This window comes from Bufo bufo, chromosome 5 (genome assembly GCF_905171765.1).
Source record: "Bufo bufo chromosome 5, aBufBuf1.1, whole genome shotgun sequence".
Classification (NCBI taxonomy): Eukaryota; Metazoa; Chordata; class Amphibia; order Anura; family Bufonidae; genus Bufo; species Bufo bufo.
In genome coordinates this window covers 401,407,287-401,551,465 of record NC_053393.1, presented here as the reverse complement: position 1 = coordinate 401,551,465, position 144,179 = coordinate 401,407,287, and the positions used below count along the sequence as shown (strand labels likewise).

Genomic DNA, 144,179 nt, shown 5'->3' with positions numbered 1-144,179 from the left:
GGGGCACAAAGTGAAAGTGAAAGTACCATTCACACAGCGAAAAAAAAATGTTAACTCTTTGTGACAGAATGATTCAATATTTGTATTATAGACCAATTGAAAAAAAGATTTTTAGCCCAAAATGAGTAAAGTGCAATCATAAAAAATTGTCCCCAAAGGTGTACATAGCCTTTAAAGATGAAGTTTCCAAATAAGATCTCAGTAAGGTCGTGTTCACATCACTGTTTTGTTTTTCGTTCTTATGATGCATCAGAATAACAAATAAATAAATAAATAAATATATAAATCAGTTGTGCTCATTTTGCATCTGTTTGTGTTTCTTTTTATTCTTCGGACTGGAGCGTGCACACTGGCATTCGGTACTCAAGTGCCCAAGCCTATTCAGCACCTGTGTATCGTTTTCCTCTTCTTTATAATGCCAGCCAATTTGGTTGTACTGCGCAGGGAAAAGGAGATGCCGGGAATCGCTGCCTGCACAGTACAACCGCATTGAATGCCATTATAAAGAAGAGGAGAACGATACATAGGTGCTGAATAGGAGCGGGCACTTCAGCACTGAATGCCAGTCTGAAGAAGACAGAAAGGAGGGAACACCAGAGGCAGGCAAATCTTCAACTGCGCAGACGCAGCACTCTGGACATGGAGTCTGCACAACAGAGCACAGAAGCAGAGTGTGAACAACCATTAGGACGGGGTTTAGGACGGGAACCATCTTGAGTGACGTCAGAGGGCCAATGCTGCCAAAACAGTGAACAGGCACTGAATACAGGAGCAGCAGACCCAGCCAAATGCTGCATAAAAGAAAATCGCAACAGGATAACAGAAGCAGACATATAAGACATGTAAGTAAAATTAACATATAGCAAAATGACCAACCCCTTTAAGGGGAAAAACCATTGTCTGCTTTATCATCAATATCAGATTAGCAGGGGTCCGGCTCCCAACAACCCCGCTGATCACCTGTTTGAAGAGAAAGCAACGCACATACGAGTACTGCCTTCTGTGCTCTGTTTACCTGCTCTGTGCAGCAATTGCAATGGTGAGCAGGTGTAATTACAAGTATGGCGACCCCATTTATTTCTATGGGATGGCTCAGTCTGTTCAAGTGAATACTACAGCCTTTTTAGTCTGTTTATTGTGTAGTGGCACTGAGATGCAGGGCGCTAGAATACCACTTTGAAGTCTATAGCACATTGTGACATACACCACAGACCAAGCACTTTTCCCTAGCATTTTTGCATTGTGTTTGGGCATTTGTACCATTTTACACTGGTATCTTTCTGTTGTCTTTTTACCATAGGATTCCCATAGGAGAAAAAGCCAGAAGAACACGTTTAAAGTGTTACAATAAGTACAATGAAAAACAAGAAGTTTTGGCACCACTCCGCAAAAGAAGAATAGAGCCAAACATTATTCATCTCTAAGAAGACAAATGAGAAAACCCTTCCTTTGTTGTGGTAGTTTGTAGTTAGTGTCACGAACCAGCGGGTGTGAACCCACTGTGCCATGTGACCTACCTCCTCTAAGGGCATTGTCTAAGTGAACCCCTCGATCTTCACAGTACCCCTGATGATGGGGATAGGCTTTCCCGAGGGAAACACCAGGTCGCTACCTCTTGAGGAGGATAGGCACATGAGGAAGCTGGTCCAGGCAGACCAGGAGGTACCTGAGAAAGGTTCCAGAGGTACAGGCGTTGTCAGCAGGCTAAGTCGGAACCAGGAGCAACAGTGCAGGACCGAAGGATGAGGCAGAGGCGAAGTCAGACAGGCAATACGTCAAGGCAGGCAGCACAGGTACAGGTCAGGCAATCCGGGTCAGCAACAGGAGAGTCAAGACAAGCAGGCAGGGATCAAACAGTTAGCAGAGTCCAGGAATACAAGTACAAGTCAGGAACACAAGCGGATATCAGGAACCTTAGCAGGACACAAGGATGTTGACACTGAGGCATCTGGGAAGGGGACTGAGTTACTTATATATGTGCAGGATGGCTAGGATTGGTCAGCGAGGTCACATGACCTAACCCATAAAGCACAGGAAGCGACGCGGCCCTTAAGGAAGTGCTGCAGGAAACAAGCAGCAAACATCCTGTGGCCAGGGCTGAGAGGAAACTGTGCAGTGGATCCCAGAACAACAGCACCCACACAGACAGAGCCGAGGATTGCAGCGGTAAATGAGAAGCACTGGCAGCAGATCACCGCTAAACACGGCGCCCGGGAATGCAGCGGTAATGTCACGACCGCTATCCCAGCAGCAGTCGTGTCGCACCAGACGGAGGGGAAGGGGGATCCTTATCTACGGATGGGAATAGTATGGCCACCCCTGACTAACCCTAAGCTGGCACCTGTCTGCCCTGATACCCTAGACGGGGTGTGAACCCGTGCGGCGAGCAGTATGCCTAAACCCTCAGTCACCCTAACAAGCCTAGAGTGGGGAAAGGCCGATGGGAGCACTAGTCACCATCACTCATGTCTAGGAGAACAGCAGGGGAAGACAGCAACAAACAAACTATAGCAGAGATAGACTTATCCAGTCACGAGCAGAGAAGGCGATCCCAATCACGACAGTCCACGCCGGACAAGAGCTCCACAGCAACACCATCAAACGATCTCCTTCAAAGGTCAGAATAGAACTGGAAGTAAGGACTATATCTGGCAATGACTGCAAGTGAAACTGAAACTAATATAGTAGCTGGGAGTGGCAGACAGGACTCACCTGAGAAGGATGCCTACAAACTCCCAGTCAGGACAATAAGGTTCACAAGGCAAAACCCGGATGACATACCCTGAACCATGGAGCAAACTCACAAGCTATCGCGAGTAGCAAGTCGTTGCGACCTTCTCCTCCCAGACCTGTCTGGATCAGTCACAGTCGTGACAGGTAAGCAGGGGAACAGCAGCGCACAGCAGCCACTGTTACAGTAAGACATTTGGCGTGTGATTAATTGATTCCAGAGAACTTTAGTTAATAAGGAATGATGAATCAGAAGCACTATGCCAAAATTGTCCTTCCTTACCACATCTCCTGTTGTAGCCAGAATCCAACACAGGAGAAGCCAATATGAAATATATCTATTTTTTAAAGCTGTAGTAGAGCATATTAGAGATGCCAATAAAAATGGAATGCCCTAATTTGCTGCATACAGTGAGATTCGTGGTTTATTATAGCTTACTTTGCCTCCATACTAAGGCCACTTTCACACATCAGTGTTTAGTCAGTGTTTGATCGGTGATTTTCATCAGTGATTGTGAGCCCAAACTAGTGTAGTGTCCCACTACGTAAGGGTGGGCACTACTCAAGGGTCAATTGGGTCATGTTGTTCTCCACCTCCTGTGGAACATGGTCATGGTATTTTATATTGTATTGTAATGTGTATTTTCATATTGTCTCCTGTGTACCAGGCCTGCTAAGGGTGTAGTTCCTCCTCCTAGGCAGTAGAGGGAGCTAGGGAACACCCTAGTATATATAGTCAGCTCCAGACCAGAGAGAGGGAGTGTGTAGTCAGAAGCCAGTGTGCACTCTAACCAGAAGATAGCTGGGAAGCAGCTTCTGACATGCAGCTAGATAGCCCAGGCTCCTAGCTTGCTTCCAGGAGAAGAGGTTCCCTCCTGAAGATATCTAGCACCTTACAAAGTACAGAGCAGAGCCACTTTTATCCAGCTAAGCAGAGAGCTGAAGGGCAGAAGGATATTTACAGCAGGAGGATTATTACCAGAGGAAGGTTTCCCTACCCATGGATAAAGCCAGCAATAGGGCATACGGGCCTTGGTGAAAGCCAGACAGGATCTGAGGAAAGTACAGCCTGATCTGTAAGTGTTATACCCTCTGAGTATCTTGCAAAGACTTTGCCATTTTGTATGAAGCCTGCCTGTATTCAACATTATACCTATGGAACTAACTGAAGACTGTATATAGTTGAACTGTTCAGTAAAAAGAAGTTCTGGTTCACTGCAACTTTGTGTACCTCAATTATTCCTACAACAAATCGGTGTGCCACAGTTACCGGCACTGGCATCACAAACTATAAAGGATCTTGCCACAGGCACACTAAACCTACAACACCCAGGGCACCTCACCTACCACCTCCCTATACACAGAGAGTGCCCCAGAGGATCCATGTGCCAGCCTCTCCATAACTGCCCAGGGTCTTCTACAAACTGTGAGTACCAAGAGCAACCCCTGTTCTGCCTATTAACCGTGACCTCACATTCGCTCATCCTGCAGGACTGGCGTATTGCACTAGGTGTGGGTCAAGGACACAGAACAGGTGCATATCTTTCCATTGCACCATATCTCTGTGGAGGCTCCAATCCTGGTTTTGGCTCACAGTCACTGATGGAAGTCACTGATCGGACACTGACTGAAAGGTTTTAGGTGCATGACAGTACCACATGCATCAGAAATAGCCTCGTGTGAGCCCATACCCTGTGTGCTATTATAACAACACATTTTCTCCATTATTGCGGTGAGATAGATAGCAAAATAATTTGTAGATATCAGAACAAGAGAAACCTCCCCCTGACATTCTTGTGACTGTCCATAAATCATTGATTCCCAAAACCAGAACACACGTTCTGTCTAAACAAAACCAGGGGAGCAGAATAACTTTACTCAGAAAATATATTACCTCATCATAAACACTGTCTTAGCATTTGAGATGTCCTCACAGCACTAGTCCTGGTGGAACCATTCAAAAGGTCAGGTAGAGGATGCCATGACCTGCAGTAGGAGTCATGTATTAAAAACCATACAGATGAAGATTCATCAAAGTAATATTGGAGCTATTTCATAATTTGGCCATGTGCTTCTCAATAGTGTTGAGTGAATCAAAGCCGAACAAATTGACTTCGATCTGAATTTCAGGAATAATTTGATTCTCCGTGAAGCCAAATTTCCATGTGCTTTGTGGTAGCGAATCGATTTTTCCAGAAATGGCAGCAAAAAAACCCAAAACAACATACTCACCTCATCCATTTGCTTGTGGAGAGGCCGTCAAGGCCATCTTGATTGAAGAAACCACGTGAAGTCTCGTGTGGGGTAAAGTCATCATCATGTCGCTGTGCGAGATTTCGCATGGTTGCTTCAATCAAGATCGGTGCGATTAACCCCTGAAAGGCCTCCATTTTAATATTAGATGCCGCCATCAGCAATGAACGTGGCATCTAAGGAGTTCAATGACAGGGGGGGTGGCATAATCACCATTCCCTGTCATTGGTAAATGGAGAAGAAGCCGGGTGGCACAGCTCACATACCCTAATGACCCCCTATACATAGATCATTCGGACACAGATGTCCAGCGCACCCTTGTTAAACTGCAGCTCAGTGGTGCTACGCCTTCAAGCAAACAATCCTTTATTTCATCTGGGATGCGAGTAACACTTTTCTAGCAGAGTACACAGGGGCGGACAGCAATTCTTACATGCACAGCGGCGACAGCCGTTTCGCGCACAAATGCGCCTCTTCAGGCCTGGGGTACCACAGGGGGCAGTATCAGACCCTTTTTTTATGTACATTTAATAATGACCCTTTAGAGACTTACATAATAGAATTTCCATATTATCAAATGATACAAATCTCTGGAAAATAATAAAGAGGATAATATGTATTAAATTACAGAGGTATTGTAAGTTATAGACTTGGGCTGAGTAGTGGCAAATTAAGACTTGGGTATATTAATGGGCATTAAGCTTAAAGGGAACCTGTCACCTGGATTTTGTGTATAGAGCTGAGGACATGGGCTGCTAGATGGCTGCTACCCAGTCCCCATAGCTCTGTGTGCTTTTATTGTGTAAAAAAAACGATTTGATACATATGCAAAATAACCTGAGATGAGTCCAGCGTTCTCTGACTCTGAGCCCAGCCACGCACACTGTGAAGGAGCCTAGCACCGCCCTGCATCCTCCAAATCTCCTCCTTGTTCCCCGACGTCACAAAGCTAGAGCGCCGTAATCTCGCGATGCGTGAGCAAGCGCATGCGCAGTGTCGGCATAGTGTTCTTTCCCTGTGCTGGCATCAGCCTCAGGGAACGAACTGGTCATGCGCTAGCTCGCGCATTGCGAGATTACGGTGCTCTAGCTTTCTGACGTCGGGGAGCAAGGAGGAGATTCGGAGGATGCGGGTCGGTGCTGGGCTCCTTCACAGTGGGCGTGGTTGGGCTCAGAGTCAGAGAATGCTGGACTCATCTCTCAAGCATGGAGGAGACAGGACACATCTAAGGTTTGACACAATAAAAGCACACAGAGCTATGGGGACTGGATATTGCGGATGTGCTAGTGGCGATCTAGCAGCCCATGTCCTCAGCTCTATACCCAAAATCCAGGTGACAGGTTCCCTTTAACCATGGCAACTAGTATCAGGCAGTATAAGTTTGCCTTACTAGTCATACATAGGATATTATGTACAGCTTCGGACACATATATAAAGCGGTCAGTGTGCAATAGCAATTTTTTTTTCTTACCGTAAATGAAAGAATATAAAAATAGATATATATATATTTATTTATTTATTTACAATAGAAGTCAATAACCAATATATGCCACTCTACGTTTTTGTACACTGGCAACTGTCAGAGGAATACCCCCAACCATATACTGTACCTTCAGCGGACCGGACCGCGGGGGCAGTATGTGAGTGCACGGTGGGCTGATGGGGGTAGTAGTCGTACTCACGGTTTTGCATCTCCCTGGGTCGGCGTGCAGTGATGAGGAAGACAGCACTAAATCCTCCGGGGCACTCTCTATTGCAGGGAACAACAGCCAGATGGAAGTTGACGTGCCCTTGATGGTACATTTAGGGTGCTTTGTTGGCTAGGCCCCTGTGTTCGTGACGCCAGCACCGTGAGGTGCAATTAGGAGATGAAGTGGAATAAGGAGACCAAGTTTCTTAACAAACTCCCAGTACTTTACTGAAGCTGATCCAAAGTTCATCAATGTATGCAAAAGTCATTTACAGCAAGGCAGCTTTTACAGCGATTTAGATTAGTTCCCAGAAGTTGAATAAGGGGCAGTTTTCTATGACAATCAATCTTTCTCCCTTGTTTCTCCAGGCTGGAGGGATGGACTATCTCTGCTATACTGTATAATCATATACTTCTGTATCCTCTCTAGGAATACTATATTCTGACAGGTGGCCTTTCTGTCTTTGGTTATGGTGGGCAGCTTGTAGCTTAGAACCTCTCCACCTAATGCAAAGGAGACTAGAGCCTGATAAACGACTGTTACCTTCCTTTGCCAATATTCTCACTCCCTCTCTGAGTTGCCTGGTTCTTCTGTAATCTTTCCCTTCTATGAACTGGTACATGGAACTAACTTTGGAGTTTTGTAACTCTCCAAGATGACTGCCGAGGTGCAGCTTTGTCCTGAGATATTACACACACTCTGACCTCCTTCTCCTCTGTACTGTGTGCAGGGCGGAGTCCGCCCTGGCAGGCTTGTTAGAATCTCCCCAACAAATAATAGCGGAGAGACTCGATTGCCCACTTGATAGCCAGGCACTCTCTCTCCACTATACTATACCAGGTCTCGGCTGGGGTTTGCTTACGGCTGAGGAAGACAACATTGAATTCCTGAGACAGTACAGCACCGAGGCCTACTTCGCAGACATCGGTCTGTACTATAAACTCCCTTTTGAAGTTGGGCGTCACCAAAACGGGGACCCGCACAGGGCCGACTTTAAAGCGGAGAAAACCTCTTCCGCCTGATCATCCCAGCGAACCATCACTGACTTGAGTCCCTTCAAGAGCCCTGTCAATGGCGCGGCCACCGTAGCAAAGTGGGGGACAAACCTCATGTAATAGCCCACCATTCCCAGAAATGACTTTACTTACCTAGTGGTGACAGGTCAGGGCCAATTTCGTATTGCCTTTATTTTGTTCACTTGGAGTTTGATGACTCCGCACCCAATGACATACCCCAGGTAGTTAGTCTCCTCTAACCCTATTGCAGATTTTTTGGGTTAGCGGTTAGACCCGCCTTCCGAAAGGAGTCCACTACAGCCTGCACTTTGGGTAGGTGACTTTCCCAGTCGGTACTGTGGATGACAATATTGTCCAGGTAAGCTGAAGCGTACCGACGATGTCCATAAGCCATTGAAAAGTGGCGGGGGCACCATGCAGACCAAAGGGTAGCACCTTGTACTGATACAGCCCTTCAGGTGTGATGAAGGCAATTTTCTCTTTGGCAGCCTTCGTTAAGGCCACCTGCCAGTACCCTTTCGTAAGGTCCAAAACAGAAAAATACCGGGCTTGACCTAACCTCTCGATAAGCTCATCCACCCGGGGCATGGAATACGCATCGAATTTGGAAATCTCATTCAGTTTACCAAAATCGTTACAGAACTGTAACGTCCCGTCTGGCTTGGGTATTAAGACTATAGGACTGGCCCACTAATTTTTAGACTCCTCAATGACATCTAGTTGCAGCATTAAATGCACTTCCTCCGAGATGGCTTGTCGCCGAGCCTCGGGTACCCGGTATGGTTTTAACCGGACTTTAGCCTGGGGTTCCGTGACAATGTCATGCTGGATTGTGGAAGTACGTCCAGGGAGGTCTGAGAACACATCTGTGTTCTGAATAACGAACTCCCTGGCCTCCTGAGTTTGTTTAGAGGAGAGACTTGTATAGAAAGGACCGGCACTCGCTTTAGTTGTAATTTTCAAATGATTTTAATGGTCACATACATGGGTAAGTGACGCGTTTCGGCTGCTATGAGTCTTTGTCAAACATGTTTGACAAAGGCTCATAGCAGCCAAAACGCGTCACTTACCCATGTATGTGACCATTAAAATCATTAGAAAATTACAACTAAAGCGAGTGCCGGTCCTTTCTATACAAGTATCTGTGGACCTTCCCTGGACACGTGCACCGCATCGCTGACAGCGGAGTGCCGCATGTATCTTCCTTAGAGGAGAGACTGTCAGCAACTTTTACGGCGGCAACCGCTTCCCTTGCATCAGACAAATGGGCCGAAACCTCTTCCCCTAGAAAATCTGGACGCGAGCTGTCTTCCGTAGGGGTTTCCCTATCCTTCCACCGCTTAAGTAAATTGACATGGTAGATCTGTTCTGGCTTTCGCCGCCCTGGCTGGTGTACCTTGTAGTTCACATCTCCTAGCCAGGAACTTACTGCCCACGGTCGGTACCAGAACCAAAACCTGATCACCCAGGTTAAAGATCCGGACCCGAGCCTGACGATTATAGACCAGACTCTGGGCTCGCTGAGCTGCCTCCATATGCTCCCTAACAACAGAGGCAACACTGTCTCTATCTGTTCTTGCATCTGGGTAATGTACTCAATAACTCTTTTATACGGAGTGGGCTGTTGTTCCCATGCCTCTTTGGCTACATCCAAGATACCGCGAGGGTGTCTGCCATATAGCAGTTTGAATAGCGAGTACCCAGTAGAGACCTGGGGTACCTCTCGAACTGCGAACATGATATAGGTCAGAAGAAGGTCCCAGTCCTTCCCATCTTTAGCCACCACCCTTTTCAACATATTTTTTAATGTTTGGTTAAATCTTTCTTCCAGACCGCCTGTTTATGGATGGTAAACGGATGTCCGTAGCTATTTTATGTGCAGCAACTTACAGAGTTCCCTCATCACCTTGTACATAAAAGGGGTCCCCTGGTCAGTCAGAACTTCTTTAGGTAGCCCCACTCGGGAGAACATTTGCATTAGCTCCTTAGCTATCAGTTTAGCTGATGTATGTCGCAGTGGCACCGCCTCTGGGTACTGAGTGGCGTAGGCTAGGACGACCAAGATGTGTTGGTGTCCTCTAGTGGACTTCAGTACTGGGCCTACGAGGTCCATAGCGATACGCTCAAACGGTACCTCAATTATCTACAGAAAAGGTGCTGGGGGCTAGTTGCCTGGCAGGTCGGGCAAGACTTACAGAATTCGTCCACCTCCCTAAACACACTGGGCCAGTAAAACCGTTGTAGAATCAGGTCCTGTGTTTTCTGTATTCCCAGATGACCCTCGTGAACATGTTGGTGGGCTAACTCTAAAACGAGTTTGCGATAAGCCTGTGGTACCACTAACTGTTCAATGGGTTCACCCCGCAGCTGGTTTACTCAATACAACATATCCTGCTGAACTGCAAAACAGGGGAACACCGACTCTGCCCCAGCTTGTTGTGGTTCACCATCTACTATTAATACATTTTCCCAGGCTCAGAACAGGGTGGGATTCTGGTGTTGTGCAGTACCAAAATTATCCCCGGAGACATCGAGGTCTGGCAGCTCAGGCCCCGGCGGCAAGTCCTCCACGTCTCCCACCATTACACTCAGTGGGGTTGTCTACCCCTCTTTCACCGAAGTGGCGGTCACCCCTACCGCTTGCAATTTGGCCTCAATTTCCCAGGGTTCTGGCCTCCCCCCCCGGAGCAAGGACACTCTGCTGGGGTTACCCCTGTCTCATGGGTATCAGTCACTTTCGTAGCAGGCCACAGTGCCGGGAAACCAGGAAAGTCTCTCCCTAGTATAAGTTCGTAGTGTAAGTTTGTGGCAACCACCACTTTGTGAGTTCACCTGCCAGCCCCTATGGTTAGAGACACCAGGGCAGTGGGATAGTCTTTTAAGTCCCCATGGATGCATATGACCCCGACTTTCCGGCCAGTATACTCAACGGACCATACCAGGGGAGCCCTTACTAGGGACACCAGACTCCCTGAGTCCAGCAGGGCCTCCGTTGGAGTGTCTCCCACTTCCACCTGACACAAGTGATTTAGAGTTTCTGGGGTACCTGCTGCATACAGCTTCCTGACATATAAGGACTGACGTTTGTGTCTATGGGTCCCACCTGATGGGGACAGTCAGCTCATACATGGCCAGGCTCCCAACACCACCAACAGACCATCGGAGCCAGGTCCATAGGGGGTACATCCCGGGTGGGTTTGGTTCGCACCCTCCTTAAGATTCATAGTAGCCTCGTAGCGCTCCACCAGGTCCACCATCTCCAGGGAATTGCCAGGAGACACCTGGCCGATCCAATGCTGAAGAGGGGGTGGCAGTGCCCTCCAGAAGATATTGGTCAATAGTCTATCCAGCATAGCCGTGGGACTCAGCACATCAGGCTGTAGCCACTTTTGCAAAAGGTGGAGTAAGTCATAATATTGGGGTCTCGCGGGCTCAGCCGGCTTAAACCCCCAACTGATGTACCCGCTGGGCCCGGACCAACACATTCACCCCCAGTCTGGCCAAAATCTCACCCTTTACTTTCTGGTAGCCGGCCGCTTGATCGTCCGGCAAGTCGAAATATACCCGCTGGGAATCGGATACCAGGAATGGAGTGACGACCTCAGTCCACTGGTCTTGGGGTAGCTTCTCCCTTGTGGCCACTTTCTCATACATCGCCAGGTAGGTTTCAATGCGTCTGCGGGTGTCATCTTAGGAATCGCCGCAGGGACTGCCTTCCGGGCATCCTGGACGCTCGGGTTGCTCCTGCTGTCTGTAAAGCCATCACATGTTGTAGCAGCAACTGGTCTCTTGCGGCTGCTTAGTAGCCTCGCATTGGTGCAGGTTTGTCTCCCACTGCTGCAGATTCGCCTCCATGAGGGCCTTCACAACAGCCTATATTTTGTCGTGGGGCACGGTTGTAATACAGCTGGTTTAATGTACGCCTGAAAAAATGCAGAAACCAAAAATATCGGCGTTCATGCCAGCCTCACTGCTCGTGCCCGCATCCTTCACCAATTGTGGGGGTTCACTCTGATAGGCAGGTTAGCGGACGCAGTATAGAGGCAAAGACCAGTTTATAACTAAAAAACTTTAGTGTTTATTCACACTTGTTGAAGTACACAGTATGACAGTTCAATTGCAGTATTGGTGTTCGTTCACACCCAGACAGTTCCAAAAGCAAAAACTGTCACCTTTTATCCTAGGTGTTAATCCACACCCGGTCGGCATAGCACAGGACAGAGCAGTCCTCCCGGATTTAGGCCTCCAGCCTGGTACAAGGCTCAAATCCCACAGAGATTGCCAGAGCTCCAATGTCAGAGAGAGATCATCACCACCACCTGACACTGCTAGATGTTTTTTATAGGCCTCTTAAAACCCGGCCTGGAACGTGGGGAGTAGTCACCCATCCTGCACTTTGACTACTTCCAGTAAGAGGCGTCCCGGATCAGCTATTTACAGCCATATTAGATAGCAAGTTGTCAAACAGCAACTGCTGCTGACACATGAAAACTGGCTCTTACTCCACCGCGGCCAGGAACCTCGGTGACAAATACTTATCATCCACAATGATTCCTTGTACCTTCTTACAATATACACAGTACCCTTACCCCATTCTTGTGGTTTCTCTTCTTTGGCTGCAAGAGAATTTGGTGAGGCATATGCATCAGGAGCATCACAATATAGAATGAGTGACAAGGGTCTTACATTCTCTTGTAACAGGGGATCCGGGGGCCCTGACCTGGCACAGCGGACAGTAAAGGATAGGATAGTCCATAATGTAAACAAAAAGGAAACTTCTCAGGAGGCTCACAGAGCATGAGTCCGTTCACTGGGCATGAAGCATGATGGTTGTAGAACATCACACAGGGCTTAAGTACGTTAAAGTCCATCTCCGGGCACATGACTTGAATGTTGCAAAACAAGGGCAAAGGAGTCTTTAGAGAGTCTTTAGAGCAAAGTAAATAAACAAGGCAATGAGTCTCTTACCCTGTCTCTGTAGCTCCAAATGATGCGGGAATGCAATTAGAGTTAATCCTGGTACCGGGCAGGTGGTTTTCCCTTGGTAGGACTGTCGGATCTCCGAAGTGGCTGTGACTCTACAGGCCTTGGCTCTAGATAACTTGGTTCATTTTGAGCTACCAAGGATCCTTCCCTTGGTTGCACTTCTGACAGAAGTGGGGCTGTATTAGTCTTTGTGGGAACAAGAAATTTAAGCCACAGTGTAAGGAACCACTGTAGGGTATATGAGTCTAATAATAGTTTTCCAATAGACTGTGTTGGTTCCGCTAGATCAGGTGACTTTTCGGACAATTGTTCTGTGGATGGAGTTTTTTCTTTGACAATTTCTTTCAAACACAACTTGAGACGGTTGGGTTGTGATGCACCATTTGTGGTGCTCTGTTCTCTTTGGTGATTTCGTAGATATCAGTCTCAGGATTAGGAATAGCTGTGATGGTATAGGGTTCTCTTTCCCATTTACTATCCAGCTTACTAGTGCGATGATAATTTTTCAGACACACATGGTTACCAATTTTTAAGGGTTCTGCTTTTCCAGACTGATCATAGTCTTTCTGTTGCTTTTGGCGTGTATTTGCCATGCGGATCTGGACAATCTCTTGGGCATCAGCTAAACGTTTTTAAATGTTCACTCACCCAATCTGTTTGTGGTAAAGGATTGATGGAATATGTAACTTGTATATCCAAGGTGAGATCTGCAGGTAATCTGCCTTGACGGCCAAGCATAAGGTAATATGGGGTGTATCCAGTAGAACAATGGATGGTATTGTTGTAAAGATACATAAGTTGAGGTAGTACAGTTGGCCAATCAGTTCTTTTAGCAGGTGGTACAGCTCTCAACATTTCAATCAAGGTTTGGTTCATTTTCTCACAGTCCGTTACCTTGAGGATGGTAAGCTGTTGTTCTCTTCTTCTGACAATTGTGAAGTGAACATAGTTCATGGAAGAGTTGGGGTTCAAAGGCAGATCCTTGATCTGTCAGAATCTTTTCAGGGCATCCATAGGGCAACAGGAAATTCTTCCAGAAAACATTTGCAGCGGTTTTGGCTGTCAGATACTACGAATTTGGGGAAGTGATCAATTATTGTCATGGCATAGGTATATCCTGAACGACTTGGTTCTAGCTTTACGTGATCAATGGCCACTATTTCTAGAGGTGTTCGGCTTACAATGGGATGTAATGGTACTCTTTGGTCATGTCTCTCATTTCTTCCAATGGCACAAATAGAAAATTCTCAACACCAATTTTTTATATCTTCTCTCATTCCAAACCAATAAAATCTTCGGCAGATGGTAGCTTCTGTTTTTAAACACCAAAGTGTCCTGACCTATCATGGTACACTTCAAGGGCGATTCTTGCATCTCGGCGTGGTACTATAATTTGGTGCAACCGGTCATTGGTGACGGGATCTAGGGTTCTTCTTAAAGAGAATCTGTCACCCAGTTTTATCATTTTAAGCTGTAACCATTGCCATGTTCAATAAACTACCTTATTTCCTGCAGTGGTCTTCTTTCTTCATTTTGTGTTGTCATTTTGATTAAAAAAAAGCTCTTTTTCTGTTATGCAAATTAACCTCCAAGGTTTTTTCTCATCTCTGGAGCCCAGTAACGCCCCCCTGCAGTGCCCAGCCCGCCTTAATTTGAAGCCCAAGCATGCCTCCTGATCCAGCAATATCCTCCCGCAGCCGAGGCAAACGGCACCGCCCCCTCCGCTACGTTTAAAGGGGTATTATCAACACGCCGTTTCATACTAACCTGCTCCTGGCGCGCTGTCCACTTCCTGGTTTCGGCACTCGGCAGGGGGACGGCAGCGTGCGGCTCTATCGGGCCGCACGCTGGACTGAACGTGCACGCCGAGGCCGCGCATGCGCCCTGGTGACTTCTTCCTGGCAATTATACTATACTGGCCAGGAAGAAATTACCATAGCGCATTCGCGGCCTCGGCGTGCGCTTTCGGGACTGCGCGCGGCCGGCCGGGAGAAGAGAAGAAGTCGTCTGCGCAAGCGCGGCCACCGCGATTTCTGAGAAGAGCGGTTGCCGTAACCAGCGGAGACGGAATGCAACAGTCAGGTAAAAATATGTTTATTTTCTTCTAAGGTGTGGGAATTAGTTAATTAAATATATTTAGAAAAATGATCACTGTTAAATCATTAACAGATTTAACAGTGATCATTAAGATGAGAATACCCCTTTAACCTTCCAGATACGCCCCGTTATTCTTCAGGTCTGCCGCCGGAAATCTGGCACAGGCGCAGTGCCGCCAACTGACTGCGTGATCATAAAGCTTCTGCGGCAACAGCGCTCCGATTACGTCACTGGGCTCGGCGCATGCCGTTGGTGGCACTGCGCCTGTGCCAGATTTCCAGCGGCAGACCTGAAGAATAATGGGGCGTATCTGGAAGGTTAAAGATGACGTAGCGGAGGGGACGGCACCGTTTGCCTCGGCTGTGGGAGAATATTTCTGGATCAGGAGGTGTGCTTGGGCTTCAAATTAAGGCGGCTGGGCACTGCAGGGGGCCGTTACTGGGCTCCAGGGATGAAAAAAAAGCCCCTCTCGGGACCTTGAAGGTTCATTTGCATAACAGAAAAATAGCTTTTTTAAATCAAAATGACAATGTTCCCTTTAACATTAGTCCTTTCTGCACTTTCTACAGTTGCTTTTGTGTGTCTCCATAGCTTGAGCAGGTCTGGATCTGCATTCTTTCTAGGGTTCTTACACTAGTAGCACTTAGAGGGTTTGATCTTGCAGGTAGCACTTAGAGGGTTTGATCTTGAGTCCGTGCTTGATGAGAACTTGAAAAACTTCTGCAAGATGGGATTTAGAGTAGATGATGACATCATCTACGTATAACAAGACAGTTTCAAAGTTCTTGTGGCCTAAACAGCGTTCCATTAGTCTTTGGAAAGTTCCAGGTGCATTGCAAAGTCCAAAGGGCATGTAGTTAAATTCAAATAGGCCCATAGGGGTAGTAAATGCTGTTTTTTATGATCTTCAGGAGCCATGGGTACCTGCCAGTACCCACTGGTTAAATCCAGAGTTGAAACGTAAGCTGAGGACCCTAATGCTGTTAAGGACTCCTCGATTCTTGGTAAAGGATAGGCATCTTTGTGGGTAATTTGATTAATCTTTCTGTAGTCCACACAGAATCGAATGTTACCATCTTTCTTTCGGACAAAGACTAGAGGTGCAGCCCATGGACTATGGCTGTCTTTGATGATTTTTGAATCCTTTATCTCCTGGATCATCTTTTTCACAGATTGGTACATAGTTGGTGGTATAGGCCGGTACCTTTCTTTAATTGGAGGGTGTGAACCGGTAGGGATGGTGTGCTTGATTACACTGACCTCTCCATAATCTGAAGGATGTTTCCTGAAGGCTTGATGATGTTCCTTCACGACTTTTAAGACTCCTTCAATTTGTTCCTCAGGTGTAGAAGTTTCTCCCACATTGAGTTCTTTCCACCATAAAGTATTTGGAGTATTCAGCTTCCGAGTAGACTGTTCAGTCATAGCTGCAGGTACACTGATAACATCTTGGAAAGTGACTTGTAACAACTGAGCAACAGGGTAGTGCTTGGTCAAGGTTATACTGCTACTAAAGTTCAGGAGACAAAATTGGCACTTTACCTGGAGAAACGGTCACTAAGCTTCTTGCAGTTCGGACTAGAGGTTGGTCCTCTAGGTTGATAGGTTCTACCAAGGCCTGGTAGTCCTGACCTTGGATTTCAAGAGCAGCTCGTCACCATAGGAGTGTTTCAGTATTGGGTTTCAGTATCACTGGTTGGTTACCTTTGATTCGAGCACAGCAAATCTCTTTCTCATTAGCATATTTCTGTTGTGCGCTTAATATACGATTGGTCTGTTGTATCACCTTTTTGGAGGCTGGTGAAGCAGTAGGCATGGACTTGTGTAAAGCTTCAGCATTTCAGTATAACAGTTCCTAAGGACATTCATTCCTAGGACTACTGGAGGGTTGTTATCTTCCCTGACTTGATAATACCTTGTTGGGGTAGTGTGGTTCCTCCCACTTGAAGAGTTGGCTCCCAGTACCCATGCACTGGCACAGGTTTGCCATTGCTGGCTATAATGCTCAGCCAGGATTCAGATGGCTGTGTCAGCTGGTTGTGGTCCCAGTATTTCTCAAATGCAGTCTGTTGGATAGTTGTGACTTGAGACCCGGTGTCCAATAAGGCAACAAAGGGAACCCCATTGATTCAGAGAACCACTTCTGGACGGGGTCCTACATATCTGGGCATCCAGCTGGGATCTTCTGGACCTACTGCTCTACCTCCCGAGGGGCGGTCCTTGGCCTCGGGGTTGACCTTTTAATCTGCCAGTACATCCTTTCTGTATGGCCTGGCTTGTGACAGTATCTACAAATAGGTCGCTTTTGCTCGTTAAAGCGGTCAGTGGGGTGTCTACAATTGTTTCTGGGATAAGTCTCTTTATCATCAGGAGGGAAATGTTTCCTTGGTGATGGTGTCTCATCCTCCAGCAATAAGGGTTTCTTTCCACTGTTCTAGTTTTCAGCATACTTTCTCCAGACTTTTGGTTAGGAAGTTAACTTGATCTGTCAGGGCAGCAACTGCATCACCCTTGACTAACTATAGGGTGACATTTTGGAGATGTAGATGGCTTATTCAAAGACATTTTAGCAGGCCTAGCAGGCTCTGGTTGTGGGTCTTTCCCCAGAATACTGATAGCTAGCTCTTTGAAGTCTAGGAAGGTAGAACTTGGGTGCTGTGCAGCTAACATCTTTAACTGGCTCTTTAAGGTTTCTGTCCTAACACCTTCAATTAATTGTTCTCTCAGTATTTTATCTTGATCCTCTGCTTCATGGGGTCTACCTGTATAACAGCATGCAGGGCTTCTTGTAAGGATAATGCAAAGTCTCTAAGTGACTCACCGGGCTGCTGTCTCTTGCTGAAGAATCTCCTCTTGACCTCTGACACAGTCCTGGGTTCAAAAGTGGTGTAGAGTAATTCAAATATCTGCTCCACTGTTCTTTTCTCTAAGCTTGGCCAGGATTTCACTTCTCTGAGGGCTACTCCTTCCAATAGTTCAATGAGGATTTCCATTTGCTGTTCTGCTAACACATGGTCCAATCTGAATACAGACAACATTTATTCTTTAAATTCCCTTAAAGTATGAGCTTCCCCAGCATATCATAGGAACCAGGATGCTCCTTGAAAATAAGGCATTGTTAAGGGCATGATGCTTGGTGCTGCAGTGGCTGGTGCTGCGCCGGAACTAGCTGCGGCTGCTGCAGGGAACCTGCTAAGGTCAGGCTGCTCACTATCTCCCTTTTCAGATATGGCAGTGACAGTCTTTCAATATGATGCAGGTTAAATACAGTTTTACACACTTTTTGCGTTGCTATGGGAAACCACTACTTTGTAGTTGTCTGGCCCTTTAAGAGTCGCTGTGACAGCTTAATATAGAGGAGTATGGTTCTCTGTAAGGCAGATTGTGATCCCAAACAGTCCTTATTAAGGTTAATTTTCCCCAACTGCACTCACTCTGACACTCATGGATGATTCTCAGGCTGCAGGGGAGTTGGTACTCTATTTTTGTTCTTTCAAGCTCGAGCTGCTTTCACTTCCTCTATGGATACAGCTGGTTTTCCTGTCCTCCTAGGAACTTGCACTCAAACACTTTTGTTCCTCTGTGGAGGCGGGCTGTTTGTCTCCCTCAGTATGTGGAGAGCAAAAACAAGATGGCTGATTAACCCCTGTTTTACCAGCAGCAAATAAATGCAATACAGTCACTTGTATGGGATTTTTAGAGGTGCTGTAAGCTTCAGCAGTGACCTGAGAGCACATGTATATTGTTTGTACTAAGGCACAAAAGATTTGGATCCTGTTTGTGACCGCCAAAAGTATGCAGCGGACCGGACCGCAGGGGAAGTATATGAGTTCACGGTGGGCTGATGGGGTTAGTAGTCGTACTCACGGTTTTGCAGCTCCCTGGGTCGGCGTGCAGTGATGAGAAGGACAGCACTAAATCCTCCGGGGCACTCTCTATTGCAGGGAACACCAGTCAGATGGAAGTTGACGTGCTCTTGATGGTAATGGGTACACTTAGGGTGCTTTGGTGGCTGGGCCCGTGTGTTTGTGACGCCAGCACCGTGAGGTGCAATTAAGGCGATGAAGTGGAATAAGGAGACCAAGTTTCTTAACAAACTCCCAGTACTTTACTGAAGCTGATCCAAAGGTCTTCAATGTATGCAAAAGTCATTTACAGCAAGGCAGCTTTTACAGCGATTCAGATTAGTTCCCAGAAGTTGCATAAGGGGCAGTTTTCTATAACAATCAATCTTTCTCCCTTGTTTCTCCAGGCTGGAGGGATGGACTATCTCTGCTGTACTGTATAATCATATACTTCTGTATCCTCTCTAGGAATACTATATTCTAACAGGTGGCCTTTCTGTCTTTGGTTATGGTGGGTAGCTTGTAGCCTAGAATCTCTCCACCTAATGCAAAGGAGACTAGAGCCTGATAAACGACAGTTACCTTCCTTTGCCAATATTCTCACTCCCTCTCTGAGTTTCCTGGTTCTTCTGTAATCTTTCCCTTCTATGAGCTGGTACATGGAACTAACTTTGGAGTTTTTGTAACTCTCCAAGATGGCTGCTGAGGTGCAGCTTTGTCCTCAGACATTACACACACTCTGACCTCCTTCTCCTCTGTACTGTGTGCAGGGCGGAGTCAGCCTTGGCAGGCTTGTTAGAACCTCCTTCTCCCTATGCAACTTTATTGGAACTCATATGCAAGCACAACTTATATGAAACGCAATCACAGTATTAGGCCTCATGCACACAACCGTTTTTTTTTGCGGTCCGCAAAAACGAGTCCGTAGGTCCGTTATCCGTGTCCGTTTTTTCTTCCGTGGGTCTTCCTTGATTTTTGGAGGATCCACGTACATGAAGGAAAAAGTCGTTTTGGTGTCCGCCTGGCCGTGCGGAGCCAAACGGATCCGTCCTGATTTACAATGCAAGTCAATGGGGACGGATCCGTTTGACGTTGACACAATATGGTGCAATTGCAATGTAAAGTCAGGAGTCCCTATTATACCATCAGATCGGAGTTTTCTCCAATCCGATGGTATATTTTAACTTGAAGCGTCCCCATCACCATGGGAACGCCTCTATGTTAGAATATACCATCGGATTTGAGTTAGATCGTAAAAACTCATATCTGACAGTATATTCTAACACAGAGGCGTTCCCATAGTGATGGGGACGCTTCAAGTTAGAATATACTACGAACTGTGTACATGACTGCCCCTGCTGCCTGGCAGCACCCGATCTCTTACAGGGGGCTGTGATCCGCACAATTAACCCCTCAGGTGCCACACCTGAGGGGTTAATTGTGCGTATCATAGCCCCCTGTAAGAGATCAGGTGCTGCCAGGCAGGAGGGGGCACACCCTCCTCCCTCCCCAATTTTAAATTCATTGGTGGCCAGTGCGGCCCCCCCTCCCTCCCCTGTATTACTGTACATTCATTGGTGGCCAGTGGGCCCCCCCTCCCTCCAGTGTATTACTGTATATTCATTGGTGGCCAGTGGGCCCCCCTCCCTCCCCTGTATTACTGTACATTCATTGGTGGCCAGTGCGGCCCCCCCTCCCTCCCCCTCCTAATTAAAATCCCCCCCTATCATTGGTGGCAGCGGAGAGTTCCGATCGGAGTACGAGTTTAATCGCTGGGTCTCCGATCGGTAACCATGGCAACCAGGACGCTACTGCAGTCCTGGTTGCCATGGTTACTTAGCAATTTTAGAAGCATTATACTTACCATCGCTGTCTTTGACCAGCCGGGTGCTCCTCCTACTAGTAAGTGAAAGGTCTGTGCGGCGCATTGCTTATAGCACAGACCTTTCACTTACCAGTAGGAGGAGCGCCCGGCCGGTCACAGACAGCGCAGGTAAGTATAATGCTTCTAAAAATTGCTAAGTAACCATGGCAACCAGGACTGCAGTAGCATCCTGGTTGCCATGGTTACCGATCGGAGCCCCAGCGATTAAACTGGGAATCCGATCGGAACTCTCCGCTGCCACCAATGATAGGGGGGCGGATTTTAATTAGGAGGGGGAGGGAGGGGGGCCGCACTGGCCACCAATGAATGTATAGTAATACAGGGGAGGGAGGGGGGGCCCACTGGCCACCAATGAATGTACAGTAATACAGGGGAGGGAGGGGGGGCCCACTGGCCACCAATGAATGTACAGTAATACAGGGGAGGGAGGGGGGGCCGCACTGGCCACCAATGAATGTACAGTAATACAGGGGAGGGAGGGGGGGCCGCACTGGCCACCAATGAATGTAATACAGGGGAGGAACACTGGCCACCAATGAATTTAAAACTGGGGAGAGAGGGGGGTCTGCCCCCTCCTGCCTGGCAGCACCTGATCTCTTACAGGGGGCTATGATATGCACAATTTACCCCTCAGGTGCGGCACCTGAGGGGTTAATTGTGCGGATCACAGCCCCCTGTAAGAGATCGGGTGCTGCCAGGCAGCAGGGGGCAGTCATGTACACAGTTCTTAGTATATTCTAACTTGAAGCGTCCTCATCACTATGGGAACGCCTCTGTGTTAGAATATACTGTCGGATCTGAGTTTTCACAAAGTGAAAATTCAGCTCTGAAAAAGCTTTTATGCAGACTGATCTGCGATCCGTCTGTGTGAAAGTAGCCTACGGCCACGGATCACGGACGTGGATGCCAATCTTGTGTGCATCCGTGTTATTTTCACGGACCCATTGACTTGAATGGGTCCGTGAACCATTGTCTGTCAAAAAAAATAGGACAGGTCATATTTTTTTGACGGACAGGAAACACGGATCACGACCGCGGATGAACAACGGTGCATTCTCCGAGTTTTTAACGGACCCATTGAAAGTCAATGGATCCACAGAAAATCACGGAAAACGGAACAACAGCCACGGATGCACACAACGGTCTTGTGCATGAGGCCTTAAAGGGAACCTGTCATGTGGATATTTAATTATAATCTAACTAATTATATACAATCATTAACTACTAAAAAGTGCCTTAGATGTATTCACTTACTGGTGTGACAGATGGTTACCTCATAATATACACACAAAGATGCCACATGCCGCATGCTAATGAGCTGATTTGAGTCCAGCGTGATGTTATTGAGTCCAGCGTTTATTTAATTAACAGCTATAGCCACTCCCCTGCCCACCTGCTGCTGATTCATATGGAAAAAAACTGTCAATCAGCAGCAGGTAGGCGGGAAGAGTCAGGAGCTCATGAATATTCATGACTCATCATTATCAGCTGGAGCTTTTCAATACAAGATGTTGGCAGATTGACTGGGTCAATTAAAGAAAGTGACCCAGCATTTTGCTAAGAGAATCAGTCACTTATTTATGTTGCCCTTAGTTAGGACACCATAAAACTGGTGACAGGTTCCCTTTAAGCAGTGTGTTTCAGGACACTGCATACCTCTGTCAGAATAAAAAAAAAATTTAAACTGGGAACAGAGTCTAGAATAGATATTGCTGAACTTAAATTGGACGCAGACCAAAGTTATTAAAGGGACATGTTATAAACTGATAATAAAGCTCTGTGGGACGCAAACACATAACACTGATGGTACCTTGGTTTCATTTTTCAGAGTCTCCAAAGCACCAAAAACAACGTTTTAAAGATATGCAAATTACCTATCCCAAGTGCCAAGGGGCGGCGAGTGTGCTGCAAGTGCCCAGTGCTCCCCTCCTTACTTGCGCCTAACTCCTTCACTCTGTATTGTCTGCCCAGCTCTGTATCCTTGTGGCATCATTTTTATCTCCATTCATAATCCAGCGCCTGTGCGCTTCACCTCCGGGCCCAGGCATGCGCAGTACATTGCCCACTGTGGGCAGAGACATAGTGATATGCAGTGCGTATGCGAGGGTTACTTGATTATGAATGGAGATGAGACTGATGCCACTAGGATATAGGGCTACCCGGATGATACAGAGGGGAGGGGTCAGGTGCAAGTAAGGTGGGGAGTACTGGGCACTTGCAGCACACTCGCCGCCCCTGGTACTTGGGATAGGTAATTTGCATATCTTTAAAACTTCGTTTTTGGTGCTTTGGAGACTCTGAAAAATGAAACCAAGTTTCCATCAGTGTTATACAGTATATTTGCCTTTCACAGAGCTATATTAGTTTAAAATATGTCATGTAGGTGACAGACTCCCTTTAAGAGGTGAATCACAATGCTTCAAAGATCATGCAATTTGGGTTTATTTTGTTTGAGAAAAATATGGCTTAAGGGTGATGTAATTATTGTGTACAACTTTATGAATGGACAGTACAAAGATCTGTCTAATGACCTTTTTGCAGGCCTAAGTTTAAAGTTTTGAAAGGGGCTAGGGCCTACAAGAAACAGTTTTATGTGTACTGGATTGTTGAAGATAAGTCTAGGAATTCATTCTGATTGCCATATTCGTCGCCTATTATGAAAAATATGAATTTGGAAAGCGGTCCTATCAGTGATTGACAGCTATCTCTGTATACACAGTCATAGAAGGAAAGCTGTCAATCACTCATAAGCCCAGAAAAAGCAGGCATATAAACTAATAAATTACAAGTTTTACTGAATCTTTCCCCACAAAGCTAAATATCAATCTGCTCAGCTCCTCCTGCTCTATAACATGCTGCCTTCAGCTCAGACACCGTGTTCATATGACAGGTTCGCACCAAATTTTTTCATTTTGTTGAAAGGTACTGTCCCTTTTCAAGGGACCTTTAAAACAGTATGCAGTGAGATGCCTATGCCGTGGCTTTCTGATGCTGTTGAGGGTCCGATTCTTCAAAAGAACAGATAAAAGAATCATGGATCATTTTTTTCTCCAGTCGCTTCCTGTTTACACAGTAAATTTGACCGAAAAGAAAAAAAATTGAGTTTAACAGAATTTAAAATATGAAGCGAACAGGCCCTTATAGAGGTAGTCACCCTGTTTAATATAAATTTAAAACCTCACAACACATTGTAATCTGAGATAACATTTACACTCTGTCCAACACTTACTTGTAAAGTCTTCCGTATAACAGCTGGTGAATGGCCCCATGACTATAAACCAAAGGGAGAGCTCTTTTTAATATGAATTTCAAAAGCTGCCACGTCTTATCTCAGAACATATGGAGAAAACAGAGCGAAAAAAGTTTGGAAAAATCAATCTACATCAACCACAGTGATGAGTTTAAATTTATCCTCCTACATATCATCCTTACCACGTACTACAACCTGACATCAATAGGAAATCAATTTTATATTTTCCTTTTAGTGTCTGTCTATTGACCGGCAATGTTTTCTTCTAACCTGATTTTCCCCCTTGAAACAACTTGGTGCAGCTCTTCCATCGGGCCCGTTATCAGACCCATCCTCTCTGCAGCTCAATGTACAGAACCTATGCATGGCCTCAATGATTTCACTTCCTGAAGACATCAGACTCCATTCTTCATTCTCGCTCTGCAGAACGGCTATTGATTTCATTGAGCTTAACCTCTGTACTCCACTAAGCAAAGGTTGTCTCTCCTCTCTAGAGATGAATCGCTCGTCATTTGTGAGCAATTTAATTTAATGATGATAATCAGGAGAAGCTCCTTCTATTTTATGAAGTTATATTATTCAGTTAATTAAATTTAATAATGCGATCTTGAGGTTTTTATGAACCAGTACAAAGCATTCTTGCGGATGGATTGAGTTTGAAAGAATTATTTTGTCCGATATTTGAGGAGTGGAGACGGATTATGTCCCAAATAAAGATCTATGAGGAGGTAGAGAGATACTGAGAAGGTTGGGCATGAGACTCTTTTCTGTTTTGTAGAGGCGAGATGGACTGACTATGCCGGTTTGACGGGCGGACCATCAGGACGGGTACGGGGGGGTATGGGGTTCGGGCTACCAGCGACAGCAACTAAGGGAAGGGGGGGGGAATGGATGGGCTCAAAGGTATTAGGTTTGAGTCTATAGAGATGGATTTAATGGTATTGTTTGTAATGATGTTGAAACTATAGTAATATGTTTTTTATATGTGTATAAGCCTTTTTTGGTATCATTTTGTTTCCGGCTCTGTTGAAATGTTTTTGTAATCACCATTGAAGAACTAGTCTTCATGATGAGTATTGCTAGAACAGAATGGGCAAAGTTTTTAGCTTCTTCTGCAATGAAATCCGTAGATTACCTCATTTTAAAGAGGACCTGTAACACCCCAGAGTGGCATTACCACTTCTGCACCCTGCTACTATCTCTAATGGGCTAACAAAGCGTCATCTTATGTATTTTATTCAGGTCCTATACACTGTGCATTTCTAATGTTTGTAACTGTTATGTTCCCATGTAATGTGTCTGGTTCACCAGCAGGTGGCAGCAAACATGGCAGAGCTGCAGTTAGGTAGAATGGAGCTTTCCATTCCATTCTAACCCCCTCTGGAGAGAAGTGGGCGAGTCCTACTTCCTGCAGGAAGGGTGGGGACCAGTGAGAGTTAGCCTAGCTTGCCCCCTGCTAGGGGACAGGTGTGCAGAGCACGTCTCTGCTGGACGTGCCCGGGCAGGCCAGGGCACTCTCAGCTCTGCTGGCCATGGAGGCCAAAGCTTAGAGCCTCAAGGGAAAGTTGCTGTCACTGGTGAGAGTGGGGAAAACCCTCAGCCGTGCCGTGTCAATAATAAAGGGTAGCTGCTGGGCCAGGACAAGAAACAGGGAGCAGGTCACCTCCTAATGCATCCCTAAATCTGACCCTGACTCCTAGCTGTATGAGCCAACCCTGATGGTAGGAGGGCTCATACTCCGTAACCTAGGGTCCCTACTAGCCCTCAGGATAGCCCTGGAACTAGGAGCAGGGTAAGACAACCTGTTCCTCCTAGGCACGGATGAACAGGAGTCTCACTGGCCAAGCTGCAAGGAATGGGGAACATATACAGCAGATGGCAATGGCAGGTAGTAAAACTAGTACACACCTACCTGCCACAGACACACAGACTGGAAACCGTGCACAAGTGCTAATGTCCACACCAAACACAAAAGGACACAGCACACACACAAAGCACACAGGAACCCAGAGACCATAAGCTGCAATAATCATAGAGACACCACTAGACATATAATAAGATAAGAACATCTATGTCTAAACATTACTTATGACCACAATGACTTCTTGCTGGGTGTCCTTCGAAAGAGGGTGCAGCATGTATTGCCAGCTGTTTCGGCATACATGCGCGTTCTCCGGAGGGAGAGCGTTTTGGGGTTTATCGTTAACGGCGCGGTTGGTGGCTTATTCCCCGCCACCTTGCCTTCGGTGTCCGTGTTGGTGATCCCTTGTCCCTCTTCATGTTCCTATCCCTGGTCGTTACCGTTACGACTAAGGGTCCAGCACCCGAAACGCGTCAACGTTTTGTATTCCGTGTACCTAGTGGCCATGTCTGCTGTTTTGTATGTTCAATAAAAGAAGAAGCTTTTAAGAGGATTTCCAATGCTTCCGAGACCTTTCCTTCCAAATTACTTGCAGCCTATCCCTGGTCGTCTGCTGACAGCATTCCGTTGGTGTTCCGGCGGTGTGCTGGTTTGGAATGGCTGTTGGCAGTGACTGGAGTGGGAACGTGACTGGAGAGTGGACGCAGTGTCAGAGCGGTCTCTCCAGGCTGTTTCTTTGCTGGTCTCTGGTTCCTGTGTGTTGCTGCAGAGGCTGGCAGTCGGCTCCTGGTTCCTGTGTGTTGCTCCAGGGGCTGGCAGCAGTCCTGGGGAGACTCGCATGCGCTGACACTGATTCTGCTACCTTTTCCCGTCTCCCTTCCCTGTTTTGGGTCCCTCACTAGTTTTCCCCTTTTTTTTTTGGTGGGGGGGCTTTGAGGGGTGGGAGTTTCACGGCCTATGGTGTGTTTTGTGACACTTTCCTTCACTTGCGGTTGCCCGTGGTAACGTGTGGTGTTGTGTGCATGTGGTGGCAGTGTCTCGGCCTTCTGGCTGTTTCCCAGGACATGGTTGCCTTGCATGCCGTTGCCGGCGGTAACAGGTGGAGTGTGACATTTGTGTGTACACTTCCCCTTTAAGTGGCTTTCTTCCCTTGCCTGGAGTGAACACTGGGTGTGTCTGTGTGTGGGTGTGGCTACTTGGGCTATTTAGCTCCTGCTGGATGCCAGTAGCTGAGGGGTACTCCAGCCATGGTGTTTGCTGGAGTCATCCTCCTGGTCTCATATACCATCTGCCCAGTGTGGGCCACCCATGTGGTCATACTGTCACGGCTGAGAGTGGGGAAAACCCTCAGCCGTGCGGTGTCAATAATAAAGGGTAGCTGCTGGGCCAGGACAAGAAACAGGGAGCAGGTCACCTCCTAATGCATCCCTAAATCTGACCCTGACTCCTCGCTGTATGAGCCAACCCTGATGGTAGGAGGGCTCATACTCCGGAACCTAGGGTCCCTACTAGCCCTCAGGATAGCCCTGGAACTAGGAACAGGTCGTCTTACCCTGCTCCTAGTTCCAGGACTATTTTTGGTTAAAAAAAAGCAACCACCAGTTGTTACATTATTGGGTTATTTTTTGTATTTATTTTTTTGCAGTGGCTTTTTTTTACAATTTTCTTAGATTTTTTGGGTCAGTGATTTTTTTGGGGTAATCACTGCATGTTTTGAGTGTGGCATTTTCCTTCTCATGTTCTAGTGTTTTTTCCCCATAGACATCTATTGTGTGTTTTGTTTTTTACCCAGCTTGAAAAAACACTATTGTCTATGTGTACAAGTTTTTTTAATGGTGTTTTTTACATGGTGTTTTCTGTAAAAATTTAGATTTCCCACAGTGCTCTAAAGAGGAAGTGACATCAAAGGATCAAAGGGGGTGCATACTGTTCTTTACTACCTAAAAGACATACAAAAAAAACACCATTAAAAAACGCCAGGTGCTCAATACACACTATTTGGGAAAAAGCAAGACATTTTTGGATGTGTTTTTTGGGCCATATCCTGTGGAGATGCCATAAATGTTTGATAGATACAGTTCTCATCTCTGAGACCCGCACCTACTGTATCGTCAGGATCCCCTGACCCCGTTCACGCAGCTCCTGTGAATGAAGAGGTGGCTGCACATCTATCAGACATTTATGGCATATCCTGTGGATTTGCTATATATGTTTCAAATGAGGATACACCTTTACCAAAGAGAATAATAGCGTCTAGTGGTCAATGTAAATTTACATTTCCAGGAGAAATAATGAAAAGGACACAATATAAAAAAACACTAATAAAAATATATTTTAAAAAAAGCACCAGAACCACGTTTAACAAGTTGTTGTCTGGGATTTTATTGGGGTCTTCCTGTAGTTTGATATTGATGGGTAGGTAATCATCTGATTGGTGGGGGTCTGACTTCCGGTACTCCACTGATCAGCTGTTTGAAGAGGCTGCAATGCTCCAGTGAACGTTGTGGTTTCTTCCTAGGCCAGTGACGTCATGTTTATTGGTCACATGGCCTATGTGCAGCTCAATCCCATTCAAGTGAATGGGCCTGGGCTGCAATTCCAAGCATAGCTCAGAACGGCATACAAATAGTAGTGGTTGTGCTGAGTATAGCAGCGCTGTCCCATTTACCCTCCCATTCACTGTCGGGGGCAGCACCGTGGCTCAGTGGTTAGCACCGTTGCCTTGCTGCACTGGGATCCTGGGTCTGAGTCTGACCAAAGTCAACATCTGCATGCAGTTTGTATATCCTCCTCATGCTTGTGTCAGCTCCCCCTGTTTGTTCAAACTAAACCCATTCTGAAATTTAGACTGTGAGCCATGGTTTATATACAGCTCTATGGAATATGTTGGTGCCATATAAATGAATATAATAATTCACTCAAAGTGGACAGCACTGCAAAGCTGCTATTATGTGCATGGAGTGCGGAGTACACAGAGGACCGTAAACTAAGAAGATGCTGCTTTGCTCACCATTGCATATGGCCTCTTCAAATAGCTGATTGTGAAGTGACTAAAAAAACAACAAATCGGCCATTTTTACTTTTTTTTCCTGTTTCGCCGTTTGCGGTATGGAAAATATATTTTTATATTTTAATAGTACAGGCCATTTTCACACACGGCGATACCCATGATGTGTATTTTTTATTATGTACATTTTGGGGAAAGGGGGGTGATTAGAATTTTTATACTATTTTATTTTTTTTATTTTTAAAAACTTTTTTATTTTCAACACTATTTTGTAGTTCCCTTAGTCATGATTGCTTCTCTTATACACTCCAATGCATTAGCACTGAAGTGTATGAGAGTTACAATGTAGGAACTAATGTGCGTCAGCTTCAGTTCATTCAGGAGGACTAAAGCTGGTCAAAATGCATCTGGCTCCCCCATCTCAACGAGGGGGAACCAGAGCACGCCTGGATTCATGCGCTTCTGGGTTTTAGCACATTCAGATGTTGTGGTCACGTTTGAAGGGTTAAAAGTCTGCGACTGGTCATGGACTTTAGCGCCATCTTCAAAGTCCCAGCCAGTGCCATACATGTACTGCACTGGTCGGGAAGGGGTTAAACGGGTCGAGCAAAACTAAAAAAACATGGCTGTAAAACCATGATGATGATGATGTTTTGCACCGAGGATCGTAAACTAAGAAGATGCCGCTTTGCTCAGCATTGCATATGGCCTATTCTATTTGCCACAGCTGCTAAGAGTGAGACCCCTATTGATCTAGTATTGCTGGTCTGTCTTAAGGACTGATCATCAACCTCTTAAAATTTTTCATTGTTTCATCTTGGGCTTATTCACACAGTGCAGTGGTCATGTTTTTTTATGTGAATTTCACAAAATTGCTGTGATTTCCTGAGAAGTTGCTAAAACTGCACCATAAGGGGACGTCCACACGGCACAGTCGTGATGTGGTCATGATGAGGTTAGGAGCCACAGCATTTCATTTCCCAATGCAAGTCAATGGGTAACTAGGTTTCTGAGACAGACCTGGCACTTTCCAAGTCGTGATTACTACACCAGTTGTACATGCAGTTGACCACACATGAAACATGCCCACCCATTTGCGGCTGCAGATTGCATTAGCCATACAGTTGATCAGCCACTTGCGGTATATCCTTAACATATTTTACAACACATATATCTGTCACGCCCGTGTGTGGGAGGGAGACGCCATACTGGAGGAAGAAGGAGAAGGAACGAGGAACAAGGCCTGAAAGCAAGGGAAGAAAGAAGGACAGCTAGCAACAGAAGAAAGAAGGACACCTCCTAGTCAAATCCCTAGTCACAGTCCTGACTAGTGTTGGGCGCGAATATTCGAATAGCGAATATTAATCGCGAATATCGGCACTTCCAGAAATTGCGAATATTTAGAATATAGTGATATACACTCACCTAAAGAATTATTAGTAACACCTGTTTTATTTCTCATTAATGCAATCATCTAGTCAACCAATCCCATGTCAGTTGATTCAATGCAATTAGGGGTGTGGTCCTGGTCAAGACAATCTCCTGAACTCCAAACTGAATGTCAGAATGGGAAAGAAAGATGTTTTAAGCAATTTTGAGCGTGGCATGGTTGTTGGTGCCAGATGGGCCGGTCTGAATATTTCACAATCTGCTCAGTTACTGGGATTTTCAATCACAACCATTTCTAGGGTTTACAAAGAATGGTGTGAAAAGGGAAAAACATCCAGTATGTGGCAGTCCTGTGGGCAAAAATGCCTTGTGGATGTTAGAGGTCAGAGGAGAATGGGCCGACTGATTCAAGCTGATAGAAGAGCAATGTTGACTGAAATAACCACTCGTTACAACCGAGGTATACAGCAAAGCATTTGTGAAGCCACAACACGCACAACCTTGAGGCGGAGGGGCTAAAACAGCAGAAGGCCCCACCGGGTACCACTCATCTCCACTACAAATAGGAAAAAGAGGCTACAATTTGCACGAGCTCACCAAAATTGGACTGTTGAAGACTGGAAAAATGTTGCCTGGTCTGATGAGTCTCGATTTCTGTTGAGACATTCAAATGGTAAAGTCCGAATTTGGCGTAAACAGAATGAGAGCATGTATCCATCCTCTGATGGCTACTTCCAGCAGGATAATGCACCATGTCACAAAGCTCGAATCATTTCAAATTGGTTCCTTGAACATGACAATGAGTTCACTGTACTAAAATGGCCCCCACAGTCACCAGATCTCAACCCAATAGAGCATCTTTGGGATGTGGTGGAACGGGAGCTTCGTGCCCTGGATGTGCATCCCTCAAATCTCCATCATCTGCAAGATGCTATCCTATCAATATGGGCCAACATTTCTAAAGAATGCTATCAGCACCTTGTTGAATCAATGCCACGTAGAATTAAGGCAGTTCTGAAGGCAAAAGGGGGTCCAACACCGTATTAGTATGGTGTTCCTAATAATTATTTAGGTGAGTGTACATCGGCTAAACTCATAGCAAAAGAGTTCATGGAGATGTTTCCCCGAGTGGGGATACCCAAGGGGTTCTGACTGACCAGGGGACTCCTTTTATGTCCAAGGTCATGCGGGAGCTCTGTAAGTTGCTGAATATCAAACAGATACAGACATCCGTCTATCATCCGCAAACTGACGGCATAGTAGAAAGGTTTAATCAAACGTTAAAAAGTATGTTAAAACGAGTATTAGCTGAGGATGTAAAGGACTGGGACCTCTTTCTGCCCTATCTTATGTTTGCAGCGCGAGAAGTGCCCCAGGCCTCTACTGGGTTCTCACCCTTTGAAACCACTATATGGCAGACATCTAGGTGGTCTGTTGGACATAGCCAAAGAGGCATGGGAGCAGCAACCCACACCATATAAAAGTGTTGTTGAATATGTCACCCAGATGCAAGAACGTATGGAAACCGTGTTGCCGCTGGTAAAAGAACATATGGAGGCAGCTCAGCGAGCTCAAAGTCGGCAGGCTCCGGTCCGGATCTTTAACCCGGGAGATTGGGTTTTGGTTCTGGTACCGACAGTGGACAGTAAGTTACTGGCTAGGTGGCAGAGACCCTACAAGGTACTCGAAAAGGTTGGAGAAGTAAACTACAAGGTACACCAGCCAGGGCGGCGGAAGCCGGAGCAGCTGTACCATGTGACTTTACTCATACCGTGGAAGGATAGGGAGACCAGTACTGATGATAGCCAGCGGCCGAGTTTTCTAGGGGGAGAGGTTCCGGCCCCTGAAGTCTGATGTAAGCGAAGTGGTTGCCACAGTGAAGATTGCTGAGAGACTCTCCTCTAAACAGACTCAGGAGGCCAGGGAGTTCATCAGCAGGAACACGGTGTAACGCACCTAGTTGATCAGTTAGGATCTCAACTGCGGAAGCAATGGACATCCACTATTATCCCACCGCCCTTGTTTTTGGCTGTGGGATTCGCGGTTACTCGGTATGTACCCCAGGCGTCTCTCTCAGTCTTGGGCGGAGAGTTTGGGGTAACAAAATCATTTACCGCTATCCATCTAATTAGTTACTGCTGGAAAGGAAGGTCCCCCAGTATTACAGGAGTCACAAGTTAGTATAAGCTTGTGCACAGTTCAGAGTTAGTATATAGTATGCCCTCAGTTTAGTATATAGTATGCCATAGGTTCAGGGTTAGTATATAGCATGTCCTCAGTTTAGTATGTAGTATGCAGTAGGTTCAGAGTTAGTATAGCATGTCCTCAGTTTTAGTATATAATATGCAGTAGGTTCAGAGTGAGTATAGCATGTCCTCAGTTTAGTATATAATATGCAGCAGGTTCAGAGTTAGTATAGCATGTCCTCAGTTTAGTATATAATATGCAGCAGGTTCAGAGTTAGTATAGCATGTCCTCAGTTTAGTATATAATATGCAGCAGGTTCAGAGTTAGTATAGCATGTCCTCAGTTTAGTATATAATATGCAGCAGGTTCAGAGTTAGTATAGCATGTCCTCAGTTTAGTATATAATATGCAGCAGGTTCAGAGTTAGTATAGCATGTCCTCAGTTTAGTATATAATATGCAGTAGGTTCAGAGTTTGTATAGCATGTCCTGAGTTCAGAGTTGGTTTGGGAATATCGCCTCACACCAGCAGGAACCACCCCACTCTGAGTTCCAGGACCTTAATCAGAGCAGGTAACAGGCATATACTTGGGTTAGTTGGTCCTGGCTAGGAAGCCAGCAGTGGGGAAGCCAGTGGCAAGAAGGTAGGCAGTCCTTCACAATGTTGTTAGGGATCCAGGTCTGGATATGTGGACAGAGTCCTCAGATGCAATGGAGCTAGCAGGGTGCGCACTCCATTAGTGGAACACCCTGCTTAGCACCTGTCTTTTATTTAAGGCCCGGAGGTAAGTGGGCGGAGTCACAGGGAGCCGCTGCGATCCAGGCTGTACTGTTACAGTACCCCCCTCTTAAGGGACCCCTCCGGGGTACCCCACTAGGAGAGGGTCGGTTGGGAAATCTTCTATAGAACAATCTTTGGAGTCTGGGAGCATGAACGTTTTGCACATCTTCCCAAGAGTCATCCTGGGGACCATACCCCTTCCATCTAACGAGATACTGGATCTTCCCATGTCTTCTTCTGGAATCAATGAGCTGCTCAACTTCAAATTCTTCTTCTCCTTGGACCTCTATCGGCGGCAAGGGTCGAGGATCATTTGATGGGAACGGCCTAGGTCTAAACGGCTTCAGTAGTGACACGTGGAATGTGGGATGTACCCGTAATCGAGGAGGAAGGGTGAGTCTCACCGTGTTGGGGTTAATAATCCTATCTATCGGAAAAGGACCCAGGAATTGTCTTCCCAATTTCTTGGAAGGTACCCCCAACCGAAGGTTTCTTGTTGATAACCAAACCGAGTCTCCGACCTGGTAGGGAGGATTTTCTCTCCTACGACGGTCGTAGTAAAACGTCTGTCTTTCCTTTGCCCGTTGAAGGTTGTCTTTTAGCCTCTTAAGGGTAGTTTGCAAAGTGGTCAGATAATCGTCTGTGGCTGGAACGTTTGTGGGAAGGCAGGTTTGAGGAAGAGACCTAGGATGAAATCCGTAATTAGCAAAGAATGGAGTATGTAATGTGGAGGAATTCGTAGAATTATTATAGGCGAATTCAGCGAGAGGAAGTAGGCCCTCCCAGTCATCCTGGAGAAATGAGCAGTGACATCTGAGAAACTGTTCCAGACACTGATTCACCCTTTCAGTCTGCCCATTAGTTTGGGGGTGATAGGCGGTAGACATTCTGTGGTCGATTTGAAGTCTGGAACAAAGTGCTCTCCAGAATTTGGATACGAATTGCGAACCCCTGTCTGATATGACCTGGCTAGGAATTCCATGTAACTTAATAATATTAGACAGGAATACCACGGCCGTTTCCTTGGAGGAGGGTAACTTCTTGAGGGGCACGAAGTGTGCCATCTTAGTCAGCAAATCCACTACCACCATGATGGTATTGTTTCCTCTGGAAAGGGAAAGTTCAACTATGAAATCCATCGAGACCCATTCCCAGGGTCTGTTGGCGATGGGAAGACTCATTAGGAGACCATAAGGTCGGTTCCTGTCAGTTTTACATGAGGCACAGGTCTCGCACGTGGAAACGTATTCCTCAATTTGTTTGGTCATCTTTGGCCACCAGAAGTTCCTGCGTATCAGGGTTGTGGTTTTAGCAATGCCGGGATGTCCCGCGAGGGGTAAATCATGGCAAAGTTTGATCACCTGATTGGTGAGGGAGGGTGGTATATACAGTTGGCTGTCCTTGTAAAGGAGACCCTGTTGGTTCTGCGAAAGACCAGGGGGGGTATTAGCATGGTCATTAATTAGAGCATCCTTGAGCTGGGTTTCCAACGTTATGGTGGCAAGGACGAGTTTCTTCGGTGGAATGATCCATGTGGGGGCCGTGTCTGAGGTGCGAATTTCAGCCAGTCGTGACAAGGCGTCGGCCTTCCCATTTTTTGAGCCTGGTCGGTATGTAATTTGGAAGTTAAACCTGTCGGAAAAAAAAACTCCACCGTACTTGGCGGCCTGATAGTGTTTTATTGGTTTTCAGGTATTGTAGATTACGGTGATCCGTATAAATTGTGATGGGGTGTATTGATCCTTCAAGTAAATGTCTCCAATTTTCCAGGGAGCATTTTATGGCGAGGAGTTCCTTTTCGCCTATGGGGTAATTGAATTCGGCGGTATTTAGCGTCCGGGAGTAGAACCCGATAGGATGTAACGGAGTTGAAAAAGAGCTTCGCTGGGACAGAACGGCTCCTATGGCTGCCTGGGATGCGTCTACTTCCAGCGCGTAGTGATGGTTCGGATTTGGGAGAGTCAGTATCGGTGCCGTAGTGAACCTGTTCTTTAATAACTCAAACGCTGATTGGGCGTCCTTGGACCAAACGAACTTCGTGTTGACACTAGTTAAGCGGGTTAGTGGTTTAGTGGTAGCGGAGAAATCTTTAATAAATTTCCTATAGAAGTTTGAGAACCCCAGGAACCGTTGAAGAGCTTTCCTGGAATCCGGGATCGGCCAATTTTGGATGCAAGTGATTTTTAAGTGATCCATCTGGATACCCTTGGGTGAAATTATGTATCCGAGGAAGGGAAGAGAAGTAGTCTCGAACACACATTTTTCCTGTGCAAGAACCCAATAGACATGTTTCCTGTGATCGTGTAAGTTATCGGAATACACTAGTATATCATCAAGATAGATGATTACACATACGTCCAGTAGATCCCTAAAGATGTCGTTAATAAAATTTTGGTATATAATATGCAGTAGGTTCAGAGTTAGTATAGCATGTCCTCAGTTTAGTATATAATATGCAGCAGGTTCAGAGTTAGTATAGCATGTCCTCAGTTTAGTATATAATATGCAGTAGGTTCAGAGTTTGTATAGCATGTCCTGAGTTCAGAGTTGGTTTGGGAATATCGCCTCACACCAGCAGGAACCACCCCACTCTGAGTTCCAGGACCTTAATCAGAGCAGGTAACAGGCATATACTTGCGGTTAGTTGGTCCTGGCTAGGAAGCCAGCAGTGGGGAAGCCAGTGGCAAGAAGGTAGGCAGTCCTTCACAATGTTGTTAGGGATCCAGGTCTGGATATGTGGACAGAGTCCTCAGATGCAATGGAGCTAGCAGGGTGCGCACTCCATTAGTGGAACACCCTGCTTAGCACCTGTCTTATATTTAAGGCCCGGAGGTAAGTGGGCGGAGTCACAGGGAGCCGCTGCGATCCAGGCTGTACTGTTACACACGGATGTGTTCTCAGACCTCCCTGGATGCACTTCCATAATCCAGCATGACATTGTCACTGAGCCTCAGGCCAAAATCTGGTTGAAACCATACCGGGTACACGATGCTCCAGATTTAAACCATACCAGATACCTCAGGCTCGGTGACAGGCCATCTCTGAGGAAGTACAACTAATGCTGCAACTAGACGTCATCGAGGAGTCTAGAAGTGAGTGGGCCAGCCCTATAGAACTCATACCCAAACCGGACGGGACGTTGCGGTTTTGTAACGATTTGCGAAAATTAAATGAGTTATCCAAGTTCAACGTGTATTCCATGCTCCAGGTAGACCAGCTGATTGAGAGGTTAGGACAAGCCCGGTATTTTTCTGTTTTGGACCTCACCAAAGGGTACTGGCAGGTACCATTATTGGAGGCTGCCAAAGAGAAAATGGCATTCATCACACCAGAGGGGCTGTACCAGTACCCTTTGGTGTTACCCTTTGGTCTGCATGGCGCCCTCGCCACTTTCCAAAGGCTAATGGACATTGTGCTGCAACCACATAGTCGGTACACTTCTGCTTACCTGGACGATATTGTCATCCACAGTACCGACTGGGAAAGTCACCTGGCCAAAATGCAGGCTGTAGTAGACTCCCTTTGAAATACTAGACTAACCTCTAACCCCAAAAAATGCGCGATAGGGTTAGAGGAGATAAAATACCTCGGGTATGTCATTGGGCGCGGAGTAATCAAACCCCAAGTAAACAAAACAGAAGCGATAAAAAATTGGCCTCGACCTGTCACCACAAAACAAGTAAAGTCGTTCCTAGGAATGATAGCTATTACATGAGATTTGTTCCCCACTTTGCCACTATCACTGGGATCAGCGGGCGGAAGAGGCTTTTTCTAGTTTGAAGTCGGCCTTGTGCGGGTCACCGGTTTTGGGGACGTCCGACTTCAATAGGGAGTTTGTGGTACAGACAGATGCCTCTGAAGTAGGCCTCGGTGCTGTACTCTCTCAGGAAGTCAATGGAGAGGAGCATCCCGTTGTCTTTTTAAGCCACAAGCTCACCCCAGCCGAAACCCGGAATAGTGGAGAGAGAGTGCCTGGCTATCAAGTGGGCACTAGAGTCTCTCCACTACTATTTGTTGGGGAGAAAGTTCCGCCTGGTGACTGACCACTCCCCTCTAAAGTGGATGAGCCAAAGAGAGAGAGAGATGCCCAAGTCACCAGGTGGTTCCTGTCCTTACAGAACTTTAAGTTCTTCGTAGAACACAGGACAGGCCGGTTGCAGGGAAACACGGATGCCCTGTCCCGGGTATACTGTATGGCAGGTGTTCACCCCCTCAGGGTTGAACAAAGGGGAGGGGGTATGTAAGAAGGTACCTGGAATCATTGTGGATGAAAGGTATGTGTCACCGAGGTTCCTGGCCTCGGTGAAGTAAGAGCCGGTATTTTATGTGTCAGCAGCAGCTATTGCTAATTTACACCTTGAGATTTAGCACTGCTGTCATAGCTGATCCGGGATGGCTCTTACTGGGAGTAGTCAAAGTGCTGGGTGGGTGATTACTCCCCATGTTCTAGGTCGGGTTTTGCCAGGCATACAAACCAGCCAGCACTGCCAGGTGTGTGGATTTACCTCCCTCTGACAGTGGAGCTCAGGAGTCTGTGTGCTGTGAACTGAGGGCTGTGCTGGGATTTGAGGTTTAAAGCGGGCTTGAGGACTCAGGCCCCTCTAAAGGCGAACAGGCCGCCTATGGACTTGATGAGGCTGAACTGCTAAAAGGGTGTGAATTAGCACCCAGGAGAAAAGGTGACTTTTATTGTTTATGGACTTTCCTTGTGTGTGAACAAACACCAAGCCATCTGCGTTTTGTGATACAGCTTATCTGCATTTTGTTATACACCAATGTGTGAATAAACACCGCTGTTTGATTCAAAAACTGTGTACTTTGCCTCTGTACTGCATCCGCTAGTCCTAACTACCAGAGCGAATCCCCACAGTAGTTAAGACAGAAAAAGATGTATTCAGACAATTGTCTACGCAATAATCATCACAATCCAGAATCCGTTTAGCTGCCAATCAATGGTTGGATTGTGCTTGCTTGAACACGTTAAACCCAGGCACGAGATAAATTCCTGATGAAAGTCACCCACTTCTAATCTAATATCATGCACAACTTGAGACAAAGACTTCTGAGCTAAAGATGCAGAATCAATAGCAACAATTGAAAGTTTTTTTTTCATATGCACTCAGTGACAAACCGTGCATATGAACGAACTTAGCATCAATCAGGTTCACCCCTGCCCCGCTATCGATAAACACCTCAATCCCCACAGTCTTTGACTCTAGCGCCACCTCAGCAATCAGGAGAAATCGGGTACTACCAATGACAAATGCACGTTCTCTGACTTTCCTCTCACACCTCCAAGAGTCCATTAGACATCCCCTTTTTCTTTCTTTTTGACGCTGAATGCATGGACATACATCGATAAAATGCCCGTTTTGTCCACAGAAAACACACACTCCCTTCTGCTATGCTTAAAAGCAGATCCAGGAGTAGCTCCCTCTAATTGCATGGGTTTGTCTCCAGACATAAACCCAGGAGTATCTTCTGTGTCAGAGGAGGACAATACACCATGTGATAGAACGTCCCAAGAGTGGGGGCCCCTAGATCTCTCTCTCAGGCATCTATCCATGCGTATGGCAAGAGACATAGAAGCCTCCAAAGACACAGGAGTTTCATGAAAGGCCAAGCGTCCTTCAGCTTTTAAGATAACCCCTGACAAAACTGGCTACGGAGAGCCGGATCGTTCCAGTCAGTATCTGTAGCCCACCTCCTAAACTCCAAGCAATAAATCTCCTCAAAACGATCTCCCTGACGAAGGCCACACAGCTTGGTTTTGGCCAGGAAGGTCCGATCTGGGTCATCATAGATCAGACCCAAGGCTTTAAAAATTTGTCCACCAACCGGAGAGACTGTGATCCGGTCGGCAGAGAAAAAGCCCATGACTGCACATCCCCCCTTAAGCAAAGGAATCACCACACCGACTCGCTGTTCCTCATCACCAGATGAGTGTGGACGTAGACTAAAATATAGTTTACACGCCTCTCTAAATAAAATGAAATTATCACGTCCTGCAGAGAATCTGTCCAGGAAAGCAACTTTAGGCTCTAGAACGGTCTGGTGACCACCACCACCAAAGATAGACCCTGTAGCTGTTCTGCCAGTGCAGCAATCGGGTCCATGACTGCACTCGAATTAACAAAAATGATGGTTTGGTGGTTTATAATGTCACGCCCCCGTGTGTGGGAGGGAGACATCACACCGGACGAAGAAGGAGATGTAACAAGGAACAAAGTGTAAAAGCAAGGGAAGAAAGAAGGACACCTCTTAGTCAAATCCCTAGTCACAGTCCTGGCTGGGTATCAGTATGAACAGACCCCAAAGGTAGGTGAGTTCCTACGCAGGAGTACCTAAAGTCCTAACTCACCCTATAATAACCTGGCGATAGTGACAGGACTGAGACTACCTGTTCATCCAGAAAGGAAGGACGACCAGGCCTACAACAAAGCGCAGGGGAAAAACAACACACAGATAAACCAAAACAAAATGCAAAAGGGAAAGGAAACACTTAACTTTTTTGTAGCTATGACTACCACACGGTATGACAGATACCACTGAAGCTATAAACCACACAGTATTATTGGAGAAGCAACTATAAACAAAATTACCACAATAGCAACACCTGGAGGTTAGAGGTGTGGCCAGTATCAGAAACAACATAGATGTCTCTTGATCCACAAGGAAACCTGTCAGATCAAGGCACGTGTTGCCAGTCTCACAGATCTCCTGTCACCCACTGTCGCGGAGACGTCCGTATGTCTCTGTACGTCCGTGACAATATCACTATTTGAAATTAATCAGAATGCTAAATAACCAGTTAAAACAACATCCCATCAATGATCATGGGCGGGAAAAAAAAGCGGTAACCACCACACGCGGTCAGCTGCACACATTCACTAACTGCAGCATTACCACAACATGACAGTGCCGTGTGGTCGTATCCTAAATCAATATTTGAGCGCACTGTGTGAACAAACTTTTTGAGACTCTCAATAAATGCTCTTTTAATTTTTTTTATTTATTGCATTCTGAATCTATAATTTGTAGACAATAAATATGTAAGTACATGAAAGAAGAACACGGTTAAATACAGTCTAAGTCCTCGGTCACAAAAGTCATTCCTATGCATAAATTGGATCGCATCCAAGGAGAGTCAAGAGTCTCTGATCTAATTCAGCTTCATTTATTAGTATTTTGAGCTGGTCAGCTGAGAACGCTAACGTTGTAAGGTTTATGACAAGGTTTCTCTGTCAGTGCTGTTTGGTTTATTGGAGAAGAGTCATATGATTATTTAATGCCAGGGTAAACATTCGGGGCCTGGGCCCCTGATGTTTTGTCCCAGGCCCTGAATGTACTGCCTGCCAGATAGATACAACTGTATTGCCATCTTCAGGACGGCAATACAATTGAATCTAATGCCCAGCAAGAGCTGAAAGCCCTGTGATGATATCACAGTCCATGTTATCAGTTCTTAAAGGGCTTCTGTCACCCCCCAAAAGTCATTTTTCATTTTTGGGCTAATTAAAATCCTTATAGTGCAATTATTCAATATATAGTGCTCTTACCTTTTTCTGTGGCTTAGTTTCTTTAAAAACCGCACTTTTATAATATGTTAATTATCGCTACCAGCAAGTAGGGCGGTTACTTACAGCAGATGAGTCTGTGGACACAGAACACTGCCCTAGCTAACGCTTTCCCTATTGAATCAGCAGCAGCAGCACTGTCCCTCCTCTCACTGAGAATGCAGATTCCGAATGAATCTAAAATGGATGCTTTCCAGGAGGTGGGAGGGTCTGGGAGGGAGGGTCTGCTGCTGATTGGCTGGAATGTGTCTGCTGACTGTGAGGTACAGGGTCAAAGTTTACTCAATGATGATGTATAGGGGGCGGACCGAACATCGCACATGTTCGCCCACCGCGGCGAACGCGAACAAGCTATGTTCGCCGGGAACTATTCGCCGGCGAACTATTCGGGACACCTCTACTGGAGACTCTATAGGAGGGACTTATAGGTCCAAATTATTTCTACTAAGAGCACTATGGGGGCCTTATTACTACTGAGGGGTCTGCAGAGAGCTTTATTAACACTGGGGGAACAATAGGGGGCCTTATTTCTACTGGAGGCTCTGTGAGGGCATTATTAATACTGGAGGGCTCTTCTACTAATGGGCACACTCTTGGGGAGCACTATTGTAGTGTACGGGAACTGTAATACCCGTCACTACCAAAGTGTCACTTGGTGTGCTGTCGTCCCTCCTTAGTTATGGAGAAGTTGTTATATGTCAGTGTTATAAAATGTCATGTAATGTAATGTTATGTATTTCCCTGTTACTGTGAAACTTGCATGTACAGGCCTGCAGGGGTGTCATTCCAGCTTCTAGTCGCTAGAGGGAGCTAGAGAGCCCTAGTTTATATAAGGCCAGACAGGGAAGCAAAAGGCAGTCTAGTGGAGAGCTCAGAAGTTTCTAGAGCCTAAGGAAGCAGCTGAGAGGGACCGAGGCAAAGTGCAGAGAAGCAAGAGGTACTAAGAATAACAGAGGAGGTACTTTTATAAAGCTATAGCCAAGGATATAAAGCCAGAACTAGGTTATTTGGCCTTGGTGAAGAATTGCTATATTCCAGGATCAGACAGAAATAGAGTGCAAGCTCCTGTGCTGCAAGTCCTGTGTTCAACACTCTGTAATCACCTTGCTAAAACTGTAATTGCCTGCATCAACCGTATTGCAAGATCGACTGTATGCAAAGGAACTGTGATTCCATTGATGTCCCTGTATTGATGATGACTACTAAAGTTGGAGTTTGGTTTTAATACCACGTGTTCCTCAATTTATTCCTGCATCCGCAAACGGCGTGCCACCGTAAAATTGGCACTGGCGTCACGAACAATTTCTACCATCACCTGCTATGCAGAGAGTCAGCCGTCTCAGGTTAGTGTCATTGCACTACTACACCCAGAAACTCTACTACACACAACTTGAGTACGCTGCACCTCTCTTTTGGCGTCACGAACAGGATACGCACGCTTTCCAGTGCAAGAAGCGTGAACTTTGTGCCTTATACAGTTGCCCTGTGACCAAAGTGACAAATTACCTGTTTATTGAAAGTGGACTTTGTGGACTGAAAATCATACCCAAAGTGTACCCAAAACTTCTAAAAAGCGCTGTGCAGTATTGCGCTATCCAGAGGAAGAAAATCGCCACATTGGAGTGTGGTTTTGTGGACTTTTTACAATCCTGCTTGCTGTCAGTGAATGGACAGCGTTTTGCTAAAGATGGCCACCAGCTGCCTGGAGTAAAGTTTCCCGCGCCGCTGAGGACCTTCGTGGGCGGATCCCTGCAAAGACACAGAGAGTCCCGCCCCTCTTCATCATCGCACCGCCGCGGCCCTGCTTCTTCTGCGTCATCGGGTGCTCAGGACGTCCGGAACCTCGCGAGACTTGGCCTGCGCAAGCCCGGCGATACCGGTAAGCACTTGTAACCGGAGGGAAGGGGAGTGTACCGGCCCCTTTAGTCGCCAGCGGCCACCTCTCAATAGACTACCATGTCAGAGCCAGGAGTGCCTGAGCAGCCGGCCCCGGGAGAGCTTGCGGCTCCGAATCATCCTACAGCCCCCAGCATGATGCCCTTTACCATGCCTTACTATTTCGGGGCCCCATGGTTCCCTCGCTACAGGGGGGAGACCCATACCCTAAGGGACTTTAAAGAAAAGTTGCTGGCACTATTCCGATTGTACCCTATAAATGCCGACCAGCAAATGGAAATCCTGCTGGCGCAACTGGAGGGAGCTGCCCGCAGGGAAGTGTTATCCTGGCCTGCTACTGAGCGGAGTACTTTAGAACAGATCTTCGCCCGCCTCAGAGCCACTTTTGAAACTAGGACTGCCTCAGAGATAAAGATGCATTTCTTTGGCAAGAAACAGAAGTCCGGTGAGTCCTTCCGTGACTATGCCCTATCACTTCAGGAGGCTTTAGGGGCTGTACTCCAGATAGATCCCGAAGAGGCTGATAATCAGGACCAGACCCTGAGGGAACAATTTATCAACGGGGTGTCTAGTGAACAAATAAGGACCCAGTTAAAGATGCTGTCTGCCCAGCACCCTAACAGTGCCTTTCTAGACTTTAAAGAACTGGCTATAAAGATCCTGGGGTCCACAGTATCTCCTGAGTTGAGCACCCCACCTGAGTCATCAGCCTGCAGGCCAAAACCGCTTATCACTAACCGAGCTGAGGCCGGCCAAGCTGTTCAAGTGTCAGCTACTGATACTATTGCCATGCTGACAGAGCAAGTAAATCACCTCACTAAAAGTCTAGAGAAAATGTGCAGAAAAATAGAGGAATGGGAAAAACCCATAATGCTAGATGAAGAATTCCTGTCACCTCCTAGGCCGTTCCCACCTCCATACCAAGAGACTCACCCCAGGGATCCTGGGAGGCGTAATAGAGGTCGCAAGAGGCCCGTGTGTACATACTGCAAAAAGCTGGGACACACAGAATCCACGTGCTGGCAGTTAAACGGGCAACCCCTGAGGCTGAGGACCACCCCTCGGGAGGTAGAACACTAGGTCCAGAGGATCCAAATTGGATGCCACGTTATGTAGGATCCCATCCTAAAATCAATATAGAGATCAACGGGATCCCCTTTGAAGCCCTATTAGATACTGGGTCTCAGGTCACTACTATTCAGCTGCCTGCATTTGAAAAGTTCTGGGACACCAAACAGTTGACCCAACCGCCTGAATCCTGGGTAGAAATTATCGCCAGCAATGGCAAACCAGTAAAGGTTCATGGATACTGGGAACCCACCCTGCAGGTGGGAGAAGTAACCCTGCCTCAACAGGGAGTGATCGTAGTACAGGCCGGTGACAGAGGAGGACATCCTGTCATTCTAGGCACCAATGTCTTCAAAAACTGTTATTCAGAAATACTTGCTGTATTACATCAGACTTTGCCCACAGCTTCCTCTGTATCCAGGAGGGTGATTCAAAAGACTATTACTGTGTTAAGTGCCCAGCAGAGGTTTGCTAATGGGAAAGGAGAAATTTGTACTGCCAAGATCCGTGATAATAAACCTGTGACTTTGCCTCCTAATTCTCAAACTCTTTTATGGTGTCGTGCTGTCCTGGGAGTCCAAGGCCGAGATTATCCAGCCCTGGTGGAACCAATCCAGATGGAGGATTATCCTTATGTGAGAGCTGCCAAGTGCCTGGTGAACGTCTCCCAAGGTAAAGTACCTGTCCGTCTGATTAACCTGAGTAATCATCCTGTTGCGCTTACTAAGCATTGCAGTGTTGCCCAGCTGTCCCAGGTGTCCTTCCAAGACATCATTCGTCTTCCAGTGACGGAAAAGCCGCCAGCTGCAGTCAGCGGATGTTCGCCGGTGACCCAGCCACAAGTGCCCTGGTGGGAAGAGCTCCATGTAGGGGACGAGACTACCCCCCAACATCAACAAGAAGGGATTCTACAGCTTGTCAAGGAGCACCACCAGGCCTTCAGTAAGCATGCTACTGATTATGGAGAGGTGAGTGCCATACAACACACCATACCTACTGGGTCTCATCCTCCTATCAAGGAGAGATACAGACCTTTACCGCCTACTTCATATCAGACTGTAAAGGAAATGATCCAAGAGATGAAGGACTCTAATGTAATCCGGGACAGCCGTAGTCCGTGGGCTGCACCCCTGGTCCTTGTAAAGAAGAAGGATGGTGGTATCCGTTTCTGTGTGGATTATAGGAAAATTAATCAAATAACCCACAAAGATGCATACCCACTGCCCCGCATTGAGGAGTCACTAACCGCTCTGGGCTGCTCTGCCTATTTCTCCACATTGGACTTAACCAGTGGCTATTGGCAAGTACCCATGGCCCCTGCAGATAGGGAAAAGACTGCTTTCACTACTCCCATGGGCCTGTTCGAATTCAATTGTATGCCGTTCGGGCTATGTAATGCCCCAGGAACTTTCCAGAGACTAATGGAACGGTGTTTGGGTCACAAAAACTTCGAAACAGTGCTGCTGTATCTAGATGACGTCATTGTGTATTCAAAAACATATGAAGACCATCTGAAACATTTGGCAGAAGTATTTGAAATCCTTATCAAATATGGCTTGAAGGTAAAGCCATCCAAGTGTCACCTGCGCAAACCTGCAGTAAGATACCTGGGGCATGTAGTAAGCGGAGAGGGAGTGCAACCTGACCCTGATAAAATAGCAGCTGTCCGTAATTGGCCGGTTCCTACTACCGTCAAAGAGGTGAGGAGTTTTCTTGGTTTTGCCGGCTACTATAGACGTTTTATCCCCCATTTTGCTCAAATAGCTGATCCTATCCAGGAACTCTTGAGGGGGCAACCCAAAAAGAGTCCTAGAACTCCTGTGCCCATTGAGTGGAATGAGAAAAGAGAGATAGCGTTCCAATTGCTAAAAAAGAAACTGACCGAGCCTCCTGTGTTAGGTTATCCAGATTATAGCAAGCCCTTCCATCTGTATACTGATGCTAGCAAGCGCGGCCTGGGAGCTGTGTTAGCCCAAGTCCAAGAGGGAAAAGAGAGAGTGATAGCATATGCAAGCCGCTCCCTGAAAGGAGCTGAGAAAAATGACCAGAATTATAGTTCCTTCAAATTAGAGTTCCTGGCATTAGTGTGGGCGGTGACAGAAAAATTCAAGGATTATCTAGCCGCCACCCCGTTCATTGCATTCACTGACAATAACCCTCTGGCGCATCTAAATACAGCTAAATTGGGGGCCTTGGAGCAGAGATGGGCCTCTCGCCTTGCCAACTATAATTTCTCTGTAAAGTATCGTGCTGGACGTACTAATGATAATGCTGATGCTTTATCCAGGCTTCCCACAGAGACAGCTCCTGATGATGTGCGAGATGCTTGGGAAGATGTAGAGATGCCGGCTTTCTATAACAAATTTGCTCAACAGGATCAGGCTCGAGCTACCAATAACAGAGCTGCAGTTCCTTCACCCTCCAGTAGGCCTGATCCTAAAGAAGAAAGGTGGGTGAAACTACAGTCTGAAAGTAGAGTGCTGGGTGAGTTGTTGGACTTCATTACTAGTGGCAGAGCCCCTGAGAGGATTCGGCGGAAGAGTGCAGATCCTGAGCTCATCAAACTGTGGAGACAGCGCCATCAACTCTTCATACAAAAGGGCCTATTGCTACGGAGAAGCCTTGACCCAGTGTCCAACGAGAGAGTGCACCAGATTCTCATACCCTGACGAGATGCAGGTATGGTGTTGGAGATGTACCACAATCAATCCGGTCACTTTGGGGTCCAAAAGACTGAGGCTACTTTCCGCCAGCGGTTTTACTGGGTAGGCATGAGAGAAGACATGGAGAAGTGGTGTCGAGAGTGTGTAGCCTGTGCCTTGAAACGAAGTGAGCACCATGATCAGAGGGCACCACTGAGACCCATTGTAAGTACCCGTCCTCTTGAACTTGTCGCCATCGACCATGTAAAACTGGAGCCTAGTCGCTCAGGGTATGCTTATGCCATGACTATTATTGATCATTTCACAAAGTTTGTTGTAGCAGTGCCTGTGAGAGACCAGACAGCCAAGACTACAGCCGAAATGTTCTGGAAGCACTTCCTCCTGCCCTATGGATGTCCAGAAAAGATCCTCACCGATCAAGGACCTGCTTTTGAGTCCCATCTGTTCCATGAACTGTGCCGCTTACACAACTGTAAGAAGATCCGGACAACGGCCTACCATCCTCAAGGTAACGGATTATGTGAAAAAATGAATCAGACCTTGATAGAGATGCTGAGGGCCGTGCCTCCTGAGAACAGAGGAGATTGGCCCAGTCTGTTGCCACAGCTCATGTTCACATACAATCATACCATACATTGTTCCACCGGGTATACCCCTTTTTACTTGATGTTTGGGCGCCAAGGGACATTGCCTGCTGATCATTCATTGGACATACATGTACCTGATTGCATTAACCCATTACCTAACACCGACTGGGTTGCTGAGCACCAAAGGCGATTGGATGCAGCCAAAGCCATTGTTCAGGAACGTATGGACTTTGCTAGAGACCGACAGCAGAGAGACTATGATCAGACAGCCCATGCAGAACCCTTGACCATAGGGGCCGTGGTATGGTTAAAGAATAACCGTCGTACCAGCAAATTGGACAGTAAGTGGGAGCGAAGTCCTTATGTTGTCACTGCAATCCCAAATGTTGGAACTCACACTTATGAGATCACCCGGGAAGACAAGGGATCCCAAATTGTACACCGAAACCGGTTAAAGCTCTGCCTGACACCAGAACCTAGCGACGAGAGTTCTGGATCTGAATATCCTGTGTCAGAGTCAGCACTACAGCCCGAGGATCCTATGCAGGCTGTTAGTAATCTGAGGTATGACGCTGATCCCATGCATTGGCTTCTGACACCTTGGTTGAACTTGCTGGTGCCTGCTCCGGCACCTACTGTAGCTTCACCTCCAGAAGAGCCGGTTCAAGATGCTCCGGATCCAGACACCCCTCTCGTGGATATTGTTGTTCCAGTTGTTCGTGTTGTTCCAGTTGTTCCTGTTGTTCCAGCTGTTCCTGACCAAGGTCTCACGGAGGGAGACCCTCCTGTTGCTCCTCTCCCTTCTACCTCGTTGCTAAGGGAAGAGGAGACCCCTGTGTTGAGACGGTCTACCCGGATGACCAGGGGACGCCCGCCAGTCCGTTTAGGAGACTTTGATTATTCTGGTAGTGTCTCCTCCCAAACAGTTGCCACGGGCAATACTTTACTTGACATTTGTGCGCAAGAATGGACTCCTCCACGTGAGCCCTTGCCTGTGATACACCCACAGGAAACTCCTGGGTAGTTCCGTTATTATACTGTTTTACCGTTTCCTGCTGTTCTATCATGGACTTATTCATTGTCATGGACTATCCTGGTTATAATGTTACGCTGTGCCAGGTCAGCGCCCCCGTTCCATTCATTATCCTGAGAGAAGAGAACGACGCCCCTTGTCACTACCCTTCACCTTTGCCAATTGGACCTGATGTAAATGTAAATGCAGATGAATTACATGTATGTATGCTTGCATGTCTCTATTTTCTATTTCAGGTAGAGATTCCAGTTGGGCGACCCATGATGGAGTACGAGTTCGTACTCAGCTTAAAGCAGTGGGGTATGTAGTGTACGGGAACTGTAATACCCGTCACTACCAAAGTGTCACTTGGTGTGCTGTCGTCCCTCCTTAGTTATGGAGAAATTGTTATATGTCAGTGTTATAAAATGTCATGTAATGTAATGTTATGTATTTCCCTGTTACTGTGAAACTTGCGTGTACAGGCCTGCAGGGGTGTCATTCCAGCTTCTAGTCGCTAGAGGGAGCTAGAGAGCCCTAGTTTATATAAGGCCAGACAGGGAAGCAAAAGGCAGTCTAGTGGAGAGCTCAGAAGTTTCTAGAGCCTAAGGAAGCAGCTGAGAGGGACCGAGGCAAAGTGCAGAGAAGCAAGAGGTACTAAGAATAACAGAGGAGGTACTTTTATAAAGCTATAGCCAAGGATATAAAGCCAGAACTAGGTTATTGGGCCTTGGTGAAGAATTGCTATATTCCAGGATCAGACAGAAATAGAGTGCAAGCTCCTGTGCTGCAAGTCCTGTGTTCAACACTCTGTAATCACCTTGCTAAAACTGTAATTGCCTGCATCAACCGTATTGCAAGATCGACTGTATGCAAAGGAACTGTGATTCCATTGATGTCCCTGTATTGATGATGACTACTAAAGTTGGAGTTTGGTTTTAATACCACGTGTTCCTCAATTTATTCCTGCATCCGCAAACGGCGTGCCACCGTAAAATTGGCACTGGCGTCACAAACAATTTCTACCATCACCTGCCTATGCAGAGAGTCAGCCGTCTCAGGTTAGTGTCATTGCACTACTACACCCAGAAACTCTACTACACACAACTTGAGTACGCTGCACTATCACTGTTGGGGGCAGTGTAGGGGGCTGTATTACTAATGAGGGTATTCTAGAAGGGAATTACTATTGGTGGGACTATGAGGAGCACTATTACTATGGGGAAGATTATCTGTATGGCACTAATTTATCTTCAGGATAGTATTTGGGGGTACAGAAAAGTAAGGAAGCTAAGATGTTTGTGTGTTACACTCTGCAGAGATGGGGTGGCTGAGATAAGTTGTCCGGACTGAATGGAGAAGAGGATGACAGAGAAGATCTACATAAGAGGAGACGTCACCTGGGAGGCACTGGATGTGAGAGGTATGTGCTGCTGTATAGCTGTATAGAAAGTACAGTAAAATGTCTTCAGTGCTAGTGTTTGCGGGGGAGTGGGGGGTATGGTCGACGTAGAGAATTGGGCCATATGCATTGGTGCTTGGGCCACAGATCTTTTCAGACCCTAGCAACGCCCCTGCTTAACGCCATTTAATTACGTGTGTTTAGAGAAGATACCATAAATCCATGCCCTCTGTGCCTCTTCAGCCATTAATAGACACTAAAGGGGTAATTTATTAAGACCGGCGTTTTAGAAGCCGGTCTTAATAACCACTTGCGCTGGCTCCGCCAAAGTTATGTAGAGGTTCCTCCACAGCATGGGGAGGAGCGATTGTTATGCCATCGCATGTCCCCATGCTGTATAGTTGTTTGCCGGCAGCAGATCGTGATTAAACAGCAAGATCTGCAGCTGGAAAACAAGAATTTTTCAGCATGGTGAAAGATTTCAATTGCCCAATCATCATCTAATTGGCGGCAGTATTAGACTGCCAGATCATCGCTAACGAGCATTCCTGCAAACGCTCATTAATGGTAAATTGGCAGACAATTAGCCAGTTTAATACAGCCTTTATTTAGTTTTTACTACCTATCTATGCTAATGCATTTGTAGATTTACAACATCAAGAATCCTAGTTCAGCCCTACTAAACTGTCTATAAAATGGTTTTCCAGGATATTTTTATTGATGATCTATCCTCAGGATAGGTCATCGATATCAGATCGGTGGGGGTCCGACACTCGGCACTAGAGATGAGCGAATCAAAGTTGATGAAGTGGAATTCGATCCTAATAAAAAAAATAATATATTCAATTCGCACCAAATCCAAATTTCCTCACACTTCGTGGTAACGAATCGCATTTTTTCCTAAAATAGCTGCTGCACGTGTTTGGACATGGAGCAAGGAACTCTGGAAACGAGGGATCACCCACAATGCCATGCATGCAGCCAATCAGCAGCCAGCCCTGTGATGTCACAGCCCTATAAAAAGCCTCAGCCATCTTGGATTCAGCCATTTTCCAGTGTACTTAGTGCAGGAAGAGAGGTTAGCAGGCGCTACTTAGACAGTGGTAGAAAAGACTTTAAAACTTTTATTTTGCTGAATAGAAGTTCAGGGAAAGGATAGGGTGGAATCATTCCACAGTATTGAAACAGGACAGGGTTCAGTAGGGGAGTTTACAGCCTGTGTAATAGAAACAATCCTATTACACCTTGCTGCACTGACTGGGGATCCAAATTGCCATTATACAGCTCTGCAATTCCAGCAAACGTTCTTGTTATTGGGGTGCAAGTGCTGTTTGATACAGCCATTAACACCGTTTATTACAAGGAACTATTTCTACGTCTTATTTGCCCTTGTGCGGTGCAGTTATATGTTCTAGAGCATTTTTTGGCTTGTATTAGTGGGAAAAAGGGCTTATTAGCCGTTGTGTGGTGAAGTGAGAAAATTGCAGCCCTTTTAGGCGTGTATTTGCCTGTATAATTTATATATTTGCCTTTCAGCAGTGCAGTTATATGTTCTAAAGCCCTTTTTGGTGTGTATTAGTGGCAAAAAAATATATATTATTTGCCGTTCAGCGGTGCAGTTATATCTTCTAAAGCCTTTTGTGGTCGTGTATAAGTGGAAAAAAATAAGGGCCTATTTGCCGTTCAGCAGTGCAGTTATATGTTCTAAAGCCCTTTTTGGCGTGTATTAGTGGCAAAAAATATATATATTTACCGTTCAGCGGTGCAGTTATACAGTATCTCACAAAAGTGAGTACACCCCTCACATTTTTGTAAATATTTTATTATATATTTTCATTGGCAACACTGAAGATCTGACACTGATACAATGTAAAGTAGTCCGTGTACAGCTTGTATAACAGTGTAAATTTGGTGTACCCTCAAAATAACTCAACACACAGCCATTAATGTCTAAACCGCTGGCAACTAAAGTGAGTACACCCCTAAGTGAAAATGGCCAAATTGTGCCCAATTTGCCATTTTCCCTCCCCAGTGTCATGTGACTTCTTAGTATTACAAGGTGTCAGGTGTGAATGGGGAGCAGGTGTGTTAAATGTGGTGTTATCGCTCTCACACTCATACTGGTCACTGAAAGTTCAACATGGCACCTCATGGCAAAGAACTCTCCGAGGATCTGAAAAAAAGAATTGTTGATTTACAAAAAGGCTTAGGCTATAAAAGATTGCCAACACCCTGAAAGTGAGCTGCAGCACGGTGGTCAAGACCATATGGCGGTTTAACAAGACAGATTCTACTCGCCATGGTCGACCAAAGAAGTACACACACTCAGTGTCATATGCAGAGGTTGACTTGTCAAAATAGATGTATGAGTGCTGCCAGCATTGCTGCAGAGGTTAAAGGGGTGGGGGGTCAGCCAGTGAGTGCTCAGAACATACCCCACACACTACATCAAATTGATCTACATGGCTGTCATCTCAGAAGGAACAGATATGGAAAGAAAAAAATGACATCTCACTTGACATCTCACTTGACTGATCTCGGAAATAGATCTCAAGTAATCAAATGGTCAGGCAGGGCGCCAAAGGGTGGAACTTCTCAGACAGTGTTATTTAGATAGATGTTAATTAGAATGTCACCTATAATGCTCAGAAAGCTACCACACAAGTAGTTATAATCAATTAATTCTTTATTAAACATCCATTGACAATACACTAATAAAATATTACAAAAAGCAGCAATCATGGGAACACAGAAGTGTTTACAGAAAATTAAAAACAGAGTGTGCTCCAGATCATAAGGGACTAGTATACCCACAATATGAGCAGCAACAATATAAGTGGGGCTCGTATGGCCAAAGTGCACACAGGATATTAATTACAATACATCACAAGCACAGTCCGTGCACAGCGGTATGAGCCTGCGTGCACCCCTACAGAATTGGAACTGCTGAGGGGAAAGAAAGTACAAAAAATCACATAACTTAACTTACTGACCCTGATCTGGAGCAGCCGCCCGACAATCGTTTCGCTTCACGCTTCCTCTAGGGGCATGTTAATTAGAATGGAAAACGGATATATAGAAATAAACAGAACTGATTAGGAGAGGCTGCCGTATGTGGTTCTTTTTGTGCCTGGGTACCAGGCACAACCAAAAGACGGTAAATATAAAAGGAAAAGATGATAACCACAATAGACCTGAGGGCGCCAGTCCAAGTACTGGAAATAGTTACATATAGGACATAGATTAAAGGAGCGGGAACTATGTGCCCACTAGTTGCCTTGTACAGTGAACCCGAACACTATTTTTCAAACAAGGATATAAAAAGGATGTAATATATTGAAATGGATAAACTGATATACCTGGACAGATATTCAGAAATTATATCAATCAAATTAGAATCACTTAAATAGTGAACTTCACTCACTCACAGTTAGGATTTCCTATTGGGATAAAGCTTAAGACACCCAAAAGGAATCCTCCCTATCCTGGATCGCCTGTAGAATCTTAGGAAGAAGCAGCAGTCCGGACCCGGATACTTCTTGCAATTTCCTTTAATGGTATAAAAGCAGGATATAAAGCTCAACGCGTTTTTCGGGGGAAATATTTGCCCCCTTCATCAGGAGCAAGTCTATAATGAACTGTGTCATTGTGAGTCTTTATAATCATCTAAAAAAGCACCAAATGCAGGTCATTTGATGTCACTTCCTGTGACAGGGTGTGGTGATTACCTCACAAGGGCTCAATTAGATCATGTGTACATAAAACAACAATCAAACATGTATACAAAGTATTGACATTGGAATTGGTAGGTCAGTGGACCCTGGAAGAAAAATCTACGTGCTATGAGCAGAGATAGAGTGCGCCCCGGCATCTCGGCATCGGACTTTACTTCCGGTCCGTGGAACGCATTGTGAGCCGAGACGTGTGCGCATGCGCCGGAGGAGAGATTCCTTCCAGACCGAGTCGTGGAACGCATGAAAAGCGGCCTGTTGGAACGCTCGGCTCGGCCATAAGATCGAAAATATATCTTCGATTATCTATTGTATCACAAGTATAAATATACAAATTAGTATACTATAAAGGTATGCATGAAAGTATGCACGACTGCATGAGTATCGTTACATAGCCACATGCATACCCCCATGAGGAAGATCAACATATTAATCATGCTCCATATGGATACTTCATAGATAGATATTTTAAGAATGGGTATTTCAATTATCAAATATTTAGATATTATAACATGTTTTATCTAGAACATATGCACATATATATAAGAGAGAAGATGATAGAAATTATATATACACATATGCATATGCAGATATACACTTAAAATACACTGCTCAAAAAAATAAAGGGAACACTTAAACAACACAATGTAACTCCAAGTCAATCACACTTCTGTGAAATCAAACTGTCCACTTAGGAAGCAACACTGAGTGACAATCAATTTCACATGCTGTTGTGCAAATGGGATACACAACAGGTGGAAATTATAGGCAATTAGCAAGACACCCCCAATAAAGGAGTGGTTCTGCAGGTGGTGATCACAGACCACTTCTCAGTTCCTATGCTTCCTGGCTGATGTTTTGGTCACTTTTGAATGCTGGCGGTGCTTTCACTCTAGTGGTAGCATGAGACGGAGTCTACAACCCACACAAGTGGCTCAGGTAGTGCAGCTTATCCAGGATGGCACATCAATGCGAGCTGTGGCAAGAAGGTTTGCTGTGTCTGTCAGCGTAGTGTCCAGAGCATGGAGGCGCTACCAGGAGACAGGCCAGTACATCAGGAGACGTGGAGGAGGCCGCAGGAGGGCAACAACCCAGCAGCAGGACTGCTACCTCCGCCTTTGTGCAAGGAGGAACAGGAGGAGCACTGCCAGAGCCCTGCAAAATGACCTCCAGCAGGCCACAAATGTGCATGTGTCTGCTCAAACGGTCAGAAACAGACTCCATGAGGGTGATATGAGGGCCCGACGTCGACAGGTGGGGGTTGTGCTTACAGCCCAACACCGTGCAGGACGTTTGGCATTTACCAGAGAACACCAAGATTGGCAAATTCGCCACTGGCGCCCTGTGCTCTTCACAGATGAAAGCAGGTTCACACTGAGCACATGTGACAGACGTGACAGAGTCTGGAGACGCCGTGGAGAACGTTCTGCTGCCTGCAACATCCTCCAGCATGACCAGTTTGGCATTGGGTCAGTAATGGTGTGGGTTGGCATTTCTTTGGAGGGCCGCACAGCCCTCCATGTGCTTGCCAGAGGTAGCCTGACTGCCATTAGGTACCGAGATGAGATCCTCAGACCCCTTGTGAGACCATATGCTGGTGCGGTTGGCCCTGGGTTCCTCCTAATGCAAGACAATGCTAGACCTCATGTGGCTGAAGTGTGTCAGCAGTTCCTGCAAGACAAAGGCATTGATGCTATGGACTGGCCCGCCCGTTCCCCAGACCTGAATCCAATTGAGCACATCTGGGAAATCATGTCTCGCTCTATCCACCAACCACAGACTGTTGCACCACAGACTGTCCAGGAGTTGGCAGATGCTTTAGTCCAGGTCTGGGAGGAGATCCCTCAGGAGACCGTCCGCCACCTCATCAGGAGCATGCACAGGCGTTGTAGGGAGGTCATACAGGCACATGGAGGACACACACACTACTGAGCCTCATTTTGACTTGTTTTAAGGACATTACATCAAAGTTGGATCAGCCTGTAGTGTGTTTTTCCACTTTAATTTTGAGTGTGACTCCAAATCCAGACCTCCATGGGTTGAAAAATTTGATTTCCATTTTTTAATTTTTGTGTAATTTTGTTGACAGCACATTCAACTATGTAAAGAACAAAGTATTTCAGAAGAATATTTAATTAATTCAGATCTAGGATGTGTTATTTTTGTGTTCCCTTTATTTTTTTTGAGCAGTGTATATATATATATATATATATATACAGTACAGACCAAAAGTTTGGACACACCTTCTTATTCAAAGAGTTTTCTTTATTTTCATGACTATGAAGGCATCAAAACTATAAATTAACACATGTGGAATTATATACATAACAAACAAGTGTGAAACAACTGAAAATATGTCATATTCTAGGTTCTTCAAAGTAGCCACCTTTTGCTTGGATTACTGCTTTGCACACTCTTGGCATTCTCTTGATGAGCTTCAAGAGGTAGTCCCTTGAAATGGTCTTCCAACAGTCTTGAAGGAGTTCCCAGAGATGCTTAGCACTTGTTGGCCCTTTTGCCTTGACTCTGCGGTCCAGCTCACCCCAAACCGTCTCGATTGGGTTCAGGTCCGGTGACTGTGAAGGCCAGGTCATCTGGCGCAGCACCCCATCACTCTCCTTCATGGTAAAATAGCCCTTACTTTCAAAAGTTTTCCCAATTTTTCGGCTGACTGACTGACCTTCATTTCTTAAAGTAATGATGGCCACTCGTTTTTCTTTACTTAGCTGCTTTTTTCTTGCCATAATACAAATTCTAACAGTCTATTCTAGTATCCACCTGACTTCTCCTCAATGCAACTAATGGTCCCAACCCCATTTATAAGGCAAGAAATCCCACGTATTAAACCTGACAGGGCACACCTGTGAAGTGAAAAACATTTCAGGGGAGTACCTCTTGAAGCTCATCAAGAGAATGCCAAGAGTGTGCAAAGCAGTAATCAAAGCAAAAGGTGGCTACTTTGAAGAACCTAGAATATGAATATTTTCAGTTGTTTCACACTTGTTTGTTATGTATATAATTCCACATGTGTTAATTCATAGTTTTGATGCCTTCAGTGTGAATCTACAATTTTCATAGTCATGAAAATAAAGAAAACTCTTTGAATGAGAAGGTGTGTCCAAACTTTTGGTCTGTACTGTATATATATATAAATATACACATAATCCAAGCATGAAACACAAAAATACACACATATATATATATATATATATATATTAGTTTTCACAAAGTTTGCTGCTAAACTGCTTTTAGATCTTTGTTTCAGTTGTTTTTTGTGATGTAGTGAAATATAATTACACGCACTTCATACGATTCAAAGGCTTTTATCGACAATTACATGACATTTATGCAAAGAGTCAGTATTTGCAGTGTTGGCCCTTCTTTTTCAGGACCTCTGCAATGCGACTGGGCATGCACTCAATTAACTTCTGGGCCAATTCCTGATAGCAACCCATTCTTTCATAATCACTTCTTGGAGTTTGTCAGAATTAGTGGGTTTTTGTTTGTCCACCCGCCTCTTGAGGTTTGACCACAAGTTCTCAATGGGATTAAGATCTGGGGAGTTTCCAGGCCATAGACCCAAAATGTCAACGTTTTGGTCCCCGAGCCACTTAGTTATCACTTTTGCCTTATGGCACGGTGCTCCATCGTGCTGGAAAATGCATTGTTCTTCACCAAACTGTTGTTGGATTGTTGGAAGAAGTTGCTGTTGGAGGGTGTTTTGGGACCATTCTTTATTCATGGCTGTGTTTTTGGGCAAAATTGTGAGTGAGCCCACTCCCTTGGATGAGAAGCAACCCCACACATGAATGGTCTCAGGATGCTTTACTGTTGGCATGACACAGGACTGATGGTAGCGCTCACCTTTTCTTCTCCGGACAAGCCTTTTTCCAGATGCCCCAAACAATCGGAAAGAGGCTTCATCGGAGAATATGACTTTGCCCCAGTCTTCAGCAGTCCATTCACCAAACTTTCTGCAGAAGATCAATCTGTCCCTGATGTTTTTTTGGAGAGAAGTGGCTTCTTTGCTGCCCTTCTTGACACCAGGCCATCTTCCAAAAGTCTTCGCCTCACTGTGCGTGCAGATGCGCTCACACCTGCCTGCTGCCATTCCTGAGCAAGCTCTGCACTGGTGGCACTCCGATCCCGCAGCTGAATCCTCTTTAGGAGACGATCCTGGCGCTTGCTGGACTTTCTTGGACGCCCTGAAGCCTTCTTAACAAGAATTGAACCTCTTTCCTTGAAGTTCTTGATGATCCTATAAATTGTTGATTGAGGTGCAATCTTAGTAGCCACAATATCCTTGCCTGTGAAGCCATTTTTATACAACGCAATGATGGCTGCATGCGTTTCTTTGCAAGTCACCATGGTTAACAATGGAAGAACAATGATTTCAAGCATCACCCTCCTTTTAACATGTCAAGTCTGCCATTTTAACCCAATCAGCCTGACATAATGATCTCTAGCCTTGTGCTCGTCAACATTCTCACCTGAGTTAACAAGACGATTACTGAAATGATCTCAGCAGGTCCGTTAATGACAGCAATGAAATGCAGTGGAAAGGTTTTTTTGGGATTAAGTTAATTTTCATGGCAAAGAAGGACTATGCAATTCATCTGATCACTCTTCATAACATTCTGGAGTATATGCAATTTGCTATTATAAAAACTTAAGCAGCAACTTTTCCAATTTCCAATATTTATGTAATTCTCAAAACTTTTGGCCACGACTGTACATAACAAACAAGTGTGAAACAACTGAAAATATGTCATATTCTAGGTTCTTCAAAGTAGCCACCTTTTGCTTTGATTACTGCTTTGCACACTCTTGGCATTCTCTTGATGAGCTTCAAGAGGTAGTCCCCCGAAATGGTTTTCACTTCACAGGTGTGCCCTGCCAGGTTTAATAAGTGGGATTTCTTGGCAGTTGCTTCAATGCATTTAGGGGTGTGGTCCTGGTCAAGACAATCTCCTGAACTCCAAACTGAATGTCAGAATGGGAAAGAAAGGTTATTTAAGCAATTTTGAGCGTGCCATGGTTGTTGGTGCCAGACGGGCCGGTCTGAGTATTTCACAATCTGCTCAGTTACTGGGATTTTCACGCACAACCATTTCTAGGGTTTACAAAGAATGGTGTGAAAAGGGAAAAACATCCAGTATGCGGCAGTCCTGTGGGCAAAAATGCCTTGTGGATGCTAGAGGTCAGAGGAGAATGGGCCGACTGATTCAAGCTGATAGAAGAGCAACGTTGACTGAAATAACCACTCGTTACAACCGAGGTATGCAGCAAAGCATTTGTGAAGCCACAACACGCACAACCTTGAGGCGGATGGGCTACAACAGCAGAAGACCCCACCGGGTACCACTCATCTCCACTACAAATAGGAAAAAGAGGCTACAATTTGCACGAGCTCACCAAAATTGGACTGTTGAAGACTGGAAAAATGTTGCCTGGTCTGATGAGTCTCGATTTCTGTTGAGACATTCAAATGGTAGAGTCCAAATTTGGCGTAAACAGATTGAGAACATGTATCCATCCTCTGATGGCTACTTCCAGCAGGATAATGCACCTTGTCACAAAGCTCGAATCATTTCAAATTTGTTTTTTGAACATGACAATGAGTTCACTGTACTAAAATGGCCCCCACAGTCACCAGATCTCAACCCAATAGAGCATCTTTGGGATGTGGTGCAATGGGAGCTTCGTGCCCTGGATGTGCATCCCTCAAATCTCAATCAACTGCAAGATGCTATCCTATCAATATGGGCCAACATTTCTAAAGAATGCTATCAGCACCTTGTTGAATGAATGCCACGTAGAATTAAGGCAGTTCTGAAGGCAAAAGGGGGTCCAACACCTTATTAATATGGTGTTCCTAATAATTCTTTAGGTGAGTGTATATACCAGACCTGGGCAAACTACGCCCGCGGGCCGTATACGGCCCGGCGGACCTTTTAATCCGGCCCCCGGCATTGGTGGAGGGGGGGTTTTGGGGGTAATCAGGGCCGTCTTTACCGCAGGGCAAAAGGGGCAGCTGCCCCGGGCCCAGTTGCTCCTGGGGGGCCCAAGCAGCCTTTTACTTGGATTTTACTTGGGCCCCCTATATTTTGTTGCCGCCGCCGCCGCCGGCCCTGTAACAGCACGGAGTCACTGTCCGGAGTGAGGAGGGGACGGGGCCCGCGGCCGCTCTGCGCTCCGCTCTGCTGCCTGGCCTGCCTGTCTCTTTAACAGAGCAGACCAGTGGCTGCTGGAGCGTGATGCAGCTGCCGCACAGGCAGAAAGAGGAAGGAGGCGGAGCCCCAGCCAGCAGCCGCAGCCAAAGCCAAGCAACTAACAGAACTTACAGGTATTTGGTGGGGGTGGGGGGGGCTCATATAGGACAGGGGGACAGTGTGTGCTTTCCTGCCTGCTACTACATCACCCCCCCCCCCCAGGGATTGTGGGGGTCATTAAGGGTTGGACTTGCTGCTGATGTTGAGTGTGCCAGTGTGTGTGTGTCCGTCCCTGTGTGTGTGTGTCTGTCCCTTTGTGTGTGTGTGTGTGTGTGTCCGTCCCTGTGTGTGTGTCTGTCCCTTTGTGTGTGTGTGTCTATCCCTGTGTGTGTGTGTTTGTCCCTTTGTGTGTGTGTGTGTGTGTCCATCCCTGTGTGTGTGTGTTTGTCCCTTTGTGTGTGTGTCCCCGTCCCTGTGTGTGTCCGTCCGTGTGTGTCTGTCCCTTTGTGTGTGTCCGTCCCTTTGTGTGTGTGTGAGTGTGTCTGTCCCTTTGTGTGTGTCCCCGTCCCTGTGTGTATGTCTCTCCCTGTGTGTATCACCTTGCCCACAGTGTTCCTATGTCTTGACGCAGCTGCTTCAGAACGTTCTGTGCGGGGAAGAAGATGGAAGAGGAGGCAGCGCCAGCATGGAGTCTGTGCGATAGACACAGGGAGGCACACTAAGGACGAAGGTAACACTTCCACATGATCTACACTAGTGTTATCTGTGGTTTTACATAGGACTGCAGGTAACACTACTACATTATTTAGCACTAGTGTTATCTGTGGTTTTACATAGGACTGCAGGTAACACTACCACAAGGTTAGCTCACACAGGGCGCCTGAACACCTAAGGCCGGCCCTGGCTGCGCACCCCAGCGCCAAGGGATGACGTCACTGATGTAATATGCCTCTTATATGTGGAGAGCGGTGATGTCACAGATGTAATATATTACTTATAAGTGATATATTACATCAGTGACATCACCACTCTCCACACATAAGTAATATATTACATCAGTGACATCACTGCTGTCCACATATACCGGTAAGTAATACATTACATCAGTGACATCACCGCTCATCACATATATGTGGAGAGCGGTGATGTCACTGATGTAATATATCGCCTATATGTGGACAGCGGTGATGTCACTGATGTAATATAACATTATATGTGGAGAGCGGTGATGTCACTGATGTAAAATATCACTTATATGTGGAGAGCGGTGATGTCACTGATGTAATATAACATTCTATGTGGAGAGTGTTCATGTCACTGATGCAATACAGCGCTCCAGATGGCGACCAAAATGGTCGCCAATGCGCCTTAAAATTTGCAGATGGCGACAAGACTTGTCATAGGCTACAGGCCTGAGGTCTATTTGGTAGTGAAATCCCAGCGCAGGCAGGCATGATGATGTCATCACGCCCGCCTGTGCCAGGACGCGGTGATTTTATGCAGTATTGAGTTTAGCCTTTTGGCCCGGCCCTCCAAAATATTTTCAGTTTCTCATGTGGCCCCATCGAAAAAATAATTGCCCACCCCTGGTATATACACTGCTCAAAAAAATAAAGGGAACACAAAAATAACACATCCTAGATCAGAGTTAATTAAATATTCTTCTAAAATACTTTGTTCTTTACATAGTTGAATGTGCTGACAACAAAATCACACACAAATTTAAAATGGAAATCTAATTTTTCAACCCATGGAGGTCTGCATTTGGAGTCACACTCAAAATTAAAGTGGAAAAACACACTACAGGCTGATCCAACTTTGATGTAATGTCCTTAAAACAAGTCAAAATGAGGCTCAGTAGTGTGTGTGGCCTCTACGTGCCTGTATGACCTCCCTACAACGCCTGTGCATGATCCTAATGAGGTGGCGGACGGTCTCCTGAGGGATCTCCTCCCAGACCTGGACTAAAGCATCTGCCAACTCCTGGACAGTCTGTGGTGCAACGTGACGTTGGTGGATAGAGCGAGACATGATGTCCCAGATGTGCTCAATTGGATTCAGGTCTGGGGAACGGGCGGGCCAGTCCATAGCATCAATGCCTTTGTCTTGCAGGAACTGCTGACACACTCCAGCCACATGAGGTCTAGCATTGTCTTGCATTAGGAGGAACCCAGGGCTAACCGCACCAGCATATGGTCTCACAAGGGGTCTGAGGATCTCATCTCGGTACCTAATGGCAGTCAGGCTACCTCTGGCGAGCACATGGAGGGCTGTGCGGCCCTCCAAAGAAATGCCACCCCACACCATTACTGACCCAATTCCAAACCAGTCATGCTGGAGGATGTTGCAGGCAGCAGAACGTTCTCCACGGCGTCTCCAGACTCTGTCACGTCTGTCACATGTGCTCAGTGTGAACCTGCTTTCATCTGTGAAGAGCACAGGGCGCCAGTGGCGAATTTGCCAAACTTGGTGTTCTCTGGCAAATGCCAAACGTCCTGCACGGTGTTGGGCTGTAAGCACAACCCCCACCTGTGGACGTCGGGCCCTCATATCACCCTCATGGAGTCTGTTTCTGACCGTTTGAGCAGACACATGCTCTGGCAGTGCTCCCCCTATTCCTCCTTGCACAAAGGCGGAGGTAGCGGTCTTGCTGCTGGGTTGTTGCCCTCCTACGGCCTCCTCCACGTCTCCTGATGTACTGGCCTGTCTCCTGGTAGCGCCTCCATGCTCTGGACACTACGCTGACAGACACAGCAAACCTTCTTGCCACAGCTCGCATTGATGTGCCATCCTGGATAAGCTGCACTACCTGAGCTACTTGTGTCAGTTGTAGACTCCGTCTCATGCTACCACTAGAGTGAAAGCACCGCCAGCATTCAAAAGTGACCAAAACATCAGCCAGGAAGCATAGGAACTGAGAAGTGTCTGTGGTCAGCACCTGCAGAACCACTCCTTTATTGGGGGTGTCTTGCTAATTGCCTATAATTTCCACCTGTTGTCTATCCCATTTGCACAACAGCATGTGAAATTGATTGTCACTCAGGGTTGCTTCCTAAGTGGACAGTTTGATTTCACAGAAGTGTGATTGACTTGGAGTTACATTGTGTTGTTTAAGTGTTCCCTTTATTTTTTTGAGCAGTGTATATACATGAATATATGTATACACATACACACACATGTAAAAGTAGAAAGAGACGTAAATATATATTAGATAAAAATGTATTAGATAAAAAATATGTATACATAAAACTAGAAATAAAATAAGGTGGAATAAAATAAATATAGACTGTTATCCTAAATAGATCAATAGTTGGTATATTCTAGTGTTTCGTTCAAACCAAATGGGGACAGAGTGTTAAGAAGATAAATCCTGTACATCTCCTTACGGGACAACTGCTGATACGACTGAGGGACCCATTCCAGTGGAGTGACTTTTAAAAGAGTGGCGTCACTATTATGGTGTTCAAAAAAGTGTCTCGACACACTGTGTGTGCAGACTTTTCGGTTGATATTAGAGCGATGTTCATTCATTCGCTCTCTCAAACACTGTTTGGTCCTTCCTACATAGCTTAGTTTACAGGGAAATTCTAATAGATATATGAAGTTCTTTGTACTGCAATCCATAGTGTGTTTTAAGAGGAATATTTCATCGGACCCTGGAATACTGATTGTTTTCCTTTTATGGCTTATGATCTGGCAGCATTTGCATCTTTTACTAAAACATTTAAAAGACCCTCTATTGTTGTGTTGGTGGGAGTTAGTCGATTACCCTTCTCTCTTTTCTTGAGATAAGGATGTGACGGGGCCAATATATTTTTTAGGGTAGGAGCCCTTCTAAAGGTAACGGTCGGACCAGGAGGCAATGCATCTTTCAAAACTGGATCTTTTGAAAGAAAATTCCAATGTTTGGTTAAAATTTTCCTAATTTGTGACTGTCTATTACTATATCGAGTAATGAGATTGACCTGAAGGTCACTGCTGGAACTTGATTTGATCATTTTTGGTTGTAAAGCTGTTTCTTGATCTATTCTCAGGGCTCTCTCCATCGATCCTTTGATTAAGGTTTTTGGGTAGCCTTTATCTTTGAAACACTTTGCGAGAATAGATAACTGGGTTTTCAGGGTTTTTTCATTAGAGCAATTCCTCCTAATACGCTTCATTTGGCTAAAAGGAATGTTTTTCTTCCATTTAGCATGATGACAACTAGTATATTCTAAATAGCTATTAGTGTCCACCTTTTTGAAGTGTGTCTCTGTGATTATCTTTTTAGATTCTATTTTAAGATGGATGTCTAAGAAGGTTGCCTTGTTGCCTTCAGAAGGAAGCCTCTTCTATGTTGCACAAGAAAGACTGCAAACAGTTTTCTGAAAACAAGCAGACTGAGGACATGGATTACTAGATCCAAGATAAACTTATTTGGTTCAGATGGTGTCAAGCGTGTGTCGCGGCAACCAGGTGAGGAGTACAAAGACAAATGCATATTGCCTACAGTCAAGCATGGTGGTGGAAGTATTATGGTTTGGGGCTGCATGAGTGCTGCTGGCTCTGGGGAGCTACAGTTCATTGAGGGAACCATGAATGCCAACATGTACTGTTACATACTGAAGCATAGAATGATCCCCTCCTTTCAGAAACTGGCCCGCAGGGCAGTATTCCAACATGACAACAACCCCAAACACACCTCCAAGACGACCACTGCCTTGCTAAAGAAACTGAGGGTAAAGGTGCTGTACTTGCCAAGCATTTCTCCAGACCTAAACCCTATTGAGCATCTGTGGGGCATCCTCAAATGGAAAGTGGAGGAGTGCAAGGTCTCTAACATCCAACAGCTCTGTGAAGTCATCATGGAAGAGGATTCCAATGGCAACTTGTGACGCTCTAGTGAACTCCATGCCCAAGAGAGTTAAGGCAATGCTGGAAAATAATGGTGGTCACACAAAATATTTACATTTTGGTAACAATTTGGCCATTTTCACTTAGGGGTGTACTCACTTTTGTTGCCAGTTGTTTAGACATTGATGGCTGTTTGATGAATTATTTTGAGGGCACACCAAATTTACAAGATGTACACTGACTACTTTACATTGTATCAAAGGGTTATATCTTCAGTGTTGTCCCATGAAAAGATATAACAAAACATTTACAAAAGTGTGAGGGTCGGGGTGTACTCACTTTTGTGAGATACTTTATGTTCTAAAGCCTTTTGTGGCGTGTATAAGTGGAAAAAAATTAGAGCCTGTATTAGTGGGAAAAAAGGGCTTATTAGCCGTTGTCTGGTGAAGCGAGAAAATTGCTGACTTTTTTGGGGTGTTTTAATTTCCTTTTTATTTATTTATTTGATCTAACAGTATGTCAGACAGAGAAGTGCCAGGCCCTGCACAGAGGAGTGGCAGAGGCCTAAATGTTTCTGGCACAGGCACAGGTTGCAGCAGAGTAAGGGGGCGCGGCAGCAGGAGTCACAGCGAAAGGCCTGAGCTCCCGGTGTCTAGCGATCGTGTCTTTACCAGCAACCCAGCGGTTCTTGAATGTTTGATTCGGTCATCAGACACCCCCAGGCCCCAGGACGAGCTACTAGAGGACAGTCAGCAGCTACAATTCACAGTGCCCCTCCAGCATACCACATGTGAAGGGCTCGGTGGTGTCACGCTGTTCTGCACCTCGTTTGTCTGGGCGAACTGAGTCACACAGGGGAGGAACTGCTTCACGACAACTCAAAATCGGAACCATGGTGACCGACAACAGGAAGAACATGGTGTCGGCGCTGCGTCAAGGACGGCTGAGTCATGCGCTCTGCATGGTACACGTTTTTAATCTGGTTGTCAAGCTGTTCCTGAAGTCTTCCACCCATCTGAAAGACATTCTAAAAATGGCCAGGAAACTTTGCATGCACTTCAGCCACTCGTACACCACAAAGCACACCCTCCTTGAGCTGCAGTGGCAGAACAGCATCCCCCAACATTGGCTGATATGCAACGTTTCCACCCGTTGGAATTCCACCGTCCATGTGTTGGACCGACTATACGAACAGAGAAAGACCATAAACGATTTTTGATGATCCAAGTGGACAGGAGTACTCCCCTGTGTAACTTTGTTGTTAGCCAGTGGCAGCTCATGCGTGATACCTGCCGTTTGCTCAGGCCCTTTGAGGAGGCCACGTTATTTGTCAGTCGGCAGGACTACGGGATGAACAACGTCATTCCACTGCTTCATGTCCTGGAACAGATGCTAGTAAATCTGGCTGGAGACATGGTGCCTAGATCTCACGGCCACATGAGCCCTGAGCGGGCTGAACTGGAGGAGGAGGAGGACATTGGAGCACAAGCAATGTGTAGAGAAATGGGTGGTTTTTCTACACAGGTGACAGGAAAACAGGAGCAGCCAGAGGAGCTACAGGGCGATGAGGAAGACGAGGCAGAGGACCCTGGCAGTATGCAGTGAAGATGAGGCAGGGAGTCCTTCTGAGTCACTTGCGCAAATGGCTCGCTGCATGCTCACTTGCTTGGGTAATGACAGCTGAATTCTCACTATTCGGCAGAGGGATGACTTCTGGCTCTCCACCTTGTTGGACCCTCGCTACCGGTCCAAAATGGCGGTCTTTTTTAAACCTGCTGAAAAGGAGGACAAACTGAACTACTATAGAGACATCATATGTAGTCAGTTGGCCGCTGCCTATCTGGGCCATTATCTATCCTCTCGCAGGTCTGACCGGGGGGGCCCTCTGTACTCACGTTCCATAGCTGCTGGAGAGGAGTGGGGTTGGGTGGCAGGAGCAGTACCAGCTCCATCAGCAGCAGCCTGAGTCTACAGTCGCTGATGAGCAGCTTTCTTCACCAGCATAGAGAAGAAACTACTCACCAGCAGCTAGACGTAGAGCAGAATCTGCACCAGCAGGTGGTGGCATACTTGGACAGCACCCTGCCAGCTGTCATTGAAGATCCACTGGACTACTGGGCAGCCAAACTGGATTTGTGGCCGAAACTGGACGAGTTTGCCCTGGAAAAGCTGTCTTGCCTGGCCAGTAGTGTGGCATCAGAGCGGGTGTTTAGTGTGGCGGGGGCCATGGTTACCCCAAGAAGTACTCTCCTGTCCACCCAAAATGTGGAGAGACTGACCTTTGTCAAGATGAATCAGGCGTGGATCAGCCAGGATTTCCACCCACCAATTCCTGATGCATCAGACTAGATCATCCCTGGTGCCACACCAACACTTTGACAAAAGAGACCGGTTTATTTTGGCTACCTGCCTCAGCTACTATTCTGATGCTGCCACCCGCCTGATGCCACACATCTGATGCCAAGTGCTCCTTCTTTCACCCACCATCTTCAGCGGGTACTGGTATTGCCATCCACCTCCACACTATGTCACCTTGCCACTCTGTGGTCTCCTCATGCTGCTGCCACCTCCACACTATGTTACCTTGCCACTCTGCGGCCTCCTGATGCTGCTTCCATCTCTACACTATGTCACCTTGCCACTCTGTGGTATTCTCATGCTGCTTTCACCTCCACACTATGTCACCTTGCCACTCTGTGGTCTCCTGATGCTGCTGCCACCTCTACATTATGTCACCTTGCCATTCTGTGGTCTCCTGATGCTGCTTCCACCTCCACACTGTGTCACCTTACCACTCTGTAGTCTCCTGATGCTGCTGTCACCTCCACACTATGTCACCTTGCCACTCTGTGGTCTCCTGATGTTGCTGCCACCTCCACACTATGTCACCTTGCCACTCTGTGGTCTCCTGATGCTGCTGCCACCTCCACACTATGTCACCTTGCCACTCTGTGGTCTCTTGATGCTGCTGCCACCTCCACACTATGTCACCTTGCCACTCTGTGGCCTCCTGATGCTTCTGCTGCCACCTCCACACTGTCATTGTGCCACCCTATGGCCTCCTCCTGATGCTGCTGCCACCACCTCCACACTGTCATTATGCCACTCTGTGGCCTCTTAATGATGCTGCTGCCACCTCCACACTCTGTCATTGTGCCACCCTGTGGCCTCCTCCTGATGCTGCTTCTGCTGCCACCTCCACACTGTCATTGTGCCACCCTGTGGACTCCTCCTGATGCTGCTGCTGTCACGTCCACTCTCTGTCATTGTGCCACTCTGTGGTCTCCTGATGATGCTGCTGCCACCTTCACACTCTGTTATTGTGCGACCCTGTGGCCTCCTCCTAATGCTGCTGCTGACACCTCCACACTCTGTTATTGTGCCACTATGTGACCTCCTGATGGTGCTGCCACCTCCACACTTTCATTGTGCCACCCTGTGGCCTCCTCCTGATGCTGTCGCTGCCACCATCTCCACACTCTGTCATTGTGCCACTCTGTGGCCTCCTGATGCTGCCGGCACCTACACACTGTCATTGTGCCACTCTGTGGTCTCCTCCTGATGCTGCTGCTGCCGCCACATCCACACACTGTCATTGTGCCACTCTGTGGACTTCTCATGCTGTTCCCACCCTCCCCACTTCATAACTGGGCCACTATTTTGCCTTTCGGCCTGGCTGACATCATAATTTATTTGACCCTTCTTCTGATCTGTCAGAGGGAAGGAAAAATAAGACGCACAACGGATCCTGTCTATGTAAGAGCTGTAAGGCCTGCATGACATGGTTCCAATTTTGCATCAGAATTGGCTTATGATTTGGTAGCCAAAAGCAGGAGTGGGTACAAAACACAGAAGACATGGAAATATTCTATTCATGTGTCATCTCTGTTTTGGATCGACTCCTGATTTTTTGGCTTTAGCAATACTGATGGATTACTGACCAAATGCTGACCTAGTGAAGGCGGATGCTCCACAGACACTGCGATGTCAACGACGAGCAGGAAAACAATGAAGGGAAGGCTGTGCTTGCATGGCATGCGGCCTTCTCTTCTACCAGCTGATCGCCAGGGTGCCAAGTGTCGTTATGGGGGTTATCTTGGAAAACCCCTTTAAACCTGCCTTAATCACTGCCTCACTCTTCAGGGAACCCTGCCTTGCATCTTGAAATTCATTACAACCAAGGGCACCCTAAACTACCACCAGCCAGGAGAATCTCAGAACCAGGGTGTGCCCAGAAGGGAAAAAAGGTGCTCCCTTCCCATCACGCCACAGCCCAGAGTGAATAACTACTACCTTCATTATTGCTACTACTACTATTATCCTCTCCCCTTTCCTGGGCCTGCTGCATCCAGAAAAAGACTATGTTTAATATAACCTGTCTGCAAAACTAACCCAAACCAAAATATACCAGCAGTGAAAAACTATAAGGAAAAAAGATAGAGTAGGTAAAATACAAATAAAAGCAGCCAAACTGGAGACAGAGATATTCTTTGCCAAAGAGAGTAAAAATAACAGAAAAAAAGGTTCTTTAATCATATAAATGGTAAAAAGTATAAATATGAAGGTGTCGGTCCTTTACAGTTGCAGAGAGTGATGAGAAGAAAGCATCAGATGAAATGCAGAATGTAAATATACAGTACAGGAAGATGTGCTGAGCTGCCTTCATCATCTATTGCCAATGAAAGATCCAGTGTCATCCTGCTCAGCTTTGTAATAGAGTTTTTTCCATTGTAATCCTGCATGTGATGATGAGATGACTGCTGAGCCTACAAAGGTGAAAATTGACCTCTAGAAAACAGGTGTCAGAATTCAAACAATACAGTATGTCCAATTGTGATACTATGCATATTATACTGTAGGCTTAGTTTTGGTCACATAAGCAGATATGACACTGCTTCTACCACCCTTGGTACAGAAACATGCCTACAGTGGTCTGAAACCACATGGCCAGGTCTGGTCATACAGCACTCTCCTCGGAAGTCCCATGTAATACAGAAGTCCATTGCGGGATCAAGACGTAGGAACCGGTCTGACATCTCTCCGTAAGATTTTCAGGGTCACCGCCTTTTCAGTGATGAACACTGGTTGGATCCAATTCCTCTCCATAGTCCTCCTTCAGATCTGAGTGGCATTGTCGGTCCCTACAGGTTCTCTGTTCTCTCAGTTACCCACACTCTACTCTACTCCTCAAGCCAAACCAAAAAGGCACAGTACCTACAAAATATGTGTGTTAACAACACATTGGCATAACCTGTAAACACAAAATGAATTTCTAGTTAGTTTCACTGGTGCAATACAGTTCAACTACACAACAACTTCAGGGGGTCAGCTCAAATGCACTTTTGTGTAAGGGGTGCTGGTCAATTCTTTAACTTATGCAGAAATACCCCCTTGCGTGAAAGTGGTTGATCAGTAGTGGGTATGTGCCAGTCATGAGACATGCATATCAAATGACTTGATAAACTATTTTGGCAGGTACTTCCTGCCATGTCAAGTTCTCAACCTTAATCTCATCCAATGTTGCAATTTAGCCTTGGGCTACCAACAAGATTAAAGAGATTTGTGTAAGTAGAAAACACGTGCATGAAAGGAAATGTTTTCTTTTTACAAACTGTGTTATTTGTCTAATAAATTCATAGGTATAAGACTAGATTTTGGATTTCTGCCCAGAGAAAATCATCTTGAATTTAGTTTTTTGGAACAGTCAGGAAAAATGCATGGTGGAAGGTAGAAAAGCTCACGCACAGTCTGCTTTTAATTTATTCTCTGAGATTCTGTAAGCAATGCATCTATGGTCAAGGAAATGAGACAAGTAAATGCTACGCACATACAAAGTATATTCAGCCTTGAATTTGTATCCGTTGCTTGAAGAAAGAAGAAAATATTCCCCACATGGTCAGGTAGGACAAGTCTTTAAAATAATAAAATAAAGCCAACCAGGGAAAATTATTTATGGGGACATTACAGGGATTGTTTGCTTTTGTTATATTAAAGACTTATAATCAGGATAGGTCATCAATATCAGATTGGTGGGGGCCCAACTGCAGGCACCCCTGCTGATCAGCTGTGTTAAGAGAATGCAGAGTTCGTACGAGTGCTGCCTTCTCTTAACTGTTTACCTGCGTGATAGCCACATTGCAGAGGTGAACAGTGTAGTAACAGCTCCGCTATCACACTCACTTCAATGGGACGGCTCATTGCTATTCAAGTCACCCGTACATACTAAATGATAAAACACTCGGTAACACTGACATGGAAAAGGATCTAGGAATTTTAATAAACAGCAAACTAAGCTGCAAAAACCAGTGTCAGGCAGCTGCGGCAAAGGCCAATAAGATAATGGGTTGCATCAGAAGGGGCATAGATGCCCGTGATAAGAACATAGTCCTACCACTTTACAAATCGCTAGTCAGACCACACATGGAGTACTGTGTACAGTTCTGGGCTCCTGTAAACAAGGCAGACATAGCAGAGCTGGAGAGGGTCCAGAGGAGGGCAACTAAAGTAATAACTGGAATGGGGCAACTACAGTACCCTGAAAGATTATCAAAATTAGGGTTATTCACTTTAGAAAAAAGACGACTGAGGGGAGATCTAATTACTATGTATAAATATATCAGGGGTCAGTACAGAGATCTATCCCATCATCTATTTATCCCCAGGACTGTGACTGTGACGAGGGGACATCCTCTGCGTCTGGAGGAAAGAAGGTTTGTACACAAAGATAGAAAAGGATTCTTTACGGTAAGAGCAGTGAGACTATGGAACTCTCTGCCTGAGGAGGTGGTGATGGTAAGTACAATAAAGGAATTCAAGAGGGGCCTGGATGTATTTCTGGAGCGTAATAATATTACAGGCTATAGCTACTAGAGAGGGGTCGTTGATCCAGGGAGATAGTCTGATTGCCTGATTGGAGTCAGGAAATAATTTTTTATTCCCCTAAAGTGGGGAAAATTGGCTTCTACCTCACAGTTTTTTTTTTTGCCTTCCTCTGGATCAACTTGCAGGATAACAGGCCGAACTGGATGAACAAATGTCTTTTTTCGGCCTTATGTACTATGTTACTATGTTACTAAGTGAATACTACAGAGCCATCCCACTGAAGTGAATGGGGATGGTGGAGCTGAAATTACACTGCTCACTGCTGCAATATCGATACAGAGTAGGTTAGCAGTGAAGAGAAGGCTTCACTCATACGCAGGGGTGGGATTAACATTTTTAACAACAGGTTCCCTACTCAACGGCAGACACACTGCATCACTCTTGTTTGCTGATTGGATGGATAACCCTGTGGGAGTACATGTCTTTCACTATTTATATGTTGGTATCACCACTTATGTTTTATGCTTGACAAAGGCTATATCTAGCCGAAACGTTGCAATTTTTGTACCGCACCTTGGAAGTCTGAATAAAGAAGTTTATGGAGATGCTGCTGTAGCTCACATTTTTCCACTACGTTCATCTTGACCTCCTTGGATCTGGGGTCGTTTGGCTCAGCTGCTGCATTCCACAACCCTAGCTCTGGTAAACCTGCTTTTGTGTGCTGCTCTTAACCTTTGTTTTGCGGCTATCCTGAGGAAAGGTCATTAACCACTTAAGGACCACAGGTTTATACCCCCCTAAAGACCAGGCCCTTTTTTACAAATCGGCACTCCACAACTTTAGCGGTTTATTGCTCGGTCATGCAACTTACCACCCAAATGAATTTTACCTCCTTTTCTTCTCACTAATAGAGCTTTCATTTGGTGGTATTTCATTGCTGCTGACATTTTTACTTTTTTTGTTATTAATCGAAATTTAACGATTTTTTTTGCAAAAAAATGACATTTTTCACTTTCAGTTGTAAAATTTTGAAAAAAAAAGGAGATCCATATATAAATTTTGCTCTAAATTTATTGTTCTACATGTCTTTGATAAAAAAAAAATGTTTGGGTAAAAAAAAAATGGTTTGGGTAAAAGTTATAGCGTTTACAAACTATGGTACAAAAATGTGAATTTCCGCTTTTTGAAGCAGCTCTGACTTTCTGAGCACCTGTCATGTTTCCTGAGGTTCTACAATGCCCAGACAGTACAAACACCCCACAAATGACCCCATTTTGGAAAGTAGACACCCTAAGGTATTCGCTGATGGGCATAGTGAGTTCATAGAACTTTTTATTTTTTGTCACAAGTTAGCGGAAAATGATGATTTTATTTTTTATTTTTTTTCTTACAAAGTCTCATATTCCACTAACTTCTGACAAAAAATAAAAGCTTCCATGAACTCACTATGCCCATCAGCGAATACCTTGGGGTCTCTTCTTTCCAAAATGGGGTCATTTGTGGGGTAGTTATACTGCCCTGGCATTCTAGGGGCCCAAATGTGTGGTAAGGAGTTTGAAATCAAATTCTGTAAAAAATGGCTGGTGAAATCCGAAAGGTGCTCTTTGGAATGTGGGCCCCTTTGCCCACCTAGGCTGCAAAAAAGTGTCACACATGTGGTATCTCCATATTCAGGAGAAGTTGGGGAATGTGTTTTGGGGTGTCATTTTACATATACCCATGCTGGGTGAGAGAAATATCTTGGCAAAAGACAACTTTGTATAAAAAAATGGTAAAAGTTGTCTTTTGCCAAGATATTTCTCTCACCCAGCATGGGAATATGTAAAATGACACCCCAAAACACATTCCCCAACTTCTCCTGAATACGGAGATACCACATGTGTGACACTTTTTTGCAGCCTAGGTGGGCAAAGGGGCCCATATTCCAAAGAGCACCTTTCGGATTTCACTGGTCATTTTTTACAGAATTTGATTTCAAACTCCTTACCACACATTTGGGCCCCTAGAATGCCAGGGCAGTATAACTACCCCACAAATGACCCCATTTTGGAAAGAAGACACCCCAAGGTATTCGTTGATGGGCATAGTGAGTTCATGGAAGTTTTTATTTTTTGTCACAAGTTAGTGGAATATGAGACTTTGTAAGAAAAATAAATAAATAAAAAAAAATCATCATTTTCCACTAACTTGTGACAAAAAATAAAAACTTCCATGAACTCACTATGCCCATCAGCGAATACCTTGGGGTGTCTTCTTTCCAAAATGGGGTCACTTGTGGGGTAGTTATACTGCCCTGGCATTCTAGGGGCCCAAATGTGTGGTAAGGAGTTTGAAATCAAATTCTGTAAAAAATGACCAGTGAAATCAGAAAGGTGCTCTTTGGAATATGGGCCCCTTTGCCCACCTAGGCTGCAAAAAAGTGTCACACATCTGGTATCGCCGTATTCAGGAGAAGTTGGGGAATGTGTTTTGGGGTGTCTTTTTACATATACCCATGCTGGGTGAGAGAAATATTTCGGCAAAAGACAACTTTTCCCATTTTTTTATACAAAGTTGGCATTTGACCAAGATATTTCTCTCACCCAGCATGGGTATATGTAAAATGACACCCCAAAACACATTCCCCAACTTCTCCCTAGTACGGCGATACCAGATGTGTGACACTTTTTTTGCAGCCTAGATGCGCAAAGGTGCCCAAATTCCTTTTAGGAGGGCATTTTTAGACATTTGGATACCAGACTTCTTCTCACGCTTTGGGGCCCCTAGAATGCCAGGGCAGTATAAATACCCCACATGTGACCCCATTTTGGAAAGAAGACATCCCAAGGTATTCAATGAGGGGCATGGCGAGTTCATAGAATTTTTTTTTTTTGGCACAAGTTAGCGGAAATTTATCTTTTTTATTTTTTTCTCACAAAGTCTCCCTTTCCGCTAACTTGGGACAAAAATTTCAATCTTTCATGGACTCAATATGCCCCTCACGGAATACCTGGGGATGTCTTCTTTCCGAAATGGGGTCACATGTGGGGTATTTATACTGCCCTGGCATTCTAGGGGCCCTAAAGCGTGAGAAGAAGTCTGGAATATAAATGTCTAAAAAATTTTACTCATTTGGATTCCGTGAGGGGTATGGTGAGTTCATGTGAGATTTAATTTTTTGACACAAGTTAGTGGAATATGAGACTTTGTAAGAAAAAAATAATAATTTCCGCTAACTTGGGCCAAAAAAATGTCTGAATGGAGCCTGACAGGGGGGTGATCAATGACAGGGGGGTGATCAATGACAGGGGGGGTGATCAATGACAGGGGGGGTGATCAATGACAGGGGGGGTGATCAATGACAGGGGGGGTGATCAGGGAGTCTATATGGGGTGATCACCACAGTCATTGATCACCCCCCTATAAGGCTCCATTCAGATGTCCGCATGATTTTTACGGATCCACTGATAGATGGATCGGATCCGCAAAACGCATACGGACATCTGAATGCAGCCTGACAGGGGGGGTGATCAATGACAGGGGGGTAATCAATGACAGGGGGGTGATCAGGGAGTCTATATGGGGTGATCACCACAGTCATTGATCACCCCCCCTGTAAGGCTCCATTCAGACGTCCGTATGCGTTTTGCGGATCCGATCCATCTATCAGTGGATCCGTAAAAATCATGCGGACATCTGAATGGAGCTTTACAGGGGGTTATCAATGACAGGGGGGTAATCAATGACAGGGGGGTGATGAGGGAGTCTATATGGGGTGATCACCACAGTCATTGATCACGCCCCTGTAAGGCTCCATTCAGACGTCCGTATGCGTTTTGCGGATCCGATCCATCTATCAGTGGATCCGTAAAAATCATGCGGACGTCTGAATGGAGCTTTACAGGGGTGTGATCAATGACAGGGGGGTGATCAGGGAGTCTATATGGGGTGATCACCACAGTCATTGATCACGCCCCTGTAAGGCTCCATTCAGACGTCCGTGTGCGTTTTGCGGATCCGATCCATCTATCAGTGGATCCGTAAAAATCATGCGGACATCTGAATGGAGCTTTACAGGGGGTTATCAATGACAGGGGGGTAATCAATGACAGGGGGGTGATCAGGGAGTCTATATGGGGTGATAACCACAGTCATTGATCACGCCCCTGTAAGGCTTCATTCAGACGTCCGTGTGCGTTTTGCGGATCCGATCAATCTATCAGTGGATCCGTAAAAATCATGCGGACATCTGAATGGAGCTTTACAGGGGGGTGATCAATGACAGGGGGGTAATCAATGACAGGGGGGTGATCAGGGAGTCTATATGGGGTGATCAGGGGTGATCAGGGGCTAATAAGGGGTTAATAAGTGACGGGGGGGGGGTGTAGTGTAGTGTAGTGGTGCTTGGTGCTATTTTACTGAGCTACCTGTGTCCTCTGGTGGTCGATCGAAACAAAGGGGACCACCAGAGGACCAGGTAGCAGGTATATTAGACGCTGTTATCAAAACAGCGTCTAATATACCTGTTAGGGGTTAAAAAAAACACATCTCCAGCCTGCCAGCGAACGATCGCCGCTGGCAGGCTGGAGATCAACTCTCTTACCTTCCGTTCCTGTGAGCGCGCGCGCCTGTGTGCGCGCGTTCACAGGAAATCTCGGCTCACGTGAGATGACGCCAATTGGCGTTAGCGTAGCCTGGGGGAGCCGCCGCGATGACGCCTTTCGGCGTTAGCGTGGCGGCAAGCGGTTAATACAGCAAAAGCGAACAATCCCCTTAAAGGGAATTAACCTGCAAGCAGCATGTTATAGAACAGGGAGAGCTGAGCAGATTGATATATAGTTTTGCACGGAAAGATTCAATAAAACTTGTATTTCATTCATTTCAATTCCTGCTCATTCTGGGCTTTGAAGTCCAGGAGGCGGTCTTATCAGTGATTGACAGCCTTCCCTCTATGGCTTTATATCACTGATAGGACCGCCTTCTCGACTTCAATGCCCAGAATGAGCAGAAATTTAAATGAATGAAATACAGGTTTTACTGAATCTTTCCCTGAAAAACTATACAGCAATCTGTAATGTTGCTGTGATAGTTGGACTTTATTGCCAGTAGATGATTTGGGGTTCTTTCTGGATGCATTGATCATTAAAGACTGATTATTTGTACTTAAAGGGGTTGTCTCACTTCAGTACATGACATTTATCATGTAAACAAAGTTAATACAAGGCACTTACTACTGTATTGCGATTGTCCATTTTTCTTCCTTTGCTGGCTTGATTAATTTTTCCATCGTTCCAGGGGTTACGGTCACCACTGCAGCGCAGGTACAAGGTGGCCAGAAAGGGAGCTGCTGCTGATGCGTGCCTATGCATTGTCCGAGTCACCCAAGCATGGCCACCTCTGCTGGATTGCAGGGTGGTCGTAACCACTGAAAAGCTGTGTATAATGTGATGGAAAAATTAATAAAGCCAGCAAAGGAGACAATATGGACAATCACAATACATTAGTAAGTGACTTGTATTAACTTTGTCTACATGATAAATGCCATTTATGAAATGAGACAGCCCCTTTAATACAGGCCTGGATTTTAAGCGAAAACAAAAGAAGCATTTGTCCTGGGAACTCCACTTTCCAGTTCCCAATATTGTTTCCCAGACAAAACATGTGGCATATTTGCGAAAACTGGTGTTTCCAAAGCCAGCCACACATTCAACAGCTGTTCAGTTGACATTTATCTTTTCCGACTCCCCCATACATGTACATGTGCGGTTTGTCTGAATGTGTATGTCTATTTAATAGAAGAGAGAATAGAGCTGTTGCCAGACACTTCTGATGGCTGCTCATTTCCAGGTAGAATGAAAGTACTGGGCAAAAATATTCACTTCACCTGATCCTTCACTCACCCAATACCAACTGTCAAGGGAGAGTCGGTAGCTCTCCATATACATCCATAGAATGTGTCCGCACCCGTTCCGCAATTATCTGGAACGGGTGCGGACCCATTCATTCTCTATAGGGCAGGAATGGATGCGGACAGCACTCCAGCATTTCTGGAGCGCAGCCCCGAGCTTCTGGTCCACATCTCCGGAAAAAAATAGAGCATGTCCTATTCTTGTCCTCAATTGCGGACAAGAATAGGCAGTTCTATGGGGGTGCCGGCCAGGTGTATTGCAGATCTGCAATTTGCGGATCCGCAATACACTACGGACGTGTGAATGGACCCTTAGACTGTGAACCAAATCCACCATTCCTCTTCTGACCCATTTTTACCAGGCAAACAGATCACTCCGGTTGGTTTACATCCTGCATGTGCTATCTGCTGTTGTATCCAACCAAACCCATGATACACTTCTTTTTCTGCTACATCTACAGCATTGCCCCTAAAGACACCCAGCTAATTTATAGCTCGTCCCACCAAACTAGTTACAGGGACACTCCCCCTATCACTGCCCCTGTTGCTGCTTTGACATGTCCATGGATATCATAGGAAATAAGAAATAGCTCCATTGACATGGTCATGTGAATACAGCCCAGAATGGAAGATAGGAGCAATAAGGGTGAAATATATATAAAAGGGTAAAATGCATTATAAAATGACAGCTACCTTAAAGGGAACCTGTGGTGTGGATATTTGATCTAACTAATTATATACAATCATTAACTACTAAAAAGTACCTTAGATGTATTCACTTATTGGTGTGACAAATGGTTACCTCATAATATACACACAAAGATGCCGCATTCTAATGAGCTGATTTGAGTCCAGCGTTTTTTTTAATTCAGAGCTATAGCCACTCCCCTGCACACCTTCTGCTGGTTCATATGGAAAAAACTGTCAATCAGCAGCAGGTAGGCGGGAAGAGTCAGGAGCTCATGAATATGCAGGACTCATCATTATGAGCTGGAGCTTTTCAATACAAGATGTTGTCAGATTGACTGGGTCAATTAAAGAAAGTGACCCAGCATTTTGCTAAGAGAATCAGTCACTTATTTATGTTGCCCTTAGTTAGGACACCATAAAACTGGTGAAAGGTTCCCTTTAATAAATGATTATTATAAAGGATGTTGATGCAAACTGGAAACCCCTTTAAAGAGCCTCTGTGAGCATGATCAACCCTATTATATCAGGCATACTTCCTGGTAGGGCTGATCATGGTGATCTTTTGTCTGTATGTTAAACAGCTGCAGAGATATCTGCATTTTTATTTATATAAAAATGAGCAAGTTGGAGCACCAAGGGGCAGGGCTGAATTCATGAAGAACTGCTTTTGTAATGCACCGGTGCTCTGCACCCCCCCTTCTCTTTGATTGACAGGGCTAGACATCACCATGCTGAGGGCAGAGCTGTGTCCTAGCATGTACATATCATATACAGTACTTCTACAGCCTCACCATAATGAGAAGAGTGGATTTCTATGCTAAAAAAGCTATTATATATTACTGGTTCATTCGCAGCCACAATACATGATTATAAAGAAACCAGTAATATTTATTAGCTTTCTAAGTATAGAAAAAACACAGTTCTAATGCTGTAGCCTGGTGGTCAGTCTTGTATTTAGGTATCCCAGGTTTTGATCTTGGGTGAGTCTTTAAGATTTCTTTTCTTCATATATATTTTCTCCCTCATTTAAGCCATAATAAAAGGCTATAGCCTACTATATTAAGAGGTATTCTATGCTTTCTATACATATTGCTGATTTCTTTATAATCATATATTGTACCTTTGAATAAACCAGTAATATGTTTTATGTTTCTAAGCACAAAAAATACTATTCTCTATATAGTAATGCTATAGCCTTTTTTATGGATTAAATTAGGGAGAGAAAAAAAATAACAAGAAAAAAAAATAGAAGTCTCTCCTGAGATTTGAACCTGGGATATCTTCATGCAAGTCTGAGCACTTACATGTACCTTCAGGCTATAACCTTATCATATGGAGAAAAGTGTTTTTTTGTAGTTACAAAGCTAACACATATTACTGGTTTCTTTATTAGGAAAAAATGAAGAAACTAAAGCTCATAAACGTCCAATGGTGAAAAAATTACAGTGAGCGGGGCCCGTGTAGTGGAATACAGTCACTGCACGGGCCCCGCTGTCATTATAAAAGCAGATGCCGGCCCCCAGCCCCTCCTCCCTCTCAGCTGATACACCCACCGCACGGCATCCCGGCGCCGCGTATCATTGAAAATTCGGCAAAATGCAGCATTCGCCCCATAAGACGCACTGCTATTTTCCCCCTACTTTTGGGGGGGGGAAAGTGTGTCTTATAGGGCGAAAAATACGGTAATTGTTTGAGGTAGGGCATTCCAGAGAACTGGTGTAGCTTGAGAGAAGTTTTGGAGATGGGAGTGAGAGGTTCAGATAACGGTGGGTGTCAGTTGTAACTCATTAGTTGAACGGAGAGCATGGGTAGGATGGTAGACAGAGATTAGGGAGGAGATGGGGGGAAGTGCAGCACTATGAAGAGCTTTGTGGGCAAGAATGAGGACTTTAAATTGAATCCTGTACTGTACTGGCAACCAGTGCAATAACTGGCACAGGATAGAGGTATCGGAGTAGCGGTTTAACAGATAGATAAGCCTGGCTGCTGCATTCAGGATAGATTAGAGAGGGTAGAGTCTGGTGAGGGGGTATATATTGTGCTTGTGAATAAACCAGCAATATGTATTAGCTTTCTAAGCATAGAAATCTACTCTTATCAATATTGTAAGGCTATAGTAAATAGTGTATATGATATGTACATGCTAGAACACAGCTCAGCCCTCATCATTCTGATGCCTAGTCCTTTGAGTCAAAGAGAAGAGGGAGTGTGCTGAGCATAGGGGTGTTACAAAAGCAGGATTAAGCCCCACCCCGCACCCTGGTGCTCCAACATGCTCATTTGCATGTGAATACATATGCAGATATCTCTGCAGCTGTTTAACATACAGACAAAAGAAAGACATAATTTCAATCAGCATGATCAACCCTACCAGGCAGTATCCCTATTTTAATAGCGTTGAACATGCTGCCAGAGGCTCTTTAAGTCTAGGCATTTTCTCTCTAAGTTTGAAAGCGCCTAGTTAAACCTGTGGGTACTCTGCTCTACTTCTACAACTGAATTTTGACAAATTTTGGTAGTATAGCCTAATTTCTAAAATCTTACATGAGCAATAATAATTTGTTATAACAAGAGGAGAAAACAGAACTGGATCGCACATCCACAATGCCTCTTTGAGTTGGACCTACTCTGACAAAAAAGTGCAGCACAATGCGGTGAAAAAGCGGCACTGCCCTAGTAGGCGGCAGGACCCAGGAGTCAAACAGCAACCCTGCTGTCTGACAATGCCACCCATGGCACTGGGTCCCACCAACCCACCAGCACAGTGCCACAAAAACAAAGGCCACCACGCAGTACTGTACCATGTGAACAGTTGTCAAACACAACATGTCCATTGCTATCAGGAACTGCAGGTCAATTACCACTTACATGCAGACTTCTGCGAAATTAAAACCACCTGTGCCGAAAGGGAGGAGTGCTGATACCAGTAATAAAAAATAAAAATTAAACATGCATATATTAAGGGGAGAAAAAAAGAACTGGATCACACATCCCCAATGCTATGCTTAGATCTAATAAAATTCACTTCTCAGTGCAATATTAAAGTGTACAGCCCCCTATACTGCATGCTGTACAAGAGGCATTAGTGTACATTTTGATCAAAAGGCATAAGCCCACTCACCACGCCATGGTTGCCTCTTTGAGTGGGACCTACTCTGACAAAAAGGCGCAGCACAATGCGGTGACAAAGCAGCAGTGCCCTAGTAGGCGGCAGGACCCAGGAGTCAAACAGCAACCCTGCTGTCTGACAATGCCACCCATGGCACTGGGTCACACCAACTCACCAGCACAGCGCCACAAAAACAAAGGCCGCCACGCAGTACTGCACCATGTGAACAGTTGTCTGAATATAAGTGGTAATTGACCCGCAGTTCCTGATAGCAGTGGACATGTTGTTTTAGACAACTGTTCACATGGTGCAGTACTGCGTGGTGGCCTTTGTTTTTGTGGCGCTGTGCTGGTGGGTCAGTGGGACCCAGTGCTATGGGTGGCATTGTCAGATAGCAGGGCTGCTGTTTGACTCCTGGGTCCTGTCGCCCACTAGGACAGTACCGCTTTGTCACCGCACTGTGCTGCGCCTATTTGTCAGAGTAGGTTCCACTCTAAGAGGCAACCTTGACGTGGTGAGTGGGCTTATGCCTCTTGTACGGCATGCAATATGGGGGTTGTACACTTTAATATTACGCTGAGAAGCAAGTTGAATTAGAGTAAAGCATTGCATTGTGGATGTGCAATCCAGTTCTGCTTCTCCCCTTGATATAGTTTATAATTTGTTATAACTTTGGTATGTGGGGTATATGAGGCCATTAGTTATACACAAAGCAATGTGATGTAAAGTATGTACTGCAAATGTTCAGAACTACAAACAGCATGCATTTCCATTTAACAGTGCATCTGCCTGTACAATAATATGTTTTCTACAGAAAATTGTTCCCATTTATACAAAATCGCTGTTAAATTGCTGTTAAAATGGATTTACAATGTAACCTTATTCCACTCTATTTTTACTCTTTTTTCAATGCAAAATTATATCAGGTTAACATTATATGTAATGGAATGTGGTTTATAGTCATCTTACCTAGTAATTCCAAGGATAAGAAAACATGGTCTCTGGTATTCACCATTAAACTATTGTCATAGGTTCTGTGGTAAAGTGTATGGAAAAGTCTTGGAAGGGGTGTGTATCTCACCCAGGTTCCTCAACTGGGTGAGGTAAGTAATATCCATAAAAGCTAAAGTGGTTTCAGCAAGGTGTAGCTTGCTGAGACAGTTTTGTTTAAAAGCTCAAGGGCTGGATTTTATTTGGACTGGGAAGGTAGGTTTGGTAGTGGGACCTCCCCATTCCACCCCATTCCAAGGCAGGTAGATAGCCAGCTGGGATCGTTATGGTGAAATAAAAGCATATCCCAGGCTGTCAGTCTAGGAGAGTTATGCCTGGAAGAAGTCTAGGAAGCTGTCTGCATTGCTGGCTAGAGATGCTGGAGCCTCTGTGTGTGATCTGAGCTCAATTGGTGAGCTAGAAACTAATCTGTATTAGTTAGAACCCAGACGGGCAGGAGTTTATTTTGTTTGGCTTTTGTTTTGTGGAACTTCCCATTGTTTTGGAAATTGTTGGAGAAGAAAGACACTTCTGTAGCAGACTTGTGCAGAACTTGTGCCTATCCCTTTAATTGAAGGTGTGAGGGAGATGCACCTGGAACACTATGATATAAGTGAAATTACCATTGAAAACAATGGTGCCGATAAGGTGCAAAGTGAACATGTCAAATTAACTGAACTGCCTAAGGAAAATGTGGGGCCAGATGATGATAATGTCACACCCCCTTTCCGTTGCAGGTGTTAGCGGGGGAAGAGGAAGCTTCCCCATCTGGGTAAAATGTGTTGGACTTAGCAGTGTCTCGAAGTAACTTTGGTACAGAGCAATTGAGAGACCCCACTCTCGTTACTACAGGCAACCAGAGGAACCAGAAGCTGACCAGAAATTTCCACATTTTGCCATGAATGGAAACCTACTGTATCGAGTTACTAAATGCAATGGCGAAATTGTGGAGCAGCTTCTGGTACCAAAACCCTATCTCTGTATGGTACTAGATCTCACACATAATCACTTACTTGGGGGTCATTTGGGCACTAGCAAAACACAAGAGGGGATACTGCAGCAGTTTTACTGGCCCAGTGTGTTCAGAGAGGTGGACGAATTTTGTAGGTCTTGCCCGACCTGCCAGATAACTAGCCCCCAGCCACATTTTCATAGTCCTTTAGTCCCTCTTCCCATCACTGAGGTACCTTTTGAAAGAATTGCAATGGATTTGGTGGGTCCCATTGTTAAGTTGGCTAGGGGTCACCAGTTGTGTTGGACTATGCCACTTGGTACCCGGAAGCTGTTCCCCTACGAAGCATGGCGGCCAAAAATGTTGCCCGGGAGTTGTTTTTCATGTTCTCCTGCACAGGAATGCCTAAAGAAATTATAAACAGACCTGGGTACCCCCTTTATGTCAAAGGTCATGAAAGAATTATGTAAATTGTTGAAAATCATCCAAATACGTACATCCGTGTATAACCCCCAGACAGACGGGTTGGTCAAATTAACAAGACCCTGAAGCAGATGTAAACAAAAAGTGTTAGAAAAGGATGGTCAGGACTGGGACTGCCTCCTACCCTACCTTATGTTTTCCATCAGACAGATGCCCCAGGCTTCTACAGGGTTTTCGCCATTCGAGTTAGTATATGGGCGTCACTCATGGGGTTTACTAGATGTGGCAAAAGAAACCTGGGAGACCGAGGCTACTCCGTATAAAAGCGCCATCGAACATGTGGCTCAAATGCAAGACAGGATAGTGACCATGATGCCCATAGTTAAAGAGCATCTGCAAAGAGCTCAGAATGCTCAAAGCAGAATCTTCAACAGATTGGCCAGGGTAAGGGGCTTTAATCCTGGGGACAGAGTCCTTAATTCCCACTGTAGAGAGTATGTTTCTGGCAAAGTGGCAGGGTCCCTATGAGATTGTGGAAAAAGTAGGCGAGGTGAACTATAAGGTGCACCAACCAGGAAGGAGAAAACCCTTCCAGATTTACCACGTAAATCTGATCAAGCGGTGGAAAGATCGGGAATCCTTAGCGGCCACACAGACCATGACTAAGGAGGTGTCGCAACCAATTCCCCCGGTAAAAATTAGTGAGGCATTGTCAGGGCACCAGAAACAAGAAGTAACAGAGTTTCTGCAGAAAAATAGAAGGAGGTTTTCTGACCTACCAGGCCGTACCTACCTGATAAAACATTATGTGAGAACAGAGACCCACAGTAAGGTGAATCTAAAGCCCTACAGTATACCAGAAGCGCACAGAAAACCAGTATCCTGGGAGGTCAAGCACATGCTTGAATTAGAGGTCATTGAGGAATCTACTAGTGAGTGGTCGAGCCCTATTGTATTAATCCCGAAGCCCAATGGGACTTGGAGGTTCTGTAATGATTTTCGGAAGCTAAATGAGGTGTCAAAATTTGATGCGTACCCTATGTCCAGAGTAGAGGAACTAATTGAGAGGCTTGGGAAAGCAAGGTACATCACGACCCTTGACTTCACAAAGGGTTATTGGCAGATACCCTTGTCAGATGGGGCATTCTCCACCCCAGAGGGGCTGTTCCAGTACACAGTGATGCCGTTCGGGTTACATGGAGGTTGATGGACCTAATCTTGAGGCCATATCGGGACTACCCTGCTGCTTACTTTGATGATGTGGTCATTTTTTCACCTGATTGGAAAAGTCACCTCTGGAAAGTGCAGGCCATGATAGACTTCATTAGTGATGCTGGCCTAACCATAAACCCTGAGAAGTGTGCAATAGGGCTAGAGGAAGTAAAATACCTGGGCTGCATTATCGGTAAAGAGCTGGTTAAACCCCAGGTCGATAAAGTAGAGGCAATACAAAACTGGTCTAAGCCCTTAACAAAAAAACAAGTCAGGGCCTTCCTTGGCATAACTGGGTACTACCATTGGTTCGTACCGAATTTTGCCTCATTGGCAGCACCATTGAATGACTTAATGAAAGGCCCTAAGTCAGTAATGGTGAAGTGGACCCCAGAGGCAGAAAAGTCTTTCCAGAGCCTAAAGTCTGCCCTCTGTCAACAACCAGTGCTCATTTCCCCGGATTTTGGAAAGGAGTTTCTGATCCAGACTGATGCGTCTGATACAGGCTTGGGAGCAGTCCTGTCACAAGTGATAAATGGGGAGGAGCACCTAGTGATGTACCTAAGCAGGAAGTTGACCCTGGCAGAGAAAAATTATGCTATAGTGGAACGAGAATGTCTGGCACTTTAAGACACTGTATGGTGTCTTAAAGTGCCCAGGCCTCCGGTCTGGAGAAGAGGGGAGGGATATGTAGTAAAGTGTATGGAAAAGTCTTGGAAGGGGTGTATATCTCACCCAGGTTCCTCAACTGGGTGAGGTAAGTAAAATCCATAAAAGCTAAAGTGGTTTCAGCAAGGTGTAGCTTGCTGAGACAGTTTTGTTTAAAAGTTCAAGGGCTGGATTTTATTTGAACTGGGAAGGTAGGTTTGGTAGTGGGACCTCCCCAGTCCACCCCATTCCAGGGCAGATTTTTCCCTAGCCTGAGGGATCCCCAGGTGTAGCCAGCTGAAGTTGTTAGGGGGAAATAAAAGCACATCCCAGGTTGTCAGTCTAGGAGAGTTATGCCTGGAAGAAGTCTAGGAATTGTATTTACTTTATTGCTTGTGTTTGCAGAGCGCTGTCGCATTGTGTTTGCTTTTTTGCTTTCAGCGATGGCGACATGTACCTGCAAAAAAAGATAGCAGTCAGCACTCTGTCTTAGAATGGCGTGGTGTACGTGTCCAGGGTTAGCGTCACACAATCTAATGTTAAAGGAAGGACTGGCACTCACTGAATGGAATAACTGATTCTTTTATTGTCACATGAATACAGATAAATGTGACACGTTTTGGGTCAGGCACGAGCCTTATTTAAATATTTGTTTGAAGAAGGCTCGTGCCTGAGCCGAAACGCGTCACATTTATCTGTATTTGTGTACCTGCACATTGGTATCTGTTGACTAGCGCCCACTTACTAATTCAGCTTTGAAGGAGGCCAGAGTGGAATGGAGAACAGAGCAAGTTGTTCATAGTAAGGCCTCTTTTACACGAACTATACGGATTGTGTCAGGATGCGTTCAGGGTGTGTTCAGTTAAACTTGCACCATTTTGCAAGCCAGTTCAGTCAGTTTTGTCTGCATTTGCGTTCATTGTTTCAGTTTTTCCGCGCAGGTGCAATCTGTTTTTGATGCGTTTGGAACTGAAGGTTTGGAAACAACCATAAATGAAAAACGCATTGCATCCGGGTGCAATGCATTTTTTAATGAGGCCCTATTAACTTCTATGGAGCCAGGGCTGCGTGAAAAACACTGAATATAGCACATGCTGAGATTCTCACACAGCACAGAACTGATGGGTTAAAAAAAACACTCATGTACACAGACCTATTGAAATGAATGGGTCAGAATTCAGTGCGGGTGCTATACGTTCACTTCACGCATCGCTCCCACACGGAAAACTCGCTCGTGTGAAAGGGCCTAAGACAGGTGATGGGCTGGAGTCCAGAGAGTGTGACGTGGGATGCTGCAATGCCGCATAGTGGGTCATCTAGCATTCCCTTGGGAGTCCAATAAGGGGAAAGATGTCCAAAAAAATCACCTAGCAGTTTTAAAAGGGACACCCGGGGCACAACAACATCAGTTGTTTGTGAGCGTCGCTCCTGTGAGCGCTGCTGCCTTCCCACAGCTTACCAAGCACAGCATCGTACATTGCATGCTTGGTAGTGTGCTCAGCCCCATTCACTTGAATGGAGTTGAGCTGCGCCTAGGATATGTGACTGATGAACGTGTTGTCACTGGCCTAGGGAGAGCAGAGGGAAGGCGTGGAGCTACTGGGACCTCCACAATCAGATACTGATGACCTATCGTGAGGATAGGTCACCAGTTATAAAGTCTCAGAAAATCCCTTCAAGTGGTTTTGTGCTACTGTGGCATGAAAATCAAAAAAGCTAAGAAAAATCTAAGTTTGGACTGTTTCTTTAAAGTGGGACTCCTCGACCACTCCCGTACACATGTAACTCCACTGTCATAGCAGGACAGCTCCAGACAAAATATGAATTTGTATGAAGAGCATATTTCTTATTATGAACCTGTCTTAATTATCACATTCCCAGAGGATTAATATTATCAGTTCCACTACACTAACTAGATATAGTATAATCAGCTTACTGGTAGGTTTGCCATTTATCCGCCGAATGACCTTACAATCATCCTTATAAAATAAATTTGACTGCTGTAGTATCACTTAACATTGCTAGAGTAACGACCAACTATTTAAACATGGTTTGGATACTTTTCCTACAAGCAATGATAGTTCTTGTTAAAACTACAAACACACTGAGAAATTTAGTTTGCCATTTTTATGCTCAAAGAAAGTGGATATTTCTATGTCCATGGAGTGAACATGGTACGTGCCTTGTAAATGAACATACAACAATCCCAGTCGCTGGATTCTTAACCCTCTAGAATAAGATTAGTTTACCAGGAACTTGACGGTGGTGGTACTACCCTCTTATTCACAATGTCTCCTTATGGTACACTGTAAAAGATATCATGCCTCATTGTTCTATTGGTTAACATGTATGTATCTTTAAGAACTAAAACTTATTTTATTTTTATTGTTTTTCATTTTTGCCTCACTTTTTAAAGATTGTAAGGCTATTTCAGGCCTTTTTTTTTATTGTGGAACAGATTCTTGAGAATTATTTACAGGTATACACATGGTAATTATTTAATTTATGTGCATTTTTTATAATGGCAAAATTCAAACTTTTATTTGTTTACAGTGTCTACCATTTATGATAAAAGTATTACCCTTTGCACTAGACTTACTGTAAGCCAGTGCTTCTCAAATAGTGGGGCGGGCTCCGTAAAGGGGGGCTCGTTCAGGGCCGGCCTTTGGGGTGTGCGGGCTGTGCGGCCGCACAGGGCGCCATAGCAACAGCGGCGCCGGGTGGCCGACAGCTCGCAGTGTAATATGCGGCAGGGAGATGAGCGCTTCCATTGTGGAAGCCCTCATCTCCCGTCTGATCAGAGGCCGGCGCAGGCACTGGACGCGATGTACGGAGCGGGGGCTGGGGGAGGGACTGGGAGGAGGAGCTGGGGGCCGGCAATAGCGGTGGGGCGGTGCGGTCACTGTACTATAGCCCTGCCCCACCGCTCCCTCCGGTATACTAATATAAAATGTATTATTGAATTAAAAGTTATTAAACATGCCCCCCTCACGCCTAATAGTACTGTATATCCGAATTTCTTCTGTATAATGCCGGCAGGCAGGCCGGCGCGTCCCTCAGTGACGTCACTGAATGAAGCAGGCGGCGCAGACAAGTGACGTCACTGAGGGACGCGCCGGCCGCCCGGCCCGCCTGCCGGCATTATACAGAAGAAATTCGGATATACGGTACTATTAGGAGTGAGGGGGGCATGTTTAATAACTTTAAACGGCGGCGGCGGGCACACGGAATCTGTGGATGGCACAGTTAAGGGGTGGGGGTCTGTGGATGGCACTGTTATGGGCTGGGGGGGCACTGTGGATGGCACTGTTATAGGGTGGGGGGGTCTGTGGATGGCACATATATAACAGTGCCAGCCACAGATCCCCCTGTAACAGTGCCAGCCACAGATCCCCCCCATAAGTGTCCGTCATCCACAGATCCCACCATAAGTGTCCGTCATTCACAGATCCCCCCATAAGTGTCCGTCATCCACAGATCCCCCCATAAGTGTCCGTCATCCACAGATCCCCCCATAAGTGTGTGTCCGATCCACATTTCTTTCTTTTTTTTATTCTCTTATACGTTAATAAGGATACAGTGTTATGCAGAGGTGTACATATAACAATTTTATAGACAAATGATACTATTTACAGTCGCGCGGGGAGCGCGAAATGTTTTCTTCTTCCTAGGGGGGGCATGACAGAAAATAATTGAGAAGCACTGCTGTAAGCAAAGAGCTTCCCAAGAGAGACAGTGCTCTGCATTACCACCAAGGTCATGGATGCTTAGCATTTTGTTGCTTAGCATTGTGGCCAGGCTTTTGGCTGCTTAGCACTTCACCTGGGGTCTCTGCTGAAGATTTTGTCTTTCATCTTCTTTGATTAGTAGTCTGGCCATGGTCATAGCTGCTTAACATTTCAACCAAGGTAATTGTTGCATAACCCATTGCATGGGGCCCTCACTGCTGAGCTCCTCAAGGGAGTTTATTTCTACTTAGTCTTATGGCTTGGTCCATGTTGCTTAGCATTTTAACCAGTATCTTTGCTGCTTAGCATTTTGCCTGGGTCTTGGCTGCTTAGTGGGTTCTCCATATTTTTTTTTATATAGATGACCTACCCTCAGGACAGGCCACCAATTCATCAATATTGGTGGGAGTCTAACACTCGGCCCCCTCCCCCATTAGAGGTTTGAAGGTTCCAACTGCCATGGCATTCCAGCCTCTTCAACATTTTCATCACTCTCTATTATATTCACACTCAGAATGTCATATTTTTCATAGCTGCTAAGTAATGCAGCACTGTCCCAAACATTTCACACACTTGGACCCCCAACAACCTAATTTTCTAATATTGGTAAGCTAGATAAGTCATTTAAAGGCTATGGATACCTTTGGAGGCATTTGTGTCATTGTACTTTTATTAAGCATTTTGACTTTGAGTAATATCTTTGCTGCTCAGCATTTTGGACACTGTCCTCAATGCTTAAAGACCATTAATACCTTTGGGGGCATTTTATATAATTGCATTCCACTTATTTTGGGGGAAAAACATGTTTCTGTTAGGTTTTCATAAAAAAAAAAAAGGCATCAGTTTGTCCTCTACAGCCGACAACTTTTCACATATAGTATAAGCTTCTCTGTCTCTGTGGCTATTAAATCCTTCAGAGGAATTGTATGATGGATTGTCCTGTAGCCCTTATCCCTGTTCTCCTGAAGGCTCCTAAACACATCTAGATTGTGCTGTAAGTGAAAATAAGCAACTTATAATGAAGGGCTGAAGAGGACAGAAGGGATACATTAAAGTAATATCCTTCCCACCAGCATTATAATGTCCATAAAACATGACAATGGGGATATTAATGGTTTTCCCCATTGTAAAACAACCAATAATCTCTAGAAATTTTGATCTGCCCAGAAATCTGTGGTAATCTCAAAATATCAGCATGATTCGACAATTAACAAGTCAATTGAATGTTAAAATAGGGGTGTTTTCCTTTTCTTACTTTCTCTACTGCGTCGGCTGATTTTTTTTAACTTTGCCTTGATGTATATATTTGTGATACAGTTGGCTAAAAGTACAATGGTTAAAGTCTCACCTCTGTGAACTAAGCATGGGAGATGTTTTCTCTGCACCATTTGTCTGCCTCTTTTTTTTAACTTCCAATGCAGTCAATTATCAGTGAAAATAACCACTCTGGTGCACCCAAAAAATTTTGTTGGCTGTGCAGCCTGACCAGCTTACCCTCTTCCACCAAATTGGGTGGTGTGAATAGCCCTCTGGCTTCAAAATTCAGGTGACAAGTCTAAACCATAATGTAATTAAGATACTACTATTCATCACAGATCTAAAGAATGTAATTTTGTATTTAAACTAAGGCTACTTTCACATCTGCGTGTTTGCTGGGTCCAGCAGTGGATCAGCAAAAAAGCCTCCGGTAAATAACACAACGGTCTACTTCCGTTCAGGATGGAAACGGTTGTATTATCTCCATGAACAAGATGGCAACAACCATTGTAAGTCAATGGGTGCCGGATCCGGGGGTTTTCCCTGTCAGAAACACAATGTAAGTCACACAAGGGCTTTATTTGTTGCAGGGCAAATAGCTTTGTATCATCTCATGGCGTGTGTCCATGTTGACCCTTTTTCTGATGTATTAAGAAATTTCAGGCATGCACAAGAGAAAGTATACGACGGTGTATCGTCATTCCCTATCTGTGAGGAATAAAAATGGATTAGCCTGCCAACGATTCATATCAGTGGGCCTTACAGAGAATCTGTCAGCTACAAAACACCCCCAAACTAGAGTAAGCGGAGTATAGTGTAAATGCCACAGAGTCCAGTTATTCACACTCTCTTGCATTCCAATGCTTTGCTCCCATAAACCAGCAGTAAAATGCATTGAGAGGTCTCCTGTGATCATGCACACAATGGAGAGGCCTCAAAGAGTAGTCCTCTCAATGCATTTTACCACTGTTTGTGGGAGCATTGGAATGAAAGTGAGTGTGAAGATAAAAATTATATAACTGGACTCTGTGTCACTTACACAATACGGCGCTTACTCTAGTTTGGGGGGTGTTTCAGAGCTGCCAGATTCCCTTTAAAGCTCCTGGGTCCTGATGCAAAATCCATACAGAACCCTTCACTATGTGCCATTTATGCTATGAGTATATTCTTATGTGTCACTGGTGTCAATGGGCCCCATCGGGCACCAGGAAGGAGGGCGAAGTAGCAGTCACACGCAAGCTCTGGTACCTAAAGTGGCTCAATGATTCCTATGCCATGTAAGAAGACACCAGCATTATAAATGGCACATGGTAGGTGGGGGGCCCTGGTACAGATTTTGTATTGGAGCATGGAGGATATCCCTGCCCCTGCCTGAGGAAGGTATTTAACATTTTTTGAACTGCTTGCACAGCAATACTTTTCACAATCATACAAGCAACGTACAGTGGTGAAGCCATGATATTAGCAACTCATTATAGAATCTTGAGCACCAAAATGTTTTATGTATTTACTATTAACATCTTAAAGGGGAATTAAGAAAATAAAAATACTTAAATATTACTTTATTATAAATATATTCCTAAATACTTTTCATTAGTTATAATGGCTCATTTTGTCTAGGGAGCAATCATTGGGAGAAACAAAATGGCCACCATCCTATTAATACACACAAAACCTGTCCTAATCACACAGGAGGACAATTTACCTCACAACTCTGAGCTAAAGAGCTGCCTCATCCTCCGCTCTGCTCGTCAGAGATTATGGTCCTGAATACAGCTGATAAGATCTTCAACTGCATTTCTATAGGAATGGAGTTCATGAGGAGACATGAAGTACAGAGAGGAGGTGAAGGTGTGGTAATGAGCAGCACTTGTAAGCAGTCTCCATTACCACAGCCCCACATTACCACAGTCTGTCCTGTCCATCCTCTTTGTACTTCACATCTCCTCATGAACTTCATTCCTACAGAGATACAGCTGAAGATCTTATCATCTAATTCAAGATCATAATCCCTGAGAAGTAGAAGAGGAGGATGAAGCAGCTCTTTAGCTCAGTGTTCTGAAGTAACTGCTGTGTAATTAGGGCAGGTTTTGTGTGCGCTAATAGGATGGCAGCCATTTTATTTTTCATAATGATTGCTCCCTAGACAAAACAAGCCATTATAACTAATGAAAGGTATTTGGGAATATAATTATAATAAAGTAATATTTAAGTATTTTCATTTTCACAACCCATTTAACCCTTTAAGAAGCAAACCTATTTGCTTCTTTTTTTTCATAAATGCATTCCAAGAGCTGTTACTTTTATAATTTTTCCGTCGTTGTAGCTGTATGAGCTGTTTTGTAGTTTTCAGAGGCACCATTTTAGTCAATTTATTGATTCGTTTTTATTATTTTTTTCCAGGGGAAGGCAAAAACAGCAATATATTTGTTTTAGTGATCTGCTATTGTCATAGTGATTTAGTCAGGTCCACCATTGTTTCTGTGGGTTTTTCTATATGCCATGTATCATGAAGGATGTATAATACATTTATTGTATGGATCCTTACAATTGTAGTGATACCAAATATGACATTTATTTAATGTTGAACTATTTAAAAGAAAAATATTTTTCATAAAAAAGTGATTTATGTGACAAACATCCACTCACACCTCTTTCGAGGCCTAATACATATTAGTGGCAGACATGGGGTTCTTTGTTAGGTTCCCGGATACCATTGTTATGGAATATTGAGACAAAATAGATACTTGCTTGTTGAGAATTATACTTTAGCTAAAATAGCAGCCAGGCACCCAGCCAACGCCTAGAACAAGAATCTTACTTTCGGCTTTATTATGTGCCTCAAAACAGTTTCTGTTCAACTCAAGCAAGCAGCTTCAAGCATACAAAGAAACAAAGAATAACGGCTTCACCCATCTGTAAGGGGGAAGGGGGGAACTTGCACACAGATGTGGCAGAAAATACAGAGTTTATAGCCAATAGAAAAGATATACGCCACCTTACACCCCCTACTCCTTCCTGTTCTATATTTGCTGTCCTATATACTGTCTGCTGTTCCGCAATAAACCAGAGATCTTGCTTTGACCCCCAGCTGTGTGTGTCTCAGTTTGATCTTTCCGTGCAAATATTCATTTAACATTGATTTGCAGCAGTACATCAACCGAACTGGCAGCTTGACCAGATCCAAAACAGTTGGCAGCCGAACGTGGGGCTGGAGGATAGGATCCTCTGATCCAAGCACCCCCGATGACCAGACGAGGAGGACCTCCCTAATGGACACTGGGACTGCAGGCCCGTGATAAGAGGTAAGAAAACTGTCTTATCTTACATCCAAGTGTCCTTTGGTGTAGTCCATCTGTGCCTGTCTGAGGGAGGGGTGCCGTGTCAGCTTGGGGCATCCTCGAGGGCATGAAAGTAAGAACCCCATGTGTTTTAAAGTCTTGATGTACTGTGTTTAAAAACTGAAGACTCTGTTGACAAGTATCACTGACTGAGAGACTCTATTTGTCTGTATCGGCGTGCAGCCCGGTTGTCTGACTCGATCACAGAAGGGGGGAGAGCGGTCCGCAGCAGCCCAGAGTGTGATTGTCTGTGACTCAAAGCTTCATCAGGTCCAGTGATTACTCTATACAGAGGTCTATAGACGGCTCCAGTAGGTGCGAGAGACGATGGGACATAACGCAAGGGTTCTTCCTCAATGTATTGTGGAAACACAGACTGATAGAAACCCAAAGTAAGGTCTTCTAAAGTGCCTGTGTCAATCGGTCACCCTGGTGTTGTAACTGAGAGATGACAGAAGGGAGAAGACCGGCCAGTGTCTACCCAGAATGTGTGGGACATTAGGCTCAACGCGTTATATCAGGTTTCTGTGTTGTCCAGAACGAGGTGAAGATGGGAAATGAAGAAAGTGTCCCGAAGGGCCATTGTTCACCCGAACAGTATGTGGCAGACTGGACAAGCAAACGCCATGTTAAATGTTTAAGCAAGTTAGAAAAAATTTATAACATACCAAAAGGTGGTGCCCTGCTACGTGGCAGACGTTGAATGAGAAAAGAGCTAAGTTGAAAAAGTTAATAGATACCGTCCATGTGTGGTTGGACTGTAGCAAAGAATTTGAAAAGACGGGGGGGGGGGGGGGGGGGGAACTAAATTATGATGAAAGCAGCCGTGGATACTACTGTAAACCCGGTATACTAATTGGACGCGAGCAGTCACCACCCTATAATGGCGCCATCAAAAAAAAAAAAGGCTTGACTTGTAAAGTTTTGCGGTCAACAGAATCCCTCCTCCAGTAATATGTGCCTAGCCTGTGGTGCTCCACGCCCACATAACCACACCTCCGTAGTTCCTCAGCACGTCCCATCAGTCCCCGCTACGGCGCCATCTTTTCCACAGCCAACGCCCATGGCTGGACCTTTAATCTCCTTTGGCCAGGACCCCCCCATTACCCCTAGTGTCCCGGTGGTCTCTACGCTGTACCCTATGATAAACCCGGATGGCACTTTTATGACTCCCCATCAGATCGCGACCCCCACACCCATAATGGTGGGAGGTCAGGCAGAAGAGCCCAATCAAACGCAGTCTGACGAGGCGGCAGAATCTGTGTCGGGCACAAGGACTCCCACCCCTCCTCAATTGGCACCATGGAACGAGGGTAGCCCTGCTGCACAGAACCCAAACACTGCCCTCCAGTCTCAGATTACTGCATTGCAAGGAAACATGAAAGATCTAGAGAGGAGCAATTACGAAACCCTTAGGGAAGCCCTGGCACTAACACGTCCCCAGGGCCCGCCCAAATATGTGTCCTTCACCCCACAGCAGTTGTTCACCATAGTGAATCTCTTGCCAGATCCCGATACTCACCCAATGCCATTTTACAGGAAATTGTCTCAAGTGCACCAAACATATGGATGTATGTGGTCTGATTTGCAAAGTATGGTGGAGAATAAGACTGGTAAATACTCGCCACTGATATTGGATCACATCCATACACCCATTCTGACTATGGATTACCTTTCATAGAACAGTTGCAGAAGTGGGCAAAGGACAGACCGGCTGACCAATCCACCACTCTGCAAGACATGACGCAGGAGAAAACAGAGACCGTTGAAAAATTTGTACAAAGAATAAAACAAAACTATAAAGACATGGGATTCAGCCCAAATGAACCCATGCATCTAAGACTCCTAGTGCGGTCTTTGTGGATGGCCTTAAACCAGACCTTAACAAAACCCTAATAACCTGCCGTCCTGAATGGAAGTCTTTGCAACTGGATGTGTTAGAACAAATTGCAAAGGGTTAGAGAGTAACACGAAGAAAACTCGTGCTACTGTAATAGTTGTAATGTCAGGAGAAGATAGTGGAGAACGCCCGCCACCTTGTGTCTGTTATGGGTGCGGCAAGCCCGGACATGTCACGGAACTGCCGTAGCAGACATCTGTTGCCAACCAATCAAAATCGACGGGGGGCACTCCGCCTCCCTGATAGCAATAGGATGCTGGCAAACCAGTGCAGGGAGGGGACACTTCATGTATGGCAGTCTCCACCCCTTCTGTCGGTCCCGCCCCTCGAGTCACTCTCGAGGTGGCAGGGAAGGAACTCTCATTCCTTGTAGACACTGGTGCAGCCCGCAGTGTTTTATGTGAGACTGCCGTACCCCCTTCCTGGCTCACTGACATTCAATTAACCTGTTCAGGACTAGAAGGGGTCATGCAACACAACCCCGTTACCAAGCCACTCTCGGTCACTTCCTCTGGCTTCTCCCGGACTAAAACCCCTCGGCTCCACCTTCCAGCTGGAGTCATGTCGCAATTTGTTGTCAGCCAAACTTGCCCCTTCAATCTGCTAGGCTCTGATCTCTGATCTGATCTGAAAATCCAAGCCAACATACAATTCAGAGAGGATGGGACAGTCACCCATGGTACTGCCCTATACCCGGAAGACACTTGCCTCCTCATGGCATTAACAACTCTCCAGGTCACTGATTTATATGAACAGGGGGATTCGGTGCAAATCATTTTGCACCTCATCCCCGATACTCTCTGGGCCAGAGGACCCCAGGGTATCGGACGCCTTAACGTCCCACCAGTCACTGTGACCCTTTAGGACCTCAAAGTCCTAACATACAAAGCGCAGGATCCGCTTTCTGTCTCACAACAGGATGCTATTACACTCCAAATGCAGGCCCTCCTGCAGAATGGGGCAATCAAAATCACTACCTCTCCCTGTAACACGCCCCTTTACCCAGCTGGCTGTCAAGTCTCACAAGCCACATTGCAGCTGTGTCTCCCCAAAATTGTCTTCCTAGGTCATTGTATCTCTCAAGGTAGCAAGCACCTCACTGATGCCAGGAAAAAGGCCATCTCTGACATCCAACTCTCGGACACCCCTCATCAGCTACGAACCTTTCTGGGACTCATCTCCTACCGCAGACCCTGGATCCCTGATGCTTCAGTCCTAATGTAGCGCCTATATGACTGCATTCCCTGCAATGCTACTACTCTTTTCCAGATGACAATGGAGGCCGGAGAACCCTTTCAGACATTGAAGACCGCCATTGCATCTGCCCCTGCTCTTGGCATCTCCAACTGCAACCTTCCTTTCAGACTGTATATGAAGTAACGTCAGGGCCACTCGACTGGAGTCCTTACTCAAACTCATAGCGGCCGCAATAGACCCCTGGGTTACTATTCTAAGCGCCTTGACCCCGTAGCCAGAGCCGCCCCTTCCTGTGTCAGTGCCGTCCATGCTGCCAGCTCTCTTCTGGACGTCACATCTGACGTGCTTGGTCACCCCCTCACAATTCTGGCTCCCATTGAAATTTCTGCCATTCTCCAGCAGACTCAACCTAAATACCTCACTGCACAGCGCCACCTCCGGCTCCAGTGTAGTCTGCTCCTACCAGATAATGTCACCATTCAGAGATGCCACATTCTCAACTCTGCTGCACTCCTTCCTCTTCCAAGGGGGGAGTACACTGGAGATGGAGATTCTGAAGATTTTATTGATCTACATGCTGAAGAGGATCTTCAGGAAGAAAAACTATGGACCTCAACCGATTCTCTTTACAAGGAACAAGATCATGATTGCATCACAATGATGGAAGCTGAAGTAGGGACACCACCATCAGTCCAAGACACTCCTCTGACAAACCCACATTGGACTCTCTTTGTGGGTGGCTCAAGGTATGCCGATGACAAAGGGAAGTTCCATACAGGCATGGCGGTCACTTGTGAGCATGAAATGCTGAGTGCAAGACAACTGCGCCCAGACCAGTCAGCACAGGAGGCTGAACTCATTGCCCTCACTGAAGCCTGCCTCATGGAAAAAGACTCTACCGCTAATATCTACACAGATTCTACGTTTGCCTTTGGAGTACTTCATGACTTTGGAGTAATATGGAAAGCCTGATTACATCACAGCTGCAGGAACCCCAATCAAGAATGTTTCAGCAGTAGCGGCTCTAATGTCAGCAGTACTCCTGCCTACCCAAGTGGCAGTGATCAAGGTAAAGGCCAATACTCGAGTTGACACCTCCAAGGCCAGAGGAAATGCCCTAGCTGACCAAGTAGCCAAGAAAGCAGCAGTGAAAGAGGTAAGAGTCCTGTCAGATCAGATTATGGTAGCAAAGGAAGACCTGGAAGAAAAATAAGTCACATGGGACCTACTGAAACAAATGCAGGAACAGGCCACTCCCATGGAAAAGGAAAGCTGGCTGAAAGAGTCAGCCCTTGAAGGAGAATCTGGACTCTGGACACAAGGAAAGAGTGTGCCTACCCAGAGCCCTCTATCCCTTAATAGCCTCAGTAGCTCATGGGCCCACCCACCAATCCCAAACCATCATTAAAGAACTAATTGACAAAGTATGGGTGGCCCCAGGAATTACCCCAGTCCTGGTAAGGCTTACCCAGTCTTGCTTCATCTGTGCCAAATGTAACCCTGGCAGAACCGAGCCCACGCCCCGGAAATGTCTCCCAAATGCCTTATATCTCTTTCAGAGGATACAAATCGACCACATGCAGATGCCAATGTGCCAAGGGTTTAAATATGTGCTAGTAGTGATAGACTTGTTCTCTGAGTGGCCAGAAGCCTACCCCGTCCGAAACCAGACAGCAACCACCACTGCTAAGAAACTAATGCAGGAAACTGTTTGCAGGTTCGGGGTACTTGAGGTCATTGAGAGTGATCAGGGCCCAGCATTCACTGCTAGTCTAACCCAAGAGGTCTGGAAGATGGTAGGGTCACATCTAGAGTTTCACACCCCTTACCGACCCCAAAGTAACGAAAAAGTTGAAAGACAGAACGGGGTGTTAAAATCAAAGATGCTGAAGATGACCAGGGAGACAGGGCTTAATTGGGGTCAGTGCTTGCCTATAACACTGTTTTCAGTTACTTTAATTCACCTCTTGTGGCAACGTTTCGACCAAAAAAGGTCTTGATAAAGACCTTTTTTGGTCGAAACGTTGCCACAAGAGGTGAATTAAAGAAATTGGAATTTATCCTTCTGAGTGCCGCGGCTTCTTTTGTTGCTATTTATCACGGGAACCCACAGACCGGGATCCAACGCTGCAGGCACCACCACGAATTGGAAGACTGGGACTCCAGTGAGTAGTGCTGACCTAACAATAATTTTTGGTACTGTTTTCAGTTAGGCACACTCCAAGGCCCCCACACAAACTGACCCCATACGAGATCCTCTTTGGGACAGGGCCAAGAATGGGACAGTATTTTCTGCAGCAGCTACAAATGCATTATGAATCTGTTGCAAAATATGTGATAGCATTGAACAAACAATTGTGTAACATATATGCACAAGTTCTGTCTTCAGTTCCAGATCCTGACTCCCTAGAAGGAAACCACACTCCTGGTTCGAGGGTGCTTCTGACGTTCTTCTGGTGCTTCTGACGTGTTTCTCGACTACCACCCACTCTCCAGGTTTCAACCTGGAGAGTGGGTGGTAGTCAAGAAACACATCAGAAACACTTTTGAACCGCGATACGAGGGACCCTACCAAGTGCTGTTGACTACCCCAACTTCCGTGAAACTCAAAAGGAGGCCTACTTGGATCCACGCCTCACATTGTAAAAGAGTAAAGGCCATCCTGATGACCCTGGAACAATAAGCCATGAGGATCCACCTACTTATCATGACTTTGACTGTAGACATATCCACAGTGTTCACGCTACTGGGTGATGAATGGCACAATTCACTGATACGACACCATAAAATTCTAGTCCAGGGGTTGAATGAGACTGAAACTCTGAGAGATTGTTGGATCTGTACCCACAGTCCCGTGAGCTCAGCCAATATGCCTTATTTTGCAATACCCCTGGATCTTTCTGAACTGACTGACCTGTCTAACTCTACTATCTTTCTCACTAGCATACCCCACGTTAAATCCAGTAAACATAAGGACTGGGAAGTGTCCTTGCCTGTCGCAGGGTGGGCAGATGCCCCATGGCTCATGAATAAACAGATCAGGACCCTCAATAGATTATAGCTCTACCCCCTGGTGAGAGGGATACTGGCCCAATGTCACATGTTTCACTTGCTTCACACACTGTTATTGTCTCCAAGTACAAACCAAAGGCATGACATTTAGTCCGCACATACACTCAGGTTGCAATGACTCAAAAACAGACAGTCATGTGCAGTGTATTGGTGTAGATGCTGTGAACGGAAAAGACCTGCCCTATAACAACCGTACTGTACAGGATCTCCTGACAGGCATATTAGCTAACAACACTGAAGGTCAGTTAAAAGGATATGAGCTGGCAAAAGGGATAAAATTAGTCAAATTAATTACCCAATTATTCAATAGCACAGCAGTGGAAGTTCTAGAGCACATATACTTAGTTTGCGGACACAAAGCGTACAAATGGTTATCCCAGAACATCACAGGACTGTGCACTGTTGCCAGGCTTACTCCTGCCGCCTTTATAGTACCACACTCTGAAATTGACATAAATGCTATTCCTAAACACACCTTATACCGTAGTGCCAAAGATAACATACCCAGACCAAGCAATAAGCCACATGTTGTAGAAATGAGCATTCCCAATAAAGGTCTCAGTACCCTTTTCATATATCCCATGATAATGCCTTCATTGTGGTTGCACCCAAATAGAAGCAACCCAAATAGGTGAGCAAACTAATTTTTATTTTGGATTATCCACTTATCGAACATACTCACCCTATGAGTGCCTCTCTTTACCCTCTGGCCATTATTTACTCATATTTAAAGACAGAGCATTTTTATAGAACTTAGCAATGTATATGATGTGCAGCTAGCGCTGTCAGAGATAAGTCTGCTGAAGTGCTTGAGATACCCACTGCCCCAACGATGATTGACATTTTTTTTCTTATTCATAACAAATATAAAAACTCATTCATCATCCAGATATACTGTATATCAAGCACTTCATGGGACTCACCTCTGTCAGCACTACACATTCTAAGCTAAATTCTAGAAAACTGCTTTGACTTCAAATATGAGTGACAGAACACTAAAATTAGTGGGTCTGTCATTACAGTGGGATACTGTAGAATATATTTCGTTCTTAAAATGCTGCTGACCAGTCTTGCTTTATTCTCCCTGTAGTGATCCTACAAGGCTCATGGGCCCTGGTGCAAGAGTTTAGCTTGGGCCCCCTTTCTCTCAGTGCTTTGTGGCCAGGTGCAGGGAAGCACATACTTAGTGCTGCCTGAGGCAAAAATTTAAACGACCCCCCCATGCCAAATTCTTGACCTAACCCCTTCCCTCCAGCCAGAGGTGTAACTTGACCAGCATGGACTTTCTATAATACCAGTGTCTTTTTATGTGGCACCAGGGTCTTTGGGCCACCTCAGGCTCCTGGGCCTGGTAGCGACTGCTACCTTTGCACCCCCTATAGCTATGTCCCTGGGAGAAGTCATTACACAGTGCCCTTTGAAATCTAATAACTATCTGCAATGCAAGGTGAGTCCTCCAGTAAAAGAACACTATTGGTAATAGAGGAGGAGCCAAGCGGGAGACTCCCTTCTAGTACATCTACAAACCCCATAAGGATCTAAGGCAGGGGACCCATTTAGGATATGTTCACACTAAGTTCACACAGATTTCAGCACATTTTCTAAAACTGTGGCAAAAAACACCTGACATTAACTGCCCATTGATTACACATCGTAGTTCATACAACACCGATTCATTCATGTGCAAATCTGGATTAATTATTGGCGTGGTTCCCAAGCAGATACAGTGTTAAGTGTCTGCTCACTGATTAACCCGACTGAAGAACCAGACCCCAAATGTGATGAAAACATGGCGGCCCACAGTTACTAATCCTATAGATGACGTGAACTTAGACTGGCTGTGTAGACCTGCACCAGATTTGTCACAGGGGCTCAGGATTGATGAATAATCTGGTGCATAGTCTAACTCTTGTCTTGATGAAGGGCTAAGATGTTGTAGCCCGAAACGCGTCACAGCAAAGTGTCCTATTTGATGTCGGATTTTATGGAAGTCGAATAAAGCATTTTTATTAAGAGGAGCTGGAATCCACAGTTTTTTCATAGTCTAACTCTATACCAACTATTAGATGGCTTACTTTGGTATAGAATTTATGCCACAATTGTGGTGTAATTTTGGAGTAAAATGGCACATTTTAGCCCATGCCCCTTTCACATAACACTTCACCTTCTCAACCACCTCCTTGACACACATGTAGCTCATGTGAACAGATATTACTAGATACACATATTTTGAGAAGTAATGTCACCACTTATACCATACACTTCGTAGGCTAATCTAATCTATACAAGCCTTTCCATCTAGGGTACCCTGCCGTGGAGGATATCTGCGGGCAGCATTGCTGGCAGTATATCCATGTACCGCAAATAAACCCAGCGGTTCATTTACTGCCCATGATCACGGCGACTGTGTGCCTTGGATGGTAGTGGCATCATAAGACACTTAAGGTCAGGTATGAGAGAACTATACCAGATCCTGACAGTGAGGGTTAATACTAGAGACGAGCAAATCGAAGCTGACAAAGTGGCATTCGATCTGAATTTCAGGAAAATGGTGGTAACGAATCGCATTTTTTCCAAAAATGGCTGCTGCTTGTGTGAGGACATGGAGAAACGAACTCTGGGAAGGCGGGATCACTCATAATGCCATGCATGCAGCCAATCAGCTGCCAGCCAGCCCAGTGATGTCACAGTCCTATAAATAGCGTCAGCCATCTTAGATTCTGCCATTTACCAGTGTACTTAGTGCAGGGAGAGATGTCTGCAGGTGCTAGGGATAGTGTTAGAAAAAACTTAATTGTGCTAAAAAACGATTTACAAGTGCAGGGAAAGATTATTCAAGGTGTAGGGAAAGGATAGGGAGGAATCATTCCACAGCTTTTATGTTGAAAAGGGTTCAGTCGGGGAGGTGACAGCCTGGGAAATAGGAACATTCCTATTACACCTTGCAGCAGTGACTGGGGATCCAAATTTCCATTATACTGCTCTGTAATTCCAGTAAACCGTTCTTATTCGGGTGCAAGTGCTGATTGATACAGGTATTAACAGGGTTTATTACAAGGAAATATTTCTATGTCTTATTTGCCCTTGTGCGGTGCAGTTATATGTTCTAAAGCATTTTTTGGCTTGTATTAGTGGGACAAAAAGGGGCTTATTAGCCGTTGTGTGGTGAAGTGCTAATATTACAGCCCTTTTTGTCGTGTATTAGTGCCAAAAGTAAAATATATTTGCCGCTCAGTGGTGCAGTTATCTGTTCTAAAGCCTTTTGTGTCATGTATTAGTGGAAAAAGAAAATATATATTTGCCGCTCCGCGGTGCAGTTATCTGTTGTAAAGCCTTTTTTGGAGTATATTAGTGAAAAAAAGATAAATATATTTGCCGAATTACGTAGTGGTGAAATTTTTTATGTGAAACAGGCTTTTTTGGGGAAAATTGATGGGTGATTGTAGACCTCCTTTTGCTGTATGGACCGAATTACGTCATCGTGGGTCCTACAGTAAACATAATGAAGACGCTGATGACAACATATCAGCTGACTTTGCCTTTACCATCTATTCAAAATTAAATCAAGCAGCTTCAGTAAGTTGAAAATATTAATGTGTTTTTATCTGCTCCATCTGTATTCGATCTCCACAGCACAAAGACAAGACAGGAGAGCCTCTGCTATGGAGTCCAAGTCCAGTTTCTTAAGATCAAGAGTTCCATCAGAATTGTGTGTAACGTTCTTGCTCCCTGTGCAAAGCCATAACAAAAGGACTCCGTAGGCAAAAGAAAAATATATTCACCGTTCAGCGTTGCACTTATACAGTATGTTGAAAAGACTTGTGTAGTGTAAAAGTGGAAAAAAAATAAGGGCCGATTTGCTGTTTAGCGGTGCAGTTATATGTGGTAAAGGCTTTTTTGTGGTGAAATTTGTAAAGTGAAATAGGCTTTTTTGGGGAAAATTTATGGGTGATTGTACACCTCCTTTTGCTGTATGGACCGAATCACATAGTGGTGAAATTTTTTCTGTGAAACAGGCTTTTTGGGGAAATTTCATGGGTGATTGTACACCTCCTTTTGATGTATGGACCGAATTACGTAGTGTTAAAAATGTTTCTGTGAAACAGGCATATTTTTTGGGGGGGAAATTGATGGGTGATTGAACACCTCCATTTGCTGTATGGACCGAATTACGTAGTGGTGAAAAATTTTCGGTGAAACAGACTTTCTGGGGGAAATTTCATGGGTGATTGTACACCTTCTTTTGCTGTATGGACCGAATTACGTAGTGGTGAAATTTCTTCTGAGAAACAGTTTTTTTTTGTTGAAATTGATGGGTGATTGTACACCTTCTTTTGCTATATGGACCAAATTATGTAGTGGTGTTTTCTGCGAAACAGACTTTTTTGGGGAAATTTCATGGGTGATTGTACACCTCCTTTTGCTGTATGGACCGAATTACGTAGTCCTGGCCCCTGCAGTAAACATAATGAAGACGCTGATGACAACACACCAGCAGACTTTGCCTTTACCATCTATTCACAAATAAATTAAGCAGCTTCAGTAACTTGAAAATATTCATGTGATTTTATCTGCTCCATCTGTATTCGATCTCCACAGCACACAAGACATGACAGGAGAGCCTCTGCTTTGGAGTCCAAGTCCAGTTTCTTAAGATCAGGAGTTCCATTAGAATTGTGCGTAACATTCTTGCTCCCTGTGCAAAGCCATAACAAAAGGACTCCGTAGGCATACACATCAAAGAAAGCTGAAGCTAGTTGCCCCAATTTTAATTCAAGAGCAGTAAACAGCGGGAAGTAAATGGAGGTGGCTGACCTCCGCTGCTCTGTATCTCTTGTGAAGTCAATGTCTTCAACTATGCCCCTCTCGCGATTTAAAGCAAATACATTATTTTCATGTAGAGATCCAAGAATTATGTTGGAGGCATGTAGTGTATGCAAGTTTGTGCAACCACTCTCATGCTGTTCTGCACCTGGTTTGCCTGGGCGAACAAAGTCACACAGGGGAGGAACTGCTCAGTGTCCTTCATCAAGAAATTGAATCCTGGCTTTCCCCGCGACACCTCAAAATCGGAACCATGGTGACCGACAACGGCAAGAGCATGGTTTCGGCGCTGCGTCAAGGAGGGCTGAGCCATGCACATGTTTTCAATCTGGTTGTCAAGTGGTTCCTGAAGTCTTCCACCCATCTGCAAGACATCCTAAAAATGGCCAGGAAACTTTGCATGCACTTCAGCCACTCGTACACCACAAAGAGAATTTAATGAATTCAGATGGCAAACATTGTATCTTTCTAAAATTGAGTCTTTGCCCAACTTTTTTAACAGATTTTATGAGGACATTTGTAAATAGACGCCACCATATTTTAAAGTTGCTTGATTTGACATTTGCTGATTATACAGCCTAAGTCATCCAATGCTGGAGCTTCGCTTTCACAGTCACATCCTCAAGTGTCTCTACAGCCAAGCTCAGACCCCAACGTGTATTCAGTCCATAAATAAATGTATACCCTAGACCGAAACCCAAAATAGATTTAGGAGTTCTCCTCTCTTTTAGGAAGTCTCCCAGACATTCTGAGAGAGTAGGTAAGTATAGCTCTTACTTTTAAAAGTTTTATCGTTGGCTCATAGCATTGCCAGGACTTCTTTTAACTGGAGGCTACACAGAGGTAATTTGTATTTCCTTATTAAATATGGATTTATACACAACATATTTTACTTTAATAACAATGGAGCTGCTTTCACCCAGCCACAAAGAATGACCTTGTGATATGCGCCGATGGTTTGAATAGAAGAAGAATTATTTGTAAGGTAAGTTCTCCATAACAGCCTGAATATATTTACATAGATAGTTGGAGTATTCTGCTTTATTTTTCTGTTCTAAATGAAGAAAACTGGCTAGCCTTTGCATATAAGTGCAACCATCAGTTTTCTTTATTTAATTCTTCTGCTCTTCTCCCAGAACTGTGGTATCACACAGGGTGGACGCCAGCACATATGACTATATTATCAGATCTCTTCATGTATAATCATACATTGAACTTTTCAACTGCAGTTGCTTCTCTAAGGTTAAGTGACACTATCAAGCATACCAATATGCATCTTCCTTTCACAATTTGTCACATAATGAGTATAAATCCCCAACTAGCTCTATGGTGTTTGAAAGGGATATTAATACAGTATGTATTGTGGGTTTTTGCTCTGGTAGACAGGCTAGTGAACGCAGTATAGAGGCAATCACAAAGTCTTTAACTTAAACAGTTCGGTGTTTATTCACACATAAGGAAAAACAAAATTACCGTTCTCAGTCTTGGTGTTTGTTCACACCATGCAATGTCCATAGAACAAAATCTTCACCTGGTTAGCAGTTTTCCATCCGCAGTCCAAAGCAGGCTTCAGGGGCCTGTTTCCCGGCATGCGGCTCTCAGCTGAGACTGCTGGCTGAGTTTTATATAGACCAAAAAAGACCCGGCCTGGAGCATGGGGAGAAGCCCCCCACCCAGCACTTTGGCTACTCCCAGTAAGAGCCGGCCGGATCGGCTTTACAGCCATACTAACAACAAAACAGTGTCAGTCAGCACTAGCTGCCGCTGACACTTAAAATTACCGGCTCTTACATCACTGAGGCCAGGAATCTCAGTGACACATACCTTCCATCAATGATGGCCCCTTGCGCCTTTCTGCAGTATATATATATCTGGCACCACTCTACAATATGGAAAATAAAACTGGGTGCCAGCATGGTGCCATACTCTACAATTTAAACCTTACAATTATAATAATGTGTATAAAAATGGCCGCGGTCTTTATTAATTTGGGGGGGGGGGGGGGGGAACCATAAATATTCAAATTCCATAAATTATTAAACCATTAAAATTCCCACCAATATTAACTCAAGTCCATTAGTGCACTACTCATCAAGAGTCCACCCAGTAAGGCTGAGCGACTAACCCCCCCCACCTCCCCCCTTTTTAAAAGACCGCGACTAAAGCCATGGGAGGGCTGGCGGGACACGTTCTTCTTTCTTCTATCTTCAGCAACTGACAGAGCTTCTAATGGTGAGTAACCTCTATAAATACTTGTGCTTCCCACTGAAACTTGCACTTGACCAATCCATTGTCCAGCTAAAAATAGTCCTTTGCCCAGCAACTGGACCGCAACCCTTTCTGCCAATCACTTTTTACTTCAGTTGCCGGCTAACATTCCAGGTTTACCTGAGGAGAAATAAATGGCGGGAAAAGGAGAGAAAGAGGGGGGAGAGACACATGGCCACAACATATGTCTCAATGACACCATGAGGGGCAAATGCCAAATTACTGGCACTGCCCCTTTCATTCTTGATCATGCTTAGGTATCCCAACAATATCCAAGGCTCGCCAATGGCTTGAATAAACTTCTTGCACTTTTATTCAAGCCATTGGAGTGCTGTGGTTTTCCTAGGAGATATATATATATATATATATATATATATATATATATATATATATATATATATATATATAGTGCATATAAAAAGTCTACACACCCCTGTTAAAATGTTTTCTGTGCCATAAAAAAATTTGACAAAGAAAAATCATTTCAGAATTTTTTCCACCTTTAATGTGACCTATAAACTGTACCACTCAATTGAAAAGCAAACTGAAATCTTTTAGGTGGAGGAAAGAAAAAAAATAAAAGAAAATAATGTGGTTGCATAAGTGTGCACACCCTCTTATAACTGGGGATGTTTGCACAAGTAGGAGAGCCTAATCATGTAAAACAACAACTTTTTGTTTCATACACCCTTTGTTTCATATCACCCTATGAGCGCATCTCCCTGTTTGCCCTATTTCGCTCTAGTCTATGAAATTAATTTATCAAAAATATGTACTCTACAAAATTATGCACAAGTGACATTTTGTGACTTTTTTCAATTTTACAGCACTCATGCCACATTTAAAAAAAGTGAGTGGACTTAGCAGGAGCGGCTAGACCTCTCACAATGCAACGGAGTTATTATAATTTATGGCAGAAACTGCCATGAATTATAGTGCAAATCTAGGCCAGCTCATGGTTCTTCTGGTGCATGGACTGAGCCTCAATAAATTTGGCATTTCTTTTCAAGCACTTCCTTTTAAGACTGCCATATGAAATGACAGTCTTCATAAATTCTCACCTATGACTGCACATTAGCATTCTCCTCTAGTAACCAGTCACTGTGAGGCAACCTTCTCCTGTGCTATCTCCTTACCTGAGCATAGACCTGTCCAACCGAATGACTGTAGTTGATAAGCACCCATAAGTCATGGAGTCCATGGTGAGAAGGAGCCAGCACTGAAATTCTTACACTGTTCTACAACACAAAGCAGCATCTGCCTGGGGGAGGCTCACTAAGTTCAATAGTAGCTGTAGAGCTCTCCCTAGATGGATTTTTGGGCATTCTAGAATTTCATCATCTACTGATGTGAAGGGAAGCAGAGCATTTAAAGTCTATGGAGTAAATTTGTCAATACAGTTAAGTTAAAAAGAGCTCATTTATGACAATCTATGCCACTTATCTATTTGAAAAGCATCAGAAAACATTTTAATAAGTTTGAGGTTAATCATTGTATCACCTAAAAAGCTGTTCATGTATTTAATAGTTTTATTGGTTATATGGTTAGGAATTCATTTTCAGTAGAATCCCATATCGTATAGGTTGAGTTGTTTGCAGAGAGCACGATAGGTGCACCTTTATAATGCAGAAAAAATGAACTCTTTAAAATGTAATTTATACTTTTTTGAAAAAATGCTCAGATTTGAGGACATGCTACTGATTTTATAAATTCCCTGAATGCTTTTATTCCATGGTGTCTAGCCAGGAGCTATGTACAGGTGAAACTTGAAAAATTAGAATATCATGCAAAAGTTCATTTATTTCAGTAATGCAACTTAAAAGGAGTTGCATTAATCCAACTTAAAATTAGAATATTGTGAAAAGGTTCAATATTCTATGCTTAAAGTGTCACACTGAGCAAAGGGTACCTGAGATTGTGACTTTGAGGTTTCATTAGCTATAAGCCATAATCATCCAAATTATAACAGATAAAGGCTTGAAATATCTCGCTTTGCATGTAAAGAGTCTACCTCATATATTAGTTTCACCTTTTAAGTTCCATTACTGAAATAAATGAACTTTGCATGATATTCCAATTTTTCAAGTTTTACCTGTTGTGAGGCAGTGACAGGCCTCATAGCTGCTAGGGGAGATTGATGGCAGGAGTTTCCATGTCTTCCCCGTCAGTCATCAGGTCTGAGGCAGCACCAGGTGCCACAATCAGTCTGGGATAAGAGCCCAGCCCAGACTGTCAGTCAGGGGAGAGATTCTTTGTGCAAGAGTCCTGCTAGAGGCTCTGTAAGAGTGGTCTCAGCCGGGCTGGCTGAGGGGCCACGGGGCTAGGTGATAGCCTGAACTTTGGGGGACTCTGCGAGGTCTGGTAAACGACGGTCGCAAGGTCAAAGTCAGCAGGACTGCTAGACCCCATACCCCCAAAGGTACTGGACTGCCTTTGTTACAGCCTGGAAGTGAGCTGGACTATTGGCTGGACAAGCCGCATGTTATTACCGTGTGTGAACGGTACTTTAAGTGAGGTAAGGATATTTTATGTTTAGTTAGAGCCCAGACAGGCAAGGTGCTACTTTATGTTTAATTGTTGTGAAAATAAACCCTCACGTTTGGACCTGCAATCCTGCTGTTGTGAAGATAATTGTGAGAATGACCCCCGAAAAAGAGCTGATCCCTCACAATTGGTGGAGGATGTGGGCTTGAGTCCGTACTGAAAAGTAGAGGCAACGACAACTCAGGAGCCTGTTTGTTCATTGGAGCAGGTGCTGCTGGTAATATTCTGGACTTTTTTTTTCCTGTGGTGCAAACTGTGCGGGGATTTAAAGTGCCAGTAGCCCTAATTTACAGAGACTGTCCTGTGGAATTTTTTTTGTCAAAATGGCGACCTGGGTGAAAGATGGTCCAGTGTGGCGGGAACTGCTCATACCGAAGGTGATGTCATCTATGGGAAGTGGCCTGGTTTGGCAGAAAACCAAGGCCACAGAGGAAGTAAAGGAGCAGCTGGTGCGGGAAACTAATTTCTTGTTAAGAAAGCATAGTGCTGCACTTGGAGAGGCTGCTCTGAACTTGGCAGAGAGCAGAGTTCCTGTGGAAAAGCAGATGTATGCTGTTGCTAAGGGCAACCGTCAGGAAGACAAGAAGATGGAGAACAGTGTGGTTTTCCGGAGTTCCTATATTACCTGCGACTGTGCACAGAGTCCTAAAGGGTGCGGCTGGAGTTACCATCCAGGAAAAGTTGGGACTCCAGGCCATGCTGTTTACGGTGGCAACAGTTGCAGTAAGGAGTCTGCTGGTGTTCGGGAAACCAGGAACCAAGAGAAGGCTGGTGATCTCGGTAGAGACGTCCTGGGAATATCTTCATCTCCCGAGACTACCGAATCCACAATGTCAGGCGGTAAGAATGTTCCTGTGTTTATTGGTCTGGCAGACCCAGTGACAGTGAGACGGCAACAGTTGCTACCTGCTGGGCCGGTATGTGATAAGTTGCAGAGGTCAGGAACTGTTGCAAGGGGATGTGACTATGTGGAAAACGCAGTGTGTGAACAGGCGGGGAAGCCTATTGCGGTTTCTCCCTCACAGGAATCTGCAGGGAAGAAGGTTATTGTGTTGCCCAAAATGCCCGCAACCAAGGCTAGGCTTGGGGTGGTGAAAATTAGAGACTCTATGCAGGCCTGGGTAAGAGGTAGCACGATATTGAAACCGGAGACTGGTAAAGGGATAAATATACTGGACAGACATGCGGCTAATAAGGACTGTCAGGGAGTGACAGCTGGGACTGATGGATTATGTTGGTAATATAAATACACCCATACATGAGGGAATGTTGGTCTGTGATTTGTGGAAAGGTAGAAACACTTCTGCAGTCAAGGACAAAGCTCTTGCAGAAGTGGTTTCTAGCCCTTTAAATAAAGTGACCATTAGAAACAATGGTGCTGATAAAGTACAAAATGAAAATGTGACGACTTGTGAAATAAGTGATGATAATGACATGCCTTTTCCGTTGCAGGATGTGGTCGGGGGAATAGCGCCCCCTGGAGGAAAAATTATAAAAAAAGCAGAAGGGTTGATAAATGTTGAGCAGTTGCAGCTTGGTGAACCCAAGTTAGTGAACGGACGAGAAAAGTGTGGTAGTACTAGAGGGGGTACCACACGTACCACAGGGTTCCATGGCTGCTGAGGAGGTGTCGCAGGTGGGAAATAGCTCATCAGTGACCCTAGAGGTCAGGGTAAATAATGACCCGAGCGGTATAGGTGACGTGTGTGCTGTGACCGTTAGCAACTCCGAGAGAGAAGCTACCATGTCGAAGTTTTGCGAAATTGAGGTGGTTACTGGTAGCAACCAGACCCTCATAAGAAGTGCCAAATCCCATAATGTTTAAGAAAAGAATCAAATAGGCCAGCAGGGTGATCTAGAGAGTGTTGGCTGGCAGTTTAGTGCTGTGAGGTAACAACCATGAAAAAGGTGACCCAAAAACTATGGGTATTGGTAAACCAATCGATTGACCCCCTATTGGATCCACAACTGTGAGATTCGCTGGTGAACAATAATCACATTGGATTAATGTATATATACACTGGAGTATGGGTAAAATGCTAGGCATATGTTAAAAAATATTAATAATAAAATTACTCACTTCACAGGGGAGTGGCCTGCTGGATAAACTCAAGACACCAGCAGAGACCAACAATCCCCCAAGCCAGGATCGCCTGTAGAATCTCAAATGCTGATGGTTGCCCAGTGTGGAAGGATAGGCTTCACTTCAGTATTATTGATGAAGACTTTGGCTTCTTTAATGTGGACATACAGCTCAACGCGTTTCGGGGTGTGCAAACCCCTTCATCAGGAGCAAGTACATAAAAACATGTGCATATATTAAAATATCAACAGTCTTTACCTGGTAGCCCTTTTAAATAGGGCTGTAGAACCGCCAAAAATCTATGGGAGGCATCTTGTGGGGCTGGGGCTATACACGTGGGACGCTGAAAGAGAGATACGCCCCTTGGTGAGCGCACTCACGGCCTGAGGGGATGGATAATGGAACGTAGGCCGATGTGCGCTCCACCGTAGAACGCACCGCGGAACTTCCAGTTCCTGGTGTGGGCTGCACGCTGGGACACACAGATATTCTTCCGGTCCGGCACTGCTAGAGAAATCTGTGAACAACACCGAGGGTAAAATGCGGATCGGATTATCCTCCGCATGTATATTGGTAGGGGGCATGGCACAATAATAACTAGGTTATTACTAAAATAATACATTGACATCCGGAGTGGTCGGGATGCATATACATATACAGTGGGATGCGAAAGTTTGGGCAACCTTGTTAATCGTCATGATTTTCCTGTATAAATCGTTGGTTGTTACGATAAAAAATGTCAGTTAAATATATCATATAGGAGACACACACAGTGATATTTGAGAAGTGAAATGAAGTTTATTGGATTTACAGAAAGTGTGCTATAATTGTTTAAACAAAATTAGGCAGGTGCATAAATTTGGGCACTGTTGTCATTTTATTGATTCCAAAACCTTTAGAACTAATTATTGGAACTCAAATTGGCTTGGTAAGCTCAGTGACCCCTGACCTACATACACAAGTGAATCCAATTATGAGAAAGAGTATTTAAGGGGGTCAATTGTAAGTTTCCCTCCTCTTTTAATTTTCTCTGAAGAGTAGCAACATGGGGGTCTCAAAACAACTCTCAAATGACCTGAAGACCAAGATTGTTCACCATCATGGTTTAGGGGAAGGATACAGAAAGCTGTCTCAGAGATTTCAGCTGTCTGTTTCCACAGTTAGGAACATATTGAGGAAATGGAAGACCACAGGCTCAGTTCAAGTTAAGGCTCGAAGTGGCAGACCAAGAAAAATCTCGGATAGACAGAAGCGACGGATGTGAGAACAGTCAGAGTTAACCCACAGACCAGCACCAAAGACCTACAACATCCTCTTGCTGCAGATGGAGTCACTGTGCATCTTTCAACCATTCGGCGCACTTTACACAAGGAGATGCTGTATGCGAGAGTGATGCAGAGGAAGCCTTTTCTCCGCCCACAGCACAAAAAGTGCCGCTTGAGGTGGGCTAAAGCACATTTGGACAAGCCAGCTTCATTTTGGAATAAGGTGCTGTGGACTGATGAAACTAAAATTGAGTTATTTGGCCATAACAAGGGGCGTTATGCATGGAGGAAAAAGAACACAGCATTCCAAGAAAATCACCTGCTACCTACAGTAAAATATGGTGGTGGTTCCATCATGCTGTGGGGCAGTGTGGCCAGTGCAGGGACTGGGAATCTTGTCAAAGTTGAGGGACGCATGGATTCCACTCAGTATCAGCAGATTCTGGAGACCAATGTCCAGGAATCAGTGACAAAGCTGAAGCTGCGCCGGGGCTGGATCTTTCAACAAGACAACGACCATAAACACTGCTCAAAATCCACTAAGGCATTTATGCAGAGGAACAAGTACAACGTTCTGGAATGGCCATCTCAGTCCCCAGACCTGAATATTATTGAAAATCTGTGGTGTGACTTAAAGAGAGCTGTCCATGCTCGGAAGCCATCAAACTTGAATGAACTAAAGATGTTCTGTAAAGAGGAATGATCCAAAATACCTTCAACCAGAATCCAGACTCTCATTGGAACCTACAGGAAGCGTTTAGAGGCTGTAATTTCTACAAAAGGAGGATCTACAAAATATTGATTTCATTTCTTTTTTGTGGAGCCCAAATTTATGCACCTGCCTAATTTTGTTTAAACAATTATAGCACACTTTCTGTAAATCCAATAAACTTCTTTTCACTTCTCAAATATCACTGTGTGTGTCTCCTATATGATATATTTAACTGACATTTTGTATCGTAACAACCAACGATTTATACAGGAAAATCATGACGATTAACAAGGTTGCCCAAACTTTTGCATCCCACTGTATATATACACGCTTGGGGATGATAGCATAAACAATATATCATAAAAAGCAGCTCTAAGCATAAAAAATATATGTGATGACAAAAGCCAGTGTATAAATCCATAATATACACATCTCTATATATATATATATACATAAAAACATATATACATACATACACATACACAGTAGTGGTAAGTTAATCATAAGTAGATATAAAGAAGAAAAAAAGGAAAAACGTGATAATGGTAGGATAAAATCACGATGGTCACCATACATAAAGACAGTCAAAGGTGAGGGAACCAATAGATTAACGGAGAGGGGGGGGCCTTCGATACAATAAATACGGATATAGATATATATAAAAATATAAAAGAATTTATAATTATAAAAATATCAGGAATGTCATTACAGAGATTGTGGGAGTTAGTATTGACCAACGAAAAATAAAAATGCCTAAATGATTCCGTCAGTAGTTAACATATTCAAGTGACTCGTTCAGGCCGAAAGGCGTAAGTGTATTGAGGTGGTAGATCCAAAACATCTCTTTTAGGTTAAGTTGCTGGAAGGAGGAAGGTAAATGTTCAAGGGGGATCACTTTTAAAGCAGCCGGATTGCCCTCATGTTCTAAAGCGAAATGGCGCGATACACTGTGGGTTGTAATTTTTCTATTGATGTTGGATCGATGCTCATTCATACGTTCCCTTAGGGTTTGGGTAGTATGGCCCACATAGTTGAGACCACAGGGGCACTGGATTAGATATATTACATTCGTTGTGCCACAGTTCATATGGTGTTTGAAGGTGATTCTGTTGCTGGATGCTGATCGTTGGAGCTCACCAGTTGCACATTGTATCATTACGCAACATTTACATCTTCGTACTCCACATTTAAATACACCTTTTTTTATTATCTACCCTTTTATTGTTATGACCATATTTAAATGTGGAGTACGAAGATGTAAATGTTGCATAATGGCTGGCTTCTCCTGGTTTGAAGACTGGGATCTGTAGTCGTTGGACCAGAGAAGAGTCAATGAAATTATTGGCAGCTCCCGAGTTGAGTAAGGTGGAGATAGGATGGTTCTTCCCTTGCCACTCAATAGTAATAGGTATGAGAAGATGACTTTTTTTAAGAGGAGGCAGCAGAGTACCTAGTGGATTCTCCTCAATCTCCACTAGGCTTTGTCGTTTCCCGACAATAGTAAAGGACATTTCTTTAGTCGGTGCCCAACTCCTCCACAATATAAACAAAGACCCTCATTCTGGTGACGAGCCCTCTCCGAAGTGGTAAGGCATGAAGACCCCAGTTCCATGGGTTCCTCAGCTGGTTTACTGGGTCGTGGAGATGGGGTGGAAGAAACTGAACGAGAAGCCCGCTCCGGACGACGTTCTTGAATGCGACGATCAGCGTCGATCGCTTGCTGGATTGCCACATCTAGAGATGATGGAGATGGTAGAGATAATAGTAGATCTCTGACATAGTCGGAGTGTCCCAACCGGAACCGGTGGTGAAGAGCAGCATCCCCCAGTTGGTAAAGGTGGCCCAGTGATGGAACTCCGCAGCAAATTCTTCCGCTGTGCGTCGTCCTTGTTGGAGGTGTTCCAGTTGAGTCTCAGCAGTTCGAGTGCGATCTGGGTCATCATACAAAACCTCCATAGCATGAAAGAAGGCCTCTACTGAGTCAAATGCAGGATCCCCTGTCTGGAGGTTAAAAGCCCAGCGTTGCAGGTCCTTCCTCAAAAGAGACATCACTATGCCGATCCTTTGCTTGGTATTACCCGATGGTACAGTGCGCAGTTCAAAGTATAAGCGGCAGGAGTCACGGAAGTTGAGAAACTCCTGCCTATTACCTGAAAAAACCTCAGGTAGGGGTATCTTGGGTTCCACTGGGCGTTCTGCTGAAGTCAGGTCGGGCAAACCCTGGCCTCCCTGGAGGAGGATTTTAAGCTCGTCCCCGACTGTTGCCAGCTGTGCATGGATCTTATTAATATTCACAGCAGAGATGTTTATCCTGTGTTGGACGAAGAGGTTTGCTGCTCCGGTCAATTCCACTAGCTGCTGTTGGATGCGATCCATGATAACTGGAAGTTGGGGCTCACTGTTCTGTAATGCTGCAGAACCCCAAGCAACCAGGCAAAGATTTGAACAAACGTGGATTTATTGAAAACACAGCAGTAAAGTCCAAGCCAGAAATCATACAGAAATAACGTAGTCCAAATAATAACCTCTGTGGGAAAACGTCAGAGAAAAGCCAGACCAGGCTAAAGTTCATACAGAAGAGTCTGTGAAACTAGGTACCTAAGGATGAAGTATCCAAGGTACGATCCAAGGCCACACACGGTGCAACTGTAGAGCAGAGACAAGGTTTCCAGAGGCATTCACTAGATGAAGACACACAGAGTTCATGCATGGAACAAACTTAGTGAATCTGAACCAGCATACTCCCAGGTTGTAGAGACAACAGTGAGCACTGATCAGCCAGGGAGATCACCTTTTAAACACCTGCTGGCCAATCACAGAGTGCTGCTTGTCAGAACCTCATAGGTCATGCGATGATCCTACTTATTAGCACCTGTGCAGCAAATCCCTAATCAACTTTGAATTTGTGCACAGATGCTTTACCTGCGACTGGCTGACGTAGCGCATAAGATGCACGCACACTCGGCAGCGCATTCCTTTGCGAATCACCCCTCGGTGATGGGCACGGGATCGCGCCAGCATGGACGCCGGAACGGGACCCGCAGGAGACACTGGAGGCAGGACCGGCCGCGACGTATTGCCATCAACCCGGCAAGTCTGCCTCCGAGATCCCCGTGGCCCTCCCCTCCGGCGCCCATGCGGACCCTCTAGTGTATCTGCCCGCAAGGAAACCGGAACTGCAGACTCCCTTACAGTTACAGCCTGGAAGTGAGCTGGACTATTGGCTGGAAAAGCCGCATGCTTTAAGTGAGGTAGGGATATTTCATGTTTAGTTAGAGCCCAGACAGGCAAGGTGTTACTTTATTTTTTGTTGTTTTGAAAATAAACCTCACGTTTGGACCTGCAATCCGGCTGTTGTGAAGATAATTGTGAGAATGACCCCCGAGAAAGAGCTAATCCCTCACACTGTATACTATGGCAATGTGTTTCTTTTTCAGGTGTTAGTTTCTTACTGTACAATTTCAAAATAAAGAATTAAAAAATTCCCAGAATGCTCCATATACCACTATTTTTGCATAGAAATGTGGAAACCTTTACTAATTTAAATGTAATGGGAAAATCTGAACCTGCAAGCAAAACCACAGTGTAGATCAGGGGTCCTCAAACTACAGCCCGCGGGCCACGTGCGGCCCTCCGAGGACACTGATCCGGCCCGCCGGGTGTTTTGGCCGTTTCAGCAATTCTGGCAGGGCACAGCAGGAGATGAGCGCTGCGCTTCCATTGTGCTCATCTCCATAGTGATCTGCATCGCTGTCCTCAGGACAGCGATACAGATTGCTGTGCTGTGGCAGGGGAGGGAGAGGCGTGTCCCTTTTCCTTCCTCTGATAGGCTGCCGGCTCAAGGCCAGCAGCCTATCAGAGGCCAGTGCAGGCGGCGCGATGACGTCATCGCGCCGCTTGAGCCGTACAGAGCGGGACACAGGCCAGAAGAGGCCTGCATCGCACCGCATCGCAGATGGTAAGTATGAGTGTTTTTTCTATTTTATTAAATCGGCCAATTTTTCTGCCACACTTATTACTGGGGGGGGGGGGGGTGCACAATTGGCACTTATTACTGGCACATGGGGGGGCAGCAATTGGCACTTATTACTGGCACATGGGGAGGGGCAGCAATTGGCACTAATTACTGGCACATGGGGGGGTGGCAGCAGAGAGGAGACTGGCACATGATGGGGGGAGAATTGGCACTTATTACTGGCACATGAGGGGGTGGTAGCAGAGAGGAGACTGGCACATGATGGGGGGAGAATTGGCACTTATTACTGGCACATGAGGGGGTGGTAGCAGAGAGGAGACTGGCACATGATGGGGGGATTGGCACTTATTACTGGCACATGGGGGGGGGTGGTAGCAGAGAGGAGACTGGCACATGATGGGGGAATTGGCACTTATTACTGGCACATGGGGGGGTGGCAGCAGAGAGGAGACTGGCACATGATGGGGGGAGAATTGGCACTTATTACTGGCACATGGGGGTGGCAGCAGAGAGAAGACTGGCACATGATGGGGGGGGGGAGAATTGGCACTTATTACTGGCACATGGGGGGGTGGCAGCAGTGAGGAGACTGGCACATGATGGGGGGGAGAATTGGCACTTATTACTGGCACATGGGGGGTGGTAGCAGAGAGGAGACTGGCACATGATGGGTGGAGGGGGGGAGAATTGGCACTTTTTACTGGCACATGGGGGGGTGGCAGCATAGAGAAGACTGGCACATGAGTGGCAGTGGGGGTGAGGAGAGTAGCACTAATTACTGGTACATGAGTGGTGGGGAGAGGCACTTTTCACTAGCACATGATTGGGGGGCATCTATGGGGCACCTCTTACTGGCACAATATTGGGAGGCACTATGGGGACATTTACTGATGCCACAAAGAAGGGGTATTTTATATGGGGGCTCTGTGTGGCACTAATATTATCAGTGGTATTATCTGTTTCTGCAGTATAGTATTGGGGAGCTCTGGATCCGCCACTGGTTCTATTCGTCTTGCCGCGCAGGCGCGCCTCCTTCCAGACCTGTGAACCTCATGTGCAGCTGTGTTACAGGAAGTCCGGAGAAGAAGAAAGGAGAAGGAGACGTTCAGGGGTAGGGAAATATGTTTTTTCACTTCAAAATAAGATATGTGCAGTGTGCATAGGAATTTGTTCATAGTTAAAGAGGTTTTCCCATCTTGGACAATGGGGGCATATCGCTAGGATATGCCCCCATTGTCCTATAGGTGGGGGTCCTACCGCTGGGACCCGCACCTATATAGAGAACGGAGCCCCGAAAGTGAAGGAGGGCGCACTACACATGCGCAGCTGCCCTCCATTCATTTCTATGGGGCTGCCGAAAATAGCCGAGCGCTTTTCCGTCGGCCTCATAGAAATGAATGGGAGCATGGGCAGTGCATGCGCGGTACGCTCCCATTCCCTTTCGGGGCTCCGTTCTCTATATAGGTGCGGGTCCCAGCAGTGGGACTCGCACCTAACTATATGCCCCCATTGTCCAAGATGAGAATACCCCTTTAAACTATAGTCCGGCCCTCCAACGGTCTGAGGGACAGTGAACTGGCCCCCTGTTTAAAAAGTTTGAGGACCCCTGGTGTAGATATTGAGCTGTAAGTTTTCTTTTGTGGAAACATTTACTGTTTAAATTGATAAAATGTACTGAAAAGCACACAAAACTAGGTCAATATATTGACATAAAATAATTGCCATTCCTGAGTGAAATTGGTGCACAAATAATTAATTGGCTGGGAAAACGACCATATTATCGTAATAAAATAATTACAGTGACAAAGGATAGAGGTCATGGATGGAGTGTTCATGAACCCAATTTGCCAAACTGAGCGTAACAGCAAATAATATGAAATATTTAACTTTACAGTAAAATTAATTGACTGCTGGTGATCTTGGAAATGTCCAACACAACGTCTGTTTCCCAGGATATTGCAGCATTTATCATATTATAAAGTCTCAATAGTAAAAGCATTCAGTCACAGAGCTTCAAATGAACATAAGATCAGTCTCGCTGCTCTGTGTGGGTAAGGACAGATTTAGACAATTTGATGCAGTTTGCAATGCAGTTTTTGTTTTTATCTAAAGTCAAGCACCTTCAACTTTGATGCAGAGTTAGGGCTCATGCACACAACCATGGTTTTTGTCCGCATCTGATCCACATTTTTTGCGGGTCGGATGCGAACCCATTCACGGCAATGGGGTCGCAAAAGGTGTGGAAAGCACTCCATGCTCCTTATGTCCTTTCCGCAGCACCTACAAAAAAATGAAACATGTCCTATTCTTGTCCGTATTACAGACATGGATAGGACAGTTCTAAGGAGGGCCAGACGTTCCGTTCAGCAAAATGGGGAACGCACAGAAGCAGAAATATTCCCCTTATATTACTCATTAAATATAAATACAATTCTGACTTAGACTCAAAAACTGCCATGAAAACTGCATATATGATTCTAGCTTTAGGCTGGTTGGTGGCAGGTTGTGGAGTGAACTGCTTCATGCTTATTACTCTTCAGGTCTGGTAATAGGATGAAAAAACTCTATTTTCTTACTGCAATGAGATAAAATCATCGTAAGGCAAAATCAAAATGCTACTGTATGTGTGCAGTCAGTCTTATATTTTACCGCAAAATTTATACGTATCTGGCTACAGGTTTTTGGTCCCAAAACACCACTAAAAACATGTGGAAACGCTATGTGGGATGCCAACCTTAGATGTATATATATATATATATATATATATATATCTGTAAAAGGAAGAAAATATGCAAGACTCTACTTTATTTATATTAATATGTGAAGATTATAAAGGCCTAAATGACACAAAACAATCAAATATGTAGTAATTTATGAAGTGGATGGTAAATGACATACCACTGAGCCACTGAAAGCAGGAATAAGATTTCATAATTCACAAGAATTATTTTGATATTAAAGGTCACTTGGTGCATTTTATTCACTATTTTCTATTAGTAAGGCCAATTTCACATCGTTAGGGCGGATTCGAATTATGGAGTTCCGTTATAGTGTTCCGTTATAACAAAGTTATAATGGAATATAACAGAATTCTTGGACGGAAAGCAAAATGGAAGCCTTTAAGAGGCAATCCATATTGCTCCGTCCTAATACATGTCTATGGGGACACATAATGGATCCTGTCGACAAGACTATTTTTTCCGTCATGTATAACAGAACGAAACAGAACCGTTATGTGTCCCCATAGACACATATTAGGACAGAGCAAAATGGAAGGTGTGGCGAAAGCAACCTCGCCACTGGGTGGTGGAGAAGCCTGGTTGCCAGCCTCTTACCCCAGGATTATGGGCCCTCTCATCAGCCCATGCTTAACTTAACCTTAAACTATTGGGAGCCCAGTCTCCATTCCCCAGCGGCAGGCTGAGTTACAGGGGGCAGAGACAGTCGGTCCTGTTCCCCAGTGGCAGAGTGTCCTACAGGGAATAGAGAGCCCAGTCTCCTTTCCCCAGCAACAGGACACTGTATTGGGAGCGGAGACAGACGGTCTCCCTCCCGGAGGCTGGAAGTATGTATGGGAGAGGAGCTTGCTACCCCCTCTCCCCAGTGGCAATGTGATTTATTGGGAATTGGGAGCCCAGTCTCCATTCCCCAGCAGCAGGCTGAGTTACAGGGGGCAGAGACAGTCGGTCCTGTCCCCCAGTGGCAATGTGATTTATTGGGAATTGGGAGCCCAGTCTCCATTCCCCAGCGGCAGGCTGAGTTACAGGGGGCAGAGACAGTCGGTCCTGTCCCCCAGCGGCAATGTGATCTATTGGGAATTGGGAGCTCAGTCTCCATCCCACAGCAACAGAAGGATTTGTTAGGAATTGGGAGCCCAGTCTCCATTCCCCAGCGGCAGCTTAATGTACCAGGGGGAGACAGTAAGCCCCACAACCGTGCAGATGGTACCGTGGTCTCTGCACTCACAGCACAGGGGGTAGGGACAGTCGGTCCTGTCCGCCAGCAACAGGGCTGTTTAGCCAAAGGGGAGACAGTCGGTCTCCCCCCACAGCAGCATGGTGGTCTATCTAAAGGGGAGACAGTCGGTCCTGTCCCCCAGCAACAGGGCTGTTTAGCCAAAGGGGAGACAGTCGGTCTCCCCCCACAGCAGCATGGTGGTTTATCTAAAGGGGAGACAGTCGGTCTCCCCCTCCAACAACCAGGCTACAACCAGGCTTCTTCCGTGGTAGCGCTGGCATCAGGGCAAAGTACTGCTGGTCTTTGCCCACTCAGCAACCCACCAAAGCAGTCTACCAGTCCCCCACACAGCCGTAGTGAGGCACATGGACATGGACAAGTTTATCCCTTGCTCAGGTGAAGTAACCATTTATTGTGGGTGGGCTGTATTGCTGTTTCTATTTTGTGGGTGGGCTGCTGGACTAACAAGGGCACTGACCGGCAGAAGGTCAGATACCCTGTTAGTCTTTTGGAAAAGGGGAGAAATTAAACTGAAACCCCATGGCGATTTGACTGTGTTTGTGGCATCTGAGCGCTGTTTGGATATACAGGGAGTGCAGAATTATTAGGCAAGTTGTATTTTTGAGGATTAATTTTATTATTGAACAACAACCATGTTTTCAATGAACCCAAAAAACTCATTAATATCAAAGCTGAATATTTTTGGAAGTAGTTTTTAGTTTGTTTTTAGTTTTAGCTATTTTAGGGGGATATCTGTGTGTGCAGGTGACTATTACTGTGCATAATTATTAGGCAACTTAACAAAAAACAAATATATACCCATTTCAATTATTTATTTTTACCAGTGAAACCAATAAAACATCTCAACATTCACAAATATACATTTCTGACATTCAAAAACAAAACAAAAACAAATCAGTGACCAATATAGCCACCTTTCTTTGCAAGGACACTCAAAAGCCTGCCATCCATGGATTCTGTCAGTGTTTTGATCTGTTCACCATCAACATTGCGTGCAGCAGCAACCACAGCCTCCCAGACACTGTTCAGAGAGGTGTACTGTTTTCCCTCCTTGTAAATCTCACATTTGATGATGGACCACAGGTTCTCAATGGGGTTCAGATCAGGTGAACAAGGAGGCCATGTCATTAGATTGTCTTCTTTTATACCCTTTCTTGCCAGCCACTCTGTGGAGTACTTGGACGCGTGTGATGGAGCATTGTCCTGCATGAAAATCATGTTTTTCTTGAAGGATGCAGACTTCTTCCTGTACCACTGCTTGAAGAAGGTGTCTTCCAGAAACTGGCAGTAGGACTGGGAGTTAAGCTTGACTCCATCCTCAACCCGAAAAGGCCCCACAAGCTCATCTTTGATGATACCAGCCCAAACCAGTACTCCACCTCCACCTTGCTGGCGTCTGAGTCGGACTGGAGCTCTCTGCCCTTTACCAATCCAGCCACGGGCCCATCCATCTGGCCCATCAAGACTCACTCTCATTTCATCAGTCCATAAAACCTTAGAAAAATCAGTCTTGAGATATTTCTTGGCCCAGTCTTGACGTTTCAGCTTGTGTGTCTTGTTCAGTGGTGGTCGTCTTTCAGCCTTTCTTACCTTGGCCATGTCTCTGAGTATTGCACACCTTGTGCTTTTGGGCACTCCAGTGATGTTGCAGCTCTGAAATATGGTCAAACTGGTGGCAAGTGGCATCTTGGCAGCTGCACGCTTGACTTTTCTCAGTTCATGGGCAGATATTTTGCGCCTTGGTTTTTCCACACGCTTCTTGCGACCCTGTTGACTATTTTGAATGAAACGCTTGATTGTTCGATGATCACGCTTCAGAAGCTTTGCAATTTTAAGAGTGCTGCATCCCTCTGCAAGATATCTCACTATTTTTGACTTTTCTGAGCCTGTCAAGTCCTTCTTTTGACCCATTTTGCCAAAGGAAAGGAAGTTGCCTAATAATTATGCACACCTAATATAGGGTGTTGATGTCATTAGACCACACCCCTTCTCATTACAGAGATGCACATCACCTAATATGCTTAATTGGTAGTAGGCTTTCGAGCCTATACAGCTTGGAGTAAGACAACATGCATAAAGAGGATGATGTGGTCAAAATACTCATTTGCCTAATAATTCTGCACGCAGTGTATTGAGCGCTCATATCCAAGACATCTAAAGATATGTTAAATGTCTATGTGTACTGTAATGGTTGGGACATTGTATATTTGAGTAGTGATGTCTGTCCTATTGTCTCCATGTGTGTATTGGCGATTTCCCTTTGTCCTGAGAATTGAATTACTCCTCGTTTGTCTCCAGGACAGAAGACATTGTGTATTCTCCTGCCTGTGATAATTACATCAACCCATTGTGTAAGGTAATTGTATCACAGGCAGAGGGGAGGATTTTGTGTGGGAGTGTTTTACTGTATTGTACGTGTTTATTGGTTGTTTTTACAAAACCCTGTGGGTGGTACTAGTGTGTAACAATGTTATATAAGATCAATAAACACATAGCTCTGGCTGTCCACTACTATACCCTCAACACGGAGCCTCGTCTCGTTCTTGGGGGGATTCACTGTATGCTGTTAGAGACTGATTGCTAGGAGTGTAAGTCGCTTGGGTGCGTTTCCTATTCGTCTGCTAGCAGCTATTCGTGAGGTTCCGTTCGGGAGTTTGGAGCATTCCCTTGTATGCCGTTACAGAAGGCCTCTTAAAGGCTTCTGTTTTTCATTCCGACCTAAAATTCCATTATATTCTATTATAACCCTGTTATAACAAAACCTATAACGGAATTCCACAACGCCAATGCGAACCTGCCCTTAGTATTTGGTCCGCATTTTGTATTACTGTTTGTAAGACAAAATCAGAGGAATGTGAAAACACAGAAGAGGACTAATTATGAATTTTTTCCTATGCTTACTTTCCTCTCCTGGTTTTGGCTTACAAATACTGATGCAAAATACTGACCAAATACTGGCCATGTAAAGTTTTGCACCACAATCCTACTGCCAGACTTACCCAAGAATCCATGACAAATCTGCAGCAAAGCCTGCATGTGAATATTTACCATGATTTTGTTGCACATTTGGAACAGTTGCAGAACTTTCTACATAAAATTTGCAGCATGTAAATATACCCTAATATTTACTCCAATGTACATCAAATTGCCTTTCGAATAGACACAAATCCAGTGCATGTGTATCAAGCAATAATAAATCTGTGATGGTACAAGGTAAAAAAATATAGGACAAAACTCCTCCTACGCAGCCAATAAACGTGCGGGTATGTACTACCATTTACTGTAATGCTGTAGCCATGTTGGCTGCTGGCATTACAGTGATTGGCTGGCCGGAACGCGTCATCGGGTGCTATATAGCACCCGATGACCCGTGTTTGTCTCAGTATTAGTCAGGGAGAGCTGGAGAGCACAAGGAAGAGATAGTGTAGGGATTGAAATAGCAATATTTTAGTTTTTATATACCCAAAAGTCATTTTAAGGACTATTGTGTGTGGCAGCAATATATATTTTTATCGCAATCTCCGCTAAATTGCTAAAACTTGTTAGAGCCCAAAAGTCCTTTTAAGGACTATTGTGTGTGGCAGCAATATATATTTTTAGTGCAACCTGCACTAAATTGCTAAAACTTGTTAGAGACGCAAAAGTCCTTTTAAGGACTATAGCTGTATCTGGCAGCAATATACAGTCAGGTCCATAAATAGTGGGACATCGACACAATTCTAAAATGTTTGGCTCTATACACCACAACAATGGATTTGAAATGAAACAAACAATATATGCTTTAACTGCAGACTGTCAGCTTTAATTTGAGGGTATTTACATACAAATCAGGTGAACGGTGTAGGAATTACAACAGTTTGCATATGTGCCTCCCACTTGTTAAGGTACCAAAAGTAATGGGACAGAATAATATTTATAAATCAAACTTTCACTTTTTAATACTTGGTTGCAAATCCTTTGCAGTTAATTACAGCCTGAAGTCTGGAACGCATAGACATCACCAGACGCTGGGTTTCATCCCTGGTGATGCTTTGTCAGGCCTATACTGCAACTGTCTTCAGTTCCTGCTTGTTCTTGGGGCATTTTCCCTTCAGTTTTGTCTTCAGCAAGTGAAATGCATGCTCAATCGGATTCAGGTCAGGTGATTGACTTGGCCATTGCATAACATTCCACTTCTTTCCCTTAAAAAACTCTTTGGTTACTTTTGCAGGCCGCTGTTCAATGCTTGCTCTGGATCTGTCCGCCCCCTGCCTCATGTGATTTTTGAATAATAAAGCTGTTCTAAACGCACGGGTGAGTGCCGCTACTTATCTTCACTTCTTTATTGAGTACGCATTCTATCTTGTTTGCTTTGCCTAGCTGAGCACCTCCATACGTGTGTGTCCTCCTTTAGCCACGCCAGCGTTGTGTTCTGTGTGCGCCCAGCCGGTGCAGTGGTGCCGCTCCCCACCTTGCTTTATTTGTATTACTTTTGCAGTATGCTTTGGGTCATTGTCCATGTGCACTGTGAAGCTCCGTCCAATTAGTTCTGAAGCATTTGGCTGAATATGAGCAGATAATATTGCCCAAAACACTTCAGAATTCATCCTGCTGCTTTTGTCAGCAGTCACATCATCAATAAATACAAGAGAACCAGTTCCATTGGCAGCCATACATGCCCACGCCATGACACTACCACCACAATGCTTCACTGATGAGGTGGTATGCTTAGGATCATGAGCACTTCCTTTCCTTCTCTATACTATTCTCTTCCTATTACTCTGGTACAAGTTGATCATGGTCTCATCTGTCCATAGGATGTTGTTCCAGAACTGTGAAGGCTTTTTTAGATGTCGTTTGGCAAACTCTAATCTGGCCTTCCTGTTTTCGAGGCTCACCAATGGTTTACATCTTGTGGTGAACCCTCTGTATTCACTCTGGTGAAGTCTTCTCTTGATTGTTGACTTTGACACACATACACCTACCTCCTGGAGAGTGTTCTTGATCTGGCCAACTGTTGTGATGGGTGTTTTCTTCACCAGGGAAAGAATTCTTCGGTCATCCACCACAGTTGTTTTCCGTGGTCTTCCGGGTCTTTTGGTGTTGCTGAGCTCACCGATGCGTTCCTTCTTTTTAAGAATGTTCCAAATAGTTGTTTTGGCCACGCCTAATGTTTTTGCTATCTCTATGACGGGTTTATTTTGTTTTTTCAGCCTAATGATGGATCTCATCTTGAGAGTTGACAGCAACAGATTCCAAATGCAAATAGCACACTTGAAATGAACTCTGGACCTTTTATCTGCTCATTGTAATTGGTATAATGAGGGAATAACACACACCTGCCCATGGAACAGCTGAGAAGCCAATTGTCCCATTACTTTTGGTCCCTTAACAAGTGGGAGGCAAATATGCAAACTGTTTTAATTCCTACACCGTTCGCCTGATTTGGATGTAAATACCCTCAAATTAAAGCTGACAGTCTGCAGTTAAAGCACATCTTGTTTGTTTCATTTTCAATCCATTGTGGAGGTGTATAGAGCCAGAAATGTTAGAATTGTGTTGATGTCCCAATATTTATGGACCTGACTGTATATTTTTAGCGCAACCTGTGCTAAATAGCTTGCAATTGTTTGGCCGCTGCAGACTGCGACATTATCTGCACTACATCTCCTGTGTAACGTGCGCGCAGCCTAAAAATATCTGTGACATCCAGTGTACTTTTTCTGTAGACGGTGTCCGCTGTGGACAGTTTCATTACCTGCGCTACATCTCCTGTATAACGTTTGCATATCCAAAATATCTGTAACATTCAGTCTAATTTTTTTGCTGCTGGTGGCAGCGACATTATCTGTGCTACATCTCCTGTATAACGTTTGCGCATCCTAAATATCAGTGACATTAATTCAGTGTAATTTTTTATTAGCCGGTGGTGACAGCGACATTACTTGCGCTATACCTCCTGTATAACGTTTGCCCATCCTAAATATCAGTGACATTAATTCAGTGTAATTTTTTATTAGCCGCTGGTGACAGCGACATTACTTGCGCTATATCACCTGTACAACGTTTGTGCATCCTAAATATTAGTGACATTAATTCAGTGTAATTTTTTATTAGGCGGTGGTGACAGTGACATTACTTGGAACATACCTCCTGTTTAACGTGTGCACATCTTAAATATCAGTGACATTCATTCAGTGTAATTTTTATTAGGCGGTGGTGACAGTGACATTACTTGCGCTATACCACCTGTACAATGTTTGTGCATCCTAAATATCAGTGACATTCATATAGTGTAATTTTCTATTAGGCAGTGGTGACAGCAACATGGCAATACATGGCATATTGTGCCCAACCTAAAATTATTAAACAAGCATACCATCAACAATAAAAATACACTGACTAGAGAGTGGAGGTAAACGGAACTGATTTATTAAATAAGTACCAAATACAACTTAACTTAAACTTTTAAGAGCCCAGTCATAAACTCAGACTCCAATAATAAATATATATATATATATATATATATATATATATATATAAAACTCAGAGTCCATCCCATCACGGGACGACTATCATTACTTCACCCAACCGGCCCAACCCGCCTTAACAAGGCGGCGCGGGCCCCACCCCACCAACCGCTATTTCAATCATAGCCTGAAGGTTGAGGTTGAAAATATCACAACCAATCACCGATAAGTGAACACCATCTCTAAAATAAAGGCCCGCCTCTCCACTCTCTAGATCAACATGACGGAACGAAAATCCCCCGGACATAGGCATAAACTTAAACATTGCCTGATTGATCCTCTTCCGCACTTTCTCCTTGAACTTTAACTCCGGGGACAGCAGCCAGCAGCGTCTGCAAATGATCTCTGAAAAGATCAGGCGAGTATCAGGAAACAGCCGATGTAGATCTGAAAATGTCCTTTTCATTTGGAAAATCAACTCCATAGTGTCCAAACAACCTATATCATTACCTCCTAAGTGAACAATGATAATATTGTATATTGTATATATACTAGAAGGCAACACAGTCTTCTCCTCAGCCAACGGCACCCCAAAATCCGCACAAACTGCCATGAACACAGCCAAAACCTCAGCACAAACCAAAGAATCAGCCGGACCAACAAACAAAAAGTCATCCAAATAATGAACTATCCCACCCTTCATAGCCTGTGCTGCAACCACCCATTCAATAAAAGTGGAAAAAGCCTCAAAATAAAAACACGAAATAGAACAGCCCATTGGGAGGCACCTGTCAAAATAAAACAAACCCTGAAAATTAAAACCCAATGAATTAAATGCAGCCGGATGAATGGGGAGGAGCCGAAATGCCGATTGCACATCCGCCTTCGCCATTAACGCTCCCCTACCAAACATCCTTACCACTGAAACAGCTGTATCAAACGTAGTGTAACAAACCCTAGTCAAAGACGGATCAATTTCATCATTCAATGACTGACCAAACGGATAAGACAGATGATGAATAATCCTAAACGCGCCTGGCTCCTTCTTCGGCACCACCCCCAGAGGAGACAAACGAAAATCCTCAAAATGTGGCACCGAAAAGGGGCCCGCCACCCTTCCAGCGGCAATTTCCTTCCGTAACTTCTCTGCCACCACCCACGGAAATTGCTGAACTGAAGGTAAGTTCTTTACCATCACGCATCCCTTACCAGAGAATGGAGGCAAAACAAAACCTTCAGCAAAACCATTGGCAACCAAATCAGCTATCTGCCGATTTGGAAACCTGTTTAGCCAAGGTAGCCTTCTCACCAGCTTTACCGGCGTCGATGCTTTTAAAAAGAAACTCTTTTGCCAGTGGCTGCGCTGGCAAATTGGCCTTTTCAAAACACCGTGACATTGGGTGACTTGCTCTGCAAAACCCACACTCATGCTTGTACTTACAAGTGGCAGGCCATTTGCACTGCGACTCATTGTAAGCAAAACAGAGATCCCTCTTCATAGCGCCGCCCACCGGAACTACTCTCTGACTAACTACCGGCGACTTCTGGGGCACCAACAGATTCAGCCACAAGCCAACATCTTTGGTGCCGCATTGCAGCTGCGGATAAACCGCCAACTTCTGTCTAAAATTCTCATCATATTGGAACCAACCAAAACCTCCAAAATTTTTATACGCCTCTAATACAATATCAACATGCTGAAACAATCCTGAACATCTCTCAGGAAAACGCTCACCTAAAACACCTGCAAAAATACAGAACGCCTGTAACCAATTATTGAAAGAACGAGGAATCGGACAGCGCCTATCCTCCTCCACTCTCTCCTCCTTGCGCTCCATCTTGAAAACAAATTCCTTAGAGGCCGGGAGGAGAGAGAGAATATCTACATAATCACCACTCCAAATTTTTTCTTTAACAGCTACAGATAAATGAAAACCTAAAGGGGATACAGCACAAGGCAACACTTCTTTCAAACAATTCTCAGCGATACCTCCCCTTCTATCTAACACAGGTAAATGCTGAACCGTAAGCGGCTCAACCATACTGTCAGCCTCTTCTCCCCCCCCCAACCCCTCAGCCGCGAGCCAGGCAGAAGCCACATTATTCGGCTCAGCATCAGAAATCTGAGGAAGGGGGGGAGCAGAGGACCGAGGTAACAAACCCTCAAGGGAAGAAAGCACTCTAGACAAGGATGACATAACAGGGGCAAGCTGTGCAGCAGACCACTCACCCGACATAGCAGACGATCCAGGCAGAGGTGCTGCAGCAGCATTCGGCCATCCAGCTTGCGGTCCTGAAGTAGAATCCCTTAGATCCTGAGGCGTGCTGCCCACAGACTCCACCGGTCCCCCCAGACCCTGCGACCCGATACCACAGGACCGCAGAGCGGGGTTAGAAACCGGCCTGCGGCATTTACTGCTGTCCCCTGACACTGCCGAACTCTGACCCGGCGCTCCAGCTGATCCCGACGTGCCCGGCGTAATCTCGCAACGTCCTCTCGCGAGACTACCACCGGCACTCCTCCGATCCTGCTGCCTCGGTCCCGCACGCTCCGCAGTGGCCTGCGAGAACTTCCTCTTCTGCGACCTCAGTCTTCGGCTCTTCTCGCGAGAACCCGATGCCACCGCCTCTTCCCTCAGCTCCGGCAGCTCCGACACTTCGCTCCGCACCACGCCAGCAGGAACGAAAACCGCCGCTTCTCCTCCGTCTTGGGCACACTCCACCGCCGTCACCGATGTCTCCTCTTCCATCTGGAAAACCGGGGCACGCAGCTGCACCAGACAATCCTGGATCCACGCCGGGGCACCATCTTCCGCAGCTCTAGACGCCAGCTCATTCATCAGGAAATCCATTCTCACGGTAGGAAGCACACAGGATCCGGCTCCACAGGCAGGTTCAAGTCCAAGACAAGCCCAGCCTGCGGAGCACGGACAATTATAGCCCCCTCCGCATTCCACTAAACCAATCAGCTGTCGTCTCCAGGGCTCCGCTAACCTTCCCTTAAACCCTGGGCTATCGTAGGCTAAAAATCTCACCAATTGCAGGATGCTCACTGGGCAGAATTATTCTTCTGCCCAGTGATCCCACAAAAGCGGGAAACCCTTTTCCCGCCAAAATTGCCTCCCAATAACTTATCTATCACCGGGCAGACAATGCCACAGGACAAACAGCCATCAGGCAAATGCCAGTATGGCCATGCGTCCCCCTCCATAATGTCCGGGGGCCCCTCATTACTTGCGATATGCCTCCTGTTTAACGTGTGTGCATCTTAAATATCAGTGACATTCATTCAGTGTAATTATTTATTAGGCGGTGGTGACAGCAACATTACTTGCGCTTTACCAGAAGTGGCCGTGCTGCTGATGGTGCACGGAGAGGCCGTGGCCCTGGGCGCGGTGAAACTGTGCCTGCTTCCAAAGTACAAGAAACACACTCATCCACGATACCTAGCTTCATGTCCCAGTTTGCATGGCGGCGCAGGACACCACACTAAAAGTCAGACCAGTGCGACCGGGTGGTCGGTTGGATTGCAGCAGATAATGCTTCCAGTCGGTTAAGCACCACCCTGTCTTCCACAAAGTCCAGTCTCAGTAGCCAAGAGTCTGGTCAAGAGAATCCTCACCCTGATACTCCTTCCACCCACCATGGAGAGTCTTGGCAAACAAGTGATCCCACACTCAGATATTCTGAGGAGCTGTTTTCATCGCCATTCCTTAATTTGGGCCTCTCGCCCAGCACGCTTAAAGAGGGACATGAGGAGATCTTGTGTTCTGATTCCCAAACTCTGGAGCATCCACAGTCAGTAGAAGATGACAGCGGGGAAGGGCAATTAGTGTTTCACGAGGTGGATGATGATGATGAAACACAGTTGCCAATAAGTCAACCGCAATTAGTGTCTCAAGAGGTTCATGATGAGGATGAGACACAGTTGTCAATAACTGAGGTTGTTGTTAGGTCAACAAGTCAGGAGGATGACCAAAGTGAGGAAGTGGAAGAGGAGGTGCTGGACGATAAAGTTACTGACCCAACCTGGGAAGGTGGCAAGCTGAGCGAAGACAGCAGTACAGAGGGGGAGGGATCTGCAGCACTGCAACAGGCTGGAAGAGGCAGTGGGGTGGCAAAAGGGAGAAGGTGGGCCACATCAAACAGGCCCGCAACTGTTCCCCGGAGCACCTCCTTGCGGCAATCTCCCTTGCCAAGGGGTAGGTGTTCCGCAGTCTGGTGCTTTTTTGAGGAAAGTGCGGTCGATAAAAGTTATAAAAAGATAATAATAAAAAGATAATTGTCATTTGCAACCTGTGCCGTACCAAAATGAGCAGGGGCGTGAACACTAGCAACCTCACCACCACCAGCATGATCCACCACATGGCATCAAAGCACCCTAATAGGTGGGCCAAACGCTTAGGTCCACAACCAGTGTCTGTGGGTCACACCACTGCCTCCTCTTCCCCTGTGTTACGTGCTGGCCAATCCCCTGTCGAAGATGCAGGCCTAGATGCCTCCCGCCATGCACCTGGACCTTCGAACGAAAGCGCAAATATCCAGCCACCCACCCACAGACCATAGCACTAAATGCGCACCTTTCCAAATTGCTGGCCCTGGAAATGTTGCCATTTAGGCTTGTGGACATTGAGGCTTTCCGCAGCCTGATGGTGGCGGCTGTCCCACGGTACTCTGTCCCCAGCCGCCAATATTTTTCATGGTGTGCAGTCCCAGCCTTACACTAGCATGTGTCCCGTAACATCACCCGTGCCCTGACCAAGGCAGTTATTGGGAAGGTCCACTTAACGACACATGGACAAGTGCTTTTGGCCAGGGACGCTACATTTCCGTGACGGCAAACTGGGTGAACATTGTGGAGGCTGGGAGCGAGTCATACCCTGGGATGGCACAGGTGCTACCGATGCCAAGGATTTCGGGCCCTACTTCCATCAGGGTTTCTGCTACCACCTATGTTAGTGGCTGCAATCCCTCTTCTCCTCCTCCACTACCACCTCTGAATTACCATCTTGCAGCACCAGTCAGACATCAGTCAGTAGCTGGAATCAGTGTAGCACTGAAGTGGGGAACAGGCCGTGCTTAAACTGATCTGCTTAGGTGACAAACAGCACACCACCGCTCTCGCCACTCAACCTACAACCAGTCATGGTTGTGTCTGATAATGGCCGTAACTTGGTAGCGGCTTTGGAGCTTGGCAAGCTCACACACATACCATGCCTAGCCCACGTGTTCAACCTAGTGGTTCAGCGGTTTCTCAAAACCTACCCCAATTTGCCTGAGCTACTGGTGAAGGTGCGCCGCATATGTGTCCATTTCCACAAGTCATCGACAGCTTCTGCCGCTCTGGCAAAGCTGCAGAAGCGCTTGCAATTGCCAGCTCACAGACTGTTGTGTGACGTGAGCATGCGCTGGAACTCCACGTTACACATGTTGGCCAGGCTTTGTGAGCAACAGAGGGCAGTAGTGGAATACCAGCTTCAACATGGTTGTCTCCTTTCCAGTCAGCTTCTGCCCTTCACAAGCGATGAGTGGACATTGATGTCTGACCTCTGTGAGGTTTTACGCAACGTTGAGGAATCAACACAGATGGTGAGCGGCAATAACGCTATTATCAGAGTAACCATCCCACTTCTGTGTCTACTGAAACGCTCGCTGCTCACAATTAAGGCGGAGGCTTTGCATGTGGAAGAGGTGGAAATGGGGGAAGATAGTACACAGGGTGATAGCCAGACCACCCTCAGTTCGTCTTCTCAGCGCAAATTGGATGATGATGATGATGAGGAGGAGGAGGAGCAGGAGCTGGTTGCCTCCGCTGCAGAGAGTTTTATTCCATCTGATCAGTGTGGATGGGTAGAAGAGGAGGAAGAGGATGAGGAGATTAAGAGTCATCCTCCTGATGAGGACAGCAAGGTCTGTCGGGACTCTGGCACACATGGCTGACTTTATATTAGGCTGCCTTTTCCTTGCGTTGTATGCATTTTGGCCAACACTGATTACTGTTTTTTCACCCTTCTCGACCCCCGCTACAAAGTGAACTTCTCATCTCTCATTCCTGTGGTGGAGAGGACGAGCAAAATGGTGCAATACCAGAAGGTCCTTGTGGAAAAATTTCTCCAAGTTCCTTGGCCAACCGAGGAGGGGAGACGAGGGGAACACACATCAGTTCCAACAGATGCAGGGCAACACTCTCCATGGCCTTAAGACAGTTTCATGACACCCCTCCAGCACCCTCAACCTGATGTGCGGCCTAATGTCAAAAGGAGGGACACATTTTGGAAGATAGCGAAGAAGTACATAGCAGACCGTGTCAGCGTCCTCAGTGATCCCTCTGTGCCTTACAACTATTGGGTGTCGAAGCTGGACACGTGGCACGAACTGGCGCCTTGGAGGTGCTGGCCTTTCCCGCCGTCAGCATTTTGTCACAGCATGTATTTAGTGCTGCTGGGGGCATATTAACTGATAAGCGCATCCGCATGTCAACTGAAAATGCTGACCGGTTGACTCTTATAAAAATGAACATGGCCTGGATTGCCCCTGACTTCTTTACTCCACCAGAGGAAAGGGGCTGAACATAAAGGCACTCTAAATGTGGCTTTTATGGTGTATTGAATACACTGTATTCCCACTACAAAGGGTATATGGTTTAATCTCCCTTTTCTCGTCGTCCACCTCCATCATATCAACATGCTTATTAGGCAGCCCTCGCTCCTAATGTTTTAGAGGGTCAGATCAGCAGCAGGACCTCGGCCCATAATGGTTTTGAGGGTCACCAGCAGGCCCTCAACCATAATGTTTTAGAGTGTCAGTTCAGCAGCAGACCCTCACCCCTAAATTTTTAGATGGTCAGCTTGGCAGCAGGCTCTCGCCCACAAAATTGTTTAGGCCTCTTTCACACTTGCGTTGTCCGGATCCGGCGTGTACTCCACTTGCCGGAATTACACGCCGGATCCGGAAAAACGCAAGTGTACTGAAAGCATTTGAAGACGGAACCGTCTTCCAAATGCGTTCAGTGTTACTATGGCACCCAGGACGCTATTAAAGTCCTGGTTGCCATAGTAGGAGCGGGGAGCGGGGGAGCGGTATACTTACAGTCCGTGCGGCTCCCGGGGCGCTCCAGAATGACGTCAGAGCGCCCCATGCGCATGGATGACGTGATCCATGTGATCACATGATCCATGCGCTTGGGGCGCCCTGACGTCACTCTGGAGCGCCCGGGGAGCCGCACGGACGGTAAGTATACTGCTCCCCCGCTCCCCGCTACACTTTACCATGGCTGTCAGGACTTTAGCGTCTTGGCAGCCATGGTAACCATTCAGAAAAAGCTAAATGTCGGCTCCGGCAATGCGCCGAAACGACGTTTAGCTTAAGGCCGGATCCGGATCAATGCCTTTCAATGGGCATTAATTCCGGATCCGGCCTTGCGGCAAGTGTTCCGGATTTTTGGCCGGAGCAAAAAGCGCAGCATGCTGCGGTATTTTCTCCGGCCAAAAAACGTTCCGTTCCGGAACTGAAGACATCCTGATGCATCCTGAACGGATTTCTCTCCATTCAGAATGCATTAGGATAATCCTGATCAGGATTCTTCCGGCATAGAGCCCCGACGACGGAACTCTATGCCGGAAGACAAGAACGCAAGTGTGAAAGAGCCCTTAGATGGTTAGTTTGGCAGCAGGCTCTTGGCAGCAGGCTCTTGGCCACAATTTTTTTAGATGGTCAGCTAGGCAGCAGGCCCACGCCCATAATGTTTTAGATGGTCAGCTTGGCAGCAGGCCCTCACCCCTAATGTTTTAGATGGTCAGCTCAGCAGTAGACCCTCACCCCTAATGTTTTAGATTGTCAGATCAGCAGCAGGCCCTCGCCCCTAATGTTTTAGAGGGTCACCAGCAGGCCCTTGCTCCTAATGTTTTTGAGGGTCACCAGCAGGCCATCAATCATAATTTTTCAAGGGTGTGGATAATGCCCTCCTTTATGTGTAATAAAGGGTGTATTGGAGTGCCGGTTCCTTGTAATTTTTGGCAGCCCTTTTCCTTAGTGCATCATAGGCTTTATGAGTGTAGGGGTCCCAATACCTAAACAATTGTACCACAATGTGAATGAGGCACTCCTTTATGTGATATACAGGTTGTATCGGAGTGCCTCTTCCTTGTAATTTTTGGCAGCACTTGCACTTTATATACAAGTAAATATACAGGAAGGAATGTTTCCTAACAATTTTTCCTCTAAAATCGATTTTATCTTCGGTTTGGTGCGTATTATTGTCAGTCTGTAAAAGTGGCGTACTACTCGGACAACATCGTTCCCAGCAGCGACTTGGGAGTCCAAGATGCATCCAGAAATCCTCCCCATCTGCCCCAAGCGTTTTAATAGGTTTTGCACGCGCGTGAGAAAAATCAGCATGTTTGGTACCCAAACCCGAACCCGGACTTCTTCACAGAAGTTCGGGTTTGGGTTAGGTGTTTTGTAGATTTTATTATTTTCCATTATAACATGGTTATAAGGGAAAATAATAGCATTCTTAATACAGAATGCTAAGTAAATTAGGGATGGAGGGGTTAAAACAAAATAAAAAATAATTAAACTCACCTCATCTACTTGTTTGAGCAGCCCGGCTTCTATTTCTTCTTCTTTGATGAGCTGGGAGAAAAGGACCTTTGGTGATGTCACTGCGCACATCACATGGTCCATCACATGATCAATCACCATGGTGATGGATCATGTGATGGACCATGTAATGAGCGCAGTGACATCACCACAGGTCCTTTTCTCCCGGGTTCCGCTTGTGAGATGCGTTTGAAAGCTCTCACAAGCGGCCCCGAACGGAACCATTCATCACCAACTGTATTTGCAGCTACCACTTCTGCAGGAAGGCTATTCCATGCATCCACTACTCTCTCAGTAAAGTAATACTTCCTGATATTACTTTTAAACCTTTGCCCCTCTAATTTAAAACTATGTCCTCTTGTAGCAGTTTTTCTTCTTTTAAATATTCTCTCCTCTTTCACCTTGTTGATTCCCTTTATGTATTTAAAAGTTTCTATCATATCCCCTCTGTCTAGTCTTTCTTCCAAGCTACACATGTTAAGGTCCTTTAATCTTTCCTGGTAAGTTTTATTCTTCAATCCATTTACCAGTTTAGTAGCTCTTCTCTGAACTCTCTCCAATAACACACAAAGAATTAAATGTTACCATGTTTTTATTGAACACACCATGTAAACATTCACAGTGCAGGTGGAGAAAGTATGTGAATCCCTAGACTAATGACATCTCCAAGAGCTAATTGTAGTGATGTGTCAGCCAACTGGAGTCCAATCAATGAGATGAGATTGAGGTGTTTGTTACAGCTGCCCTACCCTATAAAAAACACAGACCAGTTCTGGGTTTGCTTTTCACAAGAAGCATTGCCTGATGTGAATGATGCCTCGCACAAAAGAGCTCTCAGAAGACCTACGATTAAGAATTGTTGACTTGCATAAAGCTGGAAAGGGTTATAAAAGTATCTCCAAAAGCCTTGCTGTTCATTAGTCCACGGTAAGACAAATTGTCTATAAATGGAGAAAGTTCAGCACTGCTGCTACTCTCCCTAGGAGTGGCCGTCCTGTAAAGATGACTGCAAGAGCACAGCCCAGACTGCCCAATGAGGTGAAGAAGAATCCTAGAGTGTCAGCTAAAGACTTACAAAAGTCTCTTGCATATGCTAGCATCCCTGTTAGCAAATCTACGATACGTAAAACACTAATCAACAATTGATTTCATGGGAGGATACCACAGAGGAAGCCACTGCTGTCCAAAAAAAAAAACATTGCTGCACGTTTACAGTTTGCACAAGAGCACCTGGATGTTCCACAGCAGTACTGGCAAAATATTCTGTGGACAGATGAAACCAAAGTTGAGTTGTTTGGAAGAAACACACAACACTATGTGTGGAGAAAAAGAGGCCAGCACACCAACATCAAAACCTCATCCCAAATGTGAAGTATGGTGGAGGGGGCATCATGGTTTGGGGCTGCTTTGCTGCATCAGGGCCTGGACGGATTGCTATCATCGAAGGAAAAATGAATTCCCAAGTTTATAAGACATTTTGCAGGAGAACTTAAGGCCATCTGTCCACCAGCTGAAGCTCAACAGAAGATGGGTGTTGCAACAGGACAACGACCCAAAGCATAGAAGTAAATCAACAACAGACTGGCTTAAACAGAAGAAAATATGCCTTCTGGAGTGACCCAGTCAGAGTCCTGACCTCAACCCGATTGAGATGCTGTGGCATGACCTCAAGAAAGCGATTCACACCAGACATCCCAAGAAGATTGCTGAACTGAAACAGTTCTGTAAAGAGGAATGGTCAAGAATTACTCCTGACCGTTGTGCGCATCTGATCTGCAACTACAGGAAACGTTTGGTTGAAGTTATTGCTGCCAAAGGAGGTTCAACCAGTTATTAAATCCAAGGGTTCACATACTTTTTCCACCTGCACTGTGAATGTTTACATGGTGTGTTTAATAAAAACATGGTAACATTTAATTCTTTGTGTGTTATTAGTTTAAGCAGACTGTGATTGTCTATTGTTGTGACTTAGAAGAAGATCAGATCACATTTTATGACCAATTTGTGCAGAAATCCATATCATTCCAAAGGGTTCACATACTTTTTCTTGCTACTGTATGTAACATAGCCAAGATGGATCCGTCATGAACTTAATTGAGTCAATGGGAGATGGATACGTTTTCTATTGTGCGAGAGAAAATGGATCCGTCCCCATTGAATTACACTGTGTGCCAGGACGGCTCCGTTTAGCTCAGTTTCGTCAAGCAGGCAGCGTTTTGGAGTCCGCCTCCAGAGCGGAATGGAGACTGATCGGAGGCAAACTGATGCATTCTGAGTGGATTATTTTCCATTCAGAATGCATTAGGGCAAAACTAATCAGTTTTGGACCGCTTGTGAGAGCCCATGACGGATCTCACAAACGGAAAGCCAAAACGAGAGTGTGAAAGTAGCCTAAAAAGAACCTGTCACCATGATCAAAGATGCTGATTGCAGATGTTAATTTTTTTCATGTAAAATGTATTTTGGAGAAATTAAAGGGGTTGTCCAGTTTCATGATATTATTGACCTACCTAGGATAGGTCATTAGTATCAGATCGGTCGGGGACAGACTCCTGGCACCCCTGCCGATCAGCTGTTTGAAGGAACCGTGACACTCGTGTAAATGCTGCATCCTCTTTAATGTCTACCTGCACGCCATCTGCTTTGTAGTGGTGGTGCAGTGTAATTACAGCTAGGCTGCAGGGAGTTGGATCCTCAGTTACATGAAAGCGAACAACACCTTCCACAGCTTATTAGTTGCAATGTAATGCAAGAACTGTGAATTAGGCTTCTATTAGTTACAGATGTAATACATAGAAACACATAGGACATTGTAAAATAAAATAATGTACTGCTGATCTTTGCCATTTTATCGTATTATGAGATGTGACTATTTAAAAAAAAGTATACTCATAAAATATGTTTTTAAATAAATACAGCTAAATTACTGTTATCCTTTAAAAAAAAAAAATAAAAAAAAAAAATAAAATTTCAGACACTTGGACAGATTTACTTATACTGTCTAATTTGTGTGTAAACTTAAAGGGGTTCTACATGTTTGGAAAGAGGGTTGTTGGCAACCTCCTCTCCTGGACAGACCTGCAAATGGAAGCCTACTTACTGATTCCTGATATGATGCTGTCTCCCAGCGACTGCGTTCTCCAGCCTCTGCTGCCCTGGTCCCTGGCTATAAACTTCCGGTTTGATGCTGCTGCAGCCAATCGCTGACCGCAGTGGTGACCTGCTCCCCTTGCGGCATGTCAGGTAGTCATGTGATGCAAAGGGAGCAGGTCACTGCTGCGGCCAGCGACTGGCTGCAGCAACAGCAAAGCTTTACCTTTAGATTCAGCTAACCGAAATGGAGCAGCGGAGGCCAAATAAGGAAGGAGCCAGGATGGAGGGTCGGGAAGCAGGTAAGGCTACTTTCACACTAGCGTTTTGGCGTTCCATTTGCGAGATCCGTTCAGGGCTCTCAAAAGTGGTCCAAAATAGATCAGTTTTGCCCTAATGCATTCTGAATGGAAAAGTATCCGCTCAGAATGCATCAGTTTGCCTCCGTTCAGTCACCATTCCGCTCTGGAGGTGGACACCAAAACGCTGCCTGTACCGTTTTGCTGTCCACCTGACGAAGCGGAGCCAAACAGATCCATCCTGGCACACAATGTAAGTCAATGGGGACGGGTCCATTTTCTCTGACACAATCGAAAATGGATCCGTCCCCCATTGACTTAAAAATGGTGTTCAAGACGGATCAGTCATGGCTATAGAAGACATAATACAACTGGGTCCGATCATGACGAATGCATGCAGTTTTATTATAGTAACAAAGCGTTTTGCATATCCATGATGGATCCGCAAAAAACGCTAGTGTGAAAGTAGCCTAAGTACGCTTCCCTTCGCAGGTCTGTCCAGGAGGGGGGAGTTTGCCAGCCCCCTCTAAACTAAACAGTTTAAAACGGCACCACTTTTATCCGGCTGCTGCCGGATGATAAATCTGGTACACCTTTAGACTCTCTAGTCTACGTTTATACCACCTGTTATACGGCTTACCCTGCATCAGAACGGTGTGCTGAAATTGTGGGGCAATTTTGGCGCACAGTGTCGCTTGTTGGCCGCAGCCAGTATTCCGCAAATACACACCCCTTACTCATAAAGGCACACCTGTTGCCTAGCATGTCGCTAAAGGTGTCTAAGCCACATAATGATTGTGCTGCACGGCATGCGAGCCAGAATTCTAGTATATTTTCATTAGGAAGTCTGCCCCACTGAATCGACAAAAGGTCTAACAAACATACAACTAATGTTATGTCTCATCCTTCTATTAACGCTGTAATATTTCTTAAAATGCACGACAATTGAGATCATAAAACTTTGTTTAATGTGAACACATCACAAAATAAAAAAAGTTGATATATTTACAATATGTCTTCAATTTGGTCACTTTTACATTAGATATTAACATTTCTAAAACTTTGTGGCAATAAGATCTATGCTATTAGGTTAAAGTGGATTGCACATTTTTAGATTTGCCACCTATGGTGTACAAACATCTAGCGCCCATTTTTTATTGCATTTCCTGTTATTTTTTTTTGTTATATACAATATGGCTCAAACAGAACACAACAAACAACTAACCATGTCTGTAGATTCACTTTTCAGTGCAACGCATTTCAGTCCTTTGAGCACTCTGTTACAATAAGCACACAGTTTATGAAATGTGAGGATTTCTCTTTTATTTAAATAAAACTATTAAAATCTAACTTAAAAAACACTGCTATGTTTCTTTAAGCAGCACGCACCTCACTAAATCGGTTCTATTCTAATAAAGATATCTTCTTCCACGCTTTGACTTTTGGCCAGCAACAACATTTGCAATCTGCCTGCCAGTTTCCTTCATTTATCATATATATTTACTGTACTTTCACAGATATCAGAGTGGTCAGTCTTCGGTTGTGCTTTAGAAAGAAAGAAAAATAGAATCTGTGTTTTCTCCTGTAAGTGCAAAGCAAACACCTTGTGCAACTACATTGGTCGAAGATTTAGAAATTCCAATAAGAACGGAGGTCCATGATTTACTGTCAATCGCCCGTCTCATCTCCTGCCTTCTCGGGAATGGCCTCCAGGCTTCTTCTTGGCTTGGATGCCTCTGCATTTCCAGCAGTTGCCTTGTTCATTCCACAAGATACAGCAGCATAATGAATTTGTTTTAAGTTGTCCAAGGTTTCTGTTTTGGCATATTTGAGAAGATCTGATTGTCCCTGTAACAAAAAAAATAAAAAATGTTACCAGTTGGCATCGACAGATCAAAGCGCATTACTGCCTACAAGTTCTATGATAATCGGGCAAAAATCATATTAATGGCCAAAGCTATGTATTTTAGCATTATGCCCAGGCCCACAATGATGAATTCAATCACTGATCCAAGCTTCCTTGTGGAGATCTGCAACACAAAGGTAGACTCAAGCTGCAATAGTCATGGTCAAACTTTTAACAATATACAGTAGTCCTGAAATAGATGGAATCCACATTGAACTATTTGGAAACTGTGATGTGTCTTTACAATGAATATACAGAGAAGCAGACCAACTATGATAAAACTGGGTCTTTAGGCTTTCATACTCTCAACAAAAAACTTGAACTTATGCAGAGTAGGCAAACCAGATTTCTAAGAAACATTATGTTTCCTGCTGATCCGGCAAGTGAAGGATCAATGGCAAGTGTTCCTAGTCAACAGTCCCATGGAGCTACAGGCAGGGGCAGACTGGCCATAGAGCTGATGCCCAGGGGTCCGCCCAAACCCTCCTCACATCCGTCGGCTGGGTACAGAATGAGCTAATGCTATAAGCATTCATTTATGCTAGGAGCATCAGGCACTTATGCACCTGACCAGAGGCCAGGTCCTCAGGACAGTGATACAGTTGAATACTGCAGTGAGGGTGGCAGTATTTTGTGCTGCACTGTGGTATTTGGTTCTGCTGGGGCAGTATTCTGTTCTGCAGTACGGTATTGCAGGCCCCCCCTACTTCTGTTGTCGCAGCCTACTTGTGTTGCCCCGCCTTCTGTCAATTTGGATCTGCCTAAAAAATGGGGCCACTTTCTGAATTTTTTCCACGGCCTCTTTAAGTTCCTAGTCCGCCTATGGCTGCAAGAGCACAGAATGTAAAACCAGTTTATCAAGAACGCATTGATTATTGTAATAATAAAAGATCTTTGTTGGTGGCAACAAAGACAAGTACAGTATGTTAGCATACTGTAAGAACCTACTGCACCAAATCAAATAGCATCCTTCTCCTCTAGCAGGGTCCACTGCAAAATCAATATAAACCACGCCAATTTAGGCTTACGTGATTTACAATCAATACTGGTACTGTGAAAGCTCTTGTAATGCAGCAGGTGTGGACAAAGGCTTGGGGCTACTTCTCAGGGCATTGTCAAGTTGGACCTTTCAACAGAGTATGGGGATCTATACTTTGGTGCAGGGGCCACCAAAACCACTACCTTTAGGGTACGGCCAGGTTCACCGAGTAGCGGTGATCCCATAGAAGTGAATGGGATTGCTGCGTCCTTCACAAGAAATCCAGCAGTGTTGGATTTCTTGCAACGGGCAAGGCAATCCCATTCTTTTTTATGGGACATTGCCACTTAGTGAACATAGCTGCAACGGCTGTTGCGTGACCAGTGTCGCCGTGTAGCTGTACCCTTAGGCTGGTTTCACACGGGCGTTGCGGATTGGGGCCGGATGCGTTCAGAGTGCGTCCAGTGAAACTCGCACTATTTTGCAAGCAAGTTCAGTCAGTTTTGTCTGCAGTTGCGTTTAGTTGTTCAGTTTTTTCCGCGCGGGTGCAATGCGTTTTGATGCGTTTTTTAAACTGAATGTTTACAAACAACATCTCTTAGCAACCATCAGTGAAAAAACGCATCGCACTTGCTTGCGGATGCAATGCGTTTTTCACGCAGCCCCATTCACTTCTATGGGGCCAGGGCTGCGTGAAAAACGCAGAATATAGAACATGCTGCGATTTTCACGCAACGCAGAACTGATGCGTGAAAAACAACGCTCATGTACAAAGCACCATAGAAATGAATTGGTCAGGATTCAGTGCGGGTGCTATGCGTTCACGTCACGCATTGCACCCGCGCGGAAAACTCGCTCGTGTGAAAGGGACCTTAGGAGTATTTAGGAGTGACTGCAGCAGCCGACCACAGGTCATATTGGCGAGTTTATTTTGGCTGGCAAGTCACTACTGTGGTGATTGGTTAGTTACATAAAATCTTATTTTTTAAAGAGTTTTGTTTTAGCATTTGGAAAACCTTTGTTAAGCTGCATATTGCTACACGGTCAGCTGTTGTACACTGCATGCAATCATGGCTATTATTGGCAATACGCAGCTTCTACATAGATTTTTCAAACTGTAGGAACAGCCCTTTTAATACAATGCATTTTTTAAATTATCAGTTTTCCTGACCTCTTAGGTTGTTGTATAGTATATGTTCATGTACTGAAAGCAACCAGTCACCATTGCTAGAATATATTATTGAATATAAGCTAATCATTATAACATGTTCATTTTACACTGATATAACACGAACAAGAATCACACTAGGCATAATGTCAAAGTTTGATTTCATTTTCCAAGAGATGATAAGCTGATTGAAAATCTAAATTTCAGAAGAATATCTGAGACTGTAGGAGCATCAACAAAGAGTCACATGTTGTCTACATTCGTTCAGCCTAAGGCTTGGCAATTATAACAGCTGACAGAACATGTAACATAATAGCATGTGGAAAAAATAGAAATGACATCTAAGAAATTAGATTTTTCAGTTAATCATCTCCTTTAAAGCATAACCGGAAATAAAACAGGACTTCAAAGGACCATGAGTACAAGCACATATTACTTGAAAGCCTATCTTACAGTAAGTCATTTTTCAAAGTATCTTCTAAAAAATTATCCATAACGCACACATTGGCCCAAACTTGCTGAACCACAACTCAATTTGTATTTGTTTTCACCCGCATTACAAATCCCAAGGTAGACACCAATGGGGCAGTTCTTCACTGAGGTTTCCATAGAAGGGAACTGAGCTTTACACTTGCAGATGTACAGGAAGACCTGCTGAGCTCCACTGCATGGCGTGCAAGCAGAACAGCCCCAGATAGGCGGGAATGCTAGTCCAATACAGGAAGAAACAGTAGAAGACCGCACATATCCGCTTACTAAACTAAACCCTACTTTTAGACACGTTAAATGAGGCCACACTTTAGCAACTGGGTCATGTGCGAAAGATTCTGGGTGCCAGAGGGGCATAACAA

At 45.2% G+C, this 144,179-nt stretch overlaps 1 protein-coding gene across 1 annotated transcript in view; it reads right to left on the bottom strand.

Annotated features, from left to right (window-relative positions):
- Positions 1-140,220: 140,220 nt before the first annotated feature.
- PLCL2 (phospholipase C like 2) overlaps positions 140,221-144,179 on the bottom strand; it is a 218,793-nt gene continuing 214,834 nt past the window's right edge. The window contains exon 7 of the mRNA XM_040432899.1: positions 140,221-141,123. Coding sequence (XP_040288833.1) covers positions 140,944-141,123 — 180 coding nt within the window. The 3' untranslated portion in view covers positions 140,221-140,943. The remainder of the gene's footprint in view (positions 141,124-144,179) is intronic.